The sequence below is a fragment of the Xenopus tropicalis genome, chromosome 6, assembly GCF_000004195.4.
Source record: "Xenopus tropicalis strain Nigerian chromosome 6, UCB_Xtro_10.0, whole genome shotgun sequence".
Lineage (NCBI taxonomy): Eukaryota > Metazoa > Chordata > Amphibia > Anura > Pipidae > Xenopus > Xenopus tropicalis.
In genome coordinates this window covers 73,980,464-74,124,642 of record NC_030682.2, presented here as the reverse complement: position 1 = coordinate 74,124,642, position 144,179 = coordinate 73,980,464, and the positions used below count along the sequence as shown (strand labels likewise).

The following is a 144,179-nucleotide window of genomic DNA, read 5'->3' as shown; positions in this document are numbered from 1 at the left end:
TTTATTTTTGAATTTGGCGCCATAGCGCGTGACATCATCGCGCCGGCGTCCTTGCGCCCACGTGGAGTCCTGGGCGCCGCCATCTTGGATTAACCGCGCCAGGAAGGAGGACGCCGCCGACCACTTGGGCCAGGTAGGGAGCGGCGACGGTTCGTGACAGTACCCACCCCCCCCCATGGGGGCCACTGGACCATCAGGCCGAGGCTTCTGGGGAAATTGACCATGGAACGCCTTCACAAGACGAGGAGCATGTACATCAGAATCTTTCTCCCAGGAATCTTTCTCCTCAGGGCTGAAGCCCTTCCATCGGACGAGGTACTGGAGTGATCCCCTGGAGAGCCTAAAATCTAGAATTTTCTCAACTTCGTACTCTTGCTGACCATCCACGAGGACGGCAGAAGGAGGGGACTGAGCAGAGGAGAAGTGATTGAACACTACAGGCTTCAACAAAGAAACGTGGAACACGTCAGGAATCCGCATCTCAGGGGGAAGTTGTAGACGGACAGCCACTGGATTGATCACCTCAGAGGTGGGAGAAGGGACCCACAAATTTGGGACCCAGTTTCGGAGATGGTACCTTCAAGCGGATGTTCCTGGAAGAAAGCCAGACTTTATCACCAACCTTGTATGGAGGGGAAGGCTTTCTCCGACGATCAGCAAAGGTCTTGTGTACCAGGGAACTCTTCTCCAAATTAGACTTGGTGGCAGCCCAAATAACAGACATGTGAGCCGCCAGGTCATCTGCAGCGGGAACTTCGGAAAGGAGAAAATCTTGAGGGAAGGCCAAAGGATGTTGACCATACACCGACAAGAAAGGGGATCTTCCAGTGGAGGAATGACTGGCATTGTTGTGAGTGAATTCCGCCTACGGGAGTAAATCCGACCAGTCGTCTTGGCAGAGGGAAACATGGTTTCGCAGGAATTGTTCAAGGGCTTGGTTCACACGCTCTACTGCCCCATTGGACTGAGGGTGATAGGCAGAGGAAAACTGAAGAGACACTCCCAGTGACTTGCACAAGGAGCGCCAAAATCTGGAAACAAACTGGGAACCTCTATCAGAGACAATTTCCACCGGAAAACCATGTAGACGGAAGATATGCTGTACGAAGAGATGAGCCAGGTCTACAGCCGAGGGGAGTTTCCTCAAGGGTATGAAGTGTGCCATCTTGCTGAAGCGGTCTATCACTACCCAAATGACAGTGTTTCCACAGGAAGGCGGCAACTCCACAATAAAGTCCATACCCAAATGTGTCCATGGGCGAGAGGGTATTGGCAATGGATGCAGAAGACCGCAGGGTCGAGAGTGGCTGGCCTTAGTGGTGGCACATACTGTACAAGCTGTGACAAAGTCCCTGACATCCTTGCGGATGGTTGGCCACCAAACTAGGCGTCGAAGAAGCTCAAGAGTTTTCTCAGAACCAGGGTGGCTGGCTTGTTTGGAGCTATGAGTCTGCTGGAGAATGGGAAGGCGTAACTCAGGAGGTACAAATGCCATTCCTATGGGAGTATCTGGAGGAGCGGCAGATTGGCAAAGCAAAATTTGTTCAGCGAATTGGGGAAATACAGTGGCAATGATCCTGGAAGGAGAAATGATAGGTTCTTGCTCTATAGGCAGACGATCCTCTGGGGAGAAACTTCGAGACAGGGCGTCTGCCTTCCGGTTCTTGGTCCCAGGACGATACGTCAGGACAAAATTGAAACGAGAGAAGAAAAGAGACCATCTTGCCTGACGGGGATTTTGTCTCTTTAGGGACTGTAAAAATTCTAAGTTCTTATGATCAGTGTAGATCGTGACCGGATGAGATGCTCCCTCTAAGAAGTGACGCCATTCTTCGAGGGCGAGTTTGATAGCCAGGAGTTCACGATTCCCAATGTCGTAATTCTGCTCGGCGGAGGAAAACTTCTTGGAGAAGTATGCACATGGATGGAGCTTACCATCTGCAGAATGTCTCTGGGAAAGGATAGCACCTGCCCCTACATCAGAGGCGTCGACTTCAATAAAGAAGGGTAGGTGAGGTTCAGGGTGCCGAAGAACAGAGGCAGAAATTCAGGGACTTTCAGGGAAATTCAGGGCATCCTTCAGGGACTGGAAGGCTTCGAGGGCCACAGGGGGCCAACAATTGGGCTTCCCTCCTTTGCGGATGAGGGAGAGGATAGGAGCAATACGAAAGGAAAAGCCTTTAATGAATTGGCGATAATAGTTTGCAAAGCCAATGAACCTCTGGATTGCCTTGGTACTCTGGGGCAGCGGCCATTTCTGGATAGCAGATACCTTGGCAGGATCCATCTCGAAGCCCTCAGATGAAATAATGTAGCCAAGGAAGGAGATCTTTGGAACTTCGAAGGTACATTTCTCCAATTTGGCGAAAAGGAAATTTTCTCTAAGGCGAGAAAGAGCCTCCTTGACGTGGGAGCGATGGGTTTCCAAATCTTGAGAGAAGATGAGAATGTCATCCAGATAGACGACAACAGACTTCCCCAGGAGGTCCCGAAAACGGCGGGAGCATTGCAGAGGCCGAAGGGCTGATTTATTGAGAAATTCCATCAAAACCACACTAGTCCCACCCCTCTGTTCCACCTGCTGGCTGAATTCTCTGGATGTGCAGTGGAGGCAGCGGCTCTCAGTACATTACACTGTAGGATAGGAACCAATCAGCAGCTAGGCTGACCTGATATGGAACCGAAGCCTGCCTTTGCTTGTGTGAGTGCAAGGATGTGATTGGCTATTGGCAGGGACTGTTAGGACACTCCCACCCTTCATTTGAAAAACAGACAGAGACCTGATAGGATCTATATATAGGAGCTCCAATAAAGGGGCCATTTTTATAGACTGTATTCAATTTTAGACCAGTGTGAAACCAGCACCATATATTATTCATAATTATCTACAAAATTAGGGTTTTATCCATATATCCAATATGTCTCCTTTAAAGGAACAGTAACACCAAAAAATGAAAGCGTATAAAAGTAACTAAAATATAATGTGCTGCTGCCTTGCACTGGTAAAAGTTGTGTGTTTACTTCAGAAAGTCTACTATAATTTATATAAATAAGCTGCTGTGTAGTATGGGGGCCAGCCATTCGAAGGAGAAAAGGCACAGGCACATAGCAGATAACAGATAAAACACTATTGTATTCTACAGCACTTGTCTGTTATCTGCTATCTAACCTGTGCCTTTTCTCCTTTTTTCCAGCTTGAATGGCTGCCCCCATGGCTACACAGCAGCTTATTATATAAATTATAGTAGTGTTACTGTAGCAAACAAACCAGTTTTACCAGTGCAGGGCAACAGTGCATTCTATTTTTATTACTTTAAAGCTCTTTTATTTTTTGGTGTTACTGTTCCTTTAAGTTACTTTTAAGACAGATTAAAGTTACCTAAACTATTATGATACCACTTATAAATTAGTCAAGCCAACCTTGTCCTAGCCTCATAGTTTAGATTACTGCTTTTTTAATTCCCCACTGATGTATGTAATAAACATATAGAAAAAGCAGAGGGAAGGGCGTGCTCTTCCCTCTGCTTTTTGTATAGATTGTGGTTTATAACACCATTTGGGACTGTGATATTACTCTGCAGGAAAAGTTCTACTGCAAACCTTTGGGGCTTTTAAACCTGCATACCTCCCAACATTTTGAAAATGGAAAGAGGGAGAAAAAGAAATGCTGCGTGTAGCGCAGCAAATTTTTTGGCCATGCCCATTTTTGCAACCACACCCCCTAAATACCACTCCCATTTGACTAAATTTGCCAGCTTTAAAGTTTGAACACATTTCTGGGGTTTTTGGGGTCTTGTTTTATGTGTTATTACAGTTTTGTTCCCCTAAGAGACTTGTTTAGCTTATTACAATTGTATCTCAGTGAAGGTGAGGCTTTTTAACTTTCTGGGCTCTCTCTGTCAAAAGCCCAGTTATTTAATTAAATGTGAGAAACAATGTATCTAAGTTCAGGTAAAGCTTGTTAAGCTACTTTTTAATTAAATGTGGGAAACAATGTATTTAATTGCAGGTGAAACTTGTTTAACTTTGCGGGCTCTCTGACAAAAGCTACTTTTTAATTAAATTTGTATCTTTTTTTAGCATTCAGTGCAGGAGATCTAAGGGAAATGGGGGACTCAGTAAGAATCCGGGACTGCAGGTTGAGCTGTCAAAAGAGGGGCTGTCCCACAAAATCAGGACAGTTGGGAGCTATGGAAGTTAGTGTAGACGAGGCAGGGGGACTAGCAAAGGGTTGTGGGGGAGGAGTGAGGGGGGCATATAGTTCATCAGATAAGGAGCTTCCGTTACAAGGAAAACAGTCTAATATTTGCCTTAGCGCTAATTCTCCGTTAGCTAATGTAAACATCAGAGGGAGAAGTAGTAATCTCCGCTGCATGCTGGCTAATGCGCGAAGCTTGTCGGGTAAATTAGGGGAGCTGCAAGCTATTGCATGTATTGAAAATTATGATTTAATTGGTATCACTGAGACCTGGTGGGATGATAAATGCGACTGGGCTGTGAATTTAAATGGTTATACACTTTTTAGGAAGGACAGAGAGATTAAAAAGGGTGGAGGGGTTTGTCTTTATGTAAAGTCAGATTTAAAGCCATGTAATAAAGACATTAACAATGAAAACGTTGAATCTCTTTGGGTAGAAATTTCAGTAGGGCTGAAGGTCACAAAGAAAATGATCATTGGTGTATACTATAAACCACCCTGTATAGATGAGGGGGATGAGGCCCAGTTATTGTTGCAAATGGAGGAGGCTTCAAAACTGGGTAAAGTTGTTATTATGGGGGACTTTAATTATCCGGACATTGACTGGAGTAATGGGGTGGCTAAGTCAGAAAAAGCTAGTAGGTTTGTAAATATGCTAAATGACAACTTTTTATTTCAGGCGGTTCAAGAACCTACTAGGAATGACTCTATTTTGGACCTGGTGATATCTAATAATAATGAACTTATCTCTAACATTTGTGTGGGTGAGCATTTGGGGAACAGTGATCACAACATGGTCTCCTTTGAGATAATGCTGCAGAGACAGCTCTATAAGGGAGTAACTAAAACGCTCAATTTTAGACGTGCAGACTTTGCCAGTATAAGGGCATCTCTGCAATGTGTCAACTGGGAAAGGCATTGCAAAACAAAACCTTTATGGCTGAATAATAGTGTTAGTGTCGAGGTTGGTAAGAAAAAACGTGCGTTTAAAGCATTCAAGTTAGCTGGGACAGCAGAAACTTTCATCAAGTACAAGGAAGCAAATAAAGCATGCAAAAAAGGTATCAGGCAAGCTAAAATAAAAATGGAAAGGGATATTGCAGCTAGGAGTAAAAAGAATCCAAAATTATTTTTTAATTATGTGAATAGTAAAAAAATGAAGCAAGAAGGGGTGGGAACCTTATTATCACGGGGGGGGTAAGTTGGTTCATGAGAACGGGGAAAAAGCAGAAATTTTGAACTTTTATTTTTCATCTGTCTATACATCTGAGGAGCCAGCTAATGAAGGCTTCCCTTTTAATATGCCCAGTTCTAGTAATTTAGCTACTGACACATCGGTCACTCGGGAGGAAATTCAAAAGAGACTTGAACATGTAAAGGTAAACAAAGGTCCAGGACCGGATGGGATTCATCCCAAGGTATTAAATGAGCTGAGCGCTGTGATTGCCAAACCTCTTCACTTAATTTTTCAGGATTCGTTGAGGTCTGGCATGGTGCCGAGAGACTGGCAGATTGCTAATGTGGTGCCGTTATTTAAAAAGGGATCCCATTCTCAGCCTGAAAACTATAGGAAAACTTTTGGAAGGGGTAATAAGGGATAGGGTATTGAATACATTGCAGTTCACAATACTATTAGTTTGTGCCAGCATGGTTTTATGCGTAACAGATCTTGCCAGACTAATTTAGTCGCCTTTTAAGAGGAGGTGAGTAGGAACCTCGATGCTGGAATGGCAGTTGATGTCATCTACTTGGACTTTGCTAAAGCGTCTGATACAGTACCTCACAGAAGGTTAATAATCAAATTAAGGAATATTGGCCTAGAACATAATATTTGTAATTGGATAGAGAACTGGCTCAAGGATAGATTACAAAGAGTGGTGGTAAATGGAACATTTTCTAATTGGACCAGTGTGGTTAGTGGAGTACCACAGGGGTCAGTCCTTGGTCCTTTGCTTTTTAACTTGTTTATTAATGACCTGGAGGTGGGCATAGACAGTACTGTTTCTATTTTGACACAATATTGTGCAAAACTATTCCATTCCATGCAGGATGCTGCTGCTTTGCAGAGCGTCTTGACAAAATTGGAAAACTGGGCAGCAAACTGGAAAATGAGGTTCAATGTTGATAGGTGCAAAGTTATGCATTTTGGTAGAAATAATATAAACACGAACTATCTACTGAATGGTAGTGTGTTGGGGGTTTCCTTAATGGAGAAGGATCTAGGGGTTTTTGTAGATAACAAGTTGTCTAATTCCAGGCAGTGTCATTCTGTGGCTACTAAAGCAAATAAAGTGCTGTCTTGTATAAAAAAGGGCATTGACTCAAGGGATGAGAACATAATTTTGCCTCTTTATAGGTCCCTGGTAAGGCCTCACCTTGAGTATGTAGTGCAGTTTTGGGCTCCAGTCCTTAAGAAGGATATTAATGAGCTGGAGAGAGTGCAGAGACGGGCAACTAAACTGGTTAAGGGGATGGAAGATTTAAACTATGAGGTTAGACTGTCGAGGTTGGGAAAAGAGGCGCTTGCGAGGGGACATGATTATTCTGTACAAGCACATTAGAGGGGATTATAGGCAGATGGGGGATGTTCTTTTTTCCCATAAAAACAATCAACGCACCAGATTAGAGGAACGGAGCTTCCATTTGAAGCAGCGTAGGTGGTTTTTCACGGTGAGGGCAGTGAGCTTGTGGAATGCCCTTCCTAGAGATGTGGTAATGGCAGATTCTGTTAATGCCTTTAAGATGGGCCTGGGTGAGTTCTTGAACAATCAGAATATCCAAGGCTATTGTGATACTAATATCTACAGTTAGTATTAGTGGTTGTATATATAGTTTATGTATGTGAGTGTATAGATTGGTAGGTGTGGGTTGTGTGTGCTGGGTTTACTTGGATGGGTTGAACTTGATGGACTCTGGTCTTTTTTCAACCCTATGTAACTATGTAACTATGTAACTATGAACCTGCTGGACTGATAATTTGAATTCTATTTAAACACCTGAGTTTTAGTGAATTTTTATTTTTCTAGAGCACCCCCATCACTTTTAAAAGTGTAATAAACCTGTCATACCACGTGCTGGATTCATTAGACTACAGTTCTTTTTTCAGAGAGAGATGCAAAAAAGCAACATACTAAACACAATTGTTTAGTGAGCAGATTATGAGGTATCCATTAGTGTCACTTCTGACTACATCTGATTAGTAATTCTAATGGAATCTTCCAGCCAGACATCCCCAAAAGCAGATATGCTTTAGATCATTAATTTTTGTCAATACTGACATTGCAGTTATAAAGGTAAGGACAGCCCAGCCATTAACCTGCTAGACAGTCGTGATCTGCAGAGCAATTAGTAAAATTGAATTTTGTTCATGTATCTTTTTTCTGTCTTGTGAATACAGACAGAAGCAGCATTTAATTAGTTTGCACAGGGCAGGCTCATTTGCTAATGCTGTGCAACAATAGGTGCAATATTGTGGCCATCAAAATATCATATATAAAATGCTTGTGTTCTACTACTTCTACTTGTATTCAGGTATACTAGCAGCATGCTCCAGTTATCCAGCTGCACCTTTTGTGGTGCATGGAAATCCTAAACATTATATAACCCTTGACAAGGAAGCAAATACAAGACACATTTCCCCCATTAGCACACAGTTTATTAACTGCTGAAAAGTTTGCATCTGAAAGCTACAAGAGCAGCACAAATTATGATAAAGAATAATTTTCTGACACAGAAAAGGCATGAAATGATTTTCCGCCATGAATTGTTTTTCATGTGAGATAATGCACTCTGTTGTGTTTACAGGCTATGCATTTTCATGTCTTTCATTTGACCCTGGCTTTTAAATTGACTAATTGATTAAAAAATTTCACATTCTGAATTTGTTTTAAAACCCCAGCTATTGCCATGCTTAAAAAAACCCTTAAACTCTTAAATAGCTATGGGCCATTTTACAACCAAAACTCACAAGTTACCACTGAAATGCTTTAATTGCATGCTGTTTTAACAGTACTCTTAACTACTGTGCTACTAATATGTAATAAGAAAATGTATATCATTTTTATTTAAAATGTATGTATCTTAACTGACTTAATAATGTACAAAATTGTCTGTGTTATTATTCCTTTGATTAAAGGGAGAGAGTGAAGGCCTCCATTCAAAAAGAGCCACCTCTGTTCTGATTTATAAAATTTGAAACCTTAAAACTGAGAGCACATTTGCATCTTGGCTTACAACATGATTTGTCAAAGTTCAGTAAGAGATGACTGCCTCACCTGAAACCACATTTCAGTAAAATTTTTGGTCCACAGATTTTTAAAATCCTTTTGATACACTGGCGTATCTGTGCCACTATCTATCATAAACAGGGCCTGTGGCAACATTGCCTTGTTAATAGTATACATTACAAACATATTAGGTAATGGAAACCTATTAATGAACATTCAACCACCATGGCATTCATAATGAACATACCAGCAATTCTTTTTTAGTATTTTTGTATGTATTATACATTCTTCAGACCAAGTAATTTATACATTTTCTCCTATGCTCTTTGACAATCGGCCTACAGGCTGAATGGCAGGAAATCAGTTGATGGGCTACACACAATACAACTGTGTTTATTGTTCCTGCTTAAAGACCATGCAGCTCAAAATAACCAAAATGGCTTCCTCTGTTTATAGAGATATAGAAGAACATGATTATATTATTGATGCTAATGTTATTGGAATAGAAATGTAATCATCTTTCATTTAATATTGGAAAATTAACATGGGAAGTGAAGCAAACTGCAGAGAAACTCTAGATGGGTATAGTCTAATACAGAACAACAATTTGAAATTGGTCTAATAGTTGATATATGTACTGCTTTGGGTAAACAAGCATCCCATTATAATTACATTTATTTAATTAAACATAGCTTTTATTTAAGGTTTTCAATCTAAACATATTTTTACCAACATTTTATGTGTTTCCTTTTATAGTGGGGACTTAATATATAGTACAGCATGGGTACTTTATACATTGCTTTGACATATTATATACAAACTAATGCAAATCCGAAAAGTTAGTATGCCTGCCAATTCATGGGTGAATGCAATGTCAGAGAAATAAGGATACATATTTTATTTGACAAACAGATGTCTTATCTTCCTGTTACTTAGAGTTATAGCCTGCATGTATAGATGTCATTATGTTACATTTACTCCCTAAAAGATGTGTTAGTTTATCTTTGCAAATTCTTAAATTAAAACAATTAATTACAAATGCATATGTATTACCGAAAACAAAGAGTGTCTCCATAAACACTTGGACACTTGGAATTTTGTGTATGCTTTTGAATTACCGATTTCTCATTCACTGGGCAGAAAATGATATATGGCATCGTTAGTTGACATTCTGCATATACAGGTATGGGATCCCTTATTCGAAAACCTGTTATCCAGAAAGTTCTGAATTAAGAAAAGGCCATGTCCCATAGACACCATTATAAGCAAATAATTCTAATTTTTTTTGAATGATTTCCTTTTTCTCTGTAATTATAAAACATTACCTTTTACTTGATCCTATCTAAGATATAATTAATCCTTATTGGATGCAAAACAAGCCTATTTGGTTTATTTAATATTTAATTTATTTTTACCAGACTTATACCTGTATATACATATCTTTTATATTAAAATATGTACACACTTTGCATGTTGCTATGAAAATGTACCTGTTAAAGTTATGCAAATGTGACCTACTTTTATATTTACATGATTCATTATTTGTGTAGAATATTTGTAGAATAAGATATCTGAATGGAGTTTCTTCATTTAAGGCATTTAAAGATACAGAGGAAGACTGACATAGTGCAGGTGAACCACAGAATAGATACACACACACAAACTGTCTAGGGTACTTTGGAGAAAAGCATGCAGCTGCCAACTTGCTCTGTGATGTACCCCCTGTGCTGCCATGGATGGATGCATATTAAGTACAGGGGTGATCCTGGAACCTTTGCCACCTGAGGCGGTGTCTCTGATGCCTCCCCCCACACTAGGACAGTGCAATTGCACTCTCTGCAGTAGAAGATCCAAAATTTCACCTCTTAAAGTTACCAGGAGAAACGTTTTGCCACGCCTGGTAACCAACTGGGCACTGCTGCCTGAAGCAAAAATCTCACTTTGCCTCGTGGCAGCAGTGTCCTTGATGAACTACAGAACTTTTTGAGGATTACTGTACTGACATTATATGCATTTGAAGTAATGACCTTGGGTGGCAAGTTAGTGATTTGAGTCAGTGTAGGGGTACTTTACAAATTGGCACCCCCAGCAATTTAGAGTTTGGGTAACCAAACATACAAACTTTCACTCTTGCTTAAGGAATATTAAGCAGATAGTGTAAAGCTTATGTTCCTGTGGCCAACTATGCTTACAGAACCTGGTCTGAAAGCACACATACAAGTGATAGTAAGCCAATTCTGGAGCCACAGTTGGTCACAAGAATATGAAAGCAAAGACTTCATCATTCACTATCTGGTTCTTTAATTTAGAACACGGAACAAACACCTGGAACACTTGGATCTAGATTTGCTGTATTGCTTTGAAGTGGATTTTTTTATAACATTGTCTTGCATTTATCTATTCTATTTATTCTTGACATTGCAGGGGGAAGTACTTCTCAGATTTGACTTCTTTTGTCTCCAAAGAAAGCAAAAAAGGGATTACATCTAGTCTGGTATGTATTGCACTTGACAGCTTCTAATATTCCATTTCCTAAAAAACATGAACTTGACAAAGCTCTGGATATATTTTGTTTGCAATGAGCTCCATACTGTTAACATACTTGTTAATTGTATTAGGGAAGCATAAACAAATTCTTCTCATGATGCTCTTTGTAATTAGCATGCCCCTGGTAACATTTGCAGAATAGGCCTTATGCAAATATGAACAGATTCTAACTGCAGGCAATTTAGAAGAACAGAAATACAACCAGGAGAACAAAAATTACCCATTACATCTTTCAGAGAATATAATTTGCCTGCAAAAACTCCTTAATTTTATCTTGTCAGCCTGTTCTGTTAGACATGGCAGCACATTTTTATTTTTACTAGGAAACAGCATTTTGTTAAGATATATAATGAAAGATTGCATTAACTCCATACCCTTAGGGAAAGGGAGGGGTAGAATCGCACTGTGAACACCCATTTTTTTTTCTCCTGGTGGTGAGCTAGGGGCAAAAATCGGGCCCTTATAGCCCAATTCTACTAGTACTAGTTACCTACACACAAATACATGTAGTTGGACCTTTGTTGGCAAACCCAGAACAGTGTACAGCGTGAGGAAACCCTATAAAATATTTTTGTACTTTGCTCTTATTTACTACACATAACCCTGTCTTGTTTTGTTTGTGGCAAAAATACATTATATGATGTCCCTTTAAGGCAGGGATCCCCACCCAGTGGTTCATGAGTAACATGTTGCTCACCAAACCCCTGGATGTTGCTCCTAAGGGCCTCAAAGCAGGTACTTATTTTTTATTTCCTGGCTCGGAGGCAAGTTTTAGTTGCATAAAACCCTGACAGAATAGTTACATAGTTACATAGGGTTGAAAAAAGACCAGTGCCCATCAAGTTCAACCCATCCAAGTAAACCCAGCACACCTAACCCACACCTACCAACCTATACACTCACATACATAAACTATAAATACGTTGCGTTGATTGTTTTTATGGGAAAAAAGAACATCCCCCAACCTCGACAGTCTCACCTCATAGTTTAAATCTTCCATCCCCTTAACCAGTTTAGTTGCACGTCTCTGCACTCTCTCCAGCTCATTAATATCCTTCTTAAGGACTGGAGCCCAAAACTGCACCGCATAATCAAGGTGAGGCCTTACCAGGGACCTATAAAGGGGCAAAATTATGTTCTCATCCCTTGAGTCAATGCCCTTTTTTATACAAGGCAGCACTTTATTTGCTTTAGTAGCCACAGAATGACACTGCCTGGAATTAGACAACTTGTTATCTACAAAAACCCCTAGATCCTTCTCCATTAAGGAAACCCCCAACACACTACCATTCAGTAGATAGTTCGCGTTTATATTATTTCCAATTATATAGCCAATTATAGCTCTTTTTTGCACCCCCAGGAACTTTTTCCATGCTTTTGTTGCTCCCCAACACGTTTTCCATTTAAATGTGGCTCACAGGCATAAAAGGTTGGGGATCCCTGCCTTAAGGTATAAGATTAATAGTAAGTAAGCTGTTGCAGAGCCCCCACTCACACAGGGTGTGGCAGCAGTCATGAGAGTGGATAAACTAAAACAAGAGGGATGTAACTAAAGGCTTACAGTTACAGTAAAAATAAATTATATCTTTCTTGAATTTCCTCAATTTAATAGTCAGTTGCTGTCAACAGGGGATAGGTGATCCCCACGTTTATGAGTTAATCCTTCTTTTCTTTCCTTATTTCGGTGGTTACATCTATGTTAAACAAGTCAAGGTCACATTTCTATATATATGCATTAGAAAAAATGTTAAGTAGAATGATACAAAACCATGAAACAATAATGATAGAAACTGCATCCAGATTATTGTGAATTTCATATTTCTAATGCAATGTATACATATTTACTTGATACCACAAAATAAATGCTGAATAAATAATTAAAAAAAAGTCAGCTGTACCAACATCAGTTTAATTGTGGAACTTCCCATGCTTGTAGGAAACCTTTTACTCAAGCACTCTGCTTCTCTTTTACAGACAGATACAGATGTAACATTCAGAGACTTCTTGGCCTTTAATGTTTTTAGCGTTTTACATCAGTACCAATTAGACATTACAGGTTCCACAGAATATTATCCCTTTTCACTGGTAATGGTAGCTCAGATTCCCTTGGCCTCTTCATTAGCTATACTAATAAGTAAAAATGAGCTAATGCAATTAGTCTGCTTGTCTTCATTACAAACATAAAACTGTGTATGTGGAGATCCTGCTTTTCATCAATGCAAAAAATTAATGTGTTAGAACCAATTCTTGTTTTGTCATAAACCTATTTCTTGAAATGAGTCATAAGTAAACTGTATAGGTGATCAGATCTCTTTAACGCTAATTTAATTGATGCACTTTTGCTAGCTTTTATTTTAACTGACTGAGAAAGAATTAGCAGTTGCTTGAGGAGTCAAAGTGAGCCTGACAATAACACAGTGACATTAATACATCTCTTAATTCCTAGTTAAACATCCTGTGCCATAGCTCAATTGAACAGCATGCTCTGCAATCACAGTGTAGAGAGATGTACAATACCCCTAGCCCTCCTCCAATGTCACACAAAATGAAGTGGGATGAGCAGTCAATACATGGGCTCGTTCAAAGTTTAAAACGATCCTTTTGTTTTGTTACTTAAATAAAAACCTATTTGACTTGCTCCAAAGAATGTTCAGGACAGCCTCTAATTATGTAATTGAACATGTTATTGAGATAATGTATGAAATAAAATATTCACTTGCCTCCTCCTCCTTCCTGTCACATCCTTGTTACAAATTCAGAGTTTACACAGGAAGATCTCATGCTGAAGAAAATTATAGGGGATACACAATTGATATGGTTTTAAAAGCTATAGAAATAAAAGTTCCCACACAGCACAAAAAAGACCTTGATCAGAGGGACTCATAAAGATTGCTGCTCTTTATATCCAGGTATATTCTAAAATAATGTTATAAAGGTATACATTTATACTTATAGGAAAACTATACCTTTAAAATGAATACTTAACAAACAGATAATTTGTCACAATAAGTGACCCCTTATATATTTAAATATTGCTCATTTACATATTTTATTTTGAGCCACTATATTGTAAAGTTTTGTAAGTACCTTCTGAATATCACCTGAAATAATACAATGCAGCTGTGACTTCAACAGAAAGAAGGGCGAAAGTAACAGACAGAGCTATGTCCATTCATTTGCTGATATACGCAAGCATGTATGTGTGCCCTTGGTTTGTGTGTAAGCACAGTGGATTGCATCAGGCGTTGGCCATTAGTTCTTAAAATGACAGTCTTTCTTGTTATTATTATCCAATGGTGCATACTACAAGAAAAATATGTTTTCTTTAGTAAATTCTTCAATTATGTGAAAGAGTTTTTACATATAGTTACATAGTTACATAGTTACATAGGGTTGCAAAAAGACCATTGTCCATCAAGTTCAACCCATCCGAGTAAACCCAGCACACAACCTATACTAACCAATCTATACACTCACATACATAAACTATATATATACAACCAGTAATACTAACTGTAGATATTAGTATCACAATAGCCTTGGATATTCTGCTTGTTCAAAAACTCATCCAGGCCCCTCTTAAAGGCATTAACAGAGTCTGCCATTACCACATCACTAGGAAGGGCATTCCACAGCCTCACTGCCCTCACCGTGAAAAACCACCTACACTGCTTCAAATGGAAGCTCTGTTCCTCTAATCTATAGGGGTGACCTCTGGTGCGCTGATTGTTTTTATGGGAAAAAAGAACATCCCCCAACTGCCTATAATCCCCTCTAATGTACTTGTACAGAGTAATCATGTCCCCTCGCAAGCGCCTCTTTTCCAGAGAAAACAACCCCAACCTCGACAGTCTAACCTCATAGCTTAAATCTTCCATCCCCTTTACCAGTTTAGTTGCACGTCTCTGCACTCTCTCCAGCTCATTAATATCCTTCTTAAGGACTGGAGCCCAAAACTGCACTGCATACTCAAGGTGAGGCCTTACCAGGGACCTATAAAGCGGCAAAAATATGTCCTCATCCCTTGAGTCAATGCCCTTTTTTATACAAGACAGCACTTTATTTGCTGTAGTAGCCACAGAATGACACTGCCTGGAATTAGACAACTTGTGATCTACAAAAACCCCTAGATCCTTCTCCATTAAGGATGCCCCCAACACACTACCATTCAGTAGATAGTTCGCGTTTATATTATTCCTACCTATGGGATGTTTATGTAATATACTTTTATACAGACCTGATATTTTTTAGATGTATAGTTTTCCTTTAATTAAGATATTAAGAAAATAGTGATATGCCTGTGACTGAAAGTAACAAACTTTTGGCCTTTCTTTGCTGACCAAAATCATCTTGTGAACTATGTTGTGGTATATTTATTATTATTTTCTATATTCCACTGATTCATATATATCCTTACCCTTACCTTGATCATAAATTCCTTACTTTAAAGGATAGTATACAATACCTTTGCTAAAAATTATAAAAATATTAAAAAATTATAAAAAAATAGTATTTTCCTATTTTTTGCCCATTATAAAGAACTAATTTGAAAGCTGGGCTTTTTCTCTGAACTTATAAACTTCTTATAAACATATCCTTCTTTTATAAACAGGGCAATTTGTCTAAAGGTCCCTATCTACCTCAGAACAAACAAGCACCTCGCTTCTCTAGCAGCAGTCCTTAAGCAGCTTATTACAAGGGGCTTCTTAATAAAGTGGTAATTTGTTTTATCAGCTCCTTTGAAGTTCTGTGCGACAGGAAATGACAGGATGTACTAAAGTGAAACTGGCTCTATGTCATACATGTCTAGTACAAAAATTATCATAAACTATATATATTTCTTAAATAAAACAATAGGGAAAAAGTATGTTTAGCATAAGCCCTATTCATTAAGCTCATGTTGAAAAGGGATGTATTCTGTCCCTTTAATAAACACATACTAGCGTCAATACTCCTGAAGAAATTGACTCTAGTGTATGTTTATTACACATCATTACACATCTCTTTTTAGATTATGTTTATTCATACATATTAGTTCCTTGCCCAGTGGAAAGGCCTAATTAGCAGTTTTCAAACTTTGGGAGAACATATGTTCCATACACATGGAACCCTGACTGGAACAAAACTTAACCATTGTACTTCATAGTCCCCATCTATTAGCAATGAGCATTATTAACTAATGATACAAAACTGACAATGATGCTAGGTTGAGTTCCTAGGCTCAGAGTTTTTATTTTCTCCTATACTTGCAAAAATTTCCTTTGCATATTCCTGTATGTTCTCATCTAAAAACAAACATGCCAGTAATTGGTAAAATTGATCATAGTCTCTGTAATTATAATAAGGCTGAATTTCTGTAAAGCCCGTGGCATATTTTAACACTATATAAATAGTATAATTCTTTACTTAGCCCTGCAAAAGATTGGTTACATATGGGTGGGAGTTGCCACCACACGTATGTATATCTTTTATTTATAAAGCGCTACTTATGTACGCAGCGCTGTACAGTAGAATACATTAATACAAATAGGGGGTTATTAAGATAATAGGTAAATACAAAGTATTACAATAAAGACAAATAAATAAAAGATACAGTTTCGATAAAAGTCAAAAACACAAGAGGATGGAGGTCCCTGCCCCGTAGAGCTTACAATCTATATGGGAGGGTAACTTACAGACACAAATAGGCAAATATAAGTGCTGTAGGTCACAGTGGGTGACACTACAATATAAGTGCTAGTTTCCAGATCAGGTGTGGTGCAAGTGCTCCAAAAGGTAGTGTTAAAGTTTAGTATTAAAAAGACTGAGGGAGGATTCTCTCTGGAGGAAATCAGGGAGGGCATTCCAAATGTAAGGGGCAGCAAGGCAGAAAGGTTTAAGGTGGGAAACGGCAGTAGTAGTGGTGGGTGCAACCAAGCGGTTGCTCTGCGAGGAACAAAGGAGTCGGCCAGGAACGTACAGAGACACAAGGGAAGAGATGTAGTGAGGAGCAGAGAAATGGAGGGCTTTGAAGGTTAAGAGAAGGAGTTTGTAAGATATTCTTTGTTTAATAGGAAGCCACGATAAGGACTTTAGCAGGGGAAGGGCCTGAACTCTCCTGGATGAGAGGAGGAGAATTCTGGCAGCAGTGTTTAATATAGACTGTAGGGGGGAAAGATGGGAGTTAGGGAGGCCGGTTAGTAGCAGGTTACAGTAGTCAAGTCGGGATAGGATGAGAGCATGCATGAGCAGCCTAGCTGTTGCAGTAGAAAGAAAGGGACAGATTTTGGCAATATTGCGTAAGAAAAAGTGACAGGTTTTGACAGTGGTGTTAATATGGTCAGAGAAGGAGAGACAGGAGTCGAAGATCACACCCAAACAACGCACCGAATTGACAGGGTTGATGAGGGTGCCTTCAATAGAGATAGAAAAGGGGGGGGGGGTAGGACCAGGATTAGGCGGAAAGATCATTAGTTCAGTTTTTGTTAGGTTCAGTTTGAGGTGGCGTTGGTTCATCCAATTGGAGATAGCTAGGAGGCAGTTAGATATTTGAGTCTCAGTTTCAACTGTTAACGAGTGGGTCGAAAAGTAAATTTGGATATCATCAGCATACAGATTATATTTAAAGCCAAATGAATGGATAAGATCTCCCAAAGACAGCGTGTAAAAGGAGAACAACAATGGCCCAAGTACAGAGCCTTGGGGTACCCCCACATTAAGAGGAACTGGAGATGAGGTTTTGTTAGCATAGGAGACCGTGAATAAATGGTTAGAGAGGTAAGAAGAGATCCAGGATGCATCCTGACTACGGAGATCAATCGAATGAAGAATTTGCATCAGGAGGGAGTGGTTAACCGTATCAAACGCAGCCGATAGATCTAGGAGGATTAGTATAGAAAAGTGACCTTTGGCTTTGGCAACCTGAAGATCATTCATAACTCTGCACAACCCCGTCTCAGTAGAGTGTGCAGGCCGAAAACCAAATTGCAGCGGGTTCAATAAATTATGTGCATTAAGAAAGTTAGTAATACGGGAGAAGACGATACGCTCTAAGATTTTGGAGGCAAGCGGTAGAAGCGAGACAGGACGGTAGTTAGAGAGACAGGATGGGTCAAGCGTGGCTTTTTTAAGGATAGGCTTGACACAGGCCTGTTTGAACGAAGAGGGGAAACTTCCAGAAGTCAGAGAAGAGTTGAAGATGTGAGTAAGAGCCAGGTTATTTCAGCAGCACAGTGTTTAAGCATGGGGTCTAGAGAGCAAGTGGTGAGGGGAGCCGACAATAGAATCCGGGAGACTTCAGAGACAGTTATGGGACCAAAAGACCTAAGACATGCAGAAGGGGGCTGAGGAAGGAGGAGCTGGTTAGTATTAATAGAGGGGGGAATTTGATTGCGGATGGACTCCACTTTGTTCATGAAGAAATCAGCAAAGTCCTGGGGAGAGTGCATAAAGTGAGGTAATGGAGTCTGTGAGGGAAGCAGAAGGGTATTGAATATAGAAAACAGGTGTTTTGGGTTTGATTTATTATTGTTTATAGGGATATTGTAGTATTCCTGTTTAGCCTTCGACAAGGCTGAGTTGAGGCAGGCCAATAGGAATTTATAATGGATGTCCGCTTGCGTACGGGATTTCCTCCACATACGCTCCGCAGACCTCGCACAGGAGCGTAAGAATTTGGTGTGTACATTCAGCCAGGGGCGTGGGTTTTGAACACGAGTAAGCTTAGGCTGAAGGGGTGCAATGGTGGAGGCTAGTATACTGTTGTACTCGCTAACCAGGGTATCAGGGTCAGACATCTCATTAAAGGAGGAGAGACTGGACCTGAAAGAGCGAGCTAAGGCCGGGAGGTCTATGTCACGAGTATTTCAAATTAGTACAGCGGGGGAAGGATCAGGTTGGGAAGGAGAGTGAGAGACAGAAAATGTAACCAGGTGATGGTCAGAGAAGGGGAAAGGGAAACTGTTAAAATCAGAAAGGGACAGAGTTTTGGTAAAGACTAAATCCAGAAAGTGGCCATCCTTATGAGTCGGAGCATTTGTCCACTGCTGGAGCTCAAAGGAGGAGGTTAGGCGGAGAAAACATGAGGGCCATGGTTGCGAGGGATCATCAATGTGGGAGTTAAAGTCCCCAAGGATGATTGCAGGGCCGTCAGTACAAAGGAAAAAAGAGAGCCAGGTTTCAAAATCAGAAAGGAAGGTAGCAGAGGAGGAGGCTGATGGGGGCCTGTAAATGACAGCCACCCGTACAGAGAGAGGATGGAAGATTTTAAGGGCATGCACTTAAACAAAAAAGCCGGAGGAATAAGAATAGATGCAAACCGGCAACAGGAGGGGAGGAGAATTCCAACTCCCCCACCGCGTCCAGTGGCGACTTTTCCGTAGCCGGCGCGAAAAAATCGGAAAGGTTTGCCCGCCGTTTACTAGCGCTCAATACGAAAAAGTCGCGACAAATGACGCAAGTCGTAACGGCTACGAAAAAGTCACGACAATTCGCGCAAGTCGTAACGGCTACGAAAAAGTCGCAAAAAATACGAAAAAGTCGCAATTTTTTCCCATTCGGGATTCGGATTCGTGGATTAGTAAATCAGCCCCTAGGGGTATGATAATGAAAGTCACTGATCAAAGCCAAGCAGTAAAGACAGATATAGGAAACGTACATTTAAATGAAACAGCAGTGTATAAGGGTGCAAAATCAGGAAAAGTGGATGGCAGGAAACATACCTGGTGAGGCAAAGAAAATCCAGGGTTAGGAGTTTATGGTTGGAGGTGCAGTTTGGTGATGGTAAAGGCAGATGAAGGAGATATTAATAGTTGCTAGTTAACTCTGTGTAACTCATTAAAGTATACTTAAATTTGCTATACTTTAAGTTGCTATGCTGCCGAGCTGCTCCCAGCCACACACTTTTTGGCTCTAATTGGCTAAATGGCCAGTTAGTATTTCAGATGGATAGTACTCTGAAGCCTGCAACATGCCTCATAATATATTTATCCGGCTTGGCGCCGCAGTCGCGCCAGTGACGTCACGCGCCCCCTTCAGTTACTCATGGCCTGATCTTACAAGGTCTAAGATCAGGCCATGAGTAACTGAAGGGGGCGCGTGACGTCACTGGCGCGACTGCGGCGCCAAGCAGAGCAGAAGAGCGCACCGGAGATGAGCACACCGTAGAAGAGCACTGGAGAAGAGCGCACAAGTAGCAGGATGGCGGTTCTGGGAAGCTGACATAGGGAGAGCACAGGTGCATGGGGGGGATCGGCACAGTCAGCAAAAGATATCATACTCGAGTATAAGCCGAGGGTTACTTTTTGAGCACATTTTTAGTGCTCAAAAACTCGGCTTATATTCGAGTATATACGGTAATGATATCTTAGTTTGGATCAAGTACAAGGTACTGATTTATTATAACAGAGAAAAAGGAAGTCATTTTTAAAAATGTAAATTATTTGATTAAAATGGAGTCTGGGGAGATGGCCTTCCTGTAATTTGGAGCATTCTGGTAACGGGTTCTCTGATAATGGATCCCATTCCTGTATTATGTTTCATGCCATAAAGTCTTACATAGACTGTAAAATTATTTCATTATTAAATAACTAGATAGTTACATAGTAACATAGGGTTGAAAATAGACCAGAGTCTATCAAGTTCAACCCTTCCAAGTAAACCCTTCCAAGTCATGCTCATGACTCTCCAGTTACGCTGAGTTGGAGAAAATATAGGTTATCTGAAAGCAGTTCTAACGTGCACCACTGTTTCCTTCTGAAAGCTCAGAACAGGCACATTGCACTGAGATGGCTGCCTACACACCAATATTACAACTAAAAAAAAAATACATTTGTTGATTTAAGAATAAAATTTTAGACAATCCTTTTACATGACACTCCCACCTCAATTAAAGCATACAGTCTCTAGTTCCGATACTGTTAGATACCGCCAAAGCTCTCATAGCGATTAAGTGGAGAACGACCTAAAGCCCCTCAATAAGAGATTGGTTGCATAAGGTGGCAGAGATCCATAGATTTGAGGAGTTGAAATCCAATTCTGCAGCGGATTCTCAGAAATGTATCACTAAATGGTTTTACTGGAGGGAATTTACAAATACAGATTCCTACAGGCAGTTATGTCTCATGTAGGGCCCCAATTATGCAAACCTCGCTATCTAAAGCACGGGAATACACTACCTTGGACAAGCTAGGCTAGGCTAAGCGCGGGCCCCCGGATGGCTCTTTAACTTAAAATTTTTATTGATTATTTCAGGCATACAGAAATAGCAAGATATAACATGTGCCAAACATTTGCTTGTTACAATAGATTCCAAGGAGCAAAAATTACTATAGTAATAGCTTGTGACCATGTTAATACATGAAATTGGGCTGAAGTTAGCAAATAAAGCCTTTGCATAGATATAAAACGTTGGTCTGACAGAATGGAAGTGTATGTACATACAGTATAACTTGGAAGTTCCAAATAAACATCAAAACCTTAGGTGGGAAACAAGGGTCATTCTTCATAGGCCAGGACATCAAATAGCAACAATTGCAGTTTCTGGTTGTCACTTTGGACAAAGGGCAACCTTGCTTGAAACATATAGTGAGCAGAAATAGAGCTTTTGTACTATAGTTTCTGCTTTGGGTAGTCCTCACACTACTTTATATTTTGTTATTGAATATATATTGGATGTCTGGTTGGAGGCAAATGGAGAGGGTAGAACCTTTATACTATTCATAATTGTGTGGCTTCTGAGACCTTGCTGTTTAGGTCGTTGGAGAGAAAACAATACAATATTCCACTCTTTTCTCTCTGTTTAGGAAACATATACAGGTATAGGACCCATTATCCAGAATGCTCGGGACCAAGGGTATTCCGGATAAGGGGTCTTTCCGTAATTTGGATCTCAACCCCTTAAGTCTACTAAAAAATCAATAAAACATTAATTAAACCCAATAGGATTGTTTTGCATCCAATAAGGATTATTTATATCTTAGTTGGGATCAATTCCAAGGTACCGTTTTATTTCTACATAGAAAAAGGAAATCAGTTTTACAATTCTGAATTATTTGATTATAATGGAGTCTATGGGAGACGGGCTTTCCGTAATTTGGAGCTTTCTGGATAACGGGTTTCCGGATAAGGGGTCCGATACCTGTATAGAATATTAAAAGAACCCTTACCTTGTAAAACAATAAAAAATAACAAGTATTATCTCTTTGATGTGGCTGTTAAAAGATGTATGGTATTCTACTGCAAAAAATACCAGTTGGAATAGCTAATTAATAAAAAAATAGCTTTAGCCTACTAGGATGAAACAAGCCTGCATGCTTCATTTGAAAAGAGAAATCTTGATTTGGCATAAACATACTTCGGATATTAATCTCATAGGGTCCTTGATCCTTTGGTCTCATATTTTGTTTATGGCAGTAATATAAATTAATCATGTGTCTTCTAAATGCAGCAAGATGTTAGTTATATGTATCCAGGAAGTCTCATTACCCACATCCAATAAATGTGATTTTTTTATAAGACTTAGCAAGATATTGAAACTATCTGGCATTTTTAGAGTTTTAGGGGCACATTTATCAAAGTCTGAATTTTGGATGTTTAAAAGTACGATTGGCAAATACGATAATTTCTGATGTGCATTAATTGCGCGAAAATTCGTATTGTGGTCGTACGAAAATATCGTGGTGCAATCCAAAAGTTACTAAATTTTTGTATCTGAACGATCGTAGATAACACAAAAACCTTTCTGACTTTGAACCTTCAATGGATGATTTTGTAAGCCTTCCATAGGACTCAAAGGCACTCTGCAGCTCTAACCTCGCCAAAAGAAAGTCACGATACCAAAGCTTGAATGAATTCCAAAACTTTTGTAGTCGTTGCAACAAATACAATTTTGTCTCACAAATTGTCACACAAAGCACAAAAAAAGGTACATAATTTAACAAAAAAGACGCGGGCGGCAAAAAAAACGGGCCAAATGCGTCTGTTCAAGCCAACAGCACAAACTGATACTTTGCTAATAATAAATTAAATCGTTTCAAAAGGCCAGGATTATGTCAAGGAGGAAATGTTTGTATGTGCTTACTCTTCTGAGAAGGTCCTTCAGTTGGTTAGAGTAATTTGTTTTTGCTGATTTTTATTTGTTTTTTGAGGGGGGGATTTAATGTAGTGTTTTATTTATTCATCCCTTCCCCCAAATTTCCAAACCCCCCCTTGTTTTTTTTTCATTGTAGTTTAGGTAGGTGTATGAGGGACCGTGGAAGAGGGAGAAGGTGTGGGAGAGGGCGTGGTGCTGGCCGTGTGCATACTACCCCACAACAGCCCAGCCCACGTGCTGTTCCCAGTCTGGGCAATGTTGCACAGCAACACCTGCAACCGCAGCAACAGGCTCTGGAATTGGGTTGCAGTTGGACAGTTTACAACATGGGAGCCTTTTTTTTTTTTTTTCTTAAAAAAGCAGTTGAATAGGAGGTTCTGTAACAATTAAGGGAATGTGTGTAGTAGTACTAAGAGCAAAAAACACATGTATTTTCACCTTCCCTTTTACTCCAATGCAATATGGGTATGGCAAATATTGACCCTGGTTTGTGAATTGTGACACAAAAATAAATGTAAAATAATGCAATTAGGACAAGAATACACATGAGAAGTGTTTCCCACCATGATCTTTGGGGAATATCACTGCTGAAATCTGGCCATCTGGCTGAAGCATAAGCCATCAGACTGACAAAAGTCTCTATAATTTAGCCTTAAACAGACCACCTAAGGTCATAGCAGTAATTGGGTTGCCTGGTGTTTGCATCAATTACTAAATCCTAATATGCATCTGACAAGGTTTTCTGTTTTGATTTCCATTTATATCAATGTCTCATACAATTCTTATCTTGATTGGTGGCGGCATAATTTTAGCACATGCGTTGGAAATGATTCATTTTAATTTTTTTTTATTTCTCTGTGCCTGTTTACTAATTAGCAGATGAATTTTGATGTTCTAATTGATATCCAAGCAAGAAACAGCTGTGCACCCCAGCTGTCTGTATTTCCGAAAAGACTTGTGTGTGAGGGGATTGGGGGATGACTACTTAAAAAAACTACAGTGCATTACCTTAGATCAGGGATCCCCAACCTTTCTTACTCGTGAGCCACAGTCAAATGTCAATGGACTTGGAGAGCTACACAAGCACCATAAAAGTTCATGGAGGAGCCAAATAAGGGCTAAGATTGGCTATTAGGCAGCCTCTATGCACACTATCAGCTTACAGGGGGCTTTATTTGGTAGGAAATCTTGTTTTTATTCCACCAAAACTTGCCCCCAAGTCAGGAATTCAAAAATAACTACCTGGTTTGGGGGCACTGAGAGCAACATCCAAGGGGTTGGGGAGCAACATGTTGCTCACGAGCTACTGGTTGGGGATCACTGCCTTAGATGATTACAGTATTATTGGGCCCTGTAACTCTCCACGCATCAATGTCAATTATAGCTCATATGCTAAAAATTATTTAATCATCCCTGGGTTTTTTACTATTGTTATTACAGGTTTAGCGCCTGTTGTCCAGAATGCTAGGGACGTGGGTTTTTTCCGTAATTTGGTTCTCCAAGTCTACAAAAAAAATCATTTAAAGATTAAATAAACCCTGTAGAACTATTTTTTTTTTTACTATTTTTCCTAGTCAGAATTACCGTATATACTCGAGTATAAGCCAATCCGAATATAAGCTGAGGTACCTAATTTTACCTAAGAAAACTGGAAAAACCTATTGACTCGAGTATAAGCCTAGGGTGTCACCAGTAGGGCTGGTGCGAGTGAGCCAGCACACAAAGGGGCACATTTACTAACCCACGAACGGGCCGAATGCGTCCGATTGCGTTTTTTTCGTAATGATCGGTAATTTTGAGATTTTTTCGGCGTCTTTACGATTTTTGCATAAAAACGCAAGTTTTTCGGCGTCTTTATGATTTTTGCGTAAAAACGCGAGTTTATCGTAGCCATTAAGAAAGTTGCGCAAAGTCGCGATTTTTTCGTAGCGTTAAAACTTGCGCGAATCGTCGCGCCTTTTAAGTTTTAACACTACGAAAAGGGCGCGACTTTGCGCGCAAGTGTTAACGCTACGAAAAAATCGCGACTTTGCGCAACTTTCGTAATGGCTACGAAAAACTCGCATCGTAAAGACGCCGAAAAAATCGCAAAAAATACGAAAAAGTCGCAAAATGTTCGTTTCCAATCGGAATTTTTCCAATTCGGATTCGAAATCGTGTCTTAGTAAATCAGCCCCAAAGTGTGCTCAAACTTTGGTTTAGTTGATTATCCCAAAAATTGCCCCCTGTCTATCCTAAGAAATATATATAGGGTATAGAGTGTTTTAGACAGTGGTTGCCTAAGAAACGTACTAGAAAGGGACTAGACAAGGTGGAGTGGGCAAAGATCAGGAGAGACTGGAAAAGAACGAGAGACTGGCGAGTTGCTAATGTGGTGCCATTATTTAAAAAGGGATCTCGTTCTCAGCCTGAAAACTATAGGCCTGTAAGTCTGACATCAGTAGTAGGAAAGCTTCTGGAAGGGGTAATAAGGGATAGGATAGTTGAATACATTGCAGTTCACAATACTATTAGTTTGTGCCAGCATGGTTTTAGTCGTAACAGATCTTGCCAGACTAATTTAGTTGCCTTTTATGAGGAGGTGAGCAGGAACCTTGATGCTGGAATGGCAGTTGATGTCATCTACTTAGATTTTGCTAAAGCGTTTGATACTGTACCTCACAGAAGGTTAATGATCAAATTGAGGAATATTGGCCTAGAACATAATATTTGTAATTGGATAGAGAACTGGCTGAAGGATAGAGTACAAAGAGTGGTGGTAAATGGAACATTTTCTAATTGGGCCAGTGTGGTTAGTGGAGTACCGCAGGGGTCAGTCCTTTGCTTTTTAACTTGTTTATTAATGACCTGGAGGTGGGCATAGAGAGTACTGTTTCTATTTTTGCTGATGACACTAAATTGTGCAAAACTATAAGTTCCATGCAGGATGCTGCCGCTTTGCAGAGCGATTTGACAAAATTGGAAAACTGGACAGCAAACTGGAAAATGAGGTTCAATGTTGACAAGTGCAAAGTTATGCACTTTGGTAGAAATAATATAAACACAAACTATCTACTGAATGGTAGTGTGTTGGGGGCATCCTTAATGGAGAAGGATCTAGGGGTTTTTGTAGATCACAAGTTGTCTAATTCCAGGCAGTGTCATTCTGTGGCTACTACAGCAAATAAAGTGCTGTCTTGTATAAAAAAGGGCATTGACTCAAGGGATGAGAACATAATTTTGCCCCTTTATAGGTCCCTGGTAAGGCCTCACCTTGAGTATGCAGTGCAGTTTTGGGCTCCAGTCCTTAAGAAGGATATTAATGAGCTGGAGAGAGTGCAGAGACGTGCAACTAAACTGGTTAAGGGGATGGAAGAGTTAAACTATGAGGTTAGACTGTCGAGGTTGGGGTTGTTTTCTCTGGAAAAGAGGCGCTTGCGAGGGGACATGATTACTCTGTACAAGTACATTAGAGAGGATTATAGGCAGTTGGGGGATGTTCTTTTTTCCCATAAAAACAATCAGCGCACCAGAGGTCACCCCTATAGATTAGAGGAACAGAGCTTCCATTTGGTTTTTCACGGTGAGGGCAGTGAGGCTGTGGAATGCCCTTCCTAGTGATGTGGTAATGGCAGATTCTGTTAATGCCTATAAGAGGGGCCTGGATGAGTTTTTGGACAAGCAGAATATCCAAGGCTATTGTGATACTAATATCTACAGTTAGTATTACTGGTTGTATATATAGTTTATGTATGTGAGTGTATAGATTGGTTAGTATAGGTTGTGTGCTGGGTTTACTCGGATGGGTTGAACTTGATGGACAATGGTCTTTTTTCAACCCTATGTAACTATGTAACTATGAGACGGACTTGTGTCCGTGCACCTGCGCTCTCCCTATGTCAGCTTCCCAGAACTGCCATCCTGCTACTTGTGCGCTCTTCTCCAGTGCTCTTCTATGGTGTGCTCATCTCCGGTGCGCTCTTCTGCTCTGCTTGGCGCCGCAGTCGCGCCAGTGACGTCACGCGCCCCCTTCAGTTACTCATGGCCTGATATTTATATTTATAATTTTCCCGTTAGGTTGATTAAAGTTGCTGGTTTGGGTTGATATCTCCCCGTCCGAGTGGGTTGGTTATATAATAGTCCCATCTGGACCATACCTTTTTCCAGTTCTCTTGGGCACCCCTAACATTGGCAGTCATATACTCCATTTCCCTCATATCTTTTACCTTGATTAGTATATCTTTTAGTTTGGGGGGTGTGGGTCCTTCCACTGTGATGTAATGGCTAGTCTAGACACTGTTAGAATATAATTTATAAGTCGCTGTTCTGCGAAGGTGCTGTTGGGGATTGGTTTACCAACTAATGTTGTGTAAATATCTAGGTTCACATCCCTTAGAAAAATGTGGGACAGTAGCTCTTTGCTTTCCACAATGGTACAATTTTAGGACATAGCCATAAAATATGTTTGAGAGCCCCTCTGGCCACATCCTCTCCAGCAAAGTGGGGATGTACCTGGGAACATGCGGTTGAGTTTTACAGGAGTATCATACCAGAAGTACATGGATTTATATATGCTTTCCTTCTGCCTGACACACGTCACATTTCTCCTAGCATTGTCCCAGATTTCTGACCAATCCTCTATTGGGAGAGTGGTAGAGGTTATCTCCTCCCATTTTAGCATGTATGAGTGCTTAGGGAAAGGGTCTTCAGGCAATACGGTCAGGTTGCTATATATAGTATAAATTAGTGCTCTTTGGGGGAGCCCCTTTATGCACAGCTTCTCAAAATGTGTAGTGTATGGGGGATTCTGGCTCTTAGGAAGTGTCGTTTGGATAAAGTGTGAGATCTGGGTATATTCAAAGTGTCGTGTGGGGAGAATATGGAATTTTTCTAGAATCTCTGCAAATGTCCACTGTTTATGCGTAAGTGGGTTTTTGAAGTCATAGATTCTAAACAGCCCTTGTGTGCCCCATTGTTGTTTAAATCGTTCTGACATACCAGGGGTAAAGGATGGATTAGCCAAGAGGGGTATGAGCATAGAATGTCGATTAGCTAAACGGTATTTAGCTTTACATTGTGTTTACAAGATGCTTGGAGATCCTTGAGGGTCGTTTGGGAACCGTAACTGGGAGAGTCTTGAAAAGGTATAAGAGCTAAGGGAGGATTGTCATTTTGATTGCTGTGATAAGTCTCAACCAGGAGATTGTATAAGTGCTCCATTTATGGAGGGATGACTTAATATGCTGGAGTAATGGAGGAAGATTATTATGGTAGAGCTGGCTATATGTTCTGGTTAACTGTATGCCTAAATACTTAAGTGAGTGAGTTTTCCATCTATAGTGAAATTTTGACATCAGAGCTTCTTTGACTTGGGAGGGGATGTTAAGAGGCAGTGCTTCTGTTTTGTCCACATTCAGTGTATATCCCGAATGTTTGCTATATTGTTTTAGGAGTGCGTGTAGATTGGGGAGAAAACCCACGGGATTGGTTAGCATTAGAAGAACATCATCTGTGAAAAGTGAGATTACAAACTCTTGGTCTATAATAAATATGCCCTAAAATGTCGACATTACCAATTCCAACAAGCACAACTGAAATACTGACTGCTCAGATCCAATATAATACAATAAACTATCCTGACCTTTTTTTGCTGAGTACTTACATTAATAATGTTAAGCTCTAGCAAATAATCAATATACAGGTATGGGGTCTTTCAGTCAAATGTAAAAAGCCTATAGGAGGCTTTATTTGGTAGTAAATCCAAAACTTGCAACCAAGTCAGGAATTTAAAATTAACTATCTGGTATGGGGGCACTGAGAACACTGAGATCCAAGGGGTTGGTGAACAACATGTTGATCTAGTGCAGTGCTGTCCAACTGGCGGCCCCCCTCTGTGTGGCCCCCCACCTGTCTGGCTGCTTTGATGGCTTATCTTTGTGTAAGCTTTAAATGGTATCAATACTGAGATTAACTGGCCGCCTGAATGGTTCTCATCTCAGAATCAGGCTGTAATCCTCCTGTATTGTTTAAAAATGTAATCCCCTGTGTTGTTCAACCTTTTAATACCTGCATTGTTCAACCCCTGCAGAGTTCACACCTCAGGCTCAGGCTGTAACCACCCACATTGTTCACCTGTTCACACCTCAGACATAGGTACTGTAGGTACCTATGTAGGTACTGCCTGGACTATGCTGCCTGTGTGTATGGCACACACATGGAGCATAGGGTAGGCAGAGTATTGCTCACACAGGCAGCATAGGGCAGAGAGGGTATGCTACACACAGGCAGGGTAGGGCAGGCAGAACATGACTCACACAGGCAGCTAAGGGCAGGTACAGTATGACACACACAGGCAGCATAGGGCAGGGAGGGTATGGCACACACAGGAAGGGTAGGGCAGGCAGAGTATGGCACACACACGGAGCATAGGGTAGGCAGAGTATTGCTCACACAGGCAGCATAGGGCAGAGAGGGTATGCTACACACAGGCAGGGTAGGGCAGGCAGAACATGACACACACAGGCAGCTAAAGGCAGGTACAGTATTACACACACAGGCAGCATAGGGCAGGGAGGGTATGGCACACACAGGAAGGGTAGGGCAGGCAGAGTATGGCACACACACGCAGCTAAGGGCAGGCAGAGTATGGCACACACAGGCAGCATAGGGCAGGTAGAGTATGGCACACACAGGCAGGGTAGGGCAGGTGGATTATGGCACACACAGGCAGGGTAGGGCTGGCAGAGTATGGCACACACAGGCAGCATAGGACATGCAGTGTATGGCACACACAGGCAGGGTAGGGCAGGCAGAGAAATAGCCATTAAATGGTCCCTAAATTGCCTGTGTGTATGGCACACACACAGAGCACATGGTATCAATACTGAGATTAACTGGCCGCCTGCATGGTTCTCACCTCAGATTCAGGCTGTAATCCTCCTGTATTCTTTAAAAATGTAATCCCCTGTGTTGTTCAACCTTTTAATACCTGCATTGTTCAACCCCTGCAGAGTTCACACCTCAGGCTCAGGCTGTAATCACACATATTGTTCACCTGTTCACACCTCAGACATAGGTACTGTAGGTACCTATGTAGGTACTGCCTGGACTATGCTGCCTGTGTGTATGGCACACGCAGGCAGCTAAGGGAAGGCAGAGTATGGCACACACAGGCAGCATAGGGCAGGGAGAGTATGGCACACACAGGCAGGGTGGGGCAGGTGGAGTATGGCACACACAGGCAGGGTAGGGCAGGCAGAGTATAGCATACAGGCAGGGCAGGCAGAGTATGGCACACACAGGCAGCATAGGACATGCAGTGTATGGCACACACAGGCAGGGTAGGGCTGGCAGAGTATGGCACACACAGGCAGCATAGGACATGCAGTGTATGGCACACACAGGCAGGGTAGGGCAGGCAGAGTATGGCACACACAGACAGCATAGGACAGGCAGAGTGCTGCCTGTGTGTGCCATACTCTGCTTGCCCTATGCTGCTTGTGGGAGGTGAACCTGGCAGGGGTTTGTTGTGGGAGTTTGTTAGTTTGATAGCAGTTGGAAATAGCCATTAAATGGTCCCTGAGGTGTGTAATTATGTACTAGGGGTTGCTGTGCTATCCACAGGGGAGGAGGAGGCATATGGAATTTAAGGGTATATCTTAATATGACATAATATAATTATTTCACATATGAATGACAGTTGATACCCCCACAGTAAGGACCAAGCATTTGGGATTTTGCTGTGCTACCACCATTGTGATAAAATGGGTGTGGTTTCAAAAAGGGGAGTGGTCAAAACTGGCTTCCATTAGCAGCCCTCCACCATGTATGCTAGAGAAATTCCGGCCCTCAGCACCGCAAAAGTTGGACAGAACTGATCTAGTGCATTCAGTGTATTCTATGCTAGTGCATCACATGAGTCTACAAGCTCTTTTCTAGCAATGTGTATGTAGCATTTATATTGCTTTGATAATATCCTTTTTTGGTTGCCTGATTTACTTTGGCCTTTCTTATTGAGACTGGTGTAAAAAATATTCTAATTTATGTGTTTACTGTTTCTCTATTTTATATGTATAAATAGGCTGTATTTCATAATTCCTTATGACTGACAGCTATTCTTTACTCTGTATGTTGCAAGCTGACATAGACAGTAGATTACGATTTATCACTTGTCTGTGCTGTTTTTTCAACAATTCCTGCCCATCCTTTAAATAATCTGTCATTTTTCTGTGATTAAAATAGCATCTTAAGAAGGGCCTTAAATCTGAGCCTAAAAAATGTTCCTCTATATCTGGCACAATCTGTATGAAGAAAGGTATTGGTAATACCAACTTTATCAGTTTAAACAATATTTATCATGATTCTCTCATGGATTTTTTTTCTTAGAACTTCAAATAAACAATAGATTTGAGCTGTTGAATTCCATTTTATACAGCCCAATTTACAGCATGTACATTTATGTTTGTTCTTCCAAAATGTATGATCCAATGCCCTCTCTTGATTTTCTCTTATTTATAATTTATGCTCTTATTAGAGAGGTAATAAAGTGTCTACAATACTCAATGTACCAGGCAATATGCCTATGTGTTTTCTTAGGTCATAAGGTATGCAAATACAAGTATGGAATCTATTAAGCAATTTCTATCCAAAACTCTGCTAGATAGCAGAAAGTTTTATTGAACAATGATCATATCTGTCCTTTGAAGTATCCTCTCCACATAACTATGAATAGGCCTGATCATTGGCTACCCAACATACACATACACATATGGGTATCCAATTCAGACAAATTCCAAAGTTACGAATTCATAAGATCCTAGTAATTAGGTACTAGTGCTGTGTTTGCAATGAAGATCACACACCCCCATGTTGTGAGCAGCAATTCTGAAGGCAACAAATTTAAGGTGTGTGTCCTCCACAACTGGATAAGAATCACAGCTTGAGCATAGGTACAGTGGCAACAAAGACCCAGTTTTACAGACCCTTAAAAAGCTGCCTCTAAATTCTGGATAATACATCTCTGGGAGGCTGTATTTTGTTCTGTTTTACATATCTGATTTTTTTAATCCACATCCCATTTTGCATAGCAGTAAAACATTCCATCTGGTCCAAGTTAAATACTGATGGTTTCTGGCAGATGTTGAAATCTTTATTACTGAGCATTTGATGTAGCAGAAAGCTGATTTATTTTGGGCATTGCCCCTAGTTTATCATTTTAGAGACTTAAGTATGTAACTGCCTAATTATCTGTCACTGCAGAGAAAAAAGTAAAGTAGAGAAAAAAGTAAAGTCAAAGGTAGCAGCAAAAAAGTAAAGCAGGAAAACAAATATTGCTCTCACCAGACAGGTTCACTTGGTTTTACTGGTGTCCTGTACTGACCAGCTCAATACTTTAGAATAGCTTAATGCACAGCTTGGTTCCATATACCTATGGACTGGTAGCCTACAGAAGGCACTGTTTGGCAGTACTCTTAGATTTTATACAACCAAAACTTGTCTCTAAACCTGGAATTCAAAAATAAGCACCTGCTCTGAGGCCACTGGAAGCAGCATCCAACAGGTTGGTGAGCGAAATGTTGCTCATGAGCTAATGGTTGGGGATCACTGTTCTGAAGTGTGCTTCTGGTTATTGTCCTGCTGGAGCCAGTTTTTGAAACCTGACCTCAACCTGCAGCCTGCATTTTACCCTGCTTGGTCCCACTACCCGACACGCAGCTTCCTTATCCTCAACCCGATCTGTGACCCACTGACCGCCATTAAACAGGAAGTGCTGTTGCTGCAAACCGAAAGGGACACTATCAGAAGTGGGCGGGGGTATAAAAAAATGTTTAAAAGAGTAAAATAAAGATAATATAAGATGAGATATATAGGGGCCTTTTATCAAAGTCCGAATATCGGACTTCTAAAAGTACGATACAAAAAATTTGGATTAAATCCGATATTTTCTGATATACGAAAATTTCGGATCGTGGTCGTATAAAAAATATTGTGGTACGCTCTGAAAGTTCTGAAATTTTTGTATCCGAACAATCATAAAAGGATGAAAAACTTTCTGACTTTGATCCTTCAGTGCATGATTTTGGAAGCCTCCCATAGGACTCAATGGCAGCTCCAACCTTGCCAAAGGAAAGTCACGATACTGAAGCTTGAATGAATTCCGAAACTTTCTTTTTACAAAAACGTTTTTGACGCACAAATTTGCGGAAAAGTTGGGAAATTAAGAAAAAAATTGAAGAAAATACGCACAGTTCTAAAACTTGGAAAAAATATGAATTTTTAGTATTTAGACCCAATCGTACTTTGATAAATCAGCCCCATAGTGTATATATAGTTTATGAATGTGAGTGTATAGATTTGTGTGTGCTGGGTTTACTTGGAAGGGTTGAACTTGATGGTTTTTATTCAACCCTATGTAACTATGTAACTAACTATGTAAACTCATCTGCTAGCAAATAATATTTTATAGGTAAGTAAAAGGGTTTAGAGTGATTACATAAACACAAGTGTGAGTGCTATAATTTTGGATCTGTGATTTACATTACAATTGAGGGGAGTTATCAGAATGTATGAAAGTTACACATAGAGGTGCTGCTTCTCTTGAGATTTCCTCATTGACCTATTGCATGACCAGATCCGTGAAATCTAGCCAATTGTAATGCCAATGAAGCAAAATTATTTAACTGCACCTATTTGTCAGGTAACAAGAAAAGTCTGTGTGTGGGCTCCTGAAATTAGGAATGTGTGTTATCTAAAACACAAATGAAAATCAGCACCTAAATAATCTGAAACTAAAACACAAGAGGCTATGTTTGCAATAGGTAAAGAGATATATGACACACTAAAATAGAAAATTAGGACTTAAGATTTGAAAAATACACGTAATCAGTATAAACTGATACTGAACATACACATACATGCAAATTAATTGTCTGGGGGCATTCATTTATATACTGTGAGACATTAATGTTAAAGATTTTGTTGATTCTTTTGAAAGGGTACTTCACATTTAGTAAGTCTAAAGAACTGATAATACAGTGTGCCAGTATTTTTATACAGTGACTAATAAAAAGATTTATGGATATTTTGTCACCCAAAGTATAAAGCTAAAAGTGATACAATTATATCAGGCAAAAGTGATACAAAACAAGTAATATAACAAAACAGTCTAACCTAATTGCATATTTACCTGCAAATCCTGCCGTGACAGGGAGGCCATCTAATAGGTAGGGTCTATTGAAATAATATCAATTGATATGGACATCTTTTTGTATATTGTTGCTCTCCAATACACAACCTCTTCAAAAATATATCTAATAAATATTCTGACTAATGCTTAATTAGATGCTTTGCTTTATGTTATGTTATGCTTTTTGTCGATACCATTATATATATATATATATATATATATATATAGAGTTCCAGTACTGGAAGCACACCACATACAAAGTGGTAATTGCCCGGGTGCTTATGCAGAAAATACAAATAGAAGAGCAATATAGGCCAGCACTCACGGGTCTTTGAGACATAACATGTCAGTAGAAATAAAAATTAAACAAAAAAAGTATATGACTACATGGTTTTTTATTAATCCGACGTTTCAGTTCCTAACGGGAACTTTCATCAGGGAAAAATAGCACTGTGATTGTATACACACATTTTAAAGGCACCAGGTGGCGCCAAAAACCCGTTGCTAAGCAACAAACGGATCCAAAAAACATATGAAAATGCAAACAAAAAACAAAATTTACCTAAGAGTGATCTAAAATAAAACAAGAAATATAGCACAGCCGGTTTTGGAGGGAATACTATTGTGGACCAGAAAGTTACCTGCCCCCACCTGTCCCCCTGCTCGTGCCCACACTCACCCGAGTCACTGAAGGAAACTGCCCGTACGTGTCATGCCTCAAGCCCCCTTCCTCTTGCAGTCCCCTGTGCCTATGATTTTAAATCAGCCGTATCAGTCGAAAGTACCAGTCAGAAGCGCTAGGGCCGCGCGCCGTAGGAGACGCGTTGCCTAGCAACCAAGCTAGCGTTCGGCTCTCCTGCTGTCCCCATTTGTGCGCTGCTGTGCAGACTAGCGCTTGCGGCACCCATACCTTCAGGAGGCACCCAGGACTCGCTGAACAGCTGTCCCTAGTGCTCCAGGGGGTGTCAAATACGAAGGCGATAGGGGGAGGAGTCATAATATTGGTAATAGGCACAGTGTATCAGGGACCCCCCCATGCGGGGGGACACAGTATGTGGGGGACCCCCCCCCCCCGTGCGGGGGGATACCGGGGGAGAGAGACAATGCGTATGAATGCAGGGTACACTCACTACCTTACCCATAATATTGTGACCGGTATCGTGGGGGTGGTTGGTGGGCAAGGTTCCCTAGTCCAATATTCCCCCATCAACCAGTGTATGTGCATACAAAACCATGGGCGGCAAGCCATGGGTAGTAAAAACAGAACACATAAAAGTGAATAGGGAAAGGGGTGTAGAATACATCAGCTAGTCCAGAGATACCATAAGGCTACTAAGTACATCAAGGGTCTTATATTCCATCAGAGGAAACAGCCCAAGGGTAACATCTCGTTCAGGCCCCTAGGGGCCACACAGTCCAATGTGTGGATCCACCTGGACTCCCTGCGGAGAAGAGCCAAATCTCTATTGCCCCCTCTTGGCAGGGGAAGCTGTTGGTCTATGGCCATGCATTTGAAGGTAGGAAGTGGATGCCGTTGCTGGGCAAAATGCCTAGCAACCGGCTGTATTGAAGTGCCCTCCTTCAGGGCTTTGCTGATCGCTGAACGGTGATTACCGATTCTCTCTTTCAACATGTTTACTGTTTTGCCTACATAGTATAGTCCGCATGGGCATGTGATAATATAGACCACATAGCTAGAAGTGCAGGATAAGCGATGTTTAATTTTGAACCTTTTGCCCGTGTGGGGATGAGGGAAGTCGGGGCCCGAAAGGAGACAGCGGCATGTAACACAGTCCGGGCATCTATAACAGCCCAATTTTTTTTGCGCTGAGAGCCAATCTGAGGGGTCTTTGTTCTGTTTCTTAAAGTCAGTGCGTACAAGTATGTCTCTGAGGCTTCTATTCCTCTTATAACCCATAAGGGGTTTGTTTGATAAATGGAGTGAGAGGGACTCGTCTTGGTTAATCATTGGCCAATGTTTCTGTATATTTCTAGAGAGTTGTTTAGAGGCTGCTGTGAACGTAGTGGTAAAGATCAATGGGGGACTCCTCCCCCTATCGCCTTCGTATTTGACACCCCCTGGAGCACTAGGGACAGCTGTTCAGCGAGTCCCGGGTGCCTCCTGAAGGTATGGGTGCCGCAAGCGCTAGTCTGCACAGCAGCGCACAAATGGGGACAGCAGGAGAGCCGAACGCTAGCTTGGTTGCTAGGCAATGCGTCTCCTACGGCGCGCGGCCCTAGCGCTTCTGACTGGCACTTTCGACTGATACGGCTGATTTAAACTCATAGGCACAGGGGACTGCAAGAGGAAGGGGGCTTGAGGCATGACACGTATGGGCAGTTTCCTTCAGTGACTCGGGTGAGTGTGGGCACGAGCAGGGGGACAGGTGGGGGCAGGTAACTTTCTGGTCCACAATAGTATTCCCTCCAAAACCGGCTGTGCTATATTTCTTGTTTTATTTTAGATCACTCTTAGGTAAATTTTGTTTTTTGTTTGCATTTTCATATGTTTTTTGGATCCGTTTGTTGCTTAGCAACGGGTTTTTGGCGCCACCTGGTGCCTTTAAAATGTGTGTATACAATCACAGTGCTATTTTTCCCTGATGAAAGTTCCCGTTAGGAACTGAAACGTCGGATTAATAAAAAACCATGTAGTCATATACTTTTTTTGTTTAATTTTTATTTCTACTGACATGTTATGTCTCAAAGACCCGTGAGTGCTGGCCTATATTGCTCTTCTATATATATATATATATATATATACACACACATACAACAATTGGCGAAGGATCCGGAAGTGTAGTAAGGGTCTGCGATATTCAGAAATTAAGGAAAAGCAATATACTTTATTGGGAGGCTGACATTTTGGCCCAAACAAGGGCCTTTTTCTAGCACAATGTGCCCTTATAAACGTGCAATGGCGGGAAACAAAAGTGGGAGAGCTGAAGTGACCTATTAAAATGTTACAGGTGTTATCCTCAACAGAACAGCAAATAAACCTAAAACCAAAACTGAAACTCACATAAAACAAAAAAACTACTACTTACAATTGACACTAATCAATCTTGACACTAATGTTACAAGACTTTTACAAGAAACCTAAAGTGATACAATAATATCAGGTAAAAGTGATACAAAACAAGTAATATAACAAAACAGTATAAACCTAATTGCATATTTACCTGCAAATCCTGCCGTGACATGGAGTTCGTCTAAAAGTTAGGCTCTATTCAAATAATTCCGGTCTATTCAAATAAGTCCCGCAGAGCAAAATTAAAAAAATAAAATATAAATATATAAATAGATGCTGCAAGAAGAGGATCTGCACTCACAGAACTTATGAATTAAAAACAGTGTTTATTCAAGCAGACTGACGTTTCGGCTAACACACTATCCTTTTTCAAAGTGACTAATAGATCAACACAGTGCCTTAAAAACATTCTGTGGTGGGAAGGAGTGGGGCTGACGTCATCTTACATCACAGTATAGGGACATCACCAATAATAACAAAAAACAAAAAAGTTAAACAGAAAAAAATCAAACTGAAAAATACATATGTCCTGGTAGTCATCGAATCATACAAACTAATACATTGCAACAAAGGAGGAGAGAAGAGGCAACAATTTACAATTTACTACAGTATATAATAAAAAAATAAATAAATATATATTTAAAGGGTACTTTTCTTTTTGTTTACAAGTACTGTATGCACAAATACATATATATCTATTTTTAATTTTGACTCTGGCTTATTCTATAGAAAATTTGAGACTTTTGACAAATGGTAGATACAAAGTGTCACAATTCCCAGTCCCACAGTCACAGAGCAGGGGTTTATTAATTGTTTAGTAGCATGAAAGGTCACTAGATTTTAGCAGTGCTGATGAGTAATGTTATGTCGCAGAACAGTAGTGCATTTATGTGAAATGCATACAGGCAACAAAGCTGTTTTTTTTTTTTTTTTGTTATTTTCCTATGTAAAAAGCAGATGCAGAGACAATATAACTCTCTCTCTGACATAGACCATTATTCAATATTTGCCTTAAGATGGATTAAAAACTGAGCCTTACTTCACTGACTTGGACTGAAGGAAGTACTTATAAGCAAATAACAGTATGTATTACAGTATGTACTGCAGATTATACATTTCCTGAAAAGTTGCAGAAGCTGTAACTAATGACTAATATATTCTGGCATGGACACAGACAAATGCACATTATATTGGGCACAATATTTATCAACTCAGCAACTTTTAGTGCTAACGCAGAACAGCTGTTATGAAGTACAAACTACCAAAGGAGCCAATAATGCATTTACATGCAAAAATATCCAAATAACATAGCATTTTGCTCAGCATCTGTATGTCATCCATTTTTAGCACAATAGAATTTATTCTCTAGAATATTAGGGTGATATACTTTTCAATGGTGTTCTCAGTATGGTGTGACCCAGTGCATTTTACATACTTGATGAAAGTTGGTAACCCCGGGCCTAAATCATAAGTAGCCCCTGATTGCTTGTTATAAATGTTTTTGGCTGGATGACAGAAATAGAGGTCATCAAAACTGTTTTGAACATTTTTAAAGTCACTGAAATTTTGTCATTGGATCACTGCATGGTTGATGTTTTCATTGGGAGGCAGGCACTAATAGTATGCACTGATAAGAAAAGATAAAGTTATTGAAAGCCCTTTGCATTTTAGCCACGTTTGGGAGCAAATATAATATATTAAATAACTCAACTGTGGCACTAGCTTGTGGATGGTAAAGGGGTGTGCAGCTGATGGTGTACCCCAATGTCCTTGCAGAGTAATTGCATTACCTGACCTGTGAAGTGCGTACCTTGGTATAAGGACAAGACTTCAGGAAGTCCATACCTGTATACTATCTCTGTCAGCAGCTTTTTAACTGTTGCTTCTGCTAAAGCCTTGGCACCTGGCCATGCTTCTGGCCACCCAGACAAGAACATGTTCAAATGTACAACACTTAGGATGGGTACATTGCTTTAGGTAGGTGCTTAACAGGAGTTACAACAGCTCTACTAGGATTGTATCGTGCACAAATAAGACATGCTTGTACATGTTTGGCTGCAATTGGTGAGAACCCTGGCACACACCACACTCCAAAGACTACTGCACACATCCCTCCCTTTGACATGTGGGAATGGCCATGTGAAACAGTTGTTCGTGAAGGCGCCAGACAGGGAGCTGACCATCTAGGGTTGATGTGCATCCGGCTTTAAGTCATTGTTCCTTCTCTTCAGGTGCTGCTTGGTCCTGAAGGACTGATAAAACAGCACTAGAGGGAACAGGTAGTGTACGACAAATGTTTTGAAAAATTCACCATAAAGAACAGCATGTTTAGCTGCAGCATCAGTGTGAGCATTACCTTGTTCTATGGGGTCAGAGGACCCAGTGTATATCTGTTACTTAATTACAGCAACTGCAGGTGAGAGCAGCATAACTTAAAACGGTTAATAAATGCACACTATGTAGAGAGTAAGTATATGCACCAACAATCCGTTGGCAAATGAAAAGGCACATATAAACACATAATCAGAGTATTCTTAGCAAAACAATATGAAAAGTTTGCATTAATAATATTGTAGCTTCACTAATTAACAGAAGGGCCTTTAAACAAAGCCTTGAACTTTATGGAACAAGGCTAAAAAATAGTTAAAATCCCATTGCCACAAGTACGTGAGTCTGCCAAGGTTGTTTTAGGGCTGCAGTGGTAAATGGCAGTTGCTGTGGAATGATGGCAGTATCTATTACAGTGCACATTTGAGGCAAATGTAGACTCAGTAGCAAACTTTATAACCTTTACTGTTAAATGACTAACAGAACTGGAATGTATTTAAGAAAATGGTATGAAACATACCAAAGTGAATGAGGAATGGCAGAAAGTTATACAAGGTATCATGTACTGCTGCATTTTAGTCTACTTTTTATACCCGCTTAAAACATAGTTACAGTAAGGAACATAAGTATTTGATCACCCTGCGATTTTGCAAGTTCTCCCACTTAGAAATCATGGAGGGGTCTAAAATTCACATTGTAGGTGCATTCCCACTGTAAGAGACAGCATTTCAAAAAAAATTCAGGAAATCACATTGTATGATTTTTAAAGAATGTATTTGTATTGCACTGCTGCACGTAAGTATTTGAACACCTGAGAAAATCAGTGTTAATATTTGGTACAGAAGCCTTTGTTTGCAATTACAGAGGTCAAATGTTTCCTGTAGTTCTTGACCAGGTTTGCACACACTGCAACAGGGATTTTGGCCCACTACTGCACACAGATCTCCTCTAGATATGTCAGGTTTCAGGGCTGTCGCTGAGCAGCACGGAGTTTCAGCTCCCTCCTAAGATTTTCTATTGGATTTAGGTCTGGAGACTGGCTAGGCCACTCCAGAACCTTGACATGCCTCTTACGGAGCCACTCCTTGGGTATCCTGGCTGTGTGCTTCGGGTCATTGTCATGTTTGGAAGACCCAGCCATGACCCATCTTCAATGACTGAGGGAAGGAGGTTGTTGCTCAAAATCTCACAATACATGGCCCCATTCATCCTCTCCTTAATACAGTGCAGTCATCCTGTCCCCTTCACAGAAAAGCACCCCCAAAGCATGATGTTACCACCCCCATGGTTCACAGTAGGGATGGTGTTTTTGGGATGCAACTCATCCTTATTTTTCCTCCAAACACGGCGAGTGAAGTTTAGACCAAAAAGTTCTACTTTGGTCTCATCTGACCACATGTCTTTCTCCCATGCCTCCCCTGGATTATCCAGATGGTCATTGGCAAACTTCAGATGGGCATGGACATGTGATGACTTGAGCGGGGAAACCTTCCGTGCAATGCATGATTTGAAACCATGACAGCGTAGTGTTCTACTGACAGTGACCTTTGAAACTGTGGCCCCAGCTCTCTTCATGTTATTGACCAGCTCCTCCCTTGTAGTTCTGGGCTGATTCCTCACCTTTCTTATCATCAGATCTTACCACAAGGTACGATCTTGCATGGAGGCCTGGTCCTAGGTAGACTGACTTTAGCCTCTTCCATTTTCTAACAATTGCTCAAACAGTTGATCTATTTTCACCAAGCTGCTTAGCAATTGCCCCGTAGTCCTTTCCAGCCTTGTGGAGGTCCACAATTTTGTCTCTGGTGTCTTTTGACAGCTCTTTGGTCTTGCCCATGGTAGTAGTTGGAGTCTAACTGACTGTGGGGTGGACAGGTGTCTTTAAAGAGCTCAGACAGGTGCTACTAATTTAGATTAATGAGTGGAGTAGAGGTGGACTTTTTAAAGGCAGAGTAACAGGTCTTTGAGAGCCAGAATTCTTGCTGATTGCTAGGTGCTAGAGCCAGGATTCTTGCTGATTGCTTATGTGCAGCAGTGTAATACAAATACATTCTTTAAAAATCATACAATGTGATTTACTGAATTTTTTTTTAAACGCTGTCTCTCACTACAATGTGAATGTCAGATCCCTCCATGATTTCTAAGTGGGAGAACCTGCAAAATCGCAGGGTTCAAATACTTATGTTCCTCACTGTATACCAGGCTCTGTAGAAGAGTGTTTTAGGGAGTCAACTGTGGGGTAGAACAAAGCCTTGGGAACCAAAAAGGAATTTCAGGGCTATGTATTTGCAGCTGGGCTGTATGACAGTAAATGCAGTCTGGAATGCAGGGTACCTTAAAACTGTCCATAACATATGTCATGGGTGACCTGAAACCCTACTAGCCACTGACTAGGTGTACAACCATATATATCAACATCAATACTGACTGTAGATTTTAGTATCACTATAGCCTTGTTCAAGAAATCATCAAAGCCCTCTTAAAGGCATTAACAGAATCTGCCATTACAACATCACTCAGAAGGGTATTCCACAACCTCACTGTGAAAAAACACCTACGCTGCTTCAAATTAAAATTCCGTTCCACTAATCTAAAGGGGTGGCCTTTGGTGTGCTGACCATTTTTATGGAAAAAAGAACATGTACTTGTACAGAGTAATCATGTCCCCTCTCAAGCACCTTATTTTCAGAGAAAACAACCTCATTCTTGACAGTCTAAACTCCTAGTTTAAACCTTCCATCCCCTTTACCAGTTTAGTTGCACATCTCTGCACTGTCTCCAGCTCATTAATACCCTTCTTAAGAACTGGAGCCCAAAACTGCACTGCATACTCAAGGTGAGGCCTTACCAGAGACCTATAAAGAGGCAAAATTATGTTCTCATCCCTTTATTCAATGTCCTTTTTATGCAAGAAAGCACTTTATTTGCTTTAGTAGCCACAGAATGACATTGCCTGAAATTAGACAACTTGTTATCTACAAAAATCCCCAGATCCTTCTCAATTAAGGATTCCCCAATACATTACCATATATACTAAGGGGCTGATTTACTAAGACACGATTTCGAATCCAAATTGGAAAAATTCCGATTGGAAACGAATATTTTGCGACTTTTTCGTATTTTTTGCGATTTTTTCGGCGTCTTTACGATTTTTGCGTAAAAACGCGAGTTTTTTGGCGTGTTTACGATTTTTGCGTAAAAACGCGAGTTTTTCGGCGTCTTTACGATTTTTGCGTAAAAACACGAGTTTTTCGTAGCCATTACGAAAGTTGCGCAAAGTCGCGATTTTTTCGTAGCGTTAACACTTGCGCGCAAAGTCGCGCCTTTTTCATAGCGTTAAAACTTAAAAGGCGCGACGTTTCGCACAAGTTTTAACGCTACGAAAAAATCGCGACTTTGCGCAACTTTCGTAATGGCTACGAAAAACTCGCGTTTTTACGCAAAAATCGTAAACACGCCGAAAAACTCGCGTTTTTACGCAAAAATCGTAAACACGCCGAAAAACTCGCGTTTTTACGCAAAAATCGTAAAGACGCCGAAAAAATCGCAAAATTACCGATCATTACGAAAAAAACGCAATCGGACGCATTCGGCCCGTTCGTGGGTTAGTAAATGTGCCCCTTAGTGTATAACTCACATTTATATTATTTTTACCAAAGTGCACTTTTCAACACTGAACCTCATTTTCCTTTTACTGCCCAGTTATAAATATTTTGTTCTAGGCCAATATTCCTCAATGTTATCATTAACCTTCTGTGGGGTACTGTATCAAATGCTTTTGCAAAGTCCAAGTAGATGACATTCACTGCCATTCCAGCATTGAGGTTTCTGGGTACATAATCTTTGGTAGGCTAATCATAAAAGTGATCCTGTATATGACAGGAATGTACATTACACCATTATTCTCAGTGAACGATGTTAAAGCAAACATTGAACATAGCTGATGTTCCTGTGCATCAAAAAGGGGTTAAGGATCACTGCCAGCCATTTTAGACCCTTACATACAAACACATGGAAAGTATTCTGCAAATGCTTGTAGTGATAAAAAGCACCTGTGTTTCCTCCTCTGCTCAGTAGAATGATTGGCACTTCATTATAAACAGGACTAAAAATCAGGTTCCTTTAGGTTTTAAGTTTCATAATAAAAAACTTTTTTATTTGTGTTTAACCCCATTTAATTAAAAGGGAAAATAAACATCAGGAATCACAAGCCACAAACATATTTTACACACTTCCTGTCAGATCACAAGGGACATCAAGTCGGCCATGCTTACACGTACCAGGTTGTTACTAACTAAGGGTCAGATTTATCAAAAATCGAGGTGGTCTCAGTTCGAGAAAAACACAGTAAAAAACCATGGATAAGTAAAAATGTAAGAATTTTCTGAAACCTTGAATAGTCAGGATTAAAGAAAGAAAAAAACAAAAATTCAAAAAACTTAGTAAGCCAAAGTTTGTGAAGTTGTACAGGTAGGGGATCCTTTATCCAGAAACCCCTTATCTAGAAAGTCCTGAATTACAGGAAGGACATGTAAACACCCAAAGGTTCAAAAGGTTCAAATATTAATTGTAAGGCTGCAACATTCCCTTAATCACTTGTGATTACTTTTCCTCCTGTAACCCACTCGGCCCCCTCACTTGGGAAAGCTTTTCTAAAATTGGCGATTTTGATGAGATTTCCAAAAATCACAAAGCTCTTACTTTGCAATAGATAAATATGCCAAAGTATGTGCTTATGTACTGACCTCAAATGAAAGTGTGTATGAATTTTCTCACCTGCCAACTCAGCTTCTGCAAACAGAGCCCCCAACTGCATATTATGTGCTGTAACACCCCCTAACTGGTCAGAGACCCATCTTTCTACACCAAACTACCAAACATCAAAGCTTTCCTAAACTTAGCGGTTTTGGGGGCATTTCAGAAAATCACCTAAAAATGTTTCAATTTGCCGTACTTATCTCACACAATTTTTTCTACATACAATGGCATATCACCCTAAATATGAACACCAGAGATCTACTGAACAGTTTGATGCCCAATATGCATAGATTTACCAAAGTATGTGTTTATGTATGGACCCTTAGGACCCTTAAATAAAAATAGTGCATATGAATTTTTTCACTTGCCAACACCTGCCAGCTTCTGCAAACAGAGCCCTCGACTGCATATTTTGTGACCCCCAGAGAAGCATATATTTTTGAAACGTACACATTCTGACAAATCCGAAACAGGTGAAGACATTTTTCTACAAACGGCAAAGCTATGCTAAAAAAGGTGCAACGAACAACAATGCAAGTATAAGACTGCAATACAATCATAGTATTTCATTATATAGTAAAGGAACTTGCCTACTGTAAAGGGGGGCTATAAATATTTTGTGCAGTGTGGCTTGGAACACCCCACAAAAAAGCATGCAGCAGTTCAAGCTATTTTGTGGTTGTGTGTGTGCACACATAGACAAGAAAATATAATCCCTTATTCACTCTCATTTGTTGAAAGACACAATAAGAAAGAATTTGTGGGAAATCTGGTCATGTAATGTTAGCATGATTTTTAGACAGTATGGCAAGGCTGTAATGTGTTGGCTAATACCGTATAAATAGCCTTATATTTGTAAAAACATTCATATACATAATATATATGATATATTATAAACATATACTTGTATACATCCCATTGATTTTTATGGCATCTAAATAGATCAGAGCTGACAAGATAAAATTGTTCATTGCAAGTTTGTTGTATTATAGATTAAAACTGTTACTATAGAACTATAGAATTTCTGGATTGCAAAATCAACTTTGACACAAATAAAGTACTTACAAACTGAAAGTCAGAAATTAATGTATTAAGTGACCTGGTTAGTTGTGTGTGACTTAAGCCTGGAAATTCACGAAGCACACTGGCTTCCTAAATTCTTCAATCTAGTTGTAAAACTCATGCTTTGCATACTTTGCTGATCTAATTTCTGTATACATGTTTTATAAAATTTTGCACTCAAGCAAAACCAGTTCCTTTCCTTTTCTCTTGTACCTAATTTCAGTAATATATATAAAATATTTCCAAAAACCTTAATCTGCCATAAGTGATTATTAGCACATCAATTTTGCCATAAATTAAGCTGGCGGGTTTCTGTTCTTCCAATTTCAGGAAAAAGACCAAATGCAAATTATGCAGTGACCTGGCCCATCATGTGTGCTTTTCTTAAACCATTCATTACTGCAAAACATTGGAAAATGTCAAGTGCTTTTACTGTGTGGCTGCAGCATTGAATTCATAGGAATATAATGTACATATTTAATATAAGTTTATTTCTAAATAATTTAAAAATTTTTATTGGTTAACAATTTCTTTTGTGACTTCATAACAATCCTGCTTTAGTTTTTATTAAACATTTACAGCTGTAGAGCACTAATATAAATCTCATTTATTAATTAGCTCCTTTATAATACATAACTATGTTAGCTTCTTCATTAAATTATAGTATTGTTAGAAAATAACAAAATGCCAATAAATGGCTGTGTAAAAATGGAGGGACAATGTGAATAATGCGTATAATGTGTATACAAAAACAAACAAGTCTTGTTTACTTCTATAGATACACCATTGAAGTTTTATTCTTCATTTGTTTGGATTTAAACCAAAATATGAAATCAGATTATTTTTATGCCACAATTTTTAGTGAAAAATATTCAAGGTCCATTTCCTGTTTTGCAGTCAAGGTGAATTTACAACCTACTAATGGCATTTGAAAATAAATTCTGCCGTGCAATGTTCTGTTCCCAAAGTTTCATTAATTATTATCCCCCAGTCACCCTCCTTTTTGCTTCAGAATTCTCGAGGTAAATATCTGATCTTGCTGATATTCTGCACTATGCTTTCCTGAATTGCCATGAATCATCTAGGCGCTTGATAGGTATTTCAGAATGATGAAACATGCTGATATGGATTTATTAACTGTAATTGCAATATGTCCCCACCTAGTTCAGGAAGGCAAGAGAAAAACAATTAAAAACCAAAAAATGGAAATCGCAGCAAAATAATGGGTTAGCTTTTTAATAAGAAATAATCAAGCAGATTTTTTTTTAATTAAAGGTTATATTATGCAGCTGTTTTTTTTCCTTCATTGTCATGTAAGCAATTACATACATACATAGAAACACTCAGATTGTAAGCTCTACAGGGCCGGGACCTCCTTCCTACTGTGTCTCATACCACATGGCACTTATATATATATATATATACATATATGTATTTATTGTATTTATTTATTATATCACTCGTCCTCCCTGTGTGTAATTTTGTATTCTGTAAGACTGTACAGCGCTGCGTACCCTTGTGGCGCTTTATAAATAAAGTTATACATACATACATACATATTTTCTACTTTTAAAAAACACGTTTTAATTTATATATTTGTATTTGTAAGTGCACAGTTTTTTACAAATGCATAGCATTTTATGAAAATCCACTGTTAAACCCAACATTTCACATGTTTTCGTGCATAGGCAGGTAATAGTTTTTGGTTTTTTTGCAACACAATTTTGTTAAAACATTTACACAAAAAAACAAAAATGAGCAGCTCTGAGTAGTTTCCAGTATCCAAATGATACTTGTGAAAAATGAGACATTCAGGCTGTGCAGCTACACAATACACAGTAACACTGAAACAGTAAAGTACCTTTTATATGCTACATGGGCCATGGAATTTCATATAGCTCAGTCAAAGGAGGGATCTCTTTTTAGAGATTGTCAAAAGAACAGGCAGTTCCATAAGATTGCACAATTAAAATGCATGCTCACACACATGAATAGACTAATCTTGCCCACTCTAATGACTGCCCAAAAAGAATGATAAGTAATAAAAAGTCACAGTAATCATAATATTGTACCCTCATGGAGAAATATTTCTTTGACTGCCATATTAAATGACCCCCATTTGAAAGCTGGAAAGAAGAAGAAACATATGGAAACCAAAATTTATAACAAATTAAAAATGAATATCAACTGAAAAGTTTAAAATGACTTTTTATAACCTACTACATGTTAACTTAAAGATGAACTACTTCTTTAAATGTGCTATAATTGAAAACATAGATAAAATAGCTAAGAGTTTTACAAATCACAAAACAACAAGTTAAATTACCGCTTTACAATATGTGATTTGCAGCCCTTGTATCTACGTAATGTTGCTATTTTTTTGCATTTCTTATTGCAGATTGAAAGAGTTATACTGCTTTGTTGTGTAAAAAAAGAAATTCCAGAAATGAACATAAACGACGCAAATGCGCCAGAGGGAGGTCTCAATGTCACACTGACCATACGATTATTAATGCATGGAAAGGTAATATTTGTCATATTAAATATATTGCTCTGCTTCCTTCATATTAAAATATACTGCTCTTCATTCTATGTGAATGATCTTATCTCTGTCGATTTATAGAATAGCAACTTAAAAATCTAATGATGTTCAGGGTAGAGACATTTGGTCTCTATCTGAGGCTTGATTCTTATTTTTAGCTTCCTTTGACCTTGGCAAAGTCAAGTTATTTTTGCTAACCCAGCATACTTAGAGTGGCTATGTATGGCTGCCATTACTGCTTTAAAATGTTGTGTCCCCCAAGATAATGTTCAACATAAATCAAGCATTATTTTAAATCATTATAAATAGAATTATATAAAATGTTGATTAATGCTACATTGCCAAATTGCAAAAATATGGTAATTGAATTGCTAATGCAAACATGATCCTGCATTGAGAGGTACACAGAAATATGTGCCTTCTGACTGCTAGGCAGCCAGAAATGAGAAGCTGAAAAATGGACCAACTGGAGTGAAAGTCACAATGTAAAGATGCAAACTGACAATGGTCTGAGGAGAGGGCATACACTCTCCTTAGTAGTGATGCAACCAAACTTCTGCTTAAATAAGCTCTTCTTTAACTTACTTAGCGGCTCTGCCAAATAATTCCTGCTCCTGCTGAATTTCTTTAAATTGTTACTTTTTGGAGGGATGCAGGGGTTGATGTAGCTCTCTAAAGGGAACTACAACAACGGTTTTACTGACAGTAGCTGGAGTTTTAATCTAGCAGAAGCATTTCATATACAGTCTTAGCAAAACAGCTAGAAAATAATGATAAATAATTTTAATTAAATCATTTATATAGTAACAAAAAAATATTGATGAAACAAAAACAAACTGGTTTATTCAATTTTATATGTAATATCGCAAATGAAGGGTATATACAGTATATAATCAGGCATTTCATAAAACCAAACATAATAATGGATAAATCCTTTAGATTGTAAGATCTTGTTGGTAGGGCCCTCTGATCCTATTTTTATTGTGTAACCCTTTGTTAAATTATTGCAAGTGCTGTGTAATTTGCTCGCTCTATAGATCCTTATTGGCATGAGTATTCCTTTGCCTCAGCTTTACTTATGTGAAAAGCCACATTGCCTATGAACGCATCTGTAATGCAGTAAACATCTTTGTACCATTTTGTAAGAATATAATGTTAAGCAGTAACTTGTGGTCCCTTACCCTTTAAGATGAATTCTTTAAAAGAACACATAGACAAGCTTATAGATAAATACTTAAATAGGGCAATGGTGTGTTTATAATGAGACCCCAACTATTGAGCAGGTCCCTTTCTAGAGACATCAGGAGCATGCTTTTTAAAAATAAAAGAAGTGTAATTAACAGTTCCTAGAACACTGCATAAGCACAAACTGAACTTTTAAAAGCACAAATCAAAGGTTCACAATTTAGAAAAAAAATGGTGATCTTTAGGAGCAATGAAAAAACTTTTTGAGCAAACGCTTCTTAATCAGATGCTGTTGGTTTCTGTACTTCTAGGATCTTGGTGGTAGTCTTTTCACATCTTGTTGCTATGCTTCCTAAATATTCATATACTTTCCCCTTTTTAATGGCAAAATACATTCATAATACTGCTTCTCACTTCTTGTGGGTACTATTTTCACACTCTGTTGAGAGAATTCTAACCTTGTCATTACAAAGTCAAATAATCCTGTAACATCTGCATTATTCCTGAAATCAGTTACAGTAGGGGATGCAAGTTGTCTTCTTGTGACATCAGCTGCTGGGAGAGTTTATTACTTGACATTATGGAAAAATATTTGTAAGCTATGAATTTAAAGGGTTAAAATACTTAAGGGCTGATTCACTAAAGTGCGTTAATTTTTATTGCACGCTTTTTTGCGGTAAAATAGATGCGAAAATTAACGCGCGATTCACTACAGTATTACCGCGTGCGTTATTTTGTGCACAAACACATGTGTTAATTTTAATGCATGCGTTAATTTGCGCGCCGAAATAACACTAGCGCATGATTCACAAACACTTAGACGCGCTAAATATTGCATTAGTCTATGCGAAAATTAACACCTTCTTGGGCCAGGCGGTAATTATAGAAAAGTACAGTTAATGAGCTTTTGGCAACACAATATGGACTTTGCAGTGTTAATTATTCAAGTATGTGTTGGCCCTAGAGTGATGCAGCCTCCAGTTTGCAGGGAAATGGGCATTTTCAGTACAGTAATTTTCCGCAAGTATTGGCATGTATGGCTAACATGGCGTGCGTTTATTCTTACGACTATTTATATGTGGCTACTATTTATATGCTACTATTTATATGCTACTATTTATATGCTACTATTTATATGCTACTATTTATATGCGGCGACTATTTATTTGCTACTATTTATATGCGGCGACTATTTATACGCGGGCATTGATTAGCGCATGTACCGTCAAATACCGCACGAAAATAGTCTTTGCGACTAAAATAACGCATGCAGTATCGCACAGAAATTAACGCAAGTATGCTTTTAGTGAATTGTGTGTTGTCGCGAAAAATTAGACGCGCTAAAAATTGCATAAATAGAGCACGTTTTGACACACTTTAGTGAATCAGCTCTTTTGTGTTATATACCACCTATTGCATTCTTTATCTGACTACAATCTTAAATCTTGTAAACAAATTAAAAGTTGTTATGATAATAGAAAAGTTCATGTTTTTATTTAAGGAACTTTAAACATGCTGGAAGTATGTATAAAATGGTGTTACAATTGTACAATGTTTCTGTCAATATTTTTTCTCTTTGCACATAGTAAAGGTGTGTTTGGGACATAACTGCAAATCAACATACAGCAGAAAAAAATATTGTGTGCTATTTTATTCTAACAATATAACTGTGCATTGATTCTTGTGAAATGTTTTTCTGTATATGTAAATCAAAACTGCAGTTATTTTAAGCAAACCTATATGGTCCCTTCAAACAGTTCTTAAAATGTTCAATGCACAATTGAACTAATTGAATAAACTGTCTAATGAGCATTATTACCCCCACCCTGCAAAGAAACTGGCTTCATAATAAGCGTCCTTGAGAGGAAATGTAATAAAAGTCCTAAATAGCATACAAATACACAAAATTAAGAAAAAAACTAACAAATTGCACATAGCACTAAGTAAGACTAGCTTGAATTAGGTATTTTCTGTCTCAAAATAACTTTATAACTTTTCCAATAAGAAATGTTATTGTATATTCTTCACACTGTAGTGAAAATGATAAAACACTGGCAAGATAAGTCAATAAATGCCATGGTGCGTCATAAATATATAAAATATTGAATCAATGCAAAACAAAATAAAACTGACTGGAGCAAAATTGATATGCACTAATCATGCTTTTTCTAGTAACATTTGTTTCTTTATTGTAGCTACAGTACTTTCAAGCAGATTCACACTTTAAAGGAGAACGAAAGGCAAAGTCACTTGGGGGTGCCAAAATGTTAGTCACCCCCAAGTGACTTTAATCGCTTACCTTGTACCCCAGGCTGGTGCCCCTGTTAGGAGAAAACAGTACCAGACCAGGGTACCTGTAACGAGCGCTTCCTCCTTCCTGCTTCTTTTTCCGGAAAATGGCAGTGGTCGGCGCATGCGCAGTAGAGTGAAAAGCCGACTTTTCTGTTAAAGTTCGGCTTTTCACTCTACTGTGCATGCATGTGCGAGCAAAGGAGGAAGGGCGTCTACATACTGCCCTCAGCCTGTGGACAGTGCTATAGTCATCATTTTAACGCAATGCGGTAATTAGCAAATGATTAACAAAACGCATGATTCACAAAAGTACCTAAAGCATTAAATGCGTTAATTAGCACGCGAATGTGTGCGTATTTTAGCACCTAATTGGCGGAGGCACAGCACATTTTTCATTTTTGAGTGGAAAAAGGCAAGATGGAGTTTGCAATGGGGTTTTTGCTTGATTTGGAGGAGGAACATCAAGTCCCTGAGCCTTCCAGAGTCATGCGGCCTCGCTTTTTTTCGGGAAAGGGCCACTTTAGAGGGCTTATGCGAGGATGAAGTGGTCAGGCACTACAGGCTCAATGGAGCGGCAATATCCAGCCTGTATGAGCTGCTTGAGCCTTCCCTGCAGCCACTGACTCGCAGAAGCCGCGCCGTACCCGGAATGGTCAAACTGCCGTGGACGACAATTTTTCTTTTTCGTGAATTTTCGTGAATCTTTTGAAAGATTCTGGAAAGATCCGGAAAAGGTCTTACGTGTAATGTGGCGACCCACATGGAGGCTTATGAAGCTCAGCAAGCTCACATTGCCAGTTCACAGGCTCTGCCTTGTATTCTCCTGGTAGTCCCCTTTTTTTGTCTAAATCCTTGCAGGTTGTGGCAATTCATGACATTTGACATTGGAAATCATCTCTGAGACAACTGTGGAGCTTTCTTTTCTCATCATCTATTGTCCTTTTGCTACGGTGGTATTGGGTTTGCTTTGGCTCTGCCTGCATAACTTTCTCATTGATTGTCCCATCATCCAGATCTCCTGGTAGAGTCCATACTGTCTTAACTATTGTCTGCCCCCTACCTGCATTTGCCGGATTCCAGCAACATCCAGGGATCTTCAAGCCATTTAAATGGTTATACACTTTTTAGGAGGGACAGAGAGATTAAAAAGGGTGGAGGGGTTTGTCTTTATGAAAAGTCAGATTTAAAGCCATGTAATAAAGACATTACCAATGAAAACATTGAATCTCTTTGGGTAGAAATTTCAGTTGGGCAGAAGGTCACAAAGAAAATGATCATTGGTGTATGCTATAAACCACCCCATATAGATGTGGCTTCACAACTGGGTCAAGTTGTTATTATGGGGGACTTTAATTATCCGGACATTGACTGGAGTAATGGGGTGGCTAAGTCAGAAAAAGCTAGTAGGTTTGTAAATATGCTTTTTATTTCAGGCGGTTCAAGAACCTACTAGGAATGACTCTATTTTGGACCTGGTAATAACTAATAACACTGAACTCATCTCTAACATTTGTGTGGGTGAGCATTTGGGGAACAGTGATCACAACATGGTCTCCTTTGAGTTAATGCTGCAGAGACAGCTCTATAAGGAAGTAACTAAAACGCTTGATTTAAATGTGCAGACTTTGCCAGTATGAGGGCATCTCTGCAATGTGTCAACTGGGAAAGGCTTTTCATAGGGTAAGACACAGAAGGAAAATGGAACATCCTTAAAACATTGCTTTGCAAGTATACACAACAGTATATTCCCCTTGTAAGCATCACAAAGCAAAACCTTTATGGCTGAATAAAAGTGTTATTGTCAAGGTTGGTAAGAAAAAACGTGCTTTTAAAGCATTCAAGTTAGCTGGACAGCAGAAACTTTCATCAGGTACAAGGAAGCAAATAACGCCTGCAAAAAAGCTATCAGGCAAGCTAAAATAGAGATGGAAAGGGATATTGCACCTAGGAGTAAAAAGAATCCAAAATTATTTTTTAATTATGTGAATAGTAAAAAAATGAAGCAAGAAGGGGTGGGAACCTTATTATCACGGGGGGGGGGTAAGTTGGTTGATGAGAATGGGGAAAAATTTTGAACTCTTATTTTTCATCTGTCTATACATCTGAGGAGCCAGCTAATGAAGGCTTCACTTTTAATATGCCCAGTTCTAGTTATTTAGCTACGGACGCATGAACATGTAAAGGTAAACAAAGGTCCAGGTCCGGATGGGATTCATCCCAGGGTATTAAATGGGCTTAGCGCTGTGATTGCCAAGCCTCTTCACTTAATTTTTCAGGATTCGTTGAGGTCTGGTATGGTGTCGAGAGACTGGCGAATTGCTAATGTTGTGCCGTTATTTAAAAAGGGATCCCATTCTCAGCCTGAAAACTATAGGCCTGTTAGTCTGACGTCAGTAGTAGGAAAGATTTTGGAAGGGGTAATAAGGGATAGGGTACTTGAATACATTGCAGTTCACAATACTATACGTTTCTGCCAGCATGGTTTTATGCGTAACAGATCTTGCCAGACTAATTTAGTCACTTTTTATGAGGAGGTGAGTAGGAAGCTTGATGCTGGAATGGCAGTTGATGTCATCTACTTGGACTTTGCTAAAGCATTTGATACTGTACCTCACAGAAGGTTAATGATCAAATTAAGGAATATTGGCCTAGAACATAATATTTGTAATTGGATATAGAACTGGCTAGATTACAAAGAGTGGATAGATTACAAAGAGTGGTGGTAAATGGAACATTTTCTAATTGGACCAGTGTGGTTAGTGGAGTACCGCAGGGGTCAGTCCTTGGTCCTTTGCTTTTTAACTTGTTTATTAATGACCTGGAGGTGGGCATAGAGAGTACTGTTTCTATTTTTGCTGATGACACTAAATTGCGCAAAACTATAAGTTCCATGCAGGATGCTGCCACTTTGCAGAGCGATTTGACAAAATTGGAAAACTGGGCAGCAAACTGGAAAATGAGTTTCAATGTTGACAAGTGCAAAGTTATGCACTTAGGTAGAAATAATATAAACGTGAACTATCTACCGAATAATGGTAGTGTTTTGGGGGTATCCTTAATGAAGAAGGATCTAGGGGTTTTTGTAGATAACAAGTTGTCTAATTCAAGGCAGTGTCATTCTGTGGCTACTAAAGCAAATAAAGTGCTGTCTTGTATAAAAAAGGGCATTGACTCAAGGGATAAAAACATAATTTTGCCTCTTTATAGGTCCCTGGTAAGGCCTCACCTTGAGTATGCAGTGTAGTTTTGGGCTCCAGTCCTTAAGAAGGATATTAATGAGCTGGAGAGAGTGCAGAGACGTGCAACTAAACTGGTAAAGGGGATGGAAGATTTAAGCTATGAGGTTAGACTGTCGAGGCTGAGGTTGTTTTCTCTGGAAAAGAGGCGCTTGCGAAGGGACATGATTATTCTGCACAAGTACATTAGAGTGGATTATAGGCAGATGGGGGATGTTCTTTTTTCCCATAAAAACGATCAATGCACCAGAGGTCACCCCTATAGATTAGAGGAACGGAGCTTCTGTTTGAAACAGCATAGGTGGTTTTTCACGGTGAGGGCAGTGAGGCTGTGGAATGCCCTTCCTAGTGATGTGGTAATGGCAGATTCTGTTAATGCCTATAAGAGGGGCCTGGATAAGTTTTTGAACAAGCAGAATATCCAAGGCTATTGTGATACTAATATCTACAGTTAGTATTAGTGGTTGTGTATATGTATGTGAGTGTATAGATTGGTAAGTATAGGCTGTGTGTGCTGGGTTTACTTGGATGGGTTGAACTTGATGGACTCTGGTCTTTTTTCAACCCTATGTAACTATGTAACTACTATAAAGACTTTACAGATATATTCTGCAAGAAATCTGCTAAGACTCTTCCTCCTCAGGGCCCCTACTATTGCTCCATCAATCTTTTTCCTGGAAACATGCCCCCCAGAGGTTGGGGCTGGATTCTTCTTTATAGAAAAGAAAGATGAAGGTCTTCATCCTTGTGTCAACTACAGGGGCCTCAAAAGATAGCTACTAAGAACTGTTATGCCCTACCCCTCATCACTGAGTTGACCAGTTGATAGGGGCTAGGTTTTTCACTAAATTGGATCTTCGTGGGGCCTACAACTTGATCCCTATACAAGAGAGTAGACAGCCTTTAACACCAGGGACAAGCATTATGAGTATCTGGTTATGCCCTTTGGGCTCTGCAATGCCCTGGCTGTCTTCCAAGAGTTCATTAACAACATCTTCAAGGATCTTCTGGGTCATTCTTTGGTCATCTATAAGGACAATTTTCTCATGTTTTCCAAGGACTTAATCAGCTGTAGAGCTCAGGTATAAGAAGTTCTCTCTAGATTAAAGAAAAATTCTTGTTATGCCAAGCTGGAGAAATGCATTTTCTAAGTCCCCACTAGTCCCTTCCTCGAAGGAAGGGTTTGAGATGGATTCCTCCAAAATCTCTGCAATTCAGGATTGGCCTCTCCCTACCAGCACCAAGGACATACATTTATAATTTATACAATTACTACACAAAATTCAATCAAAATTCTCTTCTCACATACAGATGAAGCACTGGCCATCCCATAAGGTGTCTGGTTACAACCAGTTATATCACAAGATAACCATTTTAGTTAACCAAAACTGCAATGAAAAGGTCACCACTAGATGCTCCTAGTGAGCTTAGTCACTCAGTACACATTGTAAAACCCAAGACAGGAATGCCTTTGATCTTCTTCAGTGTCACATTTGGCTTCTATGCTAATGAAGTGTGAGCTCTGGAGACTAGAACAATGTACAGACAGTCACAGATTATTTAAATGTGTAGAAGTGTAATGATCTATTCATATGGATGCAGCCTTTGAATTACTGGTGAAAGTTAAAAGCTATAGGAGAAACACCAATATGTGTTCTCTGGTTCCTCATATTGTGCATATAGAAAAATCAGTATGCAGCGTTTTATTTATTAAAATAAAACCCATACCATACATGTGCTCTTGTAGCTCAGTGAGTAAGTAAAGAGGTACAATGGGGTTTATGAATGTATTTATTTGTTTATATAGTACCAACATTGTATGCAGTGCTTTACAAGGTGTGAACACAAACAGTGGTATAGTTATAATAAGTTATGTTATAGTAAGTATGGGGGGGGGTGTTCTTTTTTCCAATAAAAACAATCAACGCACCAGAGGTCACCCCTTTAGATTAGAGGAACGGAGCTTCCATTTGAAGCAGCGAAGGTGGTTTTTCACGGTGAGGGCAGTGAGCTTGTGGAATGCCCTTCCTAGAGATGTGGTAATGGCAGATTCTGTTAATGCCTTTAAGAGGGGCCTGGATGAGTTCTTGAACAAGCATAGTATCCAAGGCTATTGTGATACTAATATCTACAGTTAGTATTAGTGGTTGTATTTATAGTTTATGTATGTGAGTGTATAGATTGGTAGGTGTAGGTTAGGTGTGCTGGGTTTACTTGGATGGGTTGAACTTGATGGACACTGGTCTTTTTTCAATCCTATGTAACTATGTAACTATGTAAGTAGAGAGGTTGCAAGTTCAAACCCTTACAATTGTTTTATTTCATAGATCACAATATTGTTTATTACTCAACTGCTAGATCTGTATATATATTATTTGCTGTGCAGGAGTAAACCTGCATCTTAATAAATGCTATTGTCAGGGACAATATTTGTGGCTAAACCTTGTATACCATGTATCAGTTTCTTAAACTTGTTTGATAGTCTTGCTCTGGACTAAAACTCTCAGACATTTGATAATCAGTAATGCCCAGTGAGAATTTTTGAATATTATTTCTCATTTCACTTTCTTTGTGTATTTAGTATGTGTGTTATAACCCTTAGAAGGCCTGGACTGGCAATCTGTGGATTCTGGCAAATGACAAAAGGTCTACTGAGAATACTGGGATTTGTGGTTCTAGTCCCAGCTGAATCAGCTTCCCAGGGTAGTCAGTTTGGAAAACAGGAGTGATAAGCAAATTTACAATTGAATGGTGGAACAGAAAGACAAACTACAGTTTCTTCCCAACACCCGCACTGTAATTTGACTGCATGTCATAGTCTGTTCTACCAGCCCTATGGGACTTATTTACCTAGCCAGTGTGTTGTATATCTATATATAATTACCCCTTATTGGGGGCAGAACAGTCCTATTGGGTTTATTTCATGTTTAAATGATTCCCTTTTCTCTATAATAATAAAACAGTACCTGTACTTGATCCCAACTAAGATATAAATACCCTTTATTGGGGGCAGAACAGTCCTATTGGGTTTATTTAATGGTTAAATGTTGTTCTCTGTAATAATAAGACAGTACCTGTACTTGACCCCAACTAAGATATAATTACCCCTTATTGGGGGCAGAACAGTCCTATTGGGTTTATTTAATGATTAAATTAATCCCTTTTCTCTGTAATAATAACACATTACCTGTACTTTATACTGTTTTTTTTGTGGTTAGGCTGGTTTTGGGAGAGGGCCTTTTTATGTTGCCATGTGCAGCACTGATATCTGACCAATTTCAGTCCCTCCTGAGAGCTGACTGTACTAAGATTTACTTGAACTTATTTATTGTCTGGGCCTATTCTGGGAGCTCTAATAGTTAAACTATTGAGGAAAACAAAATTGCATAATGTATGAAGAGAGGAGGGAAAAATGCCAAACTACGGTATTAAAAATACAGTATATGATTATGCGCCTGATATGTTGTACCAACTGGATTTGCCCAGAAACAGCCCAGTGTGTAATTACCCACAGCAAAGACTAGTGCTTTATTTGCTTTTACCAGGGGGATATCTTAATCTCTCTTAGTACTTCCCACATTCCAGAAAAAGAACATAAAGATAAGGCAGATGAAGCCTGGTGTCAAAGTGTACCAGCTTCTGTGCACGTTCACGTTACTTTCCAGGCACCACCTGCTGTCTGAAAACAGAATAACAGCCTTAGAAGGCTTTTTTCTCCTGACAGCAGGGAGATGGCATGAGATAACACAAGATAACACAGGCTATCCTGTTTGTAACTAGTAAAGTTTTGGAAAACCCAGCTCTTCATCTGTAGCACCTATCCTGGCTCTCATCCCATAAAGGTGGAAAACTGAATATCTGGTCCCCGCAGGCTTTGGAAGCTTTTTTAGCACTGAAAGACTCTTTCGCTTTAGGCCCAGTCTTCAGACATCCTGACCCTTATGAACCCTTCTTTATTGAAGTGGACGCATCCGATATTGGTGCAGGAGCTATTTTGTCCCAGAGGCAGGCATGAGATGGGAACATTCTTTTGCTTTTTTGCTAATACTCCTCTTCAGAACAAAATTATGATGTTGGGAACTCAGAGTTACTTTCTGTGAAGTTAGCATTGGAAGAGTGGTGTTATCTCCTAGGAGGTGCATTACAGCCCATCACTATTTATACCGACCATAAGAATCTTCTTAGTATATTCAAGGTCTCAAAAGATTGAATCCTTGGCAGGCTTGGTGGGCAGTCTTGATTGCACAATAATCACTTATCCCCCTGGATCCAAGAATAGAAGTTTTCTCCAACAACAACCTGATTATTCCTCCTAATTGAATTATGGCTTCTCTGTTTTCACAAAACGCTTTTTAAATTCAGTCTGCTCAGTCTACTGCTCCTCCAGATACATTGGCATGGCTTATGTTCCTCCTGAACTATGTCTCTCTGTTCTATAATAGATGCACTGTTCTTAACAAATCAGTCATCCTGGAGTAAAGAAGACCATACAGAAAAGTTGATTCCTGTACCGTTTGTGCGTCCTATAAGTCTAGTATTTTCCTTGTGCTCTTCTGCAACCCAGAGCCCTCTCGAACCTTTTACCCATTTAGCCATGGACTTTATTGTTGAATTACCCCTCTTTCATGGCAACACTGTAATTTGGGTGGTTATTAACCGTTTCAGCAAGATGGCTCACTTTAACACTTTACACAAACTCCAATCTGCTATAGAACTTTCTCAGCTATTTGTTCAACATATATTTAATCTACGTGGCTTTCCAGTGGATAATGTCTCTGACAGAGGTTCTCAATTAATTTCTAAATTCTTTCTGCAAGTCTCTTGGGGTTAGCCTCTAATTTTCTTCTTCATACCATCCTTAGTCTAATGGAGCTGCCGAAAGAGTTAATCACGCTTTGGAAAAATTCCTGAGATGCCATATTTCTCTCTGTCAAGATGGCTGGTCTGATCTACTTCCTTGGGCTGAATTCGCTCCATAACAATGCCACCCATGCATCTACAGGGAGATTTTTTTTTGTGTGTTTATGGTCAAAATCCCTCAACTTGCCTCCAGGATTTTGTTCTGTCCGATGTCCCCACTGCTGATGTTATAGTAGCCCACATGACTGCTACTTAGAGTGCTACCAAGGCAAATTTGGAGAAGTCTACCCTTGTAGGAAAACCTATGCTGACAGGAAACTTAAGCCAGCTCTTCCATAATCTCTGGGGAACACGTGGAGCTGCGCGCAAATGCGTGACATCATAACATTGTGCTTTGGTACTTTAAGTACCTCTGTTCAATGCCCAAATTTAGGTTCAACTCCTGAGTTTTCCTGGGTGTGCTATAATTCCTGATTTACTGATTTCTGGCTTCTGACCTTTCTGATTTGACTCCTGACTATGACAGCCACCTGCCCTGATCTTTTTCCTGGAAATGACCAGAAACTCTTTTTACCTCTTGATTACCATGAACCTGATTATTTGCTGCCTAGTCTGTACACCAGCTTCCTCCTTGGTCCCAACTCAAACTTGTAAGCTGCTAGGCCCTGACATTTTCCAGGAACAGATATTAATCATAAGTGCTCATTTGGCACAAATATATTTCTCTCTAATCCATCAGTCAATTTAGATTAAAATATAATGAGCATCTCCTGGGCATGCTAATTGACACCTGCTTACATTTTTCATGTCCTTATCATGAACAGTAAAAATTTAGGACACTATTCCAAGAAACGCATAACCTTTAAAAAATATAAAGAAAATATAAACATAAATATAAAAAATTCCAGTTAAAACTCGATTTTATTAGTCCATTAAAACCATCACGTCTAACGTGTTTCATATACATGTGCATTTAATCATAGAATCAAAGCACCATGTGGCACGCACTCAATTGGACACCAGGGCAGCAGTGAAAGTTAAATAGCTTTATTCATTAATATATCCTAATAGTATAGTAGTGTGTTCACTTAATCATAGGCCATGATTAAGTGTGCGTGCAGGTGGGGAAGCTTCATGGAGACACTTTTTCCCGGGGACCAAGGTCCTGAAATGGGGCTGGTCTCCGTGAAACGAGGATGGACGGGAACCTTAAAATAGTGCAGCTGGAACTGTAACAAGAAGACATGTGGGAGAAAAAGGCAGACCTTTGTCCATTAATTGGCTCATGTGACCTAGCATGTATGTGTGCCTTGGTTTATATATATATATATATATATATCAGTCCAGTTAGTGTCTGCACTCCAAAGCTTTTAATACTTTGCGGGGTGCACAGCCAAAAATTTAGTATTCAGCAATAAATATTCTGTGGCCGGCACACCCTTAAAAGTCATAGTGAGGACCGAAACGTCGTTTTTTTAACAATATGTCTTCAATAAATTTTTGACAAATTTTAAGGGTGTGCCGGCCACGGAATATTTATTGCTATATATATCTATAAAGATGCCAGCACTCACGTCTACTGGGGAAGTACAGGAGCCTTGCTGCAGGTCAAAGTAGATTAACAGATACAGCAAGAAGAGGATCTGCACTCACAGGACTTATGAAGAAAAAACGTTTATTCAAGCAGACTGATGTTTCCGCTAACACACTAGCCTTTTTCAAAGTGACTAATAAATCAAAAACAGTGACTTAAAAACATTCAGAGGCAGAAGGAGTGGGGCTCCTTACGTCACTGTGCAGGGACATCAGTCACCAACAATAACAAAAAACAAAAGAGTTAACCCTTTAAGTGCCAGCCGAATTCGTCATTTCAGTTCCCCCCAGTGCCAGACGTTTTGTAAACATTCTGTGCTCTCTCAATTTAGGGGCTTTTACTGGGGGCAGGGTTAAGTTTAGGTAGGCAAACTATATATTGTTTTTTTCAGGAGAACCTGAGCTTTCCAAATCTACCTGAGTTTTTGTGTATTTCCACTTCTGGAACAAGATTTAGAGCTTTAAATACAAAAAAAAAAGAAAAAATGCTATTTTTCATGATATAAGGATTTCTACCAGAAACATATTTTATTTTATGGACAAAAATTCAACTGATTTGGAAAGCCTCATGTCTCCCGAACGTGCCAATACCTGATATGTATAGTTTTATTGAGATTTCTGGCTTCTATAGATCAAAAACTCCCAGCAGTAAATTACAAAATTTTCAAAGCATTACAGCAGAATACGGCATACTTTACATTCCAAAGCCAAAAATCCTGGAACATTAGGTTTACCCCAGGAAACCATACATTTTTAAAAAGTACACATTCTGACAAATCCGAAATGGGTAACTATGTCTTCCAACTCCTAAGTACCAAACGGCAATGCTTTATTGAATTTAGCATTTTCTATAAAAAATTATGAAAATTCTAAAAAATCACATCAAATCTTCCACTTTCAAGCACCTTATCTCCCACATAACATTAGGTACCAAAAGAACACACCCTAATTATTAAAGCCAAGGGTCCGCTGAACAGTTTGATGCCCATTGTGCATAGGATCACCAATGTATCTGGCATTTAGAGACCCCATAAGGAAGTTAGTGCATAGAAATTGCCCCAGAGGTCTCTTTAGCTACTGAAAATTCAACACGTTTACTGCATTTTCTGTGGGATAAAAACACAAAAAAATACATTGACCCCCCAAAACCATATATTTTTGGAAAGTACACATTCGGACGAATTCAAAATTGGTACCCATGTCTTTCTACTCCAAACTACTGAGTCGCAGTGCTTTCCCAAAATAGCCAGTTTTGGTGAAATACCTGAGAATCGCATCAAACCTTCCATTTTCAAGCACCTTATCTCCCACATAACATTAGGTACCAAGAAAACACATCCTAAATATGAAAGCCAAGGGTCCGCTGAACAGTTTAATGCCCATTGTGCATAGGATCACCAATGTATCTGGCATTTAGAGACCCCATAAGGAAGTTAGTGCATAGAAATTGCCCCAGAGGTCACTTTAGCTACTGAAAATTCAACACGTTTACTGCATTTTCTGTGGGATAAAAACACAAAAAAATACACTGACCCCCCAAAACCATATATTTTTGGAAAGTACACATTCGGACGAATTCAAAATTGGTACCCATGTCTTTCTACTCCAAACTACTGAGTCGCAATGCTTTCCCAAAATTGCCAGTTTTGATGAAATACCTAAAAATCACATCAAATCTTCCACTTTCAAGCACCTTATCTCCCACATAACATTAGGTACCAAAGGAACACACCCTAAATATGAAAGCCAAGGGTCCGCTGAACAGTTTGATGCCCATTGTGCATAGGATCACCAATGTATCTGGCATTTAGAGACCCCATAAGGAAGTTAGTGCATAGAAATTGCCCCAGAGGTCTCTTTAGCTACTGAAAATTCAACACGTTTACTGCATTTTCTGTGGGATAAAAACACAAAAAAATACATTGACCCCCCAAAACCATATATTTTTGGAAAGTACACATTCGGATGAATTCAAAATTGGTACCCATGTCTTTCTACTCCAAACTACAGAGTCGCAGTGCTTTCCCAAATTTGCCAGTTTTGGTGAAATACCTGAAAATCACATCAAATCTTCCACTTTCAAGCATCTTATCTCCCACATAACATTAGGTACCAAAAGAACACACCCTAAATATGAAAGCCAAGGGTCCGCTGAACAGTTTGATGCCCATTGTGCATAGGATCACCAATGTATCTGGCATTTAGAGACCCCAAAAGGAAGTTAGTGCCTACAAAGTGTATACGCTGCAATATAAGCTACCGGCATGTGCATTATGTGCTATAAGACCCCCTAACAGTATCGAGACCCTAGAAAACCATACATTTTCACATAAGACACTCCGGCTCATGCAATTTTTGCACCCGGTATGTGTATTATGTGGCATAAGACCCCCTAACAGTACCGGGACCCTAGAAAACCATACATTTTCCGAAAGTACACATTCTGACAAAACAAAAATGGGCAAATACAACTTTCTACTGCAAACTACCAAACTACAAAGCTATGCTAAATAGAACGGTTTTTATGGCATTTCTGAAAATTGTCACAAAGCTTGCATGTTACCTCATTATGTACCCCCACATTTTGTAATGTATCAACATAAAACTTTCTAAACATGAACGCCAGGGGCCTACTGAACAGTTTGATGCCCTATATGCATATATTGGCCAAACTGCGTGCCGTACAGGGGCACGCAAATAAAAATAGTGCATATGAATTTTCACATAAGACACTCCGGCTCATGCAATTTTTGCACCCGGTATGTGTATTATGTGGCATAAGACCCCCTAACAGTACCGAGACCCTAGAAAACCATACATTTTCCGAAAGTACACATTCTGACAAAACAAAAATGGGCAAATACAACTTTCTACTGCAAACTACCAAACTACAAAGCTATGCTAAATAGAACGTTTTTTATGGCATTTCTGAAAATTGTCACAAAGCTTGCATGTTACCTCATTATGTACCCCCACATTTTGTAATGTATCAACATAGAACTTTCTAAATATGAACGCCAGGGGCCTACTGAACAGTTTGATGCCCTATATGCATATATTGGCCAAACTACGTGCCGTACAGAGGCACCCAAATAAAAATAGTGCATATGAATTTTCACGTAAGACACTCCGGCTCATGCAATTTTTGCACCCGGTATGTGTATTATGTGGCATAAGACCCCCTAACAGTACCGAGACCCTAGAAAACCATACATTTTCTGAAAGTACACATTCTGACAAAACAAAAATGGATAAATACAACTTTCTACTGCAAACTACCAAACTACAAAGCTATGCTAAACATAACGGTTTATGTGACATTTCTGAAAATCGTCCCAAAGCTTGCATGTTGCCCCATTATGTACCCCACATTTAGTAACGTACCAACATAAAACACTCTAAGTATGAACGCCAGGGTTCTACTGAACAGTTTGATGCCCAATATGCATAGATTTACCAAACTATGTGGGGTACACAGGATGCCAAATTGAAATACAGCAGACAAAATATCCATGTGCAAAGACAAGTAATAAAGAACAATGTGAAATGCAGTAAAATTGATAAAAATAAAGAAAAATCACTAAAATCATTTTTTTTTTGTTGCCTAATAATATCTGCGGGCAGAATAACAGTTTGAGTATTTTGGTTTGGGCAAATAAGTTTTACAGACAAAGCCAAGCGAACAACAACTATACATAACTGAAAATGCAATAACATGGCTAAACATGCAATAAAATACCCCAAAATGCACCAAAATCACAGAAAATGTAGTAGAAACACCAAAATAATACACAAAAGGTATTGCGCAGTGCTGTTAGCGAATACACTATCGCAATGGCAATAAAACATTTTTTTCAGGCAAGAATAAAAACGATGCGATAAAAAAAAAAAAAATTACAAAATTACATAAGTGTGTAAGTGTGTGTGTACACATGGTAAAATGTATTTTGTGTGCATGTGTGCAAGTGCTATATATATATATATATATATATATATATACAGCAGTGAAGAGATCCGCACTCACAGGTCTTATAGAATTAATCTGGTGTTTATTGAGAAGTCTTCGGATCTCTTCACTGCTGTATCTAATTCTTCACTTGGACCTGCACCCAGGCTATTGTGACCCGATTGACGTGAGTGCCGGCTCTCTCCTGATGCATATATATATATATATATATATATATAAGTGCTGTGAATGTTTGAAAACCCCTAACCCTTCCTAAAAATGCATGTGTGTAAGTGTGAGTATAAGTGTGTATTAGTGTAATAAGTGTGTGATTGTGTGTTTGTGTGTGTATTTGCCACTTACTTGAGGTCTAGTTGAGGATCTGCAGGAGAAAAACGATCTGGCACACCAGCAGCAGTAGATCATGTGAGGGGGTGGGTCAGGAAGCAGGGGGGCCAGAGGGGGAAGCTGCAGAAGGGAGAGGAGCTGCCGGGGAAAGCCACGATGATTGAAGGTACTTCCTATGGGGCCCCTGGGCCACTCGTTCCCCACCTCTGACTGTTGTCTGGAGGCTGGGGAACGAGCGGGGACCGAAGGAACGGCTTGAAAAGCCGTTCCTCTGCTCCCAAACCCAGAAGTGCAGCAGGACGTAGAATCTACGTTCTGTGGCACTTAGGTACTTTGATACACAGGACATAGATTCTACGTCCTGTGGCACTAAAAAGGTTAAACCATAGGCGGAGGGTGACTTTTTTGTTTGGGGGGGGCTAAAGATGGGCCATACAGAGACTGACCTACAGCTAATGTGAGACATAGTGGATTCGTAAAAAATGACCCTCCCTGTCCTGCTCCCATCACTGTGAGAAGTGAATCAACAGGCAGTTTACTCGCCCTTCAATCAACACACTGTATAAGTTTTGAACTTGTTTAATGATGATGATCAAAAGAAGGTAGAACTATAGGTACAAACAGTACAATGGTATCAGAATACATTCTGGGTATGTAAAATACAGATGAAATACAATAGGAGCATATATAAACATCTTGCAGTATATGCATTATACAGTCCTAGTGGGTCCTAACAGTTGGCTGGTAAGGGAGAAATAGTGAATCACAACTACAACCAGAATGCACATAACAGCAAAATACACAGCTTATACTAAGCAGGCATTAAACAAAATGCAAACATACCAACGATGCTTGGATAGCCTTGCTTAGAGATGAGTGTGGGTACTGATTTCACCAGCCCTGGCAAAATGACTGTTACAACAGAAACGGCTGCTTCCTCTCAGGACCAGGAAGTGATGTAATCAGGTGGCAGAGTGAATATCAAAGTAAATAATAAACAGCAGCAAGGACACAGTACTAGAAGTGGCCAGAGGAGAGAGGGAGGGGGAAGTGCAAGGCTATATAAAGCCCAAAATGTATAAGAAATTGTTACATATGAAGAGATTTGCAACACTTGAGAATTGCTGTATCTAAAATGTGGACAGAACTACTGCTGTGGCAGCAGCACACTCCCAACTACCTCTTGCGGTTCCCACTGACTCCCAGGGATACTGCGGGTGGGAGTGCTTTTTTACCATAAATGCTTAGGATGTAAAATTATTCATATGTGCACTTCTGTGAGGGGTTCTCCATCCATTTGTGTTTGGGATCAGTTAGCTTAAAGGGGTAGGTCACCTTTAAATTCCCTTTTAATATAAGGTAGACATTGATATTTTGAGACAATTTGCAATTGGTCCTCTTTTCTTTGTAGTGATTTTTCAGTTATTTAGCTTTTTGTCCAGCAGCTTTCCATTTGGTATTTCAGCAGCTATCTGGTTGCTGGTCTTATTTATCCTAGCAACCAGGTAGTGGTTTAAACAAGAGATGGGAATATGAATAGTTAAGGGGCAATACTTTTTGGTTGCCGGGGTCAGTGACCCCGATTTAAAAGCTCGAAAGAGGCAGAAGAGAAAGGCAAATTATTCAAGAACTATAAAAAAATTAATTAGGAAGACTAATTGCAAAGTTGAAATAGGTCATTCTATAACATACTAAAAGTTAACTTAAAAGTGAACCTCCCCTTTAGAGAGGCAGTGGGTACTGATATCCCAGGCACATTATATACAGTGAGACGCAGTTCGTATTTACAAAACCAGCACGTTATATACAGTGAGACGCAGTCTGTATTTACAAAACCAGCACATTTACATGCCATGAGTAGCAGTGGGTACAGATGGCAGATATTCAGACCCTGGCACTATAACACTGGCACTGATACACTGCATTAGCCCCACTGTAACTAACTAGAAATGAACAAACAATGACAAAAGTAAAAAACAAAATAGTAAGTGCAAAAAACAACAAATATATAAAAGCACAATGATCTTTTTCGGGGGAAAGAGTTAACTTACCATCCATCTGTTAGGGTAGGGGATAGGGATATTATAAATATCAGGTCAGGCAAAAAAACAATTTAATTTCAACTAGTGATTCAGCCTTTAGAACTGTATAGTACCTGTGTATAGTGCTTGTGTATAGTACCTGTGTATAGTACCTGTGTATAGTACCTGGGAATAGTACCTGGGAATAGTACCTGTGGGAGTGGGATGAAATCTGCAGCAAACGTTCAGAGTTGGTTCTCAGGTAAAGTTACAGCTGCAGATTCTTCTTTTCAGTCTTCATTTCTGCACTGCCTTCAGTTTGCAAAATCTCCCGATCCCTGTCTGCATCTGTGCTTTGATTGGTCAATTTTACGTTCTGTCAAGAAAGCTGTGCTCTGATTGGAGAATCCACAAGAAGAAAAATCCAGTCGGAGCACAGCAGAACCAGAGCTTTCAGGAACAGAAGAGTTGCAGGACAATGCAGAAATGGAGTGAGTTTTTTTTATTTTGTTTTTTTAAGGTGCCAAGCAGGTTTGGGGAGGCTTAGCCTTCCCTAGCCTTATTGAAAATCCGCCTATGAGTTAAACAGACAAGATGCATACAAAATGCTAACAAAATGCATATGTCCTGTAAGTCATCAAATCATCCAAATGTATACATTGTAACTAAGACTGTTAACAGTCTTAGTTACAATGTATAAGTCTCCCCTAGGCAGTGTTGATTCACTCCCAGATAGTCTGTTTTTGAGAAATTTTGTTCCAGTTACCTTATCCTTTTCTTCCAAGTCCTTCACATGTCAGGCCTTCCTGGATTGTGAAGAAGCAGGAAATTTCATGCCTCCTTTGCTAAGATCTGAGGGTTCCTTCAATCTCTCTAAAGATACAACACTCTTCCAAGCCGTCGATGGTAGACATGTTTCTCCTGATCTCCACCATTGCTGCTGTGAGGATGGTTACATTTGGAAGAAATTTCCTTCTTGATCCTGCCATGCCAGTCATTCTCAGTCTACCTTGTTTAAAACAACATAATCCTGCTATCGACTGGGTTTCTGGTCAACTCATAACTTGGAACTCCTTCTGTCACTCCTCTTGTTTACCTGCTCCAATCAAGTTGGTGCATGTCTCATCTGTTGTTCAAGATTCTTCTCTCCTGTCAAAATGTTATGCTGAATCCTCCACACAGGCCCTACGATTGTCCCATTGATCTCATTCCTGGCACTATTCCTCCAAGAGGAGGAACCTACCCTTTGTTCCAGAGACTCAAATTATTCAGGAATTTTTTTTTTTTTTTTATTAGACAGTCCACTTCTCCGGCAGGGGCCGGCTTTTAGACCCTGTATCGACTACTGTGGTCTGAAAAAAATCACAGTAAAAAATCGCCATCTTATCCATGAGGCGTTCAATAGATTAAAGGGAGTAAATATTTTCCCCAAACTTGATCTCAGGGGTGTATACAATCTTATACGTATCCGTATTCAATACCTGTGATGGCTATTATGAATTTTTCTTATCTTTTCCAGGATGTTACCAAATTTGTTGCTGAGTATTCTATCTGTGCCCAACAGAGGGTTCCACATCCCCTTCCCTATGGTCTTCTCCATCCTTTGCCTTTTCTGAATCATCTGTGGTCTGACATTTCCATTGACTTTATTGTAGATTTACAAAACTCAGCAGAGTTTACTACTATTCTGTTGGTTGTGTATCACTTTTCCAAGATGGCCTATAAAATGCTTTGAAGAGGCTTTCATCTGCTGCTGTCATTTATGTATGTATGTATGTATATCTTTATTTATAAAGCGCTACTTATGTACGCAGCGCTGTACAGAAGAATACATTAATACAAACAGGGGATTATTAAGATAATATTAGATAAATACAAAGTACAACAATAAATACAGATAGATACAGTTGCAATAAGTTAAGAGTCAAAGACACAAGAGGATGGAGGTCCCTGCCCCGTAGAGCTTACAATCTATATGGGAGGGTAATTTACACAAATAGGAAAATGCAGTATAAGTGCTGTAGGTCACAGTGGGTGACATTACAATATAAGTGCTGATTCCCAGATCAGGTGCTGGGTGAGTGCTCCAAAAGGTAGTCTTTAAGTTTAGTTTTAAAAAGACTGGGGGAGGATTCTCTTCGGAGGAAATCAGGGAAGGCATTCCAAATGTAAGGGGCAGCAAGGCAGCAAGGCAGAAAGGTTTAAGGCGGGAAACAGCAGTAGTAGTTGGGGGCGTAACCAAACGATTGCTCTGAGAGGAACAAAGGAGTCGGCCAGGAACGTACGGAGACACAAGGGAAGAGATGTAGTGAGGAGCAGAGGAATGGAGGGCTTTGAAGGTTAAGAGAATTAGTTTGTAAGATATTCTTTGTTTAATAGGAAGCCACGATAAGGACTTTAGCAGGGGAAGGGCCTGAACTCTCCTGGATGAGAGGAGGAGAATTCTGGCAGCAGTATTTAATATAGACTGTAGGGGGGAGAGATTGGAGTTAGGGAGGCCGGTTACAGTAGTCAAGTCGGGATAGGATGAGCACATGCATGAGCAGCCTAGCTGTTGCAGTAGAAAGAAAGGGACGGATTTTGGCAATATTGCGTAAGAAAAAGTGACAGGTTTTGACAGTGGTGTTAATGTGGTCAGAGAAGGAGAGACTGGAGTCAAATATCACCCCCAAACAACGCGCCGAATCAACAGGGTTGATGAGGGTGCCATCAATAGAGATAGAAAAGGGGGGGGTAGGACCAGGCTTAGGTGGAAAGATCATTAGTTCAGTTTTTGTTAGGTTCAATTTGAGGTGGCGTTGGTTCATCCAATTAGAGATAGCCAGGAGGCAGTTAGAGATTTGACTCTCAGTTTCACGAAGGGGTCGACAAATAAATTTGGATATCATCAGCATACAGATGATATTTAAAGCCAAATGAACGGATAAGATCTCCCAAAGACAATGTGTAAAGGGAGAACAACAACGGCCCAAGTACAGAGCCTTGGGGTACCCCCACATTAAGAGGAACTTCCTCTATTGTTTCTCACTGAGGGGTCTAATTATTCTCCTGTTTCTGGCGGGCCTCCTGCAAATTGTTGGGGATTGGTCTGAACTTCTCTTCATCTTATCAGCCACAAAGTATACATAGTTACAAAGGGTTGAAAAAAGACCATCAAGTTCAACCCTTAAACTTAGCACACTCAAACCTATACTGACCTATCTATCTCACATACATAAACAATGTAAGATTTTGACTATATATATATATATATTTATATGTATATATACTGCTTGTCAGGAAGCTGCACACCATAAAGTACAGATAATACCTGGGTGCCAGTGTGAAAAATGGTTATACAGGCATAGAGTGACGGCACACACACAGGATTTTCATGCAGAAGTCGTAGGGTTTAGACTAAATAAAAAGCTCTTATTGATATTTCTAAACCCCGCGACTCCTGCCTGAAAATCCTGTGTGTGCCGTCACTCTATGCTTATATATATATATATATATATATACACCGTATATACTAGAGTATAAGCCGAAAATGTGCTGAAAAATTCAGTCTCGGCTTATACTCGCGTATATACGGTACTGAAGATGTCATTCATTCATTGCATCCCCCCCCCCGTGGCCGTGCACTCGGACGCGTTTTCTAGAGAAAACAACCCTAACAGTCTAACCTCATAGACTCTTCCATCCCATTACCAGTTTAGTTGCACATCTCTGCACTCTCTCTCATTAATATCTTACTTAAGGACTGGAGCCCAAAACTGCACTGCATACTCAAGGTGAGGCCTTGACCAGAGACCTATAAAAAGGCAAAATTATGTTTTCATCCCTTGAGTCAATTTCCTTTTTTACAAGACAGCACTCAGAATGACACTGCCTGCAATTAGACAACTTTTTATCTACAAAAAACCCCAGATCCATCTCAATTATGTATACCTCCAACACACTACCATTTAGTGTATAACTTGAATTTATATTATTTCAACCATAACTTTGCACTTGTCAACAATGAACCTCATTTTCCATTTTGCTGCCCAGTTTTCCAATTTTATCAAATCGCTCTGCAAAGCGGCACCATGGAACTTTCACAACTTAGTATCATCACCAAAAATAGAAATAGTTTCTATGCCCACTTCCAGGTCATTAATAAACAAGTTAAAAAGCAAAGGACCCATGTGCTGACCCCTGCGGTATTCCACCAACAACACTGGCCCAATTAGAAACTGTCCATTTACCGCCACTTTTTGTAATGTATCCTTCAGCCAGCTTTCTATCCAATAACAAATTTTATATTCTAGGCCACTGCCATTCCAGCATTGAGGTTTCTGCTCACCTAAGGTGACTAAATTAGTCTGGCAAGATCTGTTACGCATAATACCATGCTGGCACAAACTAGTATTGTGAACTGCAATGTCTTCAAGTACCCTATCCCTTATTACCCCTTTCCAAAAGCTACTACTGATGTCAGACTAACAGGACTATAGTTTTCAGGCTCAGAATGGGATCCCTTTTTTAAATAAGGCACCACATTAGCAATTCAACAGTCTCTCAGCATCATACCAGACCTCAGTGAATCTGATCTGTATACTTGCTAAGCAAAGTTTTAAATCTTTAAAACTCCATTTTCCGTCTGTGTTTAACCCTGTGAAAAGACTTTCCCAGCTGACACATTGCAGAGATGTCCTTATACTGGCAAAGTCTGCACGTCTAAAATTTGGTGTTTTAGTTATTCCCTTATAGAGCGGTCTCTGAAGCATTATCTTAAAGGAGACCATGTTGTGATCACTGTTCCCTAAATGCTCACCCACACAAATGTTAGAGATGAGTTCAGTATTATTACATATCAACAGGTCCAAAATAGAATCATTCCTAGTTAGTGATGAGTGATTTTTTTTCACCAGGCATGGATTCGCAGCGAATTTCCGCATTTCGGCATTGGGGAATTGTTTTGCAAAAATACTTACTCAAATCGAGCCTGGCCCCGAAGTTTCCCCTGGGCCTGACCTGAATCATTCAGATTCACAAAGGATATTAAACAGACAGCTTTATTAGAGGTATACCTTAATACAGAGTATTACAATACAGAGTATTAAATAAACGTCCTGAAAGCTCGTGAGGAAACAAATTCAAGTACAAAAATGTTGCCATTTAACCATTTCTTCCTACATGGGGCTGATTCCGTGGCAGCCAATCATTAGCCTTGTTTTAGCATAACTGTATCTCTCTGTCCATCTTTAGGGAAGACTTAAGTGTCTCACTGTCCCAGCACAATAGCCCAAAAAGGTATCTCTCTGGTAAAAGAAATCTTCTACATCAGCGCAGTGTTCCAAATAGTATTTGTGCAGTTGGTGTTTCTGAGACTATTTGTGACATTCTTAACCTTGCACTAGGGATACTTGAGACAACAGATGCATTCCCTGTTCTATGTAAACATTCTAAGGCCCAAGTACAGTAAATAGAATGATCTCTGGTCTTGATGTCTAAAATCGGCCTACAATTGCAGTTGTCCTGTCCCTGTGTCCTGTTCTACATCTTTGTTCTTTGATAATAACTAAAATATATGTGTTTATAGCATAAACCTAAAACACCAATATCTACACCCCATAATAACAACTTGACCTAGTTGTGAAGCCTCCTCCATTTGCAATAGTAGCTGAGCCTCATCCTCCTCACTTTTATGGGGTAGTTTATAGCATAGACCAATGATAATTTTTTTTGTAACCTTGTCCTGCTGAAATCTCTACCCAAAGGAATTCCACATCATCCCTGGTAATTTCTTTAGCGCATGATTTTAAACTTAAAGAGGACCTGTCAGTTTTTTGAAAATGCATAGACATATTTGCAAATATAGTAAAAATCATAAGAGTTTCTATATTATTTTAAAATAAGTAGCGAAAGACACTTTTTCCAACTTACACACAAAATGCAGCTGGAAAGCGCCATGTTCAAAAACTGCTGTGCCTCTCTTCCACCTGGCGCTGTGTTCATCTGAAATCTCACACATGCGCAGTGACTCGATATAGGAGAAAGAGAGGGGTAGGGGTTCTTAAGCAGAAGGCTCAGGTTACCCACCCACCGCAGCTTCTGAAGGGGCTTGGAATTTAGTATACACTCACTCACACCCCCCCTCCGTACCTACGGCTCCGTTCAGAAATTCCCCCCTGCCTGTGCCTTCTCAACTGAATTGTAAAGCGTGATGTGAAAGGTGCACAAGCTTTCACATCACGCTTTACAATTCAGTTGAGAAGGCACAGGCAGGGGGGAATTTCTGAACGGAGCCGTAGGTACGGAGGGGGGGTTGGGGGAGTGAGTAAAGTACAGCTATGTGCCTAATAAATTCCAAGCCCCTTCAGAAGCTACAGGGGAAGGGGGGGGGGGGGAGAGAGAGAGAGAGGGGAGTGAGGAAATAACAGAGCCCAGAGTATAACTTCACTACCTGGGCCATAGCTATCAGCGATCTGATTGGTAGCTATCTCCTTGCTCCTCTGTCCTGCGCTTTTTTTTTTTTTTTTTTAAATGGCTGACGTAATCTCGCGTAATCTGCATTGTAGGATTTCCCATGGGGCTTTGCGAGGCGACTTTTAGAAAGTCGGGTCTTGTGGGGCTCGTGCTCATTTTAAAACTGCTGTATTAGTTACAGCCATGCAAAAAAAATAAAGGTATGTCATTATTATTAACATTTAAAATACATTCCTTCAGTAAAGTGAAAAGTGACAGGTTCCCTTTAACTTTTTTTAAAACTTTAAACTTTTTGACTTAACATTAAGACAAACCCCTCCACCCTTTTTAATCCCTCTGTCCCCCCTAAAAAGGGTGTAACCATCTAAATTCACAGCCCAGTAACATGTGTTATCCCACCAGGTCTCAGTGATACCAATTAAATCATAATTATCATTACATGCAATATACTTTAGCTCTCCTAATTTATGCTCCGGGCATAAGCCAGCATGCAGCGGAGATTACTACTTCTTCTTCTGATATTTACATTAGGTAACTGAGAATAGATCTAAGATTAATATTAGGTTGTTTCTTTTGTAACAGTGAAGAGTGAGGTTGGCATACAGTTTACCAGCTTAGGACCTTCCGTCCTAAACTGGTAAACTGTATGCCAACCTCACTCTTCCCCCATGACCCCTTGCTAATCCCACTGCCCCCTCTACACTAGCTTTCCCATAAAACTCTAGTTCACCAAACCCCCCCCCCTTTTCCTAGTTTAAACACTCCTCCAGCCTCTTAGCCATTCTCTCTCCCCTAGCATTGAGGTGCAATCCGTCATGGCTATTTAGATTTTACCCCTAAGAAACGTCAGCCCAGTGCTCTAGGAACCCAAACCCTTCCTTCCTACGCCAAGACTTTAGTCACACATTAAGATCGCTGTCTGTCAGGAACTATGGGGTATTGAACCCTGGACTTGGTGCTAGACTGCAAGTCCCATCTTGTTTATCACATGTGTTGCTGCTTTATTAATCAGCAGCCAGTCCTGACACTGTCTTACTAAACTTGCAAGCGGCACCGGCAAAACTTCCAAAAAAAATTACAAGGTCCTCACCTTTCCTTAATCATAGAGCCTAGATCCCTGAACTCACTTTAAGATCCTCCATCTACCATTAATTTTATCATTAGTACCAATATGTACCAAGATGGTTGGGTCATGCCCAACCCCACGCAATAATTTCTTAACCCCATCAACCACATGCCGAATCCTGGCACCAGGAAAACAGTAAATTGTTTGGTTGTAGCGATCTGGACGACATGCCCAAACTGAGAGAATCAATCAAGCCCTGGAGCTTTTCTCATTTTATTTTCCAGAACCATGACAATTGGTCAGAACTACTTCCCTGGGCCAAATTTGTCCATACTAACCACAGACATGAAGATTTGGGCTCTTCTTTCTGTGTCTACAGAATCCCTTTGACCTTCAGACAGGATTGATGATTTCTTTAACCTTGAAATGAAAGGTTTGGTCTGGAGGAGAGGTGTTGGGTTTTAGCTAAAGACACCCATGCCCCTCATTTAGTAAAACTGTTTCACAAAAAGTTTCCTAGGAAACCTTGGGAGCCCCCCAAGTTTTCAGGCACACCGGTCCACAGACGCAACTTGGACTGGCGTGTGCTCTTACCTGCAGGTGCACTGGTCCCTGGACTCATCTTGGGGCTGCATGAAGACGCATGTTCTGGCAGACACGCTGATGTCACTTTAAACAGAGTGCCTTTGCTTGTTTTCATTGCCACAGCTGACTCTGTGTATTCAGACCTTAGCTAAGCCTTGTTTGATTGTTCCACTGGGTTTTGACTCGATGCCAGTTTTTTTACGCTGCATCTTCACTGCCTGCCCTCAACCCTTTGCCTGACTCTGATGTTGCCTCTGCCTGACTCCTTTTGCACCGCAGTACTGTAACAAACTTGGAAGCATATAGAATCCCTGTCATCCCCGCAGCAGAAAGTCCGGGGCCCCAAAAGGGTGGCAGTGAAAACCGGTATTGCCAGGACTCTTCTATTTCACCTAAAAGGTTTTTACTAGTAGTTTATGGACTTCCTCATATTACAGTCCATAAAAAGAATGAGTTTAGACAGAAAGATGAGTGATATCAGCAATGCTAAAGTCAGTGCAAGACCCCATCTAGTATGCTGTAGAAAACAGAATAATAGACTGTACAATGTATATAGGTCAGTGTTGCTTGTGTGGCCCAATATAACATAACTATTTGTTTTCTGCCTACTATACAGTTGTATTTTATACAATGAAGCCTGAATCTGTTTAAGATCTTGTTCTTATCTTTATATTCTAATTCTTCTTCTCTGAAGTATACTCAAGCTATGGCCTGTCTCTTGTGGTGGTTACTCTGAAGTGATAGCTTTTGGATTGTAGTACATATATTCAATGTATTATAGTAGAACCCTGATTTTCCATGGGACCACTAAAAATCAACATAAATTCTGGGAAAATGTAGAAAATAAGTTAAAAATCACTTGGGGTAGAAATATCTCATTTTTTCATTCTGAAGTGATGCAGTATGATTTCCAGTATTTTGATTACTCTGTGACTTTTTTGTTAGTGGTAAATGTGCATCATTATTAAAATTATCATAACAATCCCAAACAGGCTTCCATACAGCTCCAGATAAAAACTTTCTACTGCCGTGGTGCAAAGTCTACCTATAATTTAACAATGTCTGATTTTCCTGCCCTTTTCCCTCCTTTTTTTTTTTTTCTTCTTTCTTCCCCCCCTCTTATTTCTACTTCTTTCTCTTATTCTTTTTATGTTTCTGTTAAGTGTCCTTTATGCGACATAAGGAATAATTACTTTAAAATTCAAGGCCTGAGCTAAAAGTTATGAAGATAATAACTTGTATTAAGGCCATTATCTGTGTTGCATGTTGTATGTTAATATTTTATCATGAAAATAAAAAATTGTTAATAGAAAAAAAAAAACTTTCTACTGCCTAATTGACATTGGTTAAGTCACCCAGCCTTTCCTACATAAAAGCTGGGAATTCTTCCAGCAAAAATTAAAAGCAACCCAGCTACCATTGAGAAGATGCTAAATAAAATGATAACAGCTCACACATAGCAGCCTCTACTTAGCAGGCAAAACGGAGGAGGAATAAGTAATAACAAGCATTTTCTTTAATACACATTCACCCTCTACATTTCTTTTGTTTCAGGAGGTGGGGAGCATTATCGGAAAGGTCAGTAAAAACTATCATTTCCTCCTGTCAACCCCCCCCCCCCCCCAAAAAAAAGGAGTGCAAACCTTCTTTATTCAAAAATGTTCTTATTGTTGTTTTGTTTCCATAACAGAAAGGCGAGACTGTTAAGAAGATGAGAGAAGAGGTAAGATTTGTTGTTTGTTAAGGCAAGGGTTAAATGCAGACAATATTTAGAAACAAATTACATTTCTTTTTGTGTTCTATTTATGTGTGCAATGGGAGGGTTACATAAGTTGGTACGTGTGACAGGCGCACATAATAATGTCCCGAAGTCATGATGGTGATAGGGGCACATATTCATACAAACTCAGAATGGTCTTTTAGCTGTTGATTAAAATGAAGGGGAGAAGCAAAAAGTGGAGGCATCATTATAAACTGCACCACAAAAAGAACTGAGATAGAATAATCAAAAACTAGAACCCTGGTGTAAAGCAATCCTTTACAACCACTCAGAATAACATGTTAATCTTATGACAAATGGCAAGCATCAACTTTTTTTTTTTTTACAGGTTACTTAACCATAACTAGTAACAAGACATCAAATTAAAAAAGAAGCAAAGATACGATTGACAGTCATTGTCAATTATATCTTTGTTTGTAACAGAGATTGTTCAACCATTTTTTTCATAGTTCAAAGAATTAGTATCAGCTTGATTCGCATAGATCCAAAAGCGTCATGGTAAGGTAATGATTAGTAGGTGTGGTGCATATTCAACCACTTGTTGCCAAAATGTAATTTTGGGGAGACCCCTCTCTAATAAGTTTAAAAATAAAGCTAGAGATGTTTGTTCTTTGGGTGACTTAGCTGTAGATTAGGGTAGTTTGTCTGAATTAAATCATCTTGTCAGGGTCAAATTGTGTTATTGATTCAGAATTTATGTATCTGCTAGAATGACTTGGGTGATGGCAGACAAAGAGATTTTTCACTAGTGGTTAAATCTGTGCTGTCAAATCTCCCCATAATGATTTGTTTTCTGCTTTTTACAAGGAAACTGCTGGTGACTTTGGAAAACAATGCACTGTATATGTTTTCCCACTGGTGTTTTAGTTTATTGATGGTGGGAGAGCATTTTGGGGAGATGTGTTGCCTGCAGTACCTCAGATTTGACTGCGGGTGACAAATCTCTTCGTCTGACATAAGCCTACAAGTCTACAAAGATAATACAGTACATTAATGAAGAAATAATTTTTAGCTTAAAGGAGGACTAAAGCCTCACAAGGGATACAGTGAAAACTGCTTTATTTCAAATACTTAACTTACTGTACCTATCCAGAGGGATTGGCATGTTTGTAAGTGCAGTGCTAACCAAGGCTGTGGTGCCTTTGGGCTGTCCAGAAGTCTAAAACACAAGGTGTAGCATTTCTCTCCTATTTTTGTTGAACACTAGGGGGCACATTTACTAATCCACGAATGTCCGTAAAGCATCCAAATGCGTTTTTTCGTAATGATCGGTATTTCACGAATTGTCGCAAATTTTTTGAGTGCTCAAAACGAAAAAGTCGCGACAATTCGCGAAAGTTGTAATGGCTATGAAAAAGTCGCAACAATTCACGAAATTTGTAATGGCTATGAAAATATTACGTTATAAATATTACGTTATATATATTGACTTGACCAAAAGACCAGCAACAATGGGAATTTGTAGTTAAAAAAATTTGTATTCAGTAAGTGCATGCAGCCAGTGTCACAATTTGGTCCCAACTGGGACCTTTCTCAAGGCCAGCACTGGCTCTATGCACTTACTGAATACACATTTTTTTTACTGCAAATTCCCGGTATTGCTGGTCTTTTTGTGAACTCAATGCCTATTTTACCATGCACCTGGGTAGTGGAATCTTTGAAGCAGTGTGCCACCCTATGAACATATATATACTGTATACAACAGGGTTTATAACAATAGCCTAGCATTTTGACTGGGTCTACAACCTTTGTGAAAGTGTGCAACAAACAAATAAATATATATGTATAGCAGTGCAGAGTAGTTATGTAATCATAAAATAAGCACATTCTTAGGGCTCTGGTACACGGGGAGATTAGTCGCCCGCGGCAAAACTCCCTGCTCGCGGGCGACTAATCTCCCCGAGTTGCCTTCCCCCTGCCATCCCACCGGCGAACATGTAAGTCGCCGGCGGGATGGCAGACGCGGCGGCGCGATTTCGCGCAAATCGCCGAAAAAGACTTGCGAGGCTTTTTCGGCGATTTCCCGAAATCGCCCCGCCGCGTCTGCCATCCCGCCGGCGACTTACATGTTCGCCGGTGGGATGGCAGGGGGAAGGCAACTCGGGGAGATTAGTCGCCCGCGAGCAGGGAGTTTTGCCGCGGGCGACTAATCTCCCCGTGTACCAGAGCCCTTATAAAGTCAATGTCACAGAAACTGTCTCTGGTTGTCAGCACAACAAGCAATTGAATTGGAGTTAATGAACCTTGTTTACGAAAAGCTTTACTCTATTTTTCGTTTTGCTGGGAGGTGATTACTGTCTGCTAATTATGTAACTTGCAGTAGGGAAAAGGCACTGCCAAATTGTTTTTCAGCATTGCTTTTCCCACTGCCATACTTTTTGGATCAATATTGTGGATCATTACAGAGTGCTTGCAGGTTCTCATTAGCACAGACTAGAAGGAAAACAAATTGTGCTGTTTGATGTGTATTGCCTGCATAATTGCCCTGATTGCCCACACTCATTTTCACACCACAATTACATTTTGATTCTGTAAATCCTTCTGACGCTCACAACTAAATAACACTGAACAAAATTTAAAGGAAAAGGAAAGGTAAAAATTAAGTAAACTCTATCAGAAGGGTTTATGTAAATAAAACTATAAACATGTTCTTTGGTATCAGACTTCCTTCTCTCAGAAAAATCCTTCAGGGCACGGTATGAGTCTTCACAGCTTGCTCCACTTTCCCCCTCCCTTCTCCCCTCTCTCCCCCTCCCCTCTCTGCTGTAATCTGTGCTAGTTATTGAGACCAAGCTAAAATGGCAGCTGCTATCTTAAACAAACAGAGGGAACTTCTTGGCTATTAACTCAGGTATGGTTATAAGTTTTGTACAGAATAAATATAGCGTTCTACTTGCACTATTGTGGCTAATCTATTAAATGCCAAAATGCCTTTCCTTCTCCTTTAATGTGAATGAACACTGTACTTTTTTAAGACTTTTTTTTTTGCTAGCTAGCTGACTAAATCTGATTATATAAATATTTAAAGATACATTGTCATGGGTTCTTTTTATCATGCGTTTTTTTTTTCTTTGTCTAGCGTAGGGGCCTATAGGGTTAAAAATCCCTATAGCTTGAAACCCTACACTTACTTATTTGACTGTTTCTAGGCAGAGACCCATGTGACAGGTTTTGCTATTTACATGTTGTGCGTTATTGGCCCATAGTTAGACCACTCCCTTTCACACTCTGACATAGTGTTAGCAAAGGGGTGGATCTTCAAAGGATCAACAAGGCCCCAGAAAAGACACCTACCGTAGATGAATCTTTATCTCTGGAGAAGTCAGGGATAAGGGACCAGTGAACGAGGAATAGTAAGTGCAGGATATATTTTGTTATAGCACTTTCTAGGAAAGTGAGATTTAGATAGAAAGAGCAATGTTCTGGAAGTATTCTCTTTTACAGGCTCTGCTGCCTTAGTGAAGGGACCGCAGTACTGACAAGGGTATCGGGCATAGTCTTCTCCCTGATCTACGTCTGCAGTAGGGGATCCGGATTATTAAGGTAGAAATCCTAAGGAATCCTAAAAAATTACTATCTAGACTACTCTGCACAGTGGTGCCTTGCTGTTATAGCTGTCTCACCCTGCCCACACGCTGTTGCGCTGAGTTAAACAATTGGACACTATTACATTCTGCTTGCTCTGCATTGAACCTGCCTAATCCATTAGCAATCCATTGCTACATCTATATTGTGAGTATTGTATAATCCTGTGGATCATTTGTCTTGGACAATAAACCAATTCAGTTCTGTTTTGCTGCAAGAACCTTCTTGTGTTCATGTATTCAGTTACTTTGCACAAAGCTTCAGGACGTTGTAGTTACACTACCTCCCCTTTGATCTTTCCACGTAGCAAAAGCCAATCCTGTGTGTTAGATTCACATTTGCCCCATGCTCTATAACCTACCTAGCTGGTCTTGTCTGTATTTACAGCCAAAAAGGGGGGTACATTAGTATAAACTGTGCTACTTTTAGGGTTGCCACCTCACCCCTTTAATACCGGCCACATATTGAACCCATATCCTACATAATTGATTAGCAATTAAATTAAATGCATACTGCCAGTGTCGGACTGGAATACCTGGGGCTCACCAGAGAATCTCACCCCAGGGGCCCACCAAACACATAAGCGCACCTGCTGCAACCACTGCTGTTGCCACCCCACCCCCACTATGTACATGCACAACAGGGCTGTCTCATCAAAATATGGGGTGTAAAGTGAAAGTGATGCTTGGGACCTCAAACAAATGCACTGCACTTAATATGTTAGGCTCTTTGCCACATCCTGTAGGCATAATGATCCACACATGCAAATAAGATCACTGCAGAAATGGATAATAAGCATTAACCACAGACATGCCAGTAAGAAATAGACAATGAGCATATAAACCCCAGACATGCCAGTAAAAATGGCTAATAAACATATTATTGTTTCTGTAACGGATCCGCACACACATACATATGCAGTCGGGGTGCTTACCCCATTTATTATGACCACCTTGATCAATGTTTCGGGGGGGATACACCCTCCCTTCGTCAGGTGTATCCCCCAGAAACGTTGATAAAGGTGGTCATAATAAATGGGGTAAGCTCCCCGACTGCATATGTATGTGTGCGGCTCTGTTACAGAAACAGTTCGATTGAGGATAAGGACCTTCCAGTCCTGCGGAAGGCTTGCACCACTATTGCAGTGAGTATAGCAGCGACAGGTGTGCGGCTTTAACAAGTGTGTTAATAAACATATTAACCCCAGACAAGCCAGTAAGATATGGACAATGATCATATTAACCCCAAATATGCCAGTAAGAAATGGACAATGAGTATATTAATCTGACACATGTTAGTAATGACCATATTGACCCCAGACAAGCCAGATCACTGCAAAAGATGGACAATAAACAAAGCCAGTTGGAGCAAAAAAAAGAATAGATTAAAAACATTACCTGTCCTACTGCACAAGTAAAAGGTCTGCAGGGTGATGAGGAGAGGGGTGGGGGGGGGGCAAGAAAAATAAAGGTGATGTTGGCAGGGGCCAAGAAGAAGAAAGGAAGGATAACTAAAGATGGCCATGTGTTTCACAGTAGAACAGTCGCAAATGATTTGTGCACATTGGGGCCCTTATTAAGTTTCTCCAAGTGAGTGGCTTTTGGTACTGTTCCTTTAAGTAGCCAGTTAGCAGTATAAAGTTGGTAAGATGTATTCGCTTAGGGCAGACAATATCCTTCCATGTTTCAAACATTTAAGCAAAGTGTATAGATTAGCAAAAGCTGAATTAACTCCCATTGATTAAGGGGTATACAGTCCCCCAATAGTATAGAACACTGTCAGGTTACACACAGTCTGTGCTCCTAAATCACTGGATCGTTTTGAGTAGCAAATCTGTGGGGGGGGTTAGTGTAAATGTGCACATAGGCATTGAAAGGCAGAAGGAATGCTTGGCATTCTAATTATCTATGGTTCTAATGCTCAAACACTCACTCACTCTGCTCTGCAGTAAAATTGCCTGCTTCCTTGCTGTGCGGGGAAATTCAAAATAGTAGCACAGGAAGGAGGCACAAGATCTTAATGCAGACTGCAGAGCAGAGTGACTAAGTGTTTAAGCAATGGGAGAAAATGGAGAGTTGTGCAGATTGTGGGAAAAAATTAGGAGTTCTAAAATAAGAAAAAGGCAAGGAAGGAAATGAAAGTAGGCTAGCAAGACAGAGCAGAAAGAGAAAGAAAAGTATTAAGTGGAATGGTTAAAAATGCAAAGTAGGAAAAGTGGGTGGAAAAAAGTATAAAAAAGCAAAGTATAAAAAAGCAGTTCCTTAGTAAATAGAACTTTCTATAATGTGCAGTAAATTGCACTGCCCACTGCCTCTCACTGTATGTAGTGTGCTTGGGGTGTCAGTCCCCACCACCTCTTGCTGTGTATAATATGCATTAGGTTTGCAGTACCTTCTGCCTCTTTCTGTATAATGTGCTTTAGATCTCTGTGTTCAATGCTTTCACTATGTAATGTGCTTGGGGTGACAGTCCCCACTGCTACTTAATGTATAATCTGATTGGAGTAGCAATTCCCACTTTCTCTCACTGCATATATTATACTAGGGGAGCCCACTTACAGTATTATGTATGTATATATATATGTATTTATATATATATATATAGCACCACTGTTGTACGCAGTGCTTTACAACAGGGGTCCCCAACCACTGGGCCGGGGACCAGTGCCGGGCCGTGGGCTGTGCTGAACTGGGCCACCTCTGGTCCTAAATACCTGATATTTCAATTCTCCAATGTGTTACACAGCCATGACAACAGCAATGTGAAGCCCTGGAAGCTTTCTACTGATTGCAACAAGTTCCATACTAAGCATCAGAGGATGTCAACCCTTAGGTGGGAGTAAGAAAAGCAAGGGTGCTGGGCGCATCTAGTTGCAGGGAAACAAGCTCAGGTCCCCCACTGAGTTTGCATTATGATGAGCTGTATTATATTTTATAATATAATAAAATAAAGTGCAATAATAATTACATTTACATTATATATGTAATAACCCCCCAACCACAACCCCGGTCCTTGGAAAAATTGCCTTGCTTGAAACTGGTCCGTGGTGCAAAAAAGGTTGGGGACCACTGCTTTACAAGGTGTAGACACAAAAAGGGGTATATTATGAAATTGCCACTGCATTCATTTATATATTTACAGAGGGTGTATCTTTCATAGGGACTTTTCTACCAAACAGCCAGGTAGCTTCCCTATGCTCCCTTTCTGGCTAGCACTGATTACAGGTGCTAGTCCAAAGCTGATATAGCAGGGTCAGCTTCTTTCCAGGCTCTCTCACTGTAGCAGGCTTCCCTTGGGTCAGGATCTCTGCAGGTGGCTTCTCTTTCTCCCTCTGGCAGCTCTTTCACCCAAGGCAATCACAGCTAGTACACAACTGTCAAAAGTTTATTTTGCTACCCCATTGCAGTCAGAGAGGGCCATCCCTTCTCATACATCTTTTAGACCAGTTCTGTCCAACTACTGTGGTGCAGAGGGCGGGAATTTCTCTAGCAAACACAGTGGAGGGCCACTAATGGAAGCCAGTTTTGGCCACTCCTCTTTTTTAAACCACACCCACTTCAAACCACACCCATGTTATCACAATGGTGGCAGCAAAAAACCAAATGCTTGGTCCTCAATACGGGGATATCAACCATCATTCTTATGTGAAAGAATTATATTATGTCATATTATGAAACACCATTAAATCCATATGCCTCCTCCTCCCCTGTAGATAGCAGAGCAAACTCCAGCACATAATTACACACCTTAGGGACCATTTAATGGCTATTTCCAACTGCTAACAAACTCCCAGAGCAACCTGCCAGGTTCACCTCCCACAGGCAGCATTGGGCAGGCAGAGTATGGCACAGTTACTCTGCCTGTCCTATGTTGCCTGTGTGTGCCATAGTCTGCCTGCCCTACCCTGCCATACACACAGGCAACATAGGTCAGTCAGTACATACAATGACACAATGCTGTGGGTGATTACAGCCTGATTACAGCCTGAGCCTGAGGTGTGAACAATGCATTGGGTGTGAACAGTACAGGGGTTACATATTTAAACAATACAGGGGGATTACTTCCTGAATCTGAGGTGTGAGCCATGCAGTTGGCCAGTTAATCTCAGTACTGATAACATTTAAAGTTTACACAAAGGTAAGCCATCAAAGCAGCCAGACAGTTGGACAGCACTGCCCTAGACAGTCACTATTTAATTGGCTGGTGGGGGGCTGTTGTGTACTTGAAATGCCAGGGCCTATTTTAAATACCAGACCATCCCTGGCAATAGATATAAATCTAAGCAGAAGTGATGCACTCACATAAACACATGCTGTCCTCTGACTTGCACTTGGATATTTTCCAAAGATACCAAAGTTCCAAAGACACCTGCTTCAATTATTAATTTTTTTATAATTTTCTACTCTTTTTTTTTTAACAAAATAAGTATCCTACAACAGTTTTATTAGCTACCACTGTTTTTTACAACAATTTTTTTATATATATATTATTTTTTATATATATTTATAAAATTCAATATATAAATAGTAGTAACAGGACTCAACTGTTTAATTGACTAATGGTAATTTTGTAAGGGAGCAGCAGAACAGTACCACCAGCTTCATAGTACAAATAAATGTATTAATGTCTTTTTAAAAAAGCACCTCCAAAAATGGCAGCATCTTTGTTTTGATCAAACCTTTTAAAACCATGAGGCTCTTTGGAGGGACAGATCTTCCCTGCTAAAGGGCAGTGGTTGCCTTGGGCTGGTACAGAAGCCCAAAACATGTACAATATCTTCTAATTTTTTAGTCAGGCTTTAGTTCTCCTTTCAGTAATTATATATATTGCATTTTCTCAGCTATCTAAAGTTTGCATTGTTCTACTTACATGCATTTCTTATTTCAATAAATATCACATATATTATTGCAGACTACAAAGAATCTAAATGCAAAATCTAAAATGTTTAATGCAAAATAATATAATATAACTGGGAGTGTTTATATACACACCATAAACATTAAATTTGTCTATTTTCAACCATGTTAACAAACAGTAGTTGTCTTTTAAGGCATGCTGTTAGTTGTAAAACAACAAGTTTGTAGACCTACAAACTGAAGATCCAATAATGGAAGGATTCTAAAAGATACAGACATGTAATAGACATGGCAATCCCAGTAACAATTGCATAGGTCAGCAGTGTATTGACTGTTGTAAGCATATAAGACTAATAAAAAAAAACTACTTTTAGAAGGCATGGCTAGATGCACAACTCAGATTGTCTTAAGGACCACGAGGGAGTGTATGGGAATATGAATTTACTTTAGACTTAGGGTTGTTAAACTCATAGATTTGCAGATGTGGAAACTACAACTCCCAACAGTTATCAACAGGCTTTAACTGCAGAAAAATGCTGGCAAATTTAGTTAACTGGAGTTGGAAGACACCTATACATTGGACCTCGTACCCCTGCCATCTTAGATGTGAAACTGTAAATTCTATTAACCAATCTATGTTTATATAAAATAACACAGCATGCAGACAGAGAATGCCGCACTCACAGGACTTAGTGTTCAAAAAAACATTTATTTATTTATTACAACGTCAACCTAACGTTTAGTGAAAGTGCTTTTTGAGCATTGTGTCTGCATCGCTCCCCTGGCATTTTAGACTAATGACGTCACTCAGTTGTTGGCCAGCGCCCACCCCCCATAAGGTGTACAAAAACACAATGTGAACAAAAGTAAATACGAAATACATAATAAAGAACCATAGTGCCAAAGGTAAATAGGAAAAGATAGTGTAAATGCTAAAAAAAGATAGAAACAGAAGCAGAAGTAGTAGAAGAGAATGTACCTACTCTCGCTGAACTGCAGCTCCCACACAGAGGTGCGTAGCACTATAGTGGAACATCAATGTGGCCATTGACAATATGTGCATTACCCTGGTGTCCAAGCCACTCATATTATCAGCGACACGCTTCTGTCTAATCGGGAGCTGCAATGTGTCTATAGACAAAAGTGCTAGTACGTATCGCCAAAAATGCATTAGAGGTTGCAAAGCCCCCTCCTAACCCATGGCCACAAACCTATTATCTCGGGAATAGCGCACATCAGTATGTAATCGGTATAGCGCGTATCAGTAAGCAGGGCGGCCAGCTTGCCACACATTTGGCCGCGGTAGTTTAGATCCATAGGGTCCCTTCGCTCATTTCCAGAAGTAGACCGGTAGTGAAAGCTGGGATAGCGAGGGGGGGGGGGGTGCAGACATCACCTACTCTGAGAGACTGTGCCGCTCACTTAACCAGCGAGAAAGCACATATCACTACATAGGTTCTGTCACTGTCCTGCAAGCCGAAGCAAACCCCCATATTGTTCCACAGTTAGTGTGTGCACTCACAGAGAGGAGCACAAGTTATTGCTCATACAAGCCAGTGCTGACGGATCCGTTAGTTATAGACGGGCACTAGGGTGGCAAAATGCCAGGGGAGCGATGCAGACACAATGCTTAAAAAGCACAGAGAGCAAAAAATAGTGGGACTATGTGGGCACTGGCCAACAACTGAGTGACGTCATTAGTCTAATTTTGGCGCCACATTGTGTTTATCAGTGGGTTTCTTGTGTGCATATTCGCTTTGTGAAAGGCTGTGGTAGCAGCCGAAACGTTAGGTTGACGTTGTAATAAATAAGTTTATTTTTTAAACACTAAGGGATATATTTATCATGCTGAGTAAAAAGTGGAGTAAAATATCACCAGTGATGTTGCTCATAGCAGCCAATCAGATGCTTTGCTTTGATTTTTTGACTGTTGAAATCTAATTGCTGATTGGTTGCAACCAATCAGCAATTAGATTTCAACAGTCAAAAAATCAAAGCAAAGCATCTGATTGGCTGCTATGAGCAAACATCACCGGTAATGTTTTACTCCACTTTTTACACAGCATGATAAATATATCCCTTAGTCCTGTGAGTGCGGCATTCTCTTTCTGCATGCTGTAATATTTTTATAATACTGCACCCAGGCCACCTTATACTGCATTAGACGTGAGTGCCTGTTGCCTTGGACTTTTATATAAAATAATAAATCCTTTTTATTAGATGACCACTACGTTTTCCCCATACAACTTATGTTAGACACTTCTGCTAAAATGTAGCAATGAGCAAGTTTTTTGTCCAGGCATGGATTTGTAGCGAATTTCTGCATTTCGCCATTGGCAAATTGTTTTGCAAAAATTTGGTGTACAGCAAAAAAGTTACAGTCGCATGACGTGTGCAACAATTGCGTTTTGTGGATTTTTTGCTATTTTTTCTGTCGTTTCGAGGATTTTTCACCGAAGCAAAACAGGACAGATTCGCTCATCACTACTAAAATTGCCTTTAAGCTGTAAAGTTACAGGCCTCATCAAATTCGCCCTGAACCATTCTCTCAAAATTTGGTAAATGTGCTGACTAAAACTGTTGCTTTTTATAGAGTGGTGCACGGATCAACATATCAGAAGGCTCCTGTCCAGAACGGATCGTAACTATAACAGGACCAACGGATGCAATTTTTAAGGCATTTTCAATGATTGCTCTCAAGTTTGAAGAGGTAAAATTAAATATGCAGAGACAATATATTTAAATACAGATCCTAAGTAGACTGAAGTAGACATCTTATATTTGCTAAGTTCTCTTGTCTTTGTTTTTAAAGCTCCATACAGATTACCTAATGTGTTACTTAATGGTGAAAGGCAGCTTCATTCACTTAAAGCACTTTTAGCTGTAACAATGTTGGAACAGGAATAATGGGTCAATTTGCAAACTGTTTGATCCTTTCTTTTGGCTTGTGAAGACTATAGGGAGAAACATTTGCTTTCAGTAATGTACATTAATGGCAAAGAAAAAAAAAAAGACCTTACAGTTTGGTCCCAAAGTGAATTGAAATTGAAAGAATAATTGTACACTTTCAGCTCTACTGCATGATTCAGTTATGTATTGATGTCAATGTTTTACATTTTATAAGGTATACTTTGCATTCACAGTGGGTTTCCCCTAATTTTTTCTGGTTATATATTATACTCAGCATACATAAATGATATTGGAAACTACAAAGAGTAATAAAGCTGAAGAGGGTAAAGTGTGTATATTAAAACAAATACTACATTATTTATAATGACATGTGCCATCTGTTTACCCTCATAAATCTAAACTGACTGACCGCAGCTACTAGAGTTCAGATGCGAACATCTGATCTGCGTTAAGCAGAGTACAGAGTTAATTTGGCAAATATTTTAGAACATCAATATGATTATTATAATATAATTCACACACTGATACATAATGCTTCCAAATAACAGTATTGTAAATTGCACTGTTGAATATGTTTAACAAAATCATGTGTTTTTGAAAAGATAATTTAATAACTTAACAAGGATTGCATTTCTTAGCTACTCAGGCTTAGTCAGTTGTGTATTGTACTATAATTCAGTGCATAAATAATGCCCACAGTTAATAAAAGACTCCAGTAGCAGATATGTTGTTACCACCTGTTCAGTGGCAATAAAAAAGTACACTTATAAAAAGCATATATAAGTATTGATTGCTACACAAACGCTAATATTGCTAATATACAGATATATATATGTATGTGTATATACAATATATATATATACACAACACAAGGAAGAGTGGAGCACACCCTATAGAGATACAGATGCCTTGGGTGCTGGCTAGAATGAGGGAATATATGGACAGAGAGCCGCACACACAAGGACTTGGCAATAAAGTGAAAACATTTATTGAAAAAAATACATATATAAGCTTGTTTCAACCGCCCATCTAACATTTTGGTTTCCACAGCCTTTTTCAAAGTGAATATATATATATATATATTTTTTTTTTTTATACTGTTATGCTGCAGGTTACATTTTACAGATAAAAAAAGTTAGTTTATGAATGCAATGCACTGTGCAAAGTGCAATTGTCACTGCAAATCACTGTTTTTTTACCCACAAATTCCAGCACCATTGTGGGCACCATGTAAGTAGCAACTGCCACATCTTGCTTGAGATACACCAGTACCTATCAAATTGGTGTCCATTTTGGAAAATCACGTACAATTTGTTTTGCTAGTCAAGGACAGGTAAAAACAGGACAAATAATAATGAAGACTCATCTAATTTAATAACTAAAGGGCCATTTGTCTTCAAGGAAAGGACATTGCTATAACAATAAAATATGAATATGTTGTGAAGAATACCTATTAATTAATATTGTGAATGGGCTTCTTTGTCTGGGGCTAAAGTTAAAGGGATACTGTCATAATTTTTATGGTGTACTTTTTATTTCTAAATTACACTGTTTACATAACATATAATTCACATTTTTCACATTTAAAATGTTATTCTTGAATCAACAAATTTATTTTTTTAGTTGCAATATTGGTGTGTAGGCAGCCATCTCAGTGTATTGTACCTGATTCTGAGCTTTTAGAAGGAGCCAGCGCCACACATTAGAACTGCTTTCAGGTAGCCTATTTGTTTCTCCTACTCCAATATAACTGGAGTAGCTCCAAGCCAGACTTTTGCCATGTTTACCATGAGGCTTTAACTCTTTTACTGCCAAGCACGTATGGCATACGTGCTGGCAGTAAAAGGGCTTAAACGCCAACGACGTGTCTCATACACACTTACATACATTTACACACACTTACAGCACACATTTTAGCATTTTTTTATTTTTATTTTTTATTTTTTTTTTTCATTTTTCACACTTTTATACACTTATTTACACTCATATACACACTTACACACTATCACACAACTTTTACACATGTACACACATGTATACACAAACACTTTGGTTTTTTTTTGTTTTGCTTTTTTTTTTTTTTTCATTTTACCACTTTGTTTTTATTTTCTTTTACCTAAAAACTGTTTATTTTGACAGCGTAACTATTGGATCAGATATTCTGGCCACTAATTACACTGTCATGTAACTTATTTTGTTGTTTCACTGATTTGCACAATTTTTGTGGTTTTATCACATTTTATCCCTATATAAGTGTTCCTGATCTGTTTTTAGCGTAGCTTTGCCAGGTGTAACTTTGGTGTACAAAAATAACTTTACCTATTTTGAATTCATCAGAATGTGTACTTTCCAAAAATATATGGTTTTCTGGGGGTCACTGTATAGTTAGGGGGGTTTACTGCACATAATACACTGACAGGGGGCTCTGTGTGCAAAAGCTGAGCTGGCAGGCGAGAAATCCTTATGCGCTATTTTCATTTTGGGTTCAGTACATACCGCAGACTTTGGTATATCTATGCATATTGGGCATCAAACTGTTCAGTAGGCCTCTGGTGTTCCTATTTGGGGTGACTTGCCTTTGTACGCAAGAAATTGTGTGAGATAAATGCGGCAAATTGCAACATTTTTAGGCGATTTTCTGAAATGTCATAAAAACCGATAACTTTAGGAAAGCTTTGCGGCTTGGTACTTTGGTGTAGAAAGGACTCTTTACCCTTGTTGGATTTGTCAGAATGTGTACTTTCCAAAAATATATGGTTTTGTGGGGGTCTCTGTATAGTTAGGGGAAGTTTTGGCACATAATACACTGACAGGGGGCTCTGTGTGCAAAAGCTGAGCTGGCAGGCGAGAAATCCTTATGCGCTATTTTCATTTAGGGTTCAGTACATACTGCAGACTTTGGTATATCTATGCATATTGGGCATCAAACTGTTCAGTAGGCCTCTGGTGTTCCTATTTGGGGTGACTTGCCTTTGTACGCAAGAAATTGTGTGAGATAAATGCGACAAATTGCAACATTTTTAGGCGATTTTCTGAAATGTCATAAAAACCAATAACTTTAGGAAAGCTCTGCAGATTGGTACTTTGGTGTAGAAAGGACTCTTTACCCTTGTTGGATTTGTCAGAATGTGTACTTTCCAAAAATATATGGTTTTGTGGGGGATCTGTATAGTTAGGGGAAGTTTTGGCACATAATACACTGACAGGGGGCTCTGTGTGCAAAAGCTGAGCTGGCAGGCGAGAAATCCTTATGCGCTATTTTCATTTAGGGTTCAGTACATACCGCAGACTTTGGTATATCTATGCATATTGGGCATCAAACTGTTCAGTAGGCCTCTGGTGTTCCTATTTGGGGTGACTTGCCTTTGTACGCAAGAAATTGTGTGAGATAAGTGCGACAAATTGCAACATTTTTAGGCGATTTTCTGAAATGTCATAAAAACCAATAACTTTAGGAAAGCTCTGCAGATTGGTACTTTGGTGTAGAAAGGACTCTTTACCCTTGTTAGATTTGTCAGAATGTGTACTTTCCAAAAATATATGGTTTTGTGGGGGTCACTGTATGGTTAGGGGAAGTTTTGGCACATAATACACTGACAGGGGGCTCTGTGTGCAAAAGCTGAGCTGGCAGGCGAGAAATCCTTATGCGCTATTTTCATTTTGGGTTCAGTACATACCGCAGACTTTGGTATATATATGCATATTGGGCATCAAACTGTTCAGTAGACCTCTGGTGTTCCTTTTTGGGGTGATTTGTCTTTATCTGATCTTTATCAAGAAATTGTGAGAGATAAATGCGGCAAATTGCAACATTTTTATGCGATTTTCGAAATGTCATATAAATCTGCAAACTTAGGAAAGCTTTACAGCTTGGTACTTTGTAGCAATAAGAAATATTTACCCATTATAGATTCGGGGGGATGTGTATTTTCCAAAAATATATGGCTTTCTGGGGTGAATGTACTTTTTTTGTAGCATTATCCCACATAAAGGATGTAAATGTGTTGATTTTGCAGGAGCTGAAATGATAGATCATATGGGGGTATGTTCCCATTGGGGCCCCTACATGCCACATACTTAGGTAAACCTATACATATTGGGCATCAAACTGTTCAGTGGACCCCTGGCGTTCAAATTCAGGGTGTTTTATCTTGGTACCTAATGCTATGTGGGAGATAAGATGCTTCAAAGTGGAAGCTTTGAGGGGATTTTTGGAAATGTCATCAAAATTGCTAACTTTAGAAAAGCTGTGCGGCTTGGTACTTTGGAGTAGAAAGAAATGGGTACCCATTTTAGATTCGGGGGAATGTGTACTTTCCAAAAATATATGACTTTCTGGGGTGAGCATACTTTTTACTAGCTTTATCCCACATATAATGATGTAAATGTGTTGATTTTGCAGAAGCTGAAATGACAGAAATGACAGTTCATATGGGGTATGTTCACATTGGGGCCCCTACATGCCACATACTTAGGTAAACCTATACATATTGGGCATCAAACTGTTCAGTGGACCCCTGGCGTTCAAATTCAGGGTGTTTTATCTTGGTACCTAATGCTATGTGGGAGATAAGATGCTTCAAAGTGGAAGCTTTGAGGGGATTTTTGGAAATGTCATCAAAATTGCTAACTTTAGAAAAGCTGTGCGGCTTGGTACTTTGGAGTAGAAAGACATGGGTACCCATTTTAGATTCGGGGGAATGTGTACTTTCCAAAAATATATGACTTTCTGGGGTGAGCATACTTTTTACTAGCTTTATCCCACATATAATGATGTAAATGTGTTGATTTTGCAGAAGCTGAAATGACAGAAATGACAGTTCATATGGGGTATGTTCACATTGGGGCCCCTACATGCCACATACTTAGGTAAACCTATACATATTGGGCATCAAACTGTTCAGTGGACCCCTGGCGTTCAAATTCAGGGTGTTTTATCTTGGTACCTAATGCTATGTGGGAGATAAGATGCTTCAAAGTGGAAGCTTTGAGGGGATTTTTGGAAATGTCATCAAAATTGCTAACTTTAGAAAAGCTGTGCGGCTTGGTACTTTGGAGTAGAAAGACATGGGTACCCATTTTAGATTCGGGGGAATGTGTACTTTCCAAAAATATGACTTTCTGGGGTGAGCATACTTTTTACTAGCTTTATCCCACATATAATGATGTAAATGTGTTGATTTTGCAGAAGCTGAAATGACAGAAATGACAGTTCATATGGGGTATGTTCACATTGGGGCCCCTACATGCCACATACTTAGGTAAACCTATACATATTGGGCATCAAACTGTTCAGTGGACCCCAGGCATTCATATTTAGGGTGTTTTATTTGGTTACTTTATGACCTGTAGGAGATAAGATACTATAGACTGGAAGCTTTGAAGCGATTTTTAAAAAAAATCACAAATTTTGATAAAAACCAATAACTTTAGGAAAGCTGTTTGGAGTAGACATACAGCTGTGCCTATTCTGTATTCCCCAGAATCTGTTCTTTCCAAAAATGTACAATTTTCTGGGATAAACCTTCTGTTAGTGGAATTTTGGCCTTGAAATCCAAAGTATGCAGTTTTTTTGGAGCAGTGCTTTGGGAATTTGGTAGTGTACTGCTGGGAGTTTTTGACCTATACAAGTGAGAAATCTCCATAAAACTATATATATTTGGTATTGGCACGTTCAGGAGACATGGGACTTTCCAAATCAGTTGTATATTCGTGCATAAAATAATTTTTGTTTCTAGTATGTGTGATTATATTATGGAAAATTTGATTTTTTTTGCATTTTTAGACCTTTAGAAGCCTATATCTTGTTACAGAATTGGAATTACACAAAAATTCTACCATATTTTGAAAGCTTAGGTTGTTCTGAAAAAAACGATATATTGTTTTCCTTGGTAAACTAAAAGTCCCCCTGAGGAAAGGCCCCTAAAGTGAAACAGTGCAAAATGTTCAAAAACTGTCTGGCAATACAAGTTCCGCTTTGACCAAAATGGCTGGCAGTAAAAGGGTTAAGGCTGTGTATGAGAGGGTTGAGATGACTAGTTCTTGAAGGTCAGTGGAGTGTATTTCTTTGTGTAATCATGGCCACAGATGACATATTAAGCTTCAAGACTTGAGATTCAGGGGCAAATGGGTTGTATTTTGAGATGCAATCTTGTTACTGCATTTTTTATTTGCAGTTGTGTAATTGCAGTGTTTAAAACAATGGAAATTTTTCCAACTAAAACCTGAGAATTTTTTTTTCAATCTCAATTGTCATCTCAAATAAATGTGTGTCTGAATCACTGCACAACCTCAATTCCAAGATGAGAGACAAGGTTTTCCCACAGGAATTAAGCAGGAACTTAGCAACAGGTAGGAAGATTATGAAGGCAGGATATTCTCCATCACAGTAGTTCAGAGTTGTGGTTACCTATGATAGAGCAGGTGACACAATGTAATTATAGCTGGAGGTGAGGCAAATTAAAGATCCATGAATCCATGATCCTCTGGTTATTATGTGTAATTTTTTCCATCTTTTATATATTGTTTTTTCCATTTAATAGATTATTAAAGAGCGACTAAATTTATGCACACTGAATCCATAAATATATACACACAAAGTGTGTTTAGCATGATTTAAATTACTTTTTTGTTCAGATCCCACAACTAGCTCTTAGGTACCCTGAAAGAGCTAGTTGTGGCAAATCACTGGTATGCTTTCAGAAGCAGACCTGTGCTTAGGATGACACAGAGGTTGATAGGTGCCATTTCAGTTAACTATAGACTTAATACACTGAAAATCAATGTAGACGGATGAAAAAAGATGTTCATTTATACTAGCCATAAAAGACAAAAGGTGCCCATTTAGGAGGGAATTAATAAAAAAAACAACCCCTTTAGGGGGTTAGACAGCAAATATTATTTCTTAAAATGTTTTGTTGTTTTTAGCAGAAGTGGTAATTAAATTTTGTAATTTTATCATAGCATAACAAATACCATAGCAAAACCACCTTCAAGTCAATACATTTAAGGACTTTTCATAAGCTCTTTTCTTTATGTTTATGCTGACTGTCAACTTCCCATAAGTAAAGCTCCTTATATATATGTATATATACAGGTCATTTAACAATACTTCAAGCTAAAATAATGCTCACTCTACACATGAGTGATTCAAAGAATTCCAGGCACAGACTGATTTGTTGTTACCCCACAATTCTAGTTATGTCAAATTACTCATGCTGGCCATTGAACCTGCAAAGTTTAGATTACATAGACATTAGAGACAGGAATGTCAGACATCATTACAATTTCAGACCCATATATGAGGTGATGCCATTGTCCTGACACTATTAGGAGCAGTTGAACGCAGAGTACCTTTATTCTTTCTTAAATAAACTGATTTATATTTAAAAAGGAAGCTTGATCTTTAAAACATGCTCCACTTATTTAACAATGACCTTCCTAGATGAGTTTCATTATCAACACTCATCATGCGCCATTTTTAACATTTACGTAATTAGGCAATTCACAAATATTTGCTAGAATTTCAGCTATTACATCATATTTATTACACAAAGGAAATTTAAAATAGAAAATGAATTGGTAGTTTAGCTATTTTTTTGTGAAAATATGTGTTGACTGTGGTGTCTATATGCACCACTGTCCTATAGAAATGGTACAAGGATGTGTCTGTCGGTTTAAAGAGCAACATCAATATATGAAATTGAAAAATCAACATTTTTTGTATTCTTGGCATCATAAACATGATGCAAGCAAGAAAGTCATCTCAGCCTTGGCCATTTAGCAAATTTGAAGAAGGAAATCTGCAGATATTCCTCTTAATAATTATAAAGAATTAAAAGTCCAGGTTGATTGAGGATGTTGCTACAGCTGCATGACAGGATTTCAAATGCTTGCTAAACCTGGTGCACTGTACATTCTTATCACACTTTTTGTATTGCTATTACCTCCTAGATATAATTAGAACCAAGAAGTGAACTTTATACTCTCTGTGTTGCATATATCCAGGCCTGGGTCAGGTGAGTTTGAGCCAGTGCAACAGTTTTTTAGAGAGTGGCGGGCCTGACTCACAGCAGGTCCAGGTTGGGAACAATCTTCTCCTGAATACTGACCTCTTCTTACAGTTCTCCAATATGGATCTTGCATGCAAGTCAAAGCTGATTCAGGAAGTAGATTCAGCTGTGCATGCTCCCGCAAGATCAGAAGAAAGGGGAAGATGACACCTTTGAACTCAGCTGAGTAGATTTATGTCAATTCAGCACACAGGGACAGAAGAGCTGTTGCAGGATGCAGCTTGGAGGGGGGGCAGTGGAGGGGGTTGGAGCAGGGCTGTAGATGGGTTAGGGTTTAGTTCTCCTCTAAACAATGCCTAGAACAAAAGAGCATACATTTTACTAGGCACCTGGCCAAATGCTGTCCTAAGAGCCAGACTAGACAGTAGTCTGCCCCATTTATCAGCAGTGATTATAATGGACAAACAGGTCTATGCATATTTTGATTTAACTTAATCAGTAACCCATAACAACCAAGTCTATAGGATGATTAGCTGCTATGGATTACAGCACAGGAACAAATGCTGCTGATGTTTTTGAATATCCTCCACATTATTTCAATATTTCTTCAGTCCCTTCAGCTGATGAATCCATCACACTATAATTAGCTTTGGCTCATCATTTTTATTTTAAAAAAGGGCCATTTTTACATGTCTCATTTAGCTGATGTGTAATTTGTGGTTTGCATATATTGTTTTGTGAGTAACCTTGTTATGAAGAGTTTGGTTTTATATTCATAAAAATTTTTCATGCCTATTCCGGCTACATGTGCCTACACCCGAGTGTATTCCATTCATTCCGGTGCAGGCACAGGTAGGAGCGTATGGCGCTTTTCAGCTTGCCAAAAATATACCATGCATGATTCCACCTGATGTCAGCATTGTCAAAAGAAGATATTTATATGTAAACTCATGTTAACTTATATTTGATCCTATTTGCTATGCACACATTAAAAGGCATAGTAAGATTTGTAAGAGTGTTAAAAAGAAACATGCCCTCTTCTGTCAAAACAAATGGAGTTTAAAACAAGGTAAAAAAAATTTAGTTATTCTTAGTCTGACTTAGTGCAGTCTGCCACATCAAACCAAATGAATAGAGTTCTTTTAAATTGTCACAAACATATGAACATTAACAATATAGAATGTTGTTAAATTAAACCCAAAAGGTCAAATCGTACCCAAATTCTAAAATGGCCTGTGTGTATAAACCCCAGGTCTGTCGTTTACTTCAAAACAAACAGTAACGTCAGAGTTCAAAAATGACTCACCACTGTCGATCGGTGGTCTGTGTGCTAAAAGAAATGAGCATAATGACATCTTTGGTAACTCACTTGGAGCAAATACAAATTAAAGATGTCATTATGCTCCTTATTTATCCTTTTGATTTGTGTTTTGTTTAGTTTTTCCTTTAGATGTCTAAGGTGATTTTGTGATGTCACTAATTGTATTGCTATTTAAATGATGCACTTCTCTTTAGTCTATGCCTATGATTAAGTGCGCATGTGCCTGAAACACATCAGACGTAATGATTTCAATGGATAAATAAAGTCCAGTTTTAATAGACATCTTGATGGCAAGATCCAGTGTGTGATTGAAGTCACTTTCTTGTTTATTACATGTACACAGATTTAGAACAAGCATTCCAAAGTGCTTACTCTGTGGTGGGTGTGAGCGAATTGCCACTTTAGAGGCCCACATTAAAGCCCTAGACAAACAAATTGCAACATTGTGGTCTATTGACAATCTTGAGAGAAGTCTCTTGCTCACTGAGCAGGAGTTAGTAGGGTCAGATAGTTTTGGAGCAGGAGAACAGCAGCAGGATGATGAGGCACTTAGAAAATCTAGTGTGGGCAAAGCAAAAAGGGATGCTGCTCTGGAGTTTGTGCATCTCAATAGACTTGCTAGATTGTGTGAAGAAGATGGGAGTGTGAACTTTGGACTGGCAGTTCTATATGGGGCTGATCTCTCTAACAGTCAAGTGTTAAGAGCATTTGGCACATCCAAGATGGCGGCGCCCATAGGATGTTGGTGCACCACGTTATCCCTTACCCCTCATTTCTGCCCCCTTAAAGTGGGATAGATTTCAACAACTGTATTCTCCTCCTCCTGGAGAACTTTTTAGATATATGCAGGTGCAACACTCCTTGAAATCTAAATTCAGAGATACAAACATACCACCTTCTACATATTTAGAAACTATTTGTATCAAATACCCATATTCTAAAGGAGTGCTTTCGAAACTATAAAATATCTTACTGAAACTAGCCTCCCACCTACCCTACCATACGTAAAAGCCTGGGAAAAAGATCTTGGTCAATCATTAGAGGAAAATGAATGGCTTAAAATATGGGACCAGGTAGCACATGGCTCAATTAATACTTCCCTGCTTGAAGCAGAATTCAAAGTTTTATTACGTTGGTACTTGGTCCCAGCCAGACTTCATAAAATAAATAACCAATATAACTCACAATGGTTCAGAAACTGTATAGGGGAAGGCATGGTCTATCATATATGGTGGCAATGCCCCCAGTCTCCAGAATATGCATTACTGGGGAAAAACATTCCTAATGTAAAGAAATGCAAGGATGCTGATAAACCAAATTTTTACTGCAGCTAAACTAACAATAGATCATGGAGATCCCGATTCTTGCCTATACTGGAATTAAAAAACAAGATCAACTCGATATATGTCAAAGAAAAATTAACTAGCATTAACTAGCATTCCTTATGGCCTACAAGAACGGTTCCAAAATGTATGGGATCCCTGGATACAATACCACCCCCCCTACCTGAACCATGCCTTCCCCTCATATAATATAACATATAAAATAAAAGGAAACCTGGAGGAGGGAAAGGGAAATGAATGGAACAATTTAACTGAAAATCCTAAAGGATATTTGGATGAGGCAGGATTGAAATAAAAATTAAAAAAATATAGGTAGAACCCGGATCCACCCAAGTTTGTTTTGGTTTTAGCTTAATTAATTGCCCTTAAGTCTCCCCATACTTCACCGTTAAGAAAATCAGAAGCCAAATAGGAAAAAAAAACGCTGAGCTGGGTAGAGAAGATTCCCATAATGCAACGCTCCTTCAAGACTTGGCGACTTGTTACTGCAGGCGGCGCATGTGCACACGGCAGGAGTGTCCGGTTGCCATAGCGATGCAGCATCGCCGAACTCTGTGACAAGCGGGGGGGGCAGGTGCTGCGAGCGGCGGAGGGTTTGTGGCAGGAGCGGGGAGCTGCGGAATCTTTGTGACAGGAGCGGGGAGTGGAGGGGGGGCTGGCTTGTGCTTTTCAGCCCATACAGACACGCTGGACAAGATGGCAACGCTGTTCACTGAAACAAGTATGTAAGTTCTAGTAAGTGTATCTCTGTAAATCTTTCATTAGGCAAGCCAGGAATATAGCGTTTTTACACAGCAATAGTAGTACTATTTAATAGTGTGCTTAATAGATTTTGACTTTCCTTCTCCTTTAAAGAATGACACACAAGAACTATACTTGGCTGAAAATTGTATAATTTATTGTTGTAACTATACATAACTTGCACCAATGAATGTATTGTTATGAACATGTCATTCTCAATAAAAAAGTTAAAACTATAAAAAATCAGGATTCGAATTTGGTCCGGTATTCTGCCAAATCTTTTGCAAAGTAAAATTGTAGATTCAGTGCATATAAAGGAGAACGTGATGATGGTAAATGAAGGAGCTGAACTCTTATGGGTTGAGCTTTTCACAGATATTATAGAATTCAGCAAATTAATTGAAGCTATAGACCCCCTAATGCAACCAACAGGAAGAGGCTCAGCTCCTGTTGCAAATAAAAAAGGCTGCTAGTTTAGGACAAGTATTAACAAAGGGGGATTTTAATTAGCCAGGTATTGACTGGAGCAATAGTACTAAAAGGACAGTAAGTGGGAACAAGTTTATAAACATTTATGTCACAGGTTATTGAGGAGCAAAGCAGAAAGACCCATAACGTATTGCAAATGTACAAGTGGTTGAACCCCTGGATAACAGTGACCATAATATTATATAATTTAATGCATGGGGCAAAAAACAAATATACACACAGGCAACAAAGACCCTGAATTTCAGAAAAGCAAATTTTTACTCCTAAAGGGCTGTCCTTCAGAGCATAGATTGGTTTTCTGCTAAAATCACAGAATAAATTGGTTGTCTTTTAAAATAAATATTAAATCATTTATTAGGATCTTAATGGCTTAATTCAGAAGTAAAGACGTTAATTTGATTTACTTTAAGCAATACAAATCAGAGTGGACAGAAGCTGCATTTAACCCTTTTACTGCCAGCCGTTTTGGTCAAAACAAAATTTGTATTGCCAGACATTTTGAACATTTTGCACATTTTGCACTGTTTCAATTTAGGGGCTTTTCTTTGGGGGGGACTTTTAGTTTACCCAGGAAAACAATATATGGTTTTTTCAGGACTACCTAAGCTTTCAAAATATGGTAGAAGTTTTGTGTAATTCCAATTCTGTAACAAGATATAGGCTTCTAAATATCTACAAAATGAAAAAAAAAATATTTTCCATTATATAAACACATATACCAGAAACAGAAATTATATTATGCACAAAAATACAACTGATTTGGAAAGTACCATGTGTTCTGAACGTGCCAATACCAAATATATATAGTTTTATGGAAAATTCTCAGTTGTATAGGTCAAAAACTCCCAGCAGTACTCTACCAGTTTTCCAAAGCACTGCTCCAGAAAGCTGCATACTTTAGATTTCAAGGCCAAAAATTCCACTAACAGAAGGTTTATCCCAGATAAAAAATTATACATTTTTTGAAAGAACAGATTCTGGGGAATCCAGAATGGGTAGAACTATCTGTCTAATTCAAACTACCAAGTTGCAATTCCTTTCTAAAGTTATTGGTTTTTATCAAAATTTGTGAATTTTTTGAAAAATCGCTTCAAAGCTTCCAGTCTATAGTAACCAAATAAAACACCCTAAATTTGAATGCAAGGGGTCCACTGAACAGTATGATACACAATATGTATAGGTTTACCTAAGTATGTGGCATGTAGGGGCCCCAATGTGAACATACCCATGCAAGCTATCATTTCTGTCATTTCAGCTCCTGCAAAATCAACACATTTACATCATTTTATGTGGGATAAAGCTACAAAAAAGTATGCTCAGCCCAGAAAGCCATATATTTTTGGAAAGTACACATTCCCCCGAATCTAAAATGGGTACTTGTGTCTTTTTACTCCAAAAGTACCAAGCGCAAAGCTTTCCTAAATTTGGTAATTTTGATGACATTTCCAAAAACACCCTAAATTTGAATGCCAGGGGTCCACTGAACAGTTTGATACACAATTCAGTCATTTCAGGTCCTGCAAAATCAACACATTTACATCATTTTATGTGGGATTAAAGCTACAAAAAAGTACACTCACCCCAGAAAACTTATTAAATTTTATATTTAATAATCCAAAGTGGACAGTGCATATATTATATAAAAACAGCGAATGTTACAAAATGACATACAAGTTACAAAACAGTTATAAAATAAAAAGGGATAAAAATGCAGAAACCTACATACATCACCATCAGAATGATCCTATGTAATTCCTGTTTCCGGGGGGATGGAGAAATAACGACATATACCTCCCGAGCAGCTCAGTCCCCAAAGGCATATATCTTCCCAGTTGTCTGGGCCATTGATGTACAGTTTACACGGTTCATGCCCCCAGTTTACAAAGTTCACGCCCTCATCCAATGAGAAACGTGAGGGCGGGTCACCATTTGGTAACTGGCTGTTCTGGTGACATTTTATTTTCCAGCTAGCCTCAAATACTTATGGGTATTCACCAGAATGATAGAACCATGTGCATTACGTGGGAAATGGAATTCTCTTTTCATAGACACCAAACACACCAGGCCTAACCCATATTATTCTGGTTTTATCAGAATATGAGATAATCCCGAGATCATAACACGGGGGTGTTTGGAGTCTGTGGGGAGCTCTAGCTACAAGCTAATGACTGGGCACCATGATTTTTATCTTTGGTAAAAGATATTTATTTTATGGGCCTAAAGAAATATTAGCTAAGAATCTGCTAAGAAGAGACAGACCACCCCACTTGTAGCACAAGTATGATAATTTGGTTACCATTGTTGATTCATTTGCCCTGTCAGGCTCTTCACACCTCCCTTGCCAGATGGTCTGCCTTCAGTGTCTTTTAGGGGGTATTTGTGAATTATCCCCTACTGTGAAGGGTTTCCTTCAAATGTGAATTCTAAACAGACTTCTAAATTAAAAATTTAACCCTTTATATGCTGAGCCTTACTGCTCCAACATGACAAGGGGGAATATAAATACTTAATTACTGAATTAAAGTAGAGTATAAATTCAGGACCATGCCTTATTTTCATTATTTCCTCCCAGGATATTAACGCTTCCATGACAAACAGCACAGTGACAAGCAAACCTCCTGTTACCCTAAGATTAGTTGTTCCTGCAAGCCAATGTGGCTCACTTATAGGAAAAGGAGGATCTAAAATTAAAGAGATCAGAGAGGTAAGTGTTTGCTTATGATATGAAAAATGTCATACCACTCTTGATTTGTCTGAGATTAGGCTAGATTTCAAAACCAAGGCACAACTAACATCTGTGCAAACTTGCAATTTTAAAAGTATTTTAACTAAAGCAAATAGGTCTTGATGCCATTGCTGGATGCCAGTCAATCTATGAATGTCTGTGTGAATGCTGAAAAAGTTGAAAAAAAGACACCTGATAGGGAGTTCCAATGAATTTGGCTTAATTTACAAATCCCCTTACAGAATTACCAGGTTCCTCAACAATATTGTTGCTGCCTTCCCAGCAATGTACTACTGAAGCATACAAATATAGTATATTAGTATATATATATATATATATATATATATATATATATATATATATATATATATATATATATATATACAGGAACAAACGGAGCACACCCTATTAAAGTTCAAATGCCCAGGGTGCTAGCAAAAATATATAAAGCAAGACAGTGAGCTGCACACACCAGGACTTGGCAAAAAAATGATAAGTTTATTTAAGCAAAGAAATCCAACGTTTCGAGCACTAACTGTGCTCTTCCTCAGGTTTTTTTTCCCTGAGGAAGAGCACAGTTAGTGCTCGAAACATTGGATTTCTTTGCTTAAATAAACTTATCATTTTTTTGCCAAGTCCTGGTGTGTGCAGCTCACTGTCTTGCTTTATATATATATATATATATATATATATATATATATACAAATATAGTAACATACAACTAGAAAGGGAAGTTTGAGAACAAACTTCATGTTGGGTTGAAATGAAATCTGATCTGTTGTTGGCTCCGCCCACTTTTTCTAACCTTGGACCACAGTTATATAGTAAAAACCACTGTGCAAAGTTTGGGGACCCTGGTTTTAATAGTGTCTGAATGGCAGCAATTTAAATTTCCCCACTGAAAGTCAATGAGTGACCTCTGATAGGAGGTTGGTGGCTCTGCCCCTTTTTTCTAACCTGGAACCCAGTGACTAACTCTACAAAATAATCTCTGATTAATAGTTAAAGAACGGCAGCAGTTAAACCAATAAAAGTCAATAGGTAAATTGTGATTAGTGACCTTGAGTCGAAGTCACCCAGTGACAAAGTGGGCACCATGGCATAAATAGTGTGAGAATAACAGCATTTTAAATTTAATTTTAAAATTTAATAAAATTCAGTGGATGAAATCTGATTGGCTATTAGTGGCCCAACCCACTTTTCCTATTTTTGAACTGCAGTCCCCCAGTGACCAACTTTGCAAAGTTTGGGGACTCGGACATAAAAATTGTGAGACTGACAGCATTCACCATTGAGAGTAAATGTGATTGGCTGTTGGTGGCCCCACCTACATTTTTTTCTAAATTTGAGCGGAAAATACCCAATGACTAGCTCTGGAAAGTTTAACAACCCTGGAATTAATACTTAAATAATGGCATCAGTTTAGATATAAATCAATGAAATTAAATGGGTGGAAATGGATTGGCTGTTGGTGGCTTCTCCCACTTTTTAAAACTTAAAAATCTAGTCCCCTAGTGGCCCTGGTGTTAATACTGTGAAAATGGCAGCAGTTTGAATTTCCCCATTGAAAAGCAATAGTTAAAATCTGATTGGCTATTGGTGGCTCCACCCACTTTCTAACACTGAACCACTGTTACCAGGTAACTAGCTCTGCAAAGTTTGGGGACCTTAGTATTAATATTTAAAGAATGGCAGCAGTTTAAATGTAAACATATGAAGTCTATAGGTGAAATCTGATTGGCTGTTGTTGGCCACGCCCACTTTGGGGGTCATCCAACAAATGTCGCTGTTTCATTTGGGGTGACCCCCAAATTTGGGGGGTGTAGCTTAAAACCTGTAAGCGTGGCAGCAGTTTGAAAATCTTTCCTGTCAAAGTCAATGGGAAAATTGGGGGGTTCAGAGCGGTGCCACAAAAAGACAGTGGGTGGGATCGCTTAGAAAAGCACAAGCAACATGCTCTGCTATACGGCAAAGAAGCGTGGAGAGTTTGAGTGTTGTACCCCTTAAATTGTAACAGGAGTAGCGTTTAGAAAATGGGGGGCGCTAAGAATAATAATAAGAAAAAGCGGAAGAAGAACAGTCTGTTGGGGTTTTCAACCCAACATAAATATATATATTGTACAATATTTATTATTTGTTAGAACCAACTGGGAAGATAAACCCCCATATGTAATAAATAGCACTAAGTTTGCCCAGGAGCAGTAACCTATAGCAACCAATAAGATATTTGCTTTTAACCAGATTAATAGTAAATGCTACCTGCTGATTGGGTGCTATGGATTACTGCTCCTGGGCAAATTTAGTGCTCAGTATGTATACATTGAATGTATACATTCAATTTTTCAAAAATATTCAGATGAATATTTACACAAACACTATTTGGGGTTATGTAATTTCTTTATTTAAATAGAGTTGGTGTAAATATTCATATGAATATTTTTGAAAAATTAATGTACACGGTACTAATTATCTCTGAAATAAACAAACTCTCCAGTGCTATGATTCCTTTATTGCAAACAGTATTTTTAAGCTAAAAATTAACAGAAAAAAATAATTCAGACCAATAACAATGGAGAGCTCAGAGTTATGCTAGTAAAATGGTCTATTTTTGTGTTAATATAAAGTCCACAGGTGCCCAAGTACAAGTTGCAGGAGATATGCTACCAAATTCAACAGAGCGAGCTGTTACCATATCAGGAACCCCAGACGCCATCATTCAGTGTGTTAAACAAATTTGTGTGGTTATGCTAGAGGTAAGTCCTCTTATAGATAAAGGCATGTTGCTACCTACTAGAGAAATTCTTTGCAATTTTTTTTTTACATGTAGAGCGCAATCACATCGAAAACAAGAACAGATTTTTAGATAATTTCTTAAAAGTTACGTTTGTAATTTACCTATTGTCACGCTATGAATGTTTTAATACAAGGTGTAAAATTCCACTTGGCTAGAAACTTGCGGCATTGGTTATGGTATTCTGTGTGCCAAAAATAAATATAATACTTTTTATATATTCATCTCCAAATATAGTGAGATGAATGGTGAGATAGTGAATCTGTTTCTAATATTTACTTTTAACATTTAACATATAGTGATTTCTGTAAGTTGATTTTCTATTGTATACAGTGTATATGTCTTATAGTGCTTGTGTTTCAAATAATGAATGTTTTATGTTTTCATCTTTAAAGTCGCCGCCAAAAGGTGCAACTATTCCTTACCGTCCAAAGCCTGCATCTGGACCGATTATTTTTGCTGGAGGCCAGGTAAGAGCGGAAACCATTTTGGCCTCAGCTGGAAATCACACCGTCCTGGCTCAACCTCAGCCAGCACCTGTTAGTTTACTCTCTTTTCCTGGTATAGTATAAGAGTATATGTTATCTTTCAGATGATGCTTGGACAACATAGATCCTATCTGCTTTGCCATTCTAGATTTTATGTTAGTTAGCTGCTCGCTTTTACTTTGATCATTCCCCTGTATTTATTGCCTGTAAATGTAATGTTTTTGGATGTAAACTTTTTCATACTTTAATTATAATAGACAAGAGCCAGTAAATCATAATGGTGACTGGTGATGTCATTATATATAATTTCAGCAAGTAGTGATGTAATTTCTGCCACATGACTCACTAAAACTTGTGTATCATAATAACTAATATACCCTCTGTTGTAAAATATAAGGATATTAGCACTCAACTCAGAGTTCCATGACCTGTAAATCTTTATATCCTAGTTACTTGCAGATTTTTAGCCAGTCAGCTCCCTGCATGCTACATGCCACAGAGAGACCCAGGGTACAGAAAGGTTTAGTCAGCTCTAACATTTTCTGCATCCGTGGTCCCATTCTGTGATCTTATTGTACACCTTCTCCCAAATATTTTGTTGCATTTTGCTACTGGCTGATTCGAATCTACAGAGGCTTTAAATCAAGCCCTTACTTAAATCGCTTTGAATCATGGCTATGGAATTTTATATTTTAATTTAGTTATATCACAACATCTACTGCATGCACTATTAAGGCTTAAAAAAAGTGAAGTTCAGGTTGTGCATTTATTTTGACACTAGAGGAATAAAAGCAGCCAATGGAATGGTTTTGGTGTGAAAATTGCATAAAATTAGGTGTTTATAAGAAATGACTTGTTAGTGATTAACTAGTAAAGGTTACCTACCTGAGAAAATTTTTTCATAGCCCAATTTTAAAGCATAAGTTGCCAGTGTAGCTCATTTACTTGTTAAATGTTGCATTTAAAAGAAGTTATATAACTGCCATTTAAAACATTACAATATAGAACTGATTGTTGCTACATTTTTTGCAAAATCTTGTACTGAGATTGTACTGAATATCAGTTACTGAGGTTTTGTTTGCGCTAGAATTGATGATTCTTCCTATTACAGTATATTGTGACCAGAAATACATACATAGGGAGATATGGACGGGATTTTTTAGTATTTATTATAAACTGAAATAATTTGTCTGATGAATATGAATTGTATTCATACTTCCCCACACTTACTTTCAGAAGTATTGCTGGTGCATTTCTGACACAATATACATTTCTTTTTCATTTGGAGTCTCTAAAGTTTCAAGTCCAAAAACAGATCAAAGTTTACACTTTCTATAACTTTCTATCACCTGCTATTTTAATATATTCTATATCCCTTAGGCAACCTAACTTCCACGAAGATAAAGCTTTAGCAAATCTGCCTTAAATATTCTCATGTGTATAAACACAACCTCCATTTAATATAATACATTTCATTATATATAATATTGAACAGATAAACTGAATCCTTAAAAAAATAACCTTGACCTTTTTAGGTATTCTTCATGTGTGGATATCATTACTGTTATATTAAGGATTTGCGTATGAATTTGATATGCAACAGTATTAAAAGTACATTTATCGCAAGATTATCCTATATCATTCTACCGAATCCCATAAAAAATTGTGGATTATCAATAGCTACATATTCCTTTTTGACAGCACTTGCACAAGTCTGGCACAGGTACAGGTATGGGACCTGTTATTCAGAATGCTCGGGACCTGGGGTTTTCTGGATAAGGGATCTTTCCGTAGTTTAGATCTCCATATCTTAAGTCTACTAAAAATCAGTAAAATATTGAATAAACCCAATTGGATTGTTTTGCCTCCAATAAGGATTAATTGTATCTTAGTTAGGACCAAGTATAAGGTACTGTTTTATTATTACAGGGAAAAAAGAAATCATTTTAAACAATTAGAATTATTTGCTTATAATGGAGTCTATGGGAGATGGCCTTTCCGTAATTCGGAAGTTTCTGGATAATGGGTTTCCGGATAAGGGATCCCATACCTGTACCACATGTGCTGAAACTCCCATAAGCAGATTCTTTAGATAAAAAAATATAACCCCTGTGTCAGCCACCAGCTAACACAGAAGACAGAGAAGGTAGCCGCCTCTTCTAAAGGGGAACTACTGTGAAAATCAAATTGTCTAAATGGATAGAAATGATGATAATAATATTCTCAAATGTATTTGTTTAACAAAAATGCTAAATGCTACAGACAGTTAGGATCCTCTCTCTGAGAGCCAGGTCAAGTAATTGCTGAGTGGGTGTGTCACAAAACAAAAAAAAAAAAAACAACTCTCTTAAGCTGAATGCAAAGCATCCTTCCAACTGCTGCACACCCTCTTTCTAAGCAAGGCTGTTATCCATTTACACACAAATCTGTGGATCTTATTAGCCGTTAGTGGTTATAGACAAAAGAGAACCTGGTACATAGTACAATATATACATGCATATAAAGTGCGTGCATTCAGAACTATTGCTTGCACTGCAGTATATTTAATATTTGGTGCTGTTTGTCCTCTTATGGTTTTTCCTGCCATGAAAGTATGTGATACGTGCTTGCAGAAAAAGATCTAACTGCCAAGCATGTATCACATACGTGCTTCGCAGTTCAGGGTTCTCTCTGCACTGCCAGCTTTTGCAATGAGCCAAGGGAGCTGGCCAGTCGATCCTGGGACGCGATTGTCGCAAGGTCCAACTTCTAACAGCAGACAGTAACAATTAACTGTCTACATCTATCTTTACAAAAATGTGATATTTTGTATACTGGTATGGGGTCCATTATCCAGAAACCTGTTATCCAGAAAGCTACATTTTAAGTAAATAATTCAAAATTTTAATCCTTCTTAATTGTTTGCAGGCAAAACAATCCTATAGGGTTTATTTCATGCTTAAGAAATAAGTAAACCTTTTTTTTTTCTATCAGTATAATTACTTTAAACACCCTCCAGAATTATCTACCTTTTGTCCCTGCATTTAGTCTGACCTGGCTCCTGAGTTAGAAGTTGAAATCTCCTGCTCATTTCCTTTGCTTCCTTGCGCAGAGTGAAGCCCTGCCCCCACTTCCTGTTCAGTTCCCTCATCACTTTGACTACTGTAGGCAGCAGGAGCCAGTCTGTGCATGAGCAGGTTTTTTTTTTTTAATGAGGGAACTGAACAGGAACTGAAAAAAAAGGTTTACTTATTTTTTTATGATTTTTTAATAGACATAAGGTAGGAAGATCCAAATTATGGAAAGACCCCTTATCTGGAAAACCCCAGGTCCTGAACATCCTGGATAACAGGTCCCATACCTGTACTGCATCAAAAATCAATTGCAGCACACACTGACTCTTGAAAAAATTAACACAAAGAGTAATTTCCATTTTATTTACCTATTGTTTTCTAGGCATTTGCAATTCAGGGACAGTATGCTATTCCACATCCAGACGTGAGTTCAGCGCATGCCAATTATACTTTACTTTTCCTATTCATTTGTTTTGGGCAACATTTACTTTCTACAGTAAATATAGTTATCTCTTTTAAGATTGCAAATGTCTTTTTTATGAATGTTTTGAAAATAGAAAGTATAGTAGCCCAGACACAAATGCAATCTGTATCTATGTTATTGGTTTGATATGTTTATTTAATTTTGCATGAATTTAAGCTGTACCATTGTAGTATATATTTACCATTTACTATTAACAAAACATTAAATGCACAATAGATGCATTTATTCCTATTATTGTATTCTCTTTCAGTAGTTTAGAAACAATGATTGTAACTAGTTTTGTGTGAATTCAATAATCCATTTTTTTGTTTTTAAAAACATGATGGTTTTTCTGTACTTTGAAATAATTACATTTGATTGGTTAGTTCTAATTTCCCATCCTGCCCTGCAGTTGACCAAGCTTCACCAGTTGGCTATGCAGCATACCCCCTTTACTCCCCTTGGGCAGACCACCCCTGGTTTCCCTGGTACGTACCCATGAACCCCAAAAATATCCTTTTATTAACAATTTTTTCCTCATGGTCATTACATCATTTCTTTTACTAAATGTAGTCAATGACCAAATCATCCTCTTTTATTTCTTTCATATAATGCACCCTGTTTCTGTTTTGTGTGCCTTGTTTACCATTTAACTTGTCTTATCTACCTAGCCTTATTTTAGAGCATTAACATTATATAAGTATTATTTTATTTGGTTTGTCCATTAAAATAGCTTATGCATTGCAGGCATATGCCAGTGTGCAGTTAGAGGTCAATGATTTAAAAAAAAAAAAAAAAAAAAAAATTACAGATGAAAGATCAGATGGACAGGGTAACATTTTCATAAGTATATTATTCTAATTTTTAACTTAGTACTTTAATGAAGAATGGTTATAGCTGACACACTCAATAAAGCACTTCTAAAGATTTAGCCATGGGCATTTGATCAATATTATCTAATGATCTTAGCTATAGCTTTATGTAGACAAACCAAGTGACTTCCACAGCCTAGTGTTACTGACAGATCTAAAATTTCTTCATTAGTTCAGAGGTATAGTGGATATCACATGGCTGAAAACAAGGTTGGTGGCTTAAAAAATGCATATTACCACTTCTTAATTTATAGTACACACAAAACACTCCACTTCCTTATATGGAGAAGGATACTATTTGCTGTAGGGGGTGAGTACTATTTCTTTATCCTTGCTGGCATTTTTTTCCAGTCTCTCTTATCCCACACCCCCTCCTGCAAAGAAAAAAACTTCTCTTTCTGGAAAAATTCTCTCCTGCCCTCTCTGCTTTGCTGTAGTGCAGTGGAGGATTGTTGTACAGACATATACCTAAACATGAAAGGAAGAGCAAGTCTGACCTTGTATAGTCAAGTAGCAAAAGATAACAACACCATTAAACTGCCAGATTCTTCTTGTCAGTCAAGCTTTTATATTTCCTTTGACAAGCACCAAGAAACCCTAAGAGTGTGTTGGAGTCTGACACACTCTTAAAGCAGAAGCAACCAATGTCCAGTAGAAAGAGGTCAAATTGAGAAAAAAATGGTCTAAAGGCTATATATATATTTTGAGGTAGAGTTCAGTTCTGGTAAGACCTGTGTCACTATTTCTTTAATATAATGTTTAAAAGAAACTGTCTACACTGATTATTAAGAAATTTGTAATAGAATACACATATATCTTATTCTTAACATCTTCTGGACCAAATAAGCAAATATAGCTTATATTAATATCTTTTGAAATGCCTCACATTTGGCACATGCCTGCTAAATAACAATTGGTAGCTATATCTTTTTATCACAATCCACTTAATTTAACTTACACCTCACAGTATACATATATATATATATATATATATATATATATATATATATATATATATATATATATATATATATAGTGTATGCACTCTGATGCAAAAAATCACCCCGGATCATTTGTATAAAAAAATATTATATTTTTTTTTAAAAATTAAAATATTATCCCTTTTTAAAAAACTTTTGTGTCTGAAATTACAAGCACAAAAAATCAGATGTTTCGGTCCTTATTAGGACCTTTCTCAAGGATATAAGGACCGAAATGTCTGATTTTCTGTGCAATGTGCTTATAATAAAGACGTAATTTTTTTTTAAAAAGGGTGTGTCGGTGTGAAATATATATATATATAGACACTGTAGAAAAAATAGCGGCACTCGGATAATTGCAAAAAAGTGTATTAAAAGAATGAATCACATCACATATGCGATGTTTCGGGCATAGCACATGCCCTTTATCAAGCCTGTGTACCAATACCAATATACCAATTTACCAATACCAATATACCAATATATACTTAAGCTGATCTGAGGTATGGCCCTTCTCACAAAAGTGCTTAGACACCGGCAGTGTGGTATTCCCCAAGTTAATAGCAGATCGATGTTGTGAGATACGTGACTTCACCATCTGCGTGGTCTCACAAATATAGATGAGGCCACACGGACAGATTAGCACATATACCACATATTTCGTAATACAAGTAAAATGTCCCCGTAATTGCACCCTGTGTCCAGTGTGTGGATGTACAAATTCTTTACCTTTTAAAACATATGGACACTGAGTGCAATTCAAACAGGGATACATCCCTTTTGTTTTAGCCCCCAAAAAAGTACATTCCTGTCTACTTTTTGTTTTTAATACCGTAGAAGTAACCGAGGCACCAATAGTCTTGCCCCTACGATACAAAATCAGTGGTGGTGTCTCAAAGTCTTGTATTAACGGATATGCTCTTTTAAGAATATACCAGTGTTTACAAAATATTTGAGCAATAGATTCACTGTGGTCAGAATACTGTGTAACAAAAGGTATCCGCCCCCTTCCCTGTTTCTTTCTCTTAGGTAAATTATGCACTCTAAACTGAGCCTTACTAATCACCTTAAGTGGTATATGTGCTAATCTGTCCGTGTGGCCTCATTTATATTGGTGAGACCACGCAGATGGTGAAGTCACGTATCTCACAACATCGATCTGCTATTAACTTGGAGAATACCACACTGCCGGTGTCTAAGCACTTTTGTGAGAAGGGCCATACCTCAGATCAACTTAAGTATATGGTATTAGCATCTATACCCCCGCTAAAAAGAGGGGGGGGATAGGGAACTTAGGCTTAAACAAAGGTGGATCAATAAATTAAAATCACTTTCCCCCTTGGGGTTAAATAAGGATTATGATTTGTTTATTTTTTTATGATTTTGTTTAACTTGCTGTTGATAAACTTTATAGGGTATGTCTTTTGTTAATAATAATCCAATACTGTTAAAGTTAAGCCCCTTTTGAAATGATGTAGTTTTACTGTATATCCCTTTAAATGTGATTCATGATGTGGATCTCATTAACACAGGCTTGATAAAGGGCAAGTGCTTTGTCCGAAACGTTGCATATGTAACATAGTAAGTTGGGTTGAAAAAAGACATACGTCCATCAAGTTCAACCATAATGCCTATATATAACCTGCCTAACTACTAGTTGATCCAGAGGAAGGCAAAAAAACCCCATCTGAAGCCTCTCTAATTTGCCGCAGAGGGGAAAAAATTCCTTCCTGACTCCAAGATGGCAATCGGACCAGTCCCTGGATCAACTAGTACTAAGAGCTATCTCCCATAACCCTGTATTCCCTCACTTGCTAAGAATCCATCCAGCCCCTTCTTAAAGTTATATAATGTATCAGCCAGCACGACTGATTCGGGGAGGGAATTCCAGAACTTCACAGCTCTCACTGTAAAAAATCCTTTCCGAATGTTTAAATGGAACCTCCCTTCTTCTAAATGAAGTGGGTGCCCTCGTGTCCATGGAAGGACCTACTGGTAAATAAAACATTAGAAAGGTTATTATATGATCCCTTTATATATTTATACATAGTTATCATGTCACCTCTTAAGCGCCTCTTCTCCAGTGTAAACAGACCCAACTTGGCCAGTCTTTCTTCATAACTGAGACTTTCCATACCCTTTACCAGCTTAGTTGCCCTTCTCTGGACCCTCTCTAACTCAATAATGTCCCGTTTGAGCACTGGAGACCAAAACTGAACAGCATATTCTAGATGGGGCCTTACCAGCGCTCTGTAAAGGGGAAGAATAACCCCCTCCTCCCGTGAATCTATACCCCTTTTAATACAGCTCAAAACCTTGTTTGCCCTTGCAGCTGCTGCCTGGCATTGCTTGCTACAGCCAAGTTTATTATCTACAAGGACTCCAAGGTCCTTCTCCATTAGGGATTTGCCTAGTGTAGTCCCATTAAGGGTATACGGGGCTTGCATATTTTTACATCCCAGGTGCATGACCTTACATTTATCCACATTAAATCTCAGCTGCCCAGATTGCCAGTTGGTCAAGATCCTGCTGCAGGGATGTCACATCCTGGATAGAATTGACTGGTCTGCAGAGTTTTGTGTCATCTGCAAACACTGATACATTACTCATAATACCCTCCCCTAAGTCATTTATGAACAAATTAAACAAAAGTGGACCCAGTACAGAACCCTGAGGGACCCCACTGAGAACCTTACTCCAAGTAGAGAATGTACCATTAACAACCACCCTCTGTACCCGATCCTGTAGCCAGTTTTCTATCCATGTGCAAACGACTTCACTAAGACCAATAGACCTTAGCTTAGAAAGCAGCCGTTTGTGGGGAACGGTATCAAATGCTTTGGCAAAATCCAAATATATTATATCTACTGCATCCCCACTGTCCAGCTTCTTACTTACCTCATCATAAAAAGCAATTAAATTGGTCTGACATGACCTGTCCTTCATAAAGCCATGCTGATTACTGCTCATAATGGCATTCTCCACTACATAATTTTGAATGTGATCCCTTAACAAGCCTTCAAATAACTTGCCCACCACGGATGTCAAACTTACAGGCCTATAATTGCCAGGCTGAGATCTTACTCCCTTTTTAAATATGGGAATGACATTCGCCTTCTTCCAATCCCTAGGTACCATACCTGATGAAAGAGAGTCTGAGAATATCAGAAACAAGGGCCACTGCAAATCTGCCCCTAGCTCTCTCAGTACCCGAGGGTGTATTCCATCTGGCCCAGGTGCCTTGTTTACATTTATCGTGTGTAACCCTTTAAGCACCATATCCTGTGCCAACCACTGTGTAGTTGGAGCTGAGGCAACAGTGCAGCTATTGGGTGGGACTTGGCCCACTGGCTCCTCTACTGTATACACAGAAGAAAAGAACTGGTTAAGCACATCTGCCTTTTCTGTATCCGCTGTAACCATATTGTTATTATAACTCAATGGGGCCATACCCTCAACCTGTATCTTTTTACTATTAATATACTTAAAAAACTTTTTGGGGTTAGTCTTGACCTCGGCCGCGATGCGCTCCTCATTTTCTATCTTTGCCTTCCGGATTGCTGTTTTACAACACTTGTTATAGTGTTTATAATCATTAAACGCATCTACTGTCCCCTGTGACTTATATTTCTTAAAAGCTTTCCTTTTGTGATTCATTCTTTTTTTGCAATTATCCGAGTTACCATGCTCCTCCTTTAGTGTGTATCCCAGCCACCTCAGGACGCTGTATCATCATACAGCGTCCTGAGGTGGCTGGGATACACACTAAAGGAGGAGCGCGGTAACGTTCCTTGTACAAGATTTATATATATATATTTATATATAGTTAAATCCCAAGAGGTGCACTCGCTTAATTGTATATATCAACTTGCCTGGGTGCATATGAAAAGATACATATGAAAAAAATAGCATTGCACTCTGCAGGTCTGTATCAAAAAAATGTAATTTATTGGAGAAAAATTAGTGGTCCTTATAATAAGTGGACCACCAATAAATTAAGTTTTTTTTTTACAGATCTGCAGAGTGCAATGCTATGTGTGTGTGTGTTACCCCTGGACCCCTGTAAAGAAAAAAATATAATTCAATTTGTTTAAAAGACTATACACCAAATGGTTGATGAATGATAAAACATTGAAATTATATTTGCATTCTTATCAGAAGGGATGTTGGGTCTGATTTTAATAATGTGAAGTGATAAAAAGATTTAGGTAATATCAGCTTGCTTAATGTCTTCCTTAATGTTTTGCGTGTTAATGATGCCCTTTACCTTCCTAATAAATGTCCTCATTTCACGTGTTTCTCAATAAATGTAGTGATCCTCTAATTGCTTATTTCCCTTTCCCTTCTCTCCCTCCCTCTCAGTAAAACAAATGTATGCAACTTACAGTATTTTCTATGTCCTTCTTCTTTTAATTAGCCCACCTCCCTACAATTTTTAAAATACCACTAATCCTTTTTTTTTTACTCCAATAATGTTCCTTGTTTATCCTAACCTAACCCTTCTGTCAGTATTAAGGCAATTTTCTATCAAGCCTGCCCATGCATTTCCAGTAACCAAATATTCATGTTTTAGTTCCAGTGTCTCACATGCTTCTTAATGTCATTTGAATCAGCATAACATAATATTAAGGGTTAAAGGATACAAATACAGAATATTAAATTAAACATATGTAATTCATACATCTGCTGCCTTTTAGCACCCCTTTTTATTGCTGTAAGTTCTGTACTTAATTTTGCTGTCCTCTCATTTTTTTTCTTCACATCTGTGACACAATATTGGGATTATTTATCAATTTTCAAGTTTGAATTTGAGTTTGTGAATTCCCAACGACTTCTATAGAAACTTCTTTTACATGACAACTTTTTATTTTTAATTTTTCATGTTATTTGCACTTAATAAATGCCATACATTCAAGTTATTGAAACATAATTCAAATTCAAATTTTTTTAGAGCAAAAAACTCAAATTGTGAAAAAATCAAACTTAAACGTTGATAAATCTCCCCCTATATGCTAACGTGAGTATATTTTTCTCCATTTGTTTTTGTAAATCCTCTACATAATTTCCCATCTTTTTTTCATGTATAGGACTGGATGCCACTTCTCCAACCAGTTCCCATGAGCTTACTATTCCCAATGATGTAAGTGCTTTTGTTTGTATTGTAAACAAGAGTAAGCAGAAGCAGTAAAGAGAAGCAGTAAATCTGGGGATCTCCCTCTATTATTCGTCTCTGTTTCTAACAATTTTAAGCAAGATTATTGGTGTCAAAGATCTGGTTGGCTGATGTTTTCATTCTCAAACACTGAGTTTGGTAACTCATTGGCTGACCCAGACCTGGCAGTAGGCCCTCTAGCTATAAAACAAGAGGACCAAATTGAATGAATTCCATTTGTTTAGGAATGGATCCAAGTTCAATGAAGTTATCCACATGTGGTCTAAATACACAAAATGAATTCTTTCAGCTGAACAACTGGATGCCTCGATAATTAGCCCATGTGTGGCCAAATAAATAAGATGCACTAGTGAAATGTAGGCTCTATTTGGAACTCTAGTTAATTAATGTATTAAACACCCTAAAACCTTTAAACTTAAGCATTTTTTTGTTTTAAATAAAACATCACTTTCTTTACAACATATATCAGGCTTTCTTTCTAAACAGTGCCTGTAATGTTGGTTTCTGTGATCTGCTGCATACCTAATAAAATTTGAAAACCACCAATAATTGGAAAAAAAGGATCCTGAATATTAAATAATCCAAATTTCAACTATCTGCAGCAATATTTTTTAATTATCATCTGACACAAAGTGAGCTTCAAACACCAGTTTGACATGGCTGGTGTTCTACAAAACAAAGATCTGATTGGACTGATGTAATTTAACACTCATCTTAGTAACTCATTTATATTTTGAAAGGGTCCAAATAGAATACAGGTATGGGATCCGTTATCCAGAAACCCATTATCCAGAAAGCTCTCTCATAGACTCCATTTTAATGAAATAATTCAGATTTTTAAAACTAATTTCCTTTCTCTCTGTAATAATAAAACAAAACATTGTATTTGATGCCATCTAAGATATAATTAACCCTTATTGGAGACAATCCTATTGGGTTTAATTTATTTTTATTGACTTAAGGTACGGAAAGACCCCTTATCCGGAATACCCTTGGTCCTGAGCATTCTGGATAACGGGTCTCATACCTACAGTATATAAATGTAAACTTCCTCAGATCACTCCTCTGCATCACATTTGCAATTGATATTAATATTAATGTTTTTTTAGTGGTTTAATGAAACAGGCGCAACATTTTTTTAACTAGTTATGTAGATATCACATATTTTTCATAATAAAATAATGTTCATCAAACTCAGAAGTGCAATTACAGTAAATGAAAAAACAATTGCTCTGAATTAGTTACCCTGGAATTCATATTGTCAGTGTTTTGATTGTAATCTTGTGTAATAAAAGCTAATGTATATTGTTCACCTGTAAATATTGCATTGGCAACCATGAACGCAACCTTTACAATAAAACTTAATCTAGCTTTGTTCTGAAAATGAACAACAATATATTGTCTAAATACCAGGATTATGTATTTTAAGGCATGACATTTATGTCTCTCTTCCACACTAACTGGTGTTCTGTGAAGAAACAAAAGCAATTCAGTTTTAGAGGGCTGATTTTTCTAGTCCTTTTCCTTAATTGTATACCACAAATATTTAGTGTAGGGTAAATATGATACTAATATAGTACTGTAATAAACAAGAGCCATGAATATCCTGTAAATTATTTCCTTATAAATGGGGATTAGTGATGTCATCTGTTATAAGCAATGCTTGTGATGTAATTCCTGCCACATGACTTACTGAAACTTGTGTATTGTAATAAATAATGCACCCTCTGTTGTAAAATATGAGGATATTATCAGTCACCTTGGGGATCCTTGACCTGTATAAAAGCACTCAGGCTTTGGCCGTGTGCTTTTATATTATCATGAAACTCCTTTCATATTTTACAACAGGTGGTACATTATTCACTATATTATGGAATTCTGGGGGGGGGGGCAGATTTACTAAAACTTTTTCTGGCCTTAAAACTTGTATAAACTTGACTTTATTATTCCTGCATGTATTAAATGTATTGAATGTTGGTAGGATCGAACGAAAATTGTCCAAAAACCATGTTTTTTTTCGAGCTGAAACATTTGAGAAATTCGTGAAATTGAATTGCCCGTTCATTCCCATGAATCCTCTTAAATTTGCCAAATAGGAATTGCTCCAGCAGCAATTTTAGGACCATTGGCACTCATTCTTGGATGACAATAATGTGTTTAAATATCACTTGAAACTGTGTGAAATAGAAAACAATGGTAGGATTAACTTCCCTTTGAAACTGTGTGAAACAGAAAACAATAATGGAATTAACTTTTCCTTAAAAAATTGTGTAGAAAAAGGACAGGCTGACAATGAGTATTCACTTTTTTTTAACCATTTTTGAGTTAAACTCAAACATGTATAGTACTTGAAGCCTTCCATAGGATTCGATGGCACATGACACATCAAACCAGCAAATTTTTTTTCACAGAAAAAAATAGCCTAAGCGTTAATAAATCTCGATTTATACAGTTATATAGTTATTTTCGAAAAATACAAATTTTTCGGGGATAATTTCCGAAAAATGTTTCAAGAAACAATATCGGGAAAATCAAGTATTGGCAATAACCCATTCATAAATCTCTAAAATATCAAGAAGTAAAAAAATAATCGACTTTTTCTAAAAAAAAAAAAAAAATGTAAATGTGTTCCCGGTGTACTAAACTAGGAAATCTCCCCTTCTCCTTCTACACTAGGGGGCCCATTTACTAACCCACGAACGGGCCGAATGCGTCCGATTGTGTTTTTTTCGTAATGATCGGTAATTTTGCGATTTTTTTTCGGCGTTTTTACGATTTTTGCGTAAAAACACGAGTTTTTCGGCGTCTTTACGATTTTTGCGTAACAACGCGAGTTTTTCGTAGCCATTACGAAAGTTGCGCAAAGTCGCGCAAGTGTTAACGCTACGAAAAAAACGCGACTTTGCGCAACTTTCGTAAAGACGCCGAAAAACTCGCGTTTTTACGCAAAAATCGTAAAGACGCCGGAAAAATCGCAAAAAATACGAAAAAGTCGCAAAATGTTCGTTTCCAATCGGAATTTTTCCAATTCGGATTCAAAATCGTGTCTTAGTAAATCAGCCCCTAGGAGTTTGCAGCATTCTTTCCACCTACTGTGTGGAGTACCTGATAATATATTGCAAAACTTGTTGTGCCATGTACAGTAAGTGGAGTATATGTGGTTGGCCCATATCCAGATGCACATGTATACTCCTTACTTTCATAAGCAGGTGTATTAGGGTTGTAAAGGGTTCACTTGTGATTGGTTAATGCACTTTAATCTTTGTAGCAGATTTTAAATCCAGCTCAAGGTAAGGAGTATAGCTAGCTCTGCGCTATGGGTAAGTGATTAGTGTACAGCGATCTAAGTGGTGGTGCAGTTTTACTACTCACCCATATGTTAATGGGTCTTTTTTTTTCATTTGGTTTTTAAAGAAGAAGGAAAGTTAAAATCACTGCGGGGGTGCCAAAATGTAAGGCACCCCCCAATGATTGTAATCGCTTACCTGAAACCACTGGCCAGTGCTCCTGTGTGCAGGGTGATACGAGGGTGAAGTTGGCATTGCAATGTCTGGCAGTATTATTAGGACACACTACATAGCCTAAGGGGCACATTTACTAACCCACGAACGGGCCGAATGCGTCCGATTGCGGTTTTTTCGTAATGATCGGTAATTTTGCGATTTTTTTCGGCGTCTTTACGATTTTTGCGTAAAAACGAGAGTTTTTCGGCGTCTTTACGATTTTTGCGTAAAAACGCGAGTTTTTCGGCGTCTTTACGATTTTTGCGTAAAAACGCGAGTTTTTCGGCGTCTTTACGAAAGTTGCGCAAAGTCGCGATTTTTTCTTAGCGTTAAAACTTGCGCGAAACGTCGCGCCTTTTAAGTTTTAACGCTACGAAAAAGGCGCGACTTTGCGCGCAAGTGTTAACGCTACGAAAAAATCGCGACTTTGCGCAACTTTGGTAAAGACGCCGAAAAACTCGCGTTTTTACGCAAAAATCGTAAAGACGCCGAAAAACTCGTGTTTTTACGCAAAAATCGTAAAGACGCCGAAAAAATCGCAAAAAATACGAAAAAGTCGCAAAATGTTCGTTTCCAATCGGAATTTTTCCAATTTGGATTCGAAATCGTGTCTTAGTAAATCAGCCCCTAAGAGTGTGGGATGCACAGAGTGGAGCACACCCGTCACTAAAATAACAGCCCTGGGTGCAGGTCAAAAAATAGACATATAGAGAAAGAGTACCGCATGCTCAGGGACTTGGTGCAAAAGAAAAAAGTTTATTGAAAAAACTCCAACATTACCAGTACAAACAGTACTCTTCTTCAGGGACAAACTAATAATTATATATATATATATATATATATATATATATATATATATATAGCAAAAAAGGGGAAAGTTGTGCTCAACCACACTGCAATGAGGTTGTGACCACAAAATACATAGAAACAACAACAAGAGATCCTCTGCACTCACCCATTATCAATATATATAGGACATTAAGACATTCTGTGCATTAAGCTACTAAAAAATGCCCTCCCCTTTAAGCAAAACAGGGATTGTTTGTCCATATATTGCAATATACTTCAAGCTAGCCAACTGCGTCAAAGTCATCCTTTTTGGCCAGTCCTATACTGACCTATGCGACTCACCAAGAATTCCACTGCTTCAATATACATTTAGCAAAGGGACTAAGTTTTACCTGCAACTTTCTTGCTTTCAAGGTTAAAACCCCCATATGGTTGCCCTTTTATTGGCTCCACTGGGATCACCTGACTGCAGCTGGGAAGGGTGGGAGCTACAACATGGAGCTGGCCACTGCTCCTGTATAAACTATAGCAAAAAAAGGGAAAGTTGTGTTCAACCACATTAGGCAGGGAAGCAATGAGGTTGTGACCACAAAATACATAGAAACAACAACAACCCCCATATGGTTGCCCTTTTATTGGCTCCACTGGGATCCCAGTGGGGGTTTTAAACTTGAAAGCAAGAAAGTTGCAGGTAAAACTTAGTCCGTTTGCTAAACGTATATTGAAGCAGTGGAATTCTTGGCGAGTCACATAGGTCAGTGTAGGACTGGCCAGAAGGGATGACTTTGATGCAGTTGGCCAGCTTGAAGTATATTGCAATATATGGACAAACAATCCCTGTTTTGCTTAAAGGGGAGGGCATTTCTTAGTAGCTTAATGCACAGAATGTCTTAAAGGAAAAAGAAAGCCAAAGTCACTTGGGGGTGCCAAAATGTTAGGCACCCCCAAGTGACTTTGACCACCTACCTTTTACCCCGGGCTGGTGCCCCTGTGAGGAGGGAACAGCACCAGCCCGGGGTAGCTGCCGGCGCTTCCTTCCTTCTGTTTCGCTGCGCGTGCATGCGCAGTAGAGTGAAAAGCCGAACTTAAACATTAAAGTCGGCTTTTCACTCTACTGCGCATGCGCCCACCGCTGGCATTCCGGAAAAGGAAGCCAGAACACGGAAACGATCCGCTCCAGGTGCCCCGGGCTGGTGCTGTTTTCTCCCAACAGGGGCACCAGCCCGGGGTACAAGGTAAGCGGTTAAAGTCACTTGGGGGTGCCTAACATCAAAATGTTAGGCACCCCCAAGTGACTTTACCTTTCGTTTCCCTTTAATGTCCTATATATATTGATAATGGGTGACTGCAGAGGATCTCTTGTTGTTGTTTCATATATATAATATACACGTTCATAGGTAGGCTGGTGCACACCAGGAATCATTTAAAAAATAATTTTATTAATTTCATTTAGTTTAAACAATACATGATCAGGTCAATGTTTTCGGTCTCCTTTATCAAGAACACGGTTCAAGACCAAAGGTCTTAGAAGGAGACCAAAACGTCAACCTGAACATGTATTGTTTAAACTAAATTAAGGTAGGCAGGCATGCCGAGGATCTGGGGTATTGTGACAGGGACAGGTTTCTTTGTCAAAAACATAGGTTTATTTAGGGGTAAACTCCTCCCAACATAAATATAAAGGTCAGTTCATAAACAGTTCATCAGACATGGTTATGATTTGTCCCTGCTTCAGGGCTCTCACCTTCCAGTGTAACTCTCATATTGGAACATAGTAACATAGTAACATAGTAACATAGTAAGTTGGGTTGAAAAAAGACATACGTCCATCAAGTTCAACCATAATGCCTATATATAACCTGCCTAACTACTAGTTGATCCAGAGGAAGGCAAAAAAACCCCATCTGAAGCCTCTCTAATTTGCCACAGAGGGGAAAAAATTCCTTCCTGACTCCAAGATGGCAATCGGACCAGTCCCTGGATCAACTAGTACTAAGAGCTATCTCCCATACCCCTGTATTCCCTCACTTGCTAAGAATCCATCCAGCCCCTTCTTAAAGTTATATAATGTATCAGCCAGCACGACTGATTCGGGGAGGGAATTCCAGAACTTCACAGCTCTCACTGTAAAAAATCCTTTCCGAATGTTTAAATGGAACCTCCCTTCTTCTAAACGGAGTGGGTGCCCTCGTGTCCGTTGGAAGGACCTACTGGTAAATAAAACATTAGAAAGGTTATTATATGATCCCTTTATATATTTATACATAGTTATCATGTCACCTCTTAAGCGCCTCTTCTCCAGTGTAAACAGACCCAACTTGGCCAGTCTTTCTTCATAACTGAGACTTTCCATACCCTTTACCAGCTTAGTTGCCCTTCTCTGGACCCTCTCTAACTCAGTAATGTCCCGTTTGAGCACTGGAGACCAAAACTGAACAGCATATTCTAGATGGGGCCTTACCAGCGCTCTGTAAAGGGGAAGAATAACCCCCTCCTCCCGTGAATCTATACCCCTTTTAATACAGCTCAAAACCTTGTTTGCCCTTGCAGCTGCTGCCTGGCATTGCTTGCTACAGCCAAGTTTATTATCTACAAGGACTCCAAGGTCCTTCTCCATTATGGATTTGCCTAGTGCAGTCCCATTAAGGGTATACGGGGCTTGCATGTTTTTACATCCCAGGTGCATGACCTTACATTTATCCACATTAAATCTCATCTGCCACTTAGCTGCCCAGATTGCCAGTTGGTCAAGATCCTGCTGCAGGGGTCACATCCTGGATAGAATTGACTGGTCTGCAGAGTTTTGTGTCATCAGCAAACACTGATACATTACTCATAATACCCTCCCCTAAGTCATTTATGAACAAATTAAACAAAAGTGGACCCAGTACAGAACCCTGAGGGACCCCACTGAGGACCTTATTCCAAGTAGAGAATGTACCATTAACAACCACCCTCTGTACCCGATCCTGTAGCCAGTTTTCTATCCATGTGCAAACGGCTTCACTAAGACCAATAGACCTTAGCTTAGAAAGCAGTCGTTTGTGGGGAACGGTATCAAATGCTTTCGCAAAATCCAAATAGATGATATCTACTGCATCCCCACTGTCCAGCTTCTTACTTACCTCATCATAAAAAGCAATTAAATTGGTCTGACATGACCTGTCCTTCATAAACCTTTTTCCCGGGGCTTCTCACCATCCCCAATGGCTTTCACACATCCATGGTGACTCTCACACTCATGAACACTCTGGGCTACTCACTCTCACACTCCTACTCACTCTGGGCTACTCTCCCCTCTTGGGATACCAGCTCACCAGCTTCTGGCACACTTAAGCTTCTCACCAAGCCTCAACGTTCCGGCAGTCAAACACGTGGTCACGGCTCCCTCTGCTCCTTGCAGTGGCAGGCAGCACCCCCAGCCCCTCTGGGAGTTCCTCACACAGGCAACCTTCCTGCCCTGTGCCCTGCTCTGAGAGACCTTACACTGTGACTCCTGGCACTTCTCTGGGTGACTCCTCACTTGGTTACTGCTCCCTCTGCTTCTTGCAGTGGCAGGTGGCACCCCCAGCCCGTCTGGGAGTTCCTAACACAGACAGGCAGCCTTCCTGCCCTGTGCCCCGCTCTTAGAGTGACCCTCTGAGTCCCCACCCTTAAACGCCAATCACCTATGACCTTGTAATCCCACAGCCTTTTTATGTGCTGCTCACCTGCAGCCTAATCAGGCAGCTACTTACAGCTGGCCAAATCAACATACTAAATTGGAGTATGGAATGGAGGACCTATCCTATTAACCCTTTTCAAGAAAAACCCTTTAAAGCTTTTCCTAATCCATTTGCATGAAACCAGCACTAGCTGCTGCTAAACCAGGCATTTTCCCTGGTGCTACATGTATCACAGCTTTAACAATGGAGGAAAATACACCCAACAGTGTTCTTACTGCTTGTATCTCACACAATATATATATACAGAGAGGAGCACACCCTATACAAGTGCAAATGCCCTTGGTGCAGGTCAAAAATTGAAATATAATAGAAAGAATTGAAAAAATTTCAATGCATTTTTTTTTATTTTGTATAAAGTATCTTTTATGTGTGCGGCACTCTTTCTATTATATATATACATATACATGATAAGCGGTATACTGTATTATCTCCCACACACACATATATATATTTTCCTTAACTAAATGCCAACAAAGGTAAACTTTGTTCCATGAAAGGGCACTTATGGTACTGCTACTCTATTAGATGAACAGTCATCTAGTGAACAATCAGTTAATATTGACTGTATAATTTTATTTATTTACCCTGCACCCTGAAAAAATAATTACCAGGTTGTGATTGTTAATCCTTATCCTAATATTTTTGTTTACATTCAGTTAATAGGATGCATTATTGGCAGACAAGGCAGCAAAATAAATGAAATCCGGCAGATGTCAGGCGCACAGATCAAGATTGCAAATGCTTCAGAGGGAAATGGGGAGAGACAAGTCACAATTACAGGCTCCCCTGCAAACATTAGTTTAGCACAATACCTCATTAATGCCAGGTAAGTTCAAATAGATTTACATTAATAATACTTTTAATCAAATGTTTACTCAAGCAATATATATTTATAAAAAAAACACAAATCTCATTCAATATTGGAATGTCTAACTTTTGCTTTTAAGGCTGTATAGACAGCAGGATATAGAAATGATCAGAGGGTTACTTGCTAATCTGCTCAGTAGCTTAAAACTAAGGGGAGCTGAAGATGTCAACAAAATCATGCAATTTTTACTTTCACTTTTCACAATGATAATATCTTTAAAATCATTTAAAAAAAAATAGTGCTTGTGTCTGGAAAAAAAGTAGTAAATTCATGTTTCATTGACATAAATTCGTGTTTTTTCTGCTTGTATCTAGGATCTTATTTTGACAATATTTATTCCTTCACCCCCCAACAACAATTAATTGGTAGTGACAAAATGCAAAGGGTATTGGTACAATTGCTTTGTTTTGTTTCCATGTTTTTTACAGGATGAACCAGCAACAAAATGCAAATTGGTTGCTATAAACTGCATGAAAAAAGTTGTTTGGGAATGCCAAAAAAGGGCTGTAATTGGCTATTTGGTAGCCCCATATGGACTGCTGGCCTGCAGGAGACTCTGCTTGGAATAAAACTGTGTCTCTGTGCTTCTAAACTTGTCTCCAAGTCAGATATATAAAAATGGGCACCTACTTTGAGGCCACTGGGAGCAACATCAAAGAGGCAATATGTTGCTCACAAGCCACTGGTTGGGAATTACTGCCCTAGAAAGTCAGAAAGATAGCAAACAAATGCAAAGTGTGTTAGACAAAGGTACATGATTCTGTTAAAGCTTGTTACCTTGTTATATTGATTAAATTAATTGTGGCACATTGGCACAGTGATTAAAATACTAAATAAACTGTTCATCACATTAGTGATGAACAAATCTGTCCTGTTTCGCTTCACGGAAAAAAATTTTGTCACGCCTCCTTTTTTTGCCACGATCGTGCCTATGTTTGACATGATCGTGCCTGATTTTGATGTGACCACTGCCATATTTTGACGCAACCGCATCTTTTTTTGGTACGTGACGAATATTTCCATGGCAGTTTCGTCAAACAATTCACCAATGGCAAAATGCGAATCCATGTCTGGCAAAAAAATTGGCTTATCACTACACAGCATTATTAGTTTATGGCTCATGCCTGTAAAGCAACATACCATAATAAAACATGCAGGAGGTAAACATCCCTTTTCTATTGAGATATCTGAAGATACAAGTCAAAATAATTTTGGTCTATTGAGCATTTACATTCATTCAGCTGTTTTTCTATAGCATCTGTGCCTAATATCTGGCTAAAAGTTGACTTTTATGTTAGCCAGTAATATATCTACAGATCTTTGTTAGCTGCTAATGAGATCTGTGTTTGTATCTTTTAATGCAATGATAGTAAAACAGATTGCAAAACAGATTTAATTTCAAAATTACATTCCAGACTTGTTAATAGAAATATCCGCTGTTGCCGGGGAAATATTTTTGCAAATTGTCTCAGAAAATTAGTGCCTACATCTTACTACAAATTAATTTAAAGGTTAACAACCCCTTTAATGATGATGGGGAGTCCACTATAATTTTAAATGTAAAGGGTATTTTATTACCAAAGGTCCTTTTCTTATTGTTTTATATTCTCTTTAACTCAATAATTCAGTTTTTAAAAAAAGGTATTTTATTTAACAATTAATTAACAATTTATTTACAATATTTGAAAATTTAAATTTTGCAGGACTTCTTTGCTGATCATTATATTATTCTAAATCCGGCCATAAATGTAGTGATATGATCATTCAATTCTGACAGCAGTTTTGCTAGAGCACTGTAAGAATTCCAGTCAGAACATAACTGACTGAAAGTTGACCCTGGGCTAAAGTACACCAGTGTTATGTTGTCGGCCATACAGTGAAATAGCCCTTAACTTCCCTTAAAGGAGACATTTCATATAAAAATTAAGACTGTACCAGTGAATTATACTCCCCTAAATATAGAAGATTGTGCTAAAAAAAGTTGTGTTTCCGACTGATTTATTGAGAAATTCCCCCAAAACCCCACTAGTCCCACCCATCTGTTCCACTTCCTGCTGGCTGAATTCTCTGGATGTGCAGAGGAGCCCGTGGCTGTCAGTACATGGCACTGTAGAATAGGAACCAATCAGCAGCTAGGCTGGCCTGATAGGGACCTGAAGCCTGTCTTTGCTTGTGTGACTGCAGGGCTGTGATTAGCTATCCCCCTCCTACTGTGCTTCTGGCAGGGACCGTTACACACCCACCCTTCATTTGAAACTCGGACAGAGAACTGATAGGATCTATAGGGAGCTCCAATATAGGGGCCATTTTTACAGATAGGATTAATTTTTAGCCCAAAGTGAAACCAGCACCATATATTATTCATAATTTCCTACAGGATTAGGGTTGTCGGCCATACAGTGAAATTTATCCAATATGTCTCCTTTAATAGTGCCATGGAAGTTTTTCATACAGAGACTCTTATTTTGTTTTTTTTTTTTACTATATACACTACTCTATAAAACAAGAAAGGGGTGATCCCATAGTGTAAAGTAAAAACTGAATTATTAATATACTCTGTCATATTACACTGACATCCAGGTCCCTACACATAACTCCACAATCAAAAGAGCATATTAGTGAATACCAATAGACAATGCTCTCTATATTTGGTGGCAAGAATGATGTTCTCTGTATGAGAGGTGTATCCCATGATGCATCATTAAATGTATTCATTTATTAAAAAAAATGTGTAAGGTACTGTAGGAGTCCTTTACTTCCATGTGCTGTTATATATGTTGCTGAGTTATATGTAGAGACCTGAAGGGTACAGTGGAATTGATTTGGAGGATTTAACCCTTCTTTTACCTACCTTCAAAGGTCCAATATTGTTTTTATTAATAATGCTTAATGCTTATATGTTTCTAGATAACCTGTGATGCTCCAATACATCCCTGTGTTGTGCTTGTGGTCTCCATCATCATTATTAGACTCCACCTTTTTCTTTTATTAGAAAATTATGAGCATTCTGCCCCTATGCCTAATTCCCCTTAAACTCCACAAATGCCATACTGCTACTCTTCAACTACAAAATGCCATTCTGCCCCTTCCACACATGTCATGCTGCCCCAAGCCCACCTACCCCTTTTATCTCCACAAATGAAATGCTGCCCCTACCTTGCATACTCCCCAACTCCAAAATGCCATGAACCTATCACAGGGGCTTATGTTAAATATAGGTTTATTTGTTATTTGGTGGAGACTAACATTTTGGCTAATCCACTAGCCTTTGTCAAAGTGCAGACAACCATTAACTCAGTGATCCCCAAACAGTGGATCGTGAGCACCATGTTGCTCACCAATCTCTTGGATGTCCCCAAAGCAGATGTTTATTTTTAAAATTCCTGGCTTGGTGGCAATTTTTTGTTGCATAAAAACAATATGTACTACTAAACAAAGCCTCATGTAAGCTAACATTATGCATAGAGGTTACCAAATAACCAGTCACAGTCCTTATTTGGCACCCCATTATCTTTTATGATGCTTGTGTTGTATTTTGCTCCCAAAGATTTTTTTACATTTGACTGTGGCTCACAAGTAAGGCTGGGGACCCCTGCATTAACTTATCTTAAAAACATGTAGGGGCGGGAAAGGTAAAAAAATAAAAACAGCACACTCCATTGTTAAATGTGTAAAAACCTTCACAATACATTCTTAGGGGTGCCAAAAGGTGATAAGGCATTTCAATGCTGATCTAATTCAGAGAACACTACTTATAACTAAGTAGTAGTGTCACTTTATGATTAAATTACATTTCAGCATGAAAACAACCAAAAACATCTGCTATGTGGATTGAGTTTGCATTAGAAAAGTTGATCCAATGCCCAGATACAACTAGACCACCCACAGATTTCCTCATTGAACTCATTCCTCATTTCCTCGTGTCTCACAATGAATTATCTCAAATTTGAATTGTCCTTTTTCATAATTAAGTGGGTTACCAGGGATGGGCTGCACCTTAATGATGATGGTGCAGCTACTTTGGGGGAGAGAAATGTATGTTTACAAATGCAAGGAGTCTGACTGGTAAAATGGGAGAGCTGGAGGTGGTACTGGAGAGAAAATATGATGTGACTAAAGCAGGGTTGGACTGGGCCACTGGGGCACCGGGAAATGCAAAATGTGGTTGAATGAGGCATATGACTGGGCAGTTAATATAGGAGGCTCCACTTTGTTTAAGAGGGACAAAGGCAATAGGAAAGGGGGGAGGTATGTTTGTTAAGCAGGATTTAAGAGCCAATATAAAGGAGGAAGTAATGATGGTAAATGAGGGAGCAGAAGCCTTATGGGTTGAGCTTTTCACAGATAGTAAAGAGTCCAGCCAATTAATGGTAGAGGTATGCTATAGACCCATATAACTCATGGTATATGGGTCTATAGCATACCTCTACCATTAATTGGCTGTATAAGTATTTGAACTCCCACTTAGAAATCATGGAGGGGTCTGAAATTCACATTGTAGGTGCATTCCCACTGTGAGAGACAGCATTTAAAAAAAAATTCAGGTAATCACATTGTATGATTTTTAAAGAATGTATTTGTTTTGCACTTCTGCACATAAGTATTTGAACACCTGGGAATCGGCAAGAAATCAGGCTCTCAAAGACCTGTTACTTTGCCTTTAAAAAGTCCACCTCTATTCCACTCATTAATCTAAATTAGTAGCACCTGTCTGAGCTCTTTAAAGACACCTGTCCACCTCACAGTCAGTCAGACTCCAACTACTAACATGGGCAAGACCAAAAAGCTGTCAAATGACACCAGAGACAAAATTGTGGACCTCCACAAGGCTGGAAAGGGCTAAGGGGCAATTGCCAAGCAGCTTGGTGAAAATAGATCAACTGTTGGAGCAATTGTTAGAAAATGGAAGAGGCTAAAGACGACTGTCAGTCTCCCTAGGACTGGGGCTCCATGCAAGATCTCACCTCATGGGGTATCACTGATGATAAGAAAGGTGAGGAATCAGCCCAGAACTACAACAGAGGAGCTGGTTAATGACATGAAGAGAGCTGGGACCACAGTTTCAAAGGTCACTGTCGGTAGAACATGCACGGCGTCATGGTTTCAAATCATGCATTGCACAGAAGGTTCCCCTGCTCAAGTCATCACATGTCCAGGCCCGTCTGAAGTTTGCCAATGACCTTCTGGATGATCCAGAGGAGGCATGGGAGAAATTAATGTGGTCAGATGAGACCAAAGTAGAACTTTTTGTTCTAAACTTTACTCGCCGTGTTTGGAGGAAAAATAAGGATGAGTTGTGTCCCAAGAACACCATTCCTACTGTGAAGCATGGGGGTGGTAACATCATGCTTTGGGGGTGCTCTTCTGTGAAGGGAACAGGATGACTGCACTGTATTAAGAAGAGGATGAATGGGGCCATGTATTGTGAGATTTTGAGCAACAACCTCCTTCCCTCAGTCAGAGCATTGAAGATGGGTCGTGGATGGGTTTTCCAACATGACAATGACCCGAAGTACACAGCCAGGATTAACCAAGGTCTGGCTCCGTAGGCATATCAAGGTTCTGGAGTGGCCTAGCCAGTCTCCAGACCTAAATCCAATAGAAAATGTTTGGAGGGAGCTGAAACTCTGTGTTGCTCAGCGACAGCCCCGAAACCTGACAGATCTAGAGGAGATCTGTGTGGAGGAGTGGGCAATCCCTGTTGCAGTGTGTGCAAATCTGGTCAAGAACTACAGGAAACATTTGAACTCTGTAATTGCAAACAAAGGCTTCTGTACCAAATATTAACACTGATTTTCAAAATACTTATGTGCAGCAGTGCAATACAAATACATTCTTTAAAAATCATACAATGTGATTTCCTGAATTTTTTTTTTTAAATGTTGTCTCTCACAGTGGGAATACACCTACAATGTAAATTTCAGACCCCTCTATGATTTCTAAGTCGGAGAACTTGCAAAATCGCAGGGTGTTCAAATACTTATGTTCCTCACTGTAGGTCCACTTTTATTTAACTTATTCATTAACGACTTAGGGGAGGGTATTATAAGTAACGTATCAATGTTTGCAGATAACACAAAACTCTGCAGCCCAATTAATTCTTTCCAGGATATGGCATCCTTGCAGTAGGATCTTGACAAACAAACAATCTGGGCGGCTAAGTGGCAGATGAGATTTGATGTCTAAAAATGTAAGGTCATGCACCTTGGATGTAAAAATATGCAATACCATTAATGGAACTGCACTAGGTAAATCCATTATGGAGAAGGACATTGGAGTTCTTGTAGATAATAAATTTGGCTGTGGCAAACAATGCCAGGCAGCAGCTGCAAGGGCTGACAAGGTTTTGAGCTGTATTAAAAGGGGCATAGATTTGCAGGAGGTGGGAGATCTTCTTTCACTTTGCTCTGGTAAGGCCCGATCTAGAATATGCAACGCAGTTTTGGCCTCCAGTGCTCAAACGGGATATCATTGTGTGAGAGGGTCCAGAGAAGGGCAACTAAGTGGTAAGAGGTATGGAAAGTCTAATTTATGTTGAAAGACTAGCCAAATTGGGTTTGCTTACACTGGAGAAGAGTGCTTAAGGGATGATATGATAACTAAGTATAAATATATATATATATAAGGGGATCATATAAAATTTTTTCTAATGCTTTATTTACCAGTAGGTCCTTCCAGGAGAGGCCGCCCATTTAGATTAGAAGAAAGAAGGCTCCATCTAAATATTCGGAAAGGGTTTTTTACTGTGACAGCTGTGAAGTTGTTGAATTGTCTCCCTAAATCAGTTGCACTGGCTGATATATATAAAATAGCTCCAACAAAGGGTTGGATGGCTTTTAGCAAGTGAGGAAAAACAGGGTTATGGGATATAGTTTAATTCAAGTTGATCCAGGGACTTGTCCGATTGCCATATTGAAGTCAGGAAGGAATTTTTCCCCCTGTGTGCCAAATTGAAGAGACGTCAAAAGGGGTTTTTTGCCTTCCTCTGGATTCACTAGCAGTTACGTAGGTTATATACATTAATAAAAGATTTAACTTGATGGACATGTGTCTTTTCTCAACTTAACTTACTATGTATGTTACTATGTATGGGATCAAATGTAGTACCTGTATTTGCATTTGCAAATACAGGTACTACATTTGATGGACCAATTTAAACAGAGACACATTATTCCTGTGTATGGAAACAACATTCTTAGACTTAGATTCATAGACAATCTCTTCATACTGTGGGTGGGCACTGAACCAGAGTTGCTGGGGAGCGTCAATGCAATTAATGCCTGTCCCACCCATCAAATTTACAGCTTCCATTAGTAGTACAGAAAAAACCTTTTTGGACTGCAATTGTCAGTCTGTAATGATAGGATTGAGAACTGCATATTGTAAGCAGACATAAAAAACACTACTGCGCAGGAGTTCCTATGTGTGGTCAGAAATAACACCAACAGAGACCAATTAAATGTCCAACTAGATGACCTGGTGACACGATTTATTCAAAGGGGCTACCCTCACATTAACTGTCAAGGTCTAGAAACAGGGTACTAAGATTGTCACAAAATACCCAGCTGGAGGAAGCTAACCAACCTCCCCTAGTAAATAAATCAGAGAGACTGACTTTCCTTACCACCTACTCCTGAGTCTTTCCACATGGGCAGTATTGTTAGGGATATTGGTCATTTATAAAAAAGGACAAATCCTTATCTTGAGAAAGGTCCAGGAGTTGTGACGGAAATATTGATTTTTTTGCACTAATAAAGGATTTTTTGTTCTTCTAAGCCCTGCGAGTGCTGTGTCCATTTGTTGTCTACATGTTGGTATCCACACTGGGCACCCAGGCATTTTTTTTTATTTTAGAAGAGTGTCTTTCTGTTACTATGGTATATAAATATATACATATACAGTGGAGGAAATAATTATTTGACCCCTCACTGATTTTGTAAGTTTGTCCAATGACAAAGAAATGAAAAGTCTCAGAACAGTATCATTTCAATGGTAGGTTTATTTTAACAGTGGCAGATAGCACATCAAAAGGAAAATCGAAAAAATAACTTTAAATAAAAGATAGCAACTGATTTGCATTTCATTGAGTGAAATAAGTTTTTGAACCCCTACCAACCATTAAGAGTTCTGGCTCCCACAGAGTGGTTAGACACTTCTACTCAATTAGTCAACCTCATTAAGGACACCTGTCTTAACTAGTCACCTGTATAAAAGACACCTGTCCACAGAATCAATCAATCAAGCAGACTCCAAACTCTCCAACATGGGAAAGAACAAAGAGCTGTCCAAGGATGTCAGAGACAAAATTGTAGACCTGCACAAGGCTGGAATGGGCTACAAAACCATTAGCAAGAAGCTGGGAGAGAAGGTGACAACTGTTGGTGCGATTGTTCGAAAATGGAAGGAGCACAAAATGACCATCAATCGACCTCGCTCTGGGGCTCCACGCAAGATCTCACCTCGTGGGGTGTCAATGATTCTGAGAAAGGTGAAAAAGCATCCTAGAACTACACGGGAGGAGTTAGTTAATGACCTCAAATTAGCAGGGACCACAGTCACCAAGAAAACCATTGGAAACACATTACACCGCAATGGATTAAAATCCTGCAGGGCTCACAAGGTCCCCCTGCTCAAGAAGGCACATGTGCAGGCCCGTCTGAAGTTTGCCAATGAACACCTGAATGATTCTGTGAGTGACTGGGAGAAGGTGCTGTGGTCTGATGAGACCAAAATAGAGCTCTTTGGCATTAACTCAACTCGCTGTGTTTGGAGGAAGAAAAATGCTGCCTATGACCCCCAAAACACCGTCCCCACCGTCAAGCATGGGGGTGGAAACATTTTGCTTTTGGGGGCACAGGACAACTTATTCGCATTAACGGGAAAATGGACGGAGCCATGTATCGTGAAATCCTGAACGACAACCTCCTTCCCTCTGCCAGGAAACTGAAAATGGGTCGTGGATGGGTGTTCCAGCACGACAATGACCCAAAACATACAGCAAAGGCAACAAAGGAGTGGCTCAAGAAGAAGCACATTAAGGTCATGGAGTGGCCTAGTCAGTCTCCGGACCTTAATCCAATAGAAAACCTATGGAGGGAGCTCAAGCTCAGAGTTGCACAGAGACAGCCTCGAAACCTTAGGGATTTAGAGATGATCTGCAAAGAGGAGTAGACCAACATTCCTCCTAAAATGTGCACAAACTTGGTCATCAATTACAAGAAACGTTTGACCTCTGTGCTTGCAAACAAGGGTTTTTCCACTAAGTATTAAGTCTTTTTTTGTTAGAGGGTTCAAAAACTTATTTCACTCAATGAAATGCAAATCAGTTGCTATCTTTTATTTAAAGTTATTTTTTCGATTTTCCTTTTGATGTGCTATCTACCACTGTTAAAATAAACCTACCATTGAAATGATACTGTTCTGAGACTTTTCATTTCTTTGTCATTGGACAAACTTACAAAATCAGTGAGGGGTCAAATAATTATTTCCTCCACTGTATATATATGTGTATTCCAAATTATTCATTCTACAATCAATACTATATGTGAACAAATTTGATGGCCAGTTCAGTTTGTTGTAAAGATTTATGTAAAATGTAAAACAGCAAGCCTTGCTAGGAATTGTATTCAAATGTTTAATAAGGATTCATTAATCTCATAATAAGTCCCACTGAGATGCAATGACCTAAAAAGGCATGCCTTGTGTGTTGTTAATTCTAAAAACTCCTTTAATATATCATAATAGATGGCTTGGCCTAATTTACCTTAATAGTGTTTAACTTTATATAAGGATGGAAGTCATTTTTGGTGGACACATGCTGGAAGTCTTCTATGATGACAGAGAAATTGTCAAAGGTTAATTTAACCAAGTATAACCTTAACAAACCCTGCAGTAGAAATGGCATTTTTAAACTAATTCCATGAAAGAGATTTTCAGTTTGTGCCACTTCAGCTGTTTCTTGTGCCAATATTATCAGATCCTGGAAAAGGTAGTTCAGACTCAACTGAAAAGACATTGGTTGCAAAAGCTACTTAAAGTGATACTGACTGACTAATCTACTCTTCAAAATATGAATGTACATAAAAAGTTATCTATAGGTGATCTTGATCATTTTTCCCTGATTGGGCTGCTTTTGCAAGTAACTGTTAAATCTGACTATTGCCAACCTGACTGTCCCTTCTCAACCTGTCAGTTATAACTTCTAATGCTAACAGATTCCTGATGCGCAAATATGGCAGCCCCCTCATAGATCAGCGATGTAATGTAAAAGCTTTGAACAAAAAGCTTTATGTCAAAGTTATAAAGAGCATGCAAAGGCAGTGTTATGACTTTTGTTGTAAAAAAAGGTTTAATTTCTGGCGTCAGTATCTCATTAAAGCAACAGTACACACGCCTCTTTTAAGATAAACTATACCCCCCAACAATATATGTCTCTATAAAAATTATATCACATAAGACAGTTCATATGTAAAACTCTGCTTTATTTAAATAAACTATTTTAATTAAAAATATACCACATGGACATCAGCCAAAGAATCAACAAATTTCTGTCTTTTACTCCCACTATTCTTCCTGTTAAAGTTAGAGCTGTATTATTTCTGGTCAGGTGGTCTCATAGGGAGCACACAGACCAACACAAAATGGTGGATCAAGGGAAAAGATGCAAAAGGGCACAATTTACAGTATCATTTTAATCCTTAAAGTCTTTAAAGTCCACTGAGAAGCCCTGTAAGAATGAGCTATTCAAACGCTGTAGCTTTGGAAAGGGTAGGGGCAGATAAGGGGGGGAGGGGAATTCAAATTATTGCTTTATAATAGCAAAAACATGAAAAGTATAGGACCAAAGGTATTTATTTTAGGTGTATAATGTCTATAAAGGAGATCTGAACCCCAAAAATTATTTGATGTAAACATACTTGTTATTGTAAATGGCACTTTTGCCTTTTTAATTCATTTTTAGACTATTAATACCAGGCTTTTGGTTTCACTGAGTGTGGATAGAAAGTACATAGGCATATAGGGGAGCTAATACTTTGACCTTCAACCCTAATTTCCTATAACAGACACATGCACTTGTTAGTTCCATCACAACCCAATTACCGTATATACTCGAGTATAAGCCGATCCGAATATTGCGCCCCCCCTGCCCGTGCGCTACACACTGCCTGCTCTGTCTGCACAGGCAAAAGGGTGCTCTCCCACACTCGTCCTTCCTACAAGGGGCCCCTGTATGAGCGGCTCCCAGGCCAGTCGCCCCTGCTGGCTCCCTCCCCCACTAAGTATAGTCCTACTGAGCAGACAGGGGACAAGCCCCAGACATAACTGTACCCAGCAGGGAAGCAATAAGCCTGGGCAGCCCCACACAGCCAGGCAGCGGGCGGCTCTGAGCACAGAGCGTCCGGGCAGGGCAGTGCCATGGAGAGGCATTTGCAGCAGGAACCTCTCTCTCTGTATCCCCGGACACCCAGCACACTTACTTTTGTCTCTCTTTCTCTGTAAGCTAGTTCGATACTTGCCCATAACCTCCGTGCATGCGCGCGTGTAACCAATGATGCATCGCTTGCGATGCCGTGCGCACGTTCGGTCAGCCACGGGGGGGGGGGCTGCAACGAGCGAATCGATTTACCGTATATATCCTAGTATATGCAGGAGTATAAGCCGAGGGTTACTTTTTCAGCTCATTTTTAGTGCTGAAAAACTCGGCTTATACTTGAGTATTTACGGTATGTGTTTTTGGAGTGTAGGAAGAAACTAAAGTACTCTCAGGAAGCCCAAGCACAAAAAAAAACATGTAACCACCTTGCACCCTTTCACTGCCAGCCGTTTTGGACAAAGCGGAACTTCTACTGCCAGACAGTTTTTGAACATTTTGCACTGTTTCACTTTAGGGGCCTTTCCTCGGGGGGACTTTTAGTTTACCCAGGAAAACAATATACCGTTTTTTTCAGGACAACCTAAGCTTTTAAAATATGGTAGAATTTTTGTGTAATTCCAATTTTGTAACAAGATATAGGCTTCTAAATGTCTAAAAAATGAAAAAAAAATATTTTCCATAATATAAACACATATACCAGAAACAAAAAATATTTTATGCATGAAAATACACCTGATTTGGAAAGTCCCATGTCTCCTGAATGTGCCAATACCAAATATATATAGTTTTATGGAGATTTCTCACTTGTATAGGTCAAAACCCTCCAGCAGTACACTACCAAATTTCCAAAGCACTGCTCCAGAAAGCTGCATACTTTAGATTTTAAGGCCAAAAATTCCACTAACAGAAAATTTATCCCAGAAAATTTTACCTTTTTAGAAAGAACAGATTCTGGGGAATCCAGAATCAGTAGAAATGTCTGTCTGCTCCAAACTACCAAGTCACAATGCTTTTCTAAAGTTATTGGTTTTTATCAAAATTTGTAAAAAAATTTAAAAATTGCTTCAAAGCTTCCAGTCTATAGTATCTTAATTCCTAAAGGTCATACAGTAACCAAATAAAACACCCTAAATATGAACGCCAGGGGCCCACTGAACAGTTTGATGCCCAATATGTATAGGTTTACCTAAGAATGTGGCATGTAGGGGCCCCAATGTGAACATACCCCCATATGATCTATCATTTCTGTCATTTCAGCTTCTGCAAAATCAACACATTTACATCATTATATGTGGGATAATGCTAGTAAAAAGTACATTCACCCCAGAAAGTCATATATTTTTGGAAAGTACACATTCCCCCGAATCTAAAATGGGTACCCATGTCTTTCTACTCCAAAGTACCAAGCCATAAAGCTTTCCTAAGTTTGACAATTTTTATGGCATTTCCAAAAATCACCTCAAAACTTCCACTATGCAGCATCTTATTTTCTACAGGTCATTAGGTACCAAGACAAACCTCCCTAAATATGAACCCCAGAGGTCTACTGAACAGTTTGATGCCCACTGTACATAGGTTTATCAAAGCACATGGCACTTAGAGACCCCCAAATATACCTTGTGCACACTAATTTCATGGCTTATCTTTACCTAATTCATAAACACACGGCAGTTTTATGAGGGGTAGAAGCTGCAGAAATGTAGGGTGACCCCTAAAAAACATATATTTTTGGAAAGTACACAAACCCAACCCAACAAGGGTAAAGAGTCCTTTCTACACCAAAGTACCAATCTGCAAAGCTTTCCTAAAGTTAGTGGTTTTTATGACTTTTCAGAAAATCGCATAAAAATGTTGCAATTTGCCGCATTTATCTCACACAATTTCTTGCGTACAAAGGCAAGTCACCCCAAATAGGAACACCAGAGGCCTACTGAACAGTTTGATGCCCAATATGCATAGATATACCAAAGTCTGTGGTGTGTACTGAACCCAAAATGAAAATAGCGCATATGGATTTCTCGTCTGCCAACTCAGCTTTTGCACACAGAGCCCCCTGACAGCGTATTATGTGCAGTAAGTATTTTTGGAAAGTACACATTCTGATGAATTCAAAATAGGTAAAGTTATTTTTGTACACCAAAGTTACACCTGGCAAAGCTACGCTAAAAACAGATCAGGAATTAGGGATAAAAATGCAATAAAACCACAAAAATTGTGCAAATCAATGAAACAACAAAATAAGTCAAATGACAGTGTAATGTATGGTTAGAATATCTGATCCAGTAGTCACGCTGTCAAAATAAACAGTTTTTGGCGGAAATAAAATTTAAAAAAAAGTAGTAAACTGAAAAAAAAAAAAATTTTTTTTAAGTTTTTGTGAGTTTGTGTGTACATGTGCACACGTAAAAGTTGTGTGACAGTGTGTATATGAGTGTATATGAGTGTATATAAGTGTGCAAAGTGGGGGGAAAAAAAACCTGTGCTAAATTGTGCTGTATGTGTGTATAAATGTATATAAATGTATGTAAGTGTGTGTAGAAGTGTGTATAAATAAAAATAAAGTCACACTTACCTGTCTGAAGGTCAGATCGGTTCCCTGCTCCTCCTTCCTGCAGTCGCCGAGGAAGTAGGTGGGAGGCGGCTCTGGGCGGGGGAAGCAGGAAGCAATACAAGCAGCAGATGCGATGCGATAGCGCTTAGGCATAAAGAACGTAGGTACTACGGCGTTGGCAGGAAACTGCTTTTTTTAAAACAACGTAGTACCTATGGTCTTGGCAGGGAAAGGGTTAAAGGAGAAAGAAAGGTAAAAACAAATTAAGCTTTATCTTTCTGATAAAGCTTACTTTGTTTTTACCTTTCTTTCTCCTATGTAAACACAGCCATAAGCACTCACAGAAATGCTGCACTGACTTCCCTGTGAAAAGATTTCTTGTGTCTGTAATTCATGTGCCAGAGACACGCAGCTCTCTGCTGTCTCCTCTCTCCTGCTCCCTTAGGAATGTGGATCTGAGCCAATCAGCAGGAAGCTGACACAAAATCTTACTAACTGAGCATGTTCACTTGGTCTGGGTGTCTGTGCAGGAGTGAGGCATTATGGGAAATTTCTTTACACAGCTCAGCGTTTTTTCTTCCTGTTTGGCTTCTGACCATCTGAACAGGTGAAATATGGGGAGACTTAAGGGCACTATTGAGACAACTGAAAGTATGCCTGCAGCTTAAAGGAACAGTAACACCAAAAAATTCAAGTGTATAAAAGAAATTCCAATATAATGTACTGCTGCCCTGCACTGGTACAACTGGTGTTTTGCCTCAGAAACACTACTATGGTTTATATAAAGAATGCAGCTATGTAGCCATGGGGGCAGCCATTCAAAGGAGAAAAGGCATAGGCACATAGCAGATAACAGATAACAGATAAAACACTATTGTATTCTACAGAGCTTATCAGTTATCTGCTATGTAACCTGTGCCTTTTCTCCTTTTTTCCAGCTTGAATGGCTGCCCCCATGGTTACACAGCCGCTTATTATATATAAACTATAGTAGAGTTACTGTAGCAAACACACAACTTTTACCAGTGCAGGGCAACTGTTCATTATATTTCATTTACTTTAAAACTCTTTAATTTTTTGGTGTTACTGTTCCTTTAAGATTAAATCTTTATTAGCCTTTCCTTCTCCTTTAAGTTTCATAGTGCACACACTACTTTGTTTTATAACTTATAATTTGTATTGGAGAAACTGAATTTGAAAAAAATGGCATTTGTATACATACACTTTATGCACTTTATGTAACAGCAAACCCTAGTGCATGTATACAAATGCCATACTTACTGTATCTTAAATCAGTGAAAGAAAGAAGCATATATTTAAAAAAATGTAATCTCATATAAATTTCAGTATCTATAGTTCTAAGAAATGCATACTGACAAAGATAAAGTAGGGAAAGAATAGGATAAATACATGGAGATAAGTTAAGATATGTAGGGTGGAAAAGAGTTCTAAACTGATTTGAATGTCAGATAACACCATAAAATAACATCATATTAGAAACTAATTTTTAGTGTAGGGTTTGTTATTCAGTAAATAAATGTTTGCAGATAGATTTACTCCAAGAAATAAAGTGCTTTGCATAACTGTTCCTCATATACAATATATATTTCCTCATATGTAGTACAGAAAGTTAGACATTAAACTTCAATATAGGTCTGTTATTCTGCAGAATTATAAATGGTTACAGATATTTGTGATCCACATATGCTTCTTTGTGTTATGACTATGCACAGTGGTCATTCTACTGGATGAAGTACCTACCATGTACTGCCACCCCTTTTCTCCTTGACATGAATGGCCTGCTTTGTATGCCAGATGCATTAAGTCTGCCCCAAAAATATTTGCTTGAAGATTTACTATTCAGTATTGTGGTAGTTATAAAAAACGCTTCTGGAACAATACATTTCTTGAACACTCTCATACCTGTATATATTTGGGTCTTATAAAATGTATTTAGCAGCAATAACCGAACAGAGTTGGAATTATGTCTTCTGACACAAAAAAACACAAAGCTGCTATGGGAATATTTTTGGATAAGGGAATGGGAATAACATATGTAATAAGGAGGTATTTATTAACTGCCAAAAAATATCATATGTCTCGACTGCAGTTAAGCAGCACAATATAAGAAATTAAGCATTTAACAGAATGGTAAAATTTAAGGCAAACATACCAGTGCTCAGGATATTTCAGAATTCTCTTTTTCTTTTTTTAAGTTCTGCTTTATCATCCTTATTATTCTCTACATTCTTTAAGATGATTTTATTCATTGACATTAAACATTTAAGGCATTCTTTACAGTCTTAGTAATGTTTTCCTCATCAAATCATGAAATACCCATTTGTTATTTCTCTTCTTTAACACATAACATGTTCCTCCTCTGACCCTCATTTTCCCTTTTCTCTCTCTTTCTCTCCCTTCCTTCCACATGTTGGCTCCTTTTGTTGACCAATCTAACCCATCCCGACTTTGCTCCCCTTGTTCCATTCCTTTCTTCCCAAATTGATCCTTGCTTGACCATCCCAACCTATTGTTCCTGTTCCTCTCTTCGTTTGCAGCTTAGAGATGGCTAAACTGAGCACCCAGACTGCTTCCGTCACGACCCCTGTTGATCTCAACATGAACCTCTCTCAGTCTACCACCCCTTCCTCCACCCCCACCTCTATGGCTGTGTTGGCGGCAGCTGCTGCTGCCTCCGCGGTTAGCGTCAATTCCCCTCCTCCCCTACAAACTTTACCGACCACCCACTATGCTGTTCCTGTCTCCAGTCTGCTTGGCATGAAAACTGTCCCACTCCTGGCACTAAATGCAGCGGCCACTGCTGGGGCCACTGGGAATTTAACTGCTTATACTGCCAAAATTCCATCGACGAGTGGGGTTAAGAAATCTGACCGACAGAAGTTTGCTCCATATTGAAGGCATGGCAACAAAGCTCTACCAAGATTCAGTGGTAGATAAACCTAAAAGAAATAATATGGCATTATTTTTGTTTTTTGATGTTTTTTTTATTGCAAGTGTTTATTGTTGCTGATTCAATTTTTGTCCTCCTCTTTCCATGACTAGTAACCCCCACCACCTCCTTAGAAATCAAAACAACTAGTTCCAACAGCTTTTTTATAATCAGTTTTATTGTTTATTTAATTTTCTATTTTATTTCATGTTATGTTTAGTTGTTTCCTTTAGGAAATGGGACAAATGAAACTATAAAGTAAGCTGGCATGTTTGCCTTATACAAGTTCAGTATTTGAAAAAAAAAGTGTTATTGCTACATCTGGTAAGAACAAAAAGGCATCCACAGTGTAACTTATGACTAAATACTCAGCACTGATGTTAAGTTTTAAAACTTATTCAGTCTAAAAATCATAGCAGTTTTTGTCTCAAAGGTCCATTCAAGAGGAGCCACAGTAGGCAACATGTCCGTGCCCAATGAATGCTGGTTCCCATAAGGATGCTATGTATAAAGTGTGATAATTTTTCCTATTTAGGTGAATGGGAAACAGAGGTTAGTAGGAATTGCCATTTTGGTCAGGAGCACCCTGTGCTATAAGTCTACAGAGATTATTTTATTATCTGGATAATTGTACCTAATAGACAGTGCAGTATAGTTTATTAGGTAGAAATATGAATAAGTAGAATTTAACTCCTCACGAAGACATAAGCATGAGATCATAGCTTAATGTGATCAAAGAAAGTTCTATTTCTGCATAAATTTGAGGGAGAGCTCCCATATTACATGCTTTTGTGAAAAGAACTTTGGGAATTATCCACAGACAAGAATGGTATTATAAACAGTCATAAATACATGTTTCTGTCTAGGGACAAATATTTTTGGTTGTTCTAGTCATTTCTAGTCATATAGCAATATCATCTGCTGGGTAAATCTAAATATGCATTTTCTGTGAAGTCTTGTACTTCTGTGACTCATTAAAGGAAAAGAAACACAACATAAATTCTAGTTATAGAATTTCCCCATGTGAAATGCACTTTGTTACTATGAAAGCTCATAAACCAATCAGAGAATAGTTCCTTAAAGCCAGTATTCCTGATAGAGGATTTATTAAGTTAAACAAAGAGTCTCTTTAATGGAAATTGGTTTAATAAAAGAACAAGGCATCAGCATTTTACAAGCTGTAAATCATATCTACATGGATACGTCTCTGTCCTGGGATTTTTTTAACACCCAGTTTTAGTTCTCATTTGTTGAATTGTATTTGTTTCTTTCATGAAGACTATTCTTTTTAAAATACAATTTATAGCTAAATTGTATTTTACACAA

General features: G+C 39.0%; 1 protein-coding gene and 1 long non-coding RNA gene across 2 annotated transcripts; one reads left to right on the top strand and one right to left on the bottom strand.

Moving 5' to 3' along the window:
* Positions 1–87,860: 87,860 nt before the first annotated feature.
* pcbp2 (poly(rC) binding protein 2) lies at positions 87,861–143,079 on the top strand (the record flags this gene model as incomplete). The annotated part of the gene is given in 10 exon segments (NM_001045603.1): positions 87,861–87,898; positions 88,326–88,442; positions 103,121–103,252; positions 105,898–106,026; positions 106,460–106,603; positions 109,988–110,029; positions 110,481–110,556; positions 117,008–117,060; positions 125,767–125,936; positions 142,462–143,079. Coding segments are annotated over 8 exon segments (1,089 nt in total). The 5' UTR covers positions 87,861–87,898; positions 88,326–88,442; positions 103,121–103,135.
* LOC108644713 lies at positions 96,460–102,550 on the bottom strand. The gene is made up of 2 exons (XR_001923288.2): positions 102,275–102,550; positions 96,460–97,010 (listed from the first exon to the last, which is right to left on the bottom strand). It is a non-coding gene; the product is annotated as an uncharacterized LOC108644713 (long non-coding RNA).
* Positions 143,080–144,179: the final 1,100 nt, after the last annotated feature.